We start from the raw sequence: 144179 nt of genomic DNA on the forward strand, positions 1-144179 counted from the left end.
GGTGGCGGCAGCAGCAGCCTTAGCGTCTCCCGCCCGTCTCTGGGGTTCGTGCTTTTAGCCGCGGCTCGCGCCCGTCTCTGGGGTCCGCACTTTTAGCCGTGGCTCGCGTCCGTCTCTGGAGTTCCTTTAAGCAGCGCTCTTAAACCCCTCTCCTCGCGCACCAGGAGACAAAGGGGGAAGAAAAAGTCTCTTGCCTCTTCGGCAGGTGCATACTTTTCCCCGGACTCCCTCCCGGCTAGCCGTGGTGCACTAACCCCTTCAGGCTATGTTCAAGCCGCCAACCCCAGTCCTCTCCCTGCGCTCCGTCCGAAACCGAAACCCGAGCCTCAGCTCGCAGCCCCGCCCGCCCCGGCGGGTGAGCAGACAAGCCTCTCGGGCTGGTGAGTGCCCGTCGACACCGATCCTCTGTGCGGGAATCTCCCCGCTTTGCTCTCCGCACCCGTTGCTGTGCACTCCTCCGCGGCTTCGAAGCTCCCCTCTCCGCCTCCCGCAGTCTCCACCCGCGAAGGGGCTTCCTATTGTGTGGAAACTTTTCCTCCTTCACAGCTCCCTCCCACTGGTGCAGGTGCCGTCCCTATTCTTTTGTCTCTTTTTTCTTGTTTTCTTTTGCCTTTCCCGGGTACGTGGGGAGTTTCTTGCCTTTTGGGAGGTCTGAGGTCTTCTGCCAGCCTTCAGTAGGTGTTCTGTAGGAGTTGTTCCACGTGTAGATGTATTTCTGGTGTATCTGTGGGGAGGAAGATGATCTCTGCGCCTTACTCTTTCGCCATCTTCCCAGTTCTCCGGAATATTCCTTATTTATCATGCTGTGGGAATTGTCTGATATTTAAGCTGATGATGAGGGCTTCAAATTGTATCTCTTAATTAAGACTTCATTAGTGTATAAAGTATCATTTGTTCCTTTAATGAAACATATAGTAAGAGAATAGTATGTGAAAAGCACTGGGCATACTTTGAACTGTAAGATAAGAGTTCTTACCTTTGAGCCACTTAGTGTATCAGAGTGAGACCATGAGAAAACTAAAACGCCAGAGAGTGTTACAGAAGGAGAACAAAACTCAGAGTCAAGTAGTAACCCAGAAGAAAGAGTAGTCAGTTCTACCTGGGGTCGTTTCTACTGTACTGGGGGTTAGAGACTTAAAAGGGTAAAAGGGAGTAAGTGCTCTTATTCTGGATAGAATTAATTTAAGTAAAATTGATAGCAGAGATGTACTCTCTTAGATACCTATGTCACACCTTCTCCTCTCTCCTTTAAGAAGAAAGGAAAGGACTTCCTTTCCTTTCATTTAAGACTTCCTTTTCTTGCCTTGTTCTAAGATAAGTTTAGCTCTTTTCCACTGAGAAAATGGAAGAATTGAGAAGAAAATTTCTCCCTGCGTCTACCACCAAATCTATCAAATCTGTCTGAATCTGTTCTTTGTCTTCTTCCTATCACAGTGGATCACTGTTTTGATTGTTTCCTAAGGCAAAAATATCCACTTGTGCTTTTTATCCCTTCCCTTCTTTACCATCACTTCAGAAATTATCCCTGCTTTCTACTTCCTCTACCAGCAGTTTTCTTTCTGTTGAATCATTTTCATCAACATATACCTGGCTTTAATATCTTCCAACTTCAAGACTCTCCTTTGACTCTGAACCCCTTCCAATTAGCATAAACTTTGTTGGCTTGTCACTTAGAGAAAATTATTTAAATTTGAATTTTTAAATAATCTGGTCTAGTCCTCCCTTTCTTCTTCAAAAACACTTCAGTCATGATTCATTTTGCATGACTCCATTGACATAGCTCTTCTTGGAATCACAAATAGACCCTGGATGCCAAATCCAGTGGACAGTTTGAAAACATCTTTCTCAACCATGAGCAGCATTTGACAAACTGATCTTTTTCTAGATAATCTTATTCAGTCTCTAAACTTTTAAAATGTTCTATACATTGATGAGTGCAAATTCATATCCCCAGCCCAGAGTCTACTCCTTAACTCCATAAAAGTATGTCCTAAGTTCTTGTACTTAGATGCCTAAAAAGTACTTCAAACTTAATATGTAAAAAATGAAACTCTTGGTAATTTCCCATTAAACCAACACCTTCTGCAGTACTCCAATCTAATGAAAATAGACCCTTTTTCTTCTGCTTGCCCAGACTGAATGAATCTGGGGAATCATCCTTGAGCCTTCTTCATCATATTTCATACCAACACGTCAATAATACTGATTGTTCCACTAAAATGTATACCTTGTCTGACCACTTCTCACCACCTCTACTGCAGCCATCCTTGACTATGACACCAAATTTGATCCTTTTAAAATATTTCACATCATATTGCTCAAAATTCTCCAGTGTTTCCCAATCCTACTCAGACTAAAATCTAAATTCCATATAATGGTCCTCTTCTAGGACCATTACCTGAGCCACTGCTATGCCTATAACGTTATCTCTTACCTCTTTCCCTCTTTCTCAATTTCATTTTGACACATTGGATTTCTTGCTCCAGAGATCATGCCAAGCAAATTCCTGTCTTGATGACTTTGTGTTTTTTTCTCTCTGCCTGGGAAATATTCCTCTGAGATTTTCGAGCACTTTTTTTCTCCCATTTTTGCCTAGTATCTGTCTGCTCAAATATTACCACATCAGGAAACGTTTTACTAATACCCTTATATAAAATAATAAACACTTACTAAAAAATACTTGTCTTGCTTAACCTACTTTATTTTCTTCATAGACTTAATCAGCTCTGTATTATATTGTTTAATGTCTATATATTTGTTTCTGTCTATTCTTCACTAAAATAGAAGTTGCATCCACTAGAATATGACTACAGTGAACTTTTCTGTTTTTATTCACAGCTGTATTAATGATGCAGAAATCTGAGGGTAGCACATATTAATCCCACACTATTTTCTAAATAAACAATTGATTGAATAAACAAATGAATAAATGAAAGGAATAATGTGAATACATCTCAGAGGTTACAGAAAACCCAAGTGTGTCTAGAAATACGCAAACATTAAAATACGATTTCAGAATATAATTAGAATTTGTTTGTGTAGGAAAAAATTAACATGGCTGATCATTGTTTTTCCAGATAAACAATAACTATTTTTCTATGTTCATTTATAAAACCTTAGAACTCAATTTTATTCAGGGTTTCCTGATATGAATAGTTTTGAGTGTCTATCATGTGTTTGACATCACAGTACGTAACTGATATACAAAAATAAATGAAGAAAACTAGATATCATTGACTAGGGAGAACAACCATCATACAGTTTCTACATAGGAAAATAAGTGCTATGATTGGAGAGAGTAGTTTTAAAGTATACTTAGCAGAGTCTTTTCACATGGTCTTTATTGTAGGCTTTGAAGATTTAGCCATTAGATAAACTGTTTACTTAAAGCACCAGCTGGGCAGGTACACCAGTTAAAAAAATAAACTTATTAAAGTTTTTGATGCCTATAAAGACCTCCAAGAAGTTTTAAGACTGCCTCAATTGTCTTGTTTCTTCAAGTGGCACAGATCGCAAGTCTTTAAACACATTTTTCTAAGGATAAGCCTACATCTTTAATTTTATCACCATACACTCAGTACAAGAGCCTTTTGCTTAATGCTTATGACTATATTTACCTAAAACCTGTGAAGAGCACCACTGAAGGCTGATGGATAGAGACATCTGCCAATGCAGATCTAAAATTTTGCTGGATCATTTCAGTCTACACGTGGTGGACCATAAAAAGTTAAATGTGAAAGCACTCATTCTATTTCCTACTTTCCCTGACTCCAGTGTCTTCTTTGATTTTGCTCAGCAGCTATAATTGGGACACTTTAGAGTGACCTAACCAGGAGTTTCATTTGCAAGTGAGTAATTTTGTTTCCTGAGGTTCTGATCATCCTTTTGGTATTTTGCCAAGGATCATATTTTTTTAAATCCAAATATATTGAACGGATTCCTAAGAATACAAAATGTTCCTACTGTGCAAAAAGTGGTAAAGTAACCATCCTCCAAAATAAAGGAATCACACTACATAATGGAAAGCTATTTTGCATTGATATTATTATTACATGAAGTGAGATAGAATGACAAGAAGAGAGTCACAATAAGTGACAGAAGCAAAATCTTCAGAGAGAAAAAAGTGTGAAAAAGAAAGATCAAAGGACATAGAGAATTTATAAATTTTCTCAATAAGTAAAATGAAAGTTTAATGAAATTAATCCTTTTTACACATTGGATCATTTCAGAGAAATCTCTTGCTTACAGAGTACATTGAAACAGGTAAAAGTCAATAGAGGGCAAGAAGGCAATTTGAATGAAGATAGCTCAGAAAGAAGTAAGAAATTTCTAAAAATCCATCCCAAAGTAGAGAGTTTTACAAACTACCTAGTGAATACCTTGATACAAAATTGAATACACTTTTGCTATGATAGGTGTTTTTTTATTTATGTGAAATATATAGTATTTAATGTAATGACTTAATAAATTTAAATATACATTTAATCATAAACTAAGTTCTTTGTGCCACATTCTATATTGGGTAAATAATACAGTGTGTTTTGATTGACTTAAAATGAGGACATATGTCAGATGAGGTAAGCTGAGTAAATAACTTTGTATTATTTTCCTTATTGTCCATAGTTGTCATGGAATAAACCCTTTATGATGAATAACAACTTAGTTTAGTTTTGTACAATTTTTCAGCCCTGGAATTGTTGATTAATTAAATTAATATGCTTTTTTCCTGTTTTTCTGTAATTGTAAATTAGTATTTTTAAATAATTATTTTATGTTCACAGATTGTCAGGGAGCCATCTGGAAAGATCAAAGTGGAGTTTTATTGTAAGATTGATCCAAGTGTTTTATTGTAAACTTGATCCAAGATTACAGTGTTAGTTGATATATCATATAGTTCTAAGAATTCAGAAGAAGAAAATAAGAATTTCAGATGATAATATTAAGAGAAATATTACAGGTTCCCACATTCACTTCTGAGGAGGGTAATTGCCTTAAATGATATTATGAAAAATGTTTATGGGCTTATGCAAAAAGGCTAATTTTACATGAGATTGGAAATGATTCTACTGAGTTGACCTATGCAGTAACTTCTGCATCCTTTGGGGAAGACTTTTCTTTCAGCAGACTTGAAGAATTCTTTTGTCTTCTTAAATGAATACACTGGAACTTTTACTTCAATCAATAGCCATAAAAATCATGTGAACCTCAAAGAGTTATACTTTTGGCCCTCATTCTTTCACTCTGAAATGTAATGGGCCAATCATTTCACCATTCTCTTCCATCCCAATTCTTCCCTATGTCTTCAACCTCTCCAGTTTTACTTACTTTTACTCTTGTTCTCTAAGTGTTTACTCTTCTCTAAGATGTTAAAGTGGAATTCTATCAGAGACACAGTGATATGACTAATGCCGTGATATCAGTCCCAAATACAAATTGACAAATGGTCAAAATTGTTGCCGTAGACCCTGTAGCATGAGTCTGGAATCTCTCGGATAGAAACCTTACGCTAAACCTGAAGTAGTAAAGTTACAAAGAAAAATTAATAGCAATGATTTTTCTGGAGACACATTTGGGGTGCTTTGTCTAGAGGGAAAAACTTCAGTGGGACCAGTAGAAGAGACTGAGAGGTATCACTGAAGTTTGCAAGACACAGAAGTCTGGGGTTTGTTCAGAGAATAGCTATTATTTTGGCTACTGATTCACTAAAATAATTTATCTTTCTTCCTTTGACTATATATAGATGACGGTTGCCCACTTCCCTTACATGTGGCTGTATGTTTACATTCTGGGCACTGCAATGTGGAAAGGAGTTAGATACAATACTTCCAAGCCTTCCCCCAAAGACCCTCCTCTCTCTCTCTCTCTCTCTCTCTCTCTCTCTCTCTCTCTCTCTCTCTCTCTCTCTCTCGCTTGCTCTCTCTCTCTCTTTCTCTCTCCTGTCTGGCCAAATACAAAGGCTGATACAATTGCAAAATGGAAGAGCATAGTTTATTTCTTGAATGGCTGTATGGAAAATCACCCTCAGTCTAACCACTTTGAACTAATGGATGAGCATAAAACAAACGTCACTTATATTAAGCCATTGGGACATGAAGGCTGCTTCTTCCTTATTGGTTAATAGAAGTAATTTTTGCCTAAGAAATTTGGAGGGCTTAAGATTTATACCGATGAGATACTTTGAAAGAGCTGTATTGAGGAAGCATACTGCTACATCTGGAAAACAAATATTTGTAGACAAAGTTCCAAGTATATGTGCATGTTTGTTTACAAGTACCAGATGTGGACCGCACAGAGAAAGAACTGAGCTATTTTATAGCAGCCTTCTTACCTCCCCTTCTTAATTTTTTGTGATCCAAGCCTGGAAAGGTCAGGAATATTAGCTACCCAGTGAGGAAGGAAATATCAAGAGATATGATGGAATTAAACTCCAAAACAAAGAATCCACAGAACATTCCAAAAACCTATAGACACCATGTTTTCAACATTTAATAACTTTTGGCAATTTTTTGCAAGCTAGAAATATATCTCTTTATCATATAAAAGTCTGAGCTAGTATTTTGGCTCTGCTTCATCTATTTCTTTCACCACTATCCTTAGTAATTTACCTTTATACATATATTTTGAACTTTCCTGCATTAAAGGCAGTGGAAGAGGCAAAGAGCACCACTACAGTGGTTGAACACATGAATCCTGTTCACATTCAGTATCAGTGATATGGCCACACTTGCTGCAAGGGACACTGAGGTATGATATTTATTTTGCATGACCGTTCGCTAATCAAAAAGTATTACTACTTTGGAGGAAGACAGTAATAGATATTAGATAAAACCCAGCAATTTCTACCGTATTTTACTAAATTAATTTTAAAGAAGCAATTGCATTTGTATTATATCCCACGGGGCACCTTTCTTTAATATACTAGTAACATGTACCAAAAAAAAAGAAAACCTGAAAAGAAACCAACTAAATAAATAAAATAAAAGACCCCTCTTTTATCAATTCCCCAATTTTTAGATGGAATCTTCTGCCTTTGTCTTTTTTTCTTAATCTCTCATCCTTTAATTCACAGTAACATGGTTCTGCTGACACTATTTTACTGATACCACACTCATAAAAACAAAGCAAAACAAAATCTCTTGTTTCCAGCTCTTGTTCCTTATAATCTTCCTGTGTTATAGCTGTTGTGTATAGCTGTCAAGGTGACAAAGATAAAATGAACATAAGCCAGCCACTTGTTGCCTGGTTGGTGTGTGGGTGTGTGTGCATGCATGTGTGAGTATGTGACGAGTAGGATACTAACGCTGGATTTCCAGATAGAATTTACTAAGTATGGGGCATATCATATAAATGGCATGAGGATTCCAGTGCTGCTAAGGATAATATTTAGTAAATGTCTGAAAATCTAAAATGGCTCCTATTCTATATTTGGAGGACAGCAAATAGATAAGCTAAATTCAATTTTTCTTCCAAATACATGACTTATTTGGTACTGTTAATTATACCCTCTTCTAATAAGAAGACTTGAGTTAAATTATTTACTAATCATCTTTTTTTGGTCATGGTAAAGTCATGTTGTAACAGAGAGATACAACAATAATTTAGTTATTTAAAAAGGATAGGAATTTCTTTCTCTTTCGTGTTATAAATCAAGGTCGGTGTTACAGTCAGCTGATAGCTGACTGCTCCACACAGTCATGGCTCTGTTCTCTATGATCTCCAGCTTATGAATTCCGGCTTATATTTGAGGCTTGTGTATCTTCCTATTATAAACTATAATATTTAACTTATTCAAGAACTTTTTCCATCTTTAGACTCCATTATTTATCCTTAAGGGAGCAGGTATTTGGGTTGACTAAAATAAGCAGTTTAGAAGCTATGATAGCCCTCTGGTAAACTACTCCTGGATTATTATATAGTGGTTACATCTGCAGGATTTAGAGGCCGACTTACTGGGGAATATTTTCAACTTTGTTATTTATTAACTGTGAGAACTTAAGCGAATTATCTAATCTGTGTCTATTTACTTATATCAGAAATGCATGTTTGGGATTGACATATATACACTCATATGTATAAAATAGATAACTAATAAGAATTTGCTGTGTAAAAAAATAAAATTCAAAAATTCAAAAAAAAGAAATGCATGTAATAACAGTCCTACCTCAATGATAGATTGAATCAATTAATAGATTTAAAAAGCTGAGAATAGTAGCAAAGCCATAGTCAATACTCAATAAGTAATATTGAATACTGTCAACTAAAATAATAAACACTTTTAAGTAGGGTAAGGAATAAGTTAAGGTGTTGTCTCTTTTGTTTACTATTTTATCTCCAGTGCCCAAAAAGCCTGGTATGGATTAAGCACTAAAATGTTTCTTGGGTTAATAAATTTTAAGGTATTTCACTAAAATATCTTACATCATTTATATTTGTTAACACAAAGAATTCGAAACTCAAAATATGGTTTAATGTAATTGATATTTTCATTCATGTAACCAACAAATATATGTAAACTAATTCCAGAGTGTTGGCATGTGCTATGTGCTAAGGATAAGTGAATAAGTAGGATTTGATCTGTGTTATTCTGGAGCTGCCACACTGGTGCAGTAGACGGCCGTAGAAAAATAAAAGTAAGAAATGTAGCTAGTGCATTTAAAGCTTATATTAAAGGGATCTAATTTGTTAAAATTTTAAAAACAAAGGGAAATGTATACATCTCACCTGGGATATTAATTGGGTTAACTTTTGAACTTCATGAATGTCCCTTACTTTACTGTCAGTTACTATATTTTAAGACAGTCTATTATCAAGAAATAGGAATTATTTATTTTAGACTTATAAGATCATTCACATATTTTCTGCTGAAATAGTGCTAAGATGAATAAAGTACAATAACCCACTAAATAATCAAAAAGAATATTTTCTGAGAATTTATTAACTTCAGACTTTAGGAATCCAGTAATCTTTACATTTTTGCAAGTATATTAATATCAAGAAGTTATTGCTTTAACACTAAGATCTAATACTTCCAAATGATCTTTTTGATTTTGGTGTAGTATTTTTTTTGGAGTATGGAATAATTGCATAATCATAGTTTGACCTTTAGAGTGTTTTATAATAATAGACTTCTATACATGTAGGTTAACCAAAACTATGATTAGTTGGAATGTTATTACCGCTAATATAGAAGTTTGTAATGCCATCCCAGACATATAGAATTGGATATAAATTAAATTGACAAATTTCTTATCAAAACTGAAATCATAGAATTAATATGGATTGACTATTCTGGTAATATTGTCTTTCAAAAATAATTTGAAATCACTTGCTCTTCAGATTATCATTTGATTTATAACTGATATGACAGTTTCTTATAAAGTCTCTGAAGCAAATCACAGTCCCGTAATATCATGTTCAGGTTGATAGGAGATACTGTCTGCCTTGGGTTATAAGAATGCTCACCAGGGTTGGGGCCTTTGGAAAGAGTTGACACATACAGTTATTCAGCTTGTTCAGAATCACCTTAGGAGATTCGTAGGAGACAGGTTTAGGCCAATTGACTGATCTGCTGACTGAACAGCTACTAGGTATGTATTAAACAAGGTTTAGTACAAAGCACTATGCTAGAGTGTTCTTCCAGGTGTTAGGGGAGAATTGTTATGGAATCCCCAGGGGTGGAATGAGTGTGACTGTCTCTTCTAATTGGACTGAGCATGTTTATGGGGGTAGCTCCTGGCTGAGTCTGCTCAATGTTTGTGGGAAATGATAGGGATATAGTGCTTATACCTCTAGATATTCGGGTTCCTTTTGAAAAACCTGTTTTAACTTCTGCTAATTAATTTCAGTGGTGCTTTTTAGCTCTAGGTTTCCAGGGCTGTCAACATTACTTATTTAGCCAGTGATGATACTATAAAATCTTTTGAAAGCAATGCAGGGAAGTGCACAAAATCATATATTCTGGAGCCAGAGTGTCTTTTGTTTGAATCCTCAATCTTCTTCCTTTTAGCTATGTGATTCTGGTAAAATAGCTCTCTGTGCTTTGGTTTCCACAACTGAGGAATAGGGACAATAATAACACAAATCTTACAGTAATTTTGAGAGGAATAAGTGCATACAGAGACATAAAGCACTTAGGAAGATGCCTGGCACATAAGTTCATTCGGGAAGCATTAGTTTTACGTGTGTTAGATGGGACTTACACTAAGATCTCATAATAGACCTTTTTTATTGTCTCTCCAGATAAATTTTCCAAGCTTCTCTGATCTGCTGTGTTGACCTGCTCTGTACTGCAGGATGCTAAAATCTAACAGTGTGTGACTACATCACTGGGCTTCCATGTCTTTTAGCTTCCTATAGTATTTAGCCAATGGAAGACACCAGAAGTAGCTGAGAGAGATGTCAAAATATTGATACCCCTCTCCCCTTGCTTTGAGTGTGGTATTAGACAGATTTCTCGATACAGATCCTGATTAGGAACCTTATTCCAAATTTTGTTCCTGTCACATTGCTTTAATCCATACTCTTTTTGGAATTGGTGGAAAGTCTTCTCATTATCATTGGTCACTGGGTGCTTCACTCTCTCTTGTTGGTTCTCTTAACTCTGTTCTCTCTTTCATATATAATCCCTTTCTTCAGTTAAACACATGCAACATGTTGGATATGACATCTTTCTTTTATGATAAATTAAATATAAGATGAGGACAAAAATATGTCATTAAATACTTCTCTGAAGCTCACTAAGAGATTCCTGAAATGTCTTTGCTCTCCAGCCACCAAGCACCTACTCTTCATCTAATTTTATGTGCTTAAGGTTACAGGGAAGCAGAGGGATAACATGAGACGTCAGATTTACGAAGGATTTTGTTCATGGAAAATTGACATTTTAACTTGCCTCCTCAATGTGCCTGGTAGGAAATGATTCTTCCTTAGTGCTTTCACTATTTTTTTCTGTATAATAAGCCACCCTAATACTTAGTGCTATAAAACAAAAGCACTTTCATTTAGGTCACCATTCAATGGGTTGGCAGTTTGGACTAGGCTCAGGCATGTGGTCCTTCTCATATTGGCCTGGATATTATTTTCTGGACTTGATCAACAATTCTGGGGCATTTGCTGGAATAGCTAGATGCTCTCTTCATATGAGTGTGATCTCTTATCCTCCAGAAGGCTAGCCAGGCTTGTTCAAGTGAGGGAGGAATAGGTCTCAGGGAATGGGCAGAGCTGCAAGTCCTCCCTCTTGAGGTATAGGCTTGGAACTTGTACAAATCACTTCTCCCACATTCTATTAGATTAAAACAAGTTGAAATGCCAGTCCGGATTCAAGGTATTGGGAAATAGATTACTATTGTGGTCTGAGGAGTTGTAAAGAGAATCTATGTCCATTTTTTCAGTCTACCATAGTCCTACCTCCCAAAGTCTGGTGAAGTGTTACTCCAAGAGAATCAAGCATAATTCACATAAGCAGATCAAGGATATCTGTTAAAAATAAAATCTGACGTTTTCTTCTTAATTAGATGCTTTCTAAGCTCCTGAATAGGTGATTTGCTCTAGTGCTGTCAAAGCAGAATAGAGAAAATGGACCAGAATACCTTTTAGGGAAAATCCAACATGTATCTCCTGATTTTGAATGGTGAGCAAAATTCTGGAGGCTCTTTCCACTACTGCTTATATTCTTAAAACTATTATACTGAAATAGCCCATGATGTTGAGGTGAGAACAAAGTAGGAATAACTGCCTGTGGAAAAGATGGAAGCTGTCTCTCAATTTCTCAATCCTGTCCCCTTCTCCACTTTCTCCATGACCCTTAAGAGTATCTTAGAACTTTTGAAATTCCATATGAAGGACTACAAAAAGCACAGAGAATTTTCCTGAAGTAAAAAGACTAATGATCCCTAGAAAACAAGAAAATTTAAATCTGGGAGTGGGAAGACAGCTGGTCAAGTCAGTAAATAGTACTATACAGAATTGCCTAATGGAAAGGAGGTGACTTTTTTACAGATACTGTTAGAATTGGATGGTAAAAATTTTTATGTTGTCTTGAGTTTTTTAATTCCATTAGGTGTGCTATCAAAATTTTAATATTTAAAATTGTGTTATTAGCACAAAAATTTGACCATCATTGTCCTAGTGGGAATATACTCTCGTATCAGACATTAAGCTACAGAGGTTCAAACCCTATTGTCATTTGTGCTCAATTAATTTCTAGCACAGTGCCTGGGCCTAAAACACATGTACACAACAAAGCAATTAAATGTTGTGTCCATGCAAAAGTCTACAGCTTAGTATAGAACAGATTTTAGTGTAATGACCTTAACGGTAACTTTTGTAATGTTTATGTTTGTAAGCATTTGTTTTTATTTTCCCTTGAAACTACCTACGAGATGCTAATCAGAATATAATAAAATGCATGTTTTGTGGTGTGTATATATATATATATATATATATATTTGTATGTTTACACTTGATTCTTTTCCCGTTTGAAATTTTATACTTGCTCCAAGGAAGTAAGTTTTCTAAGAATTTTTATCCAGATTTTGATTCCAGAATTTATTTTGCCCCTTTGTACTTGACAGTCATAATATACTCATATGCATATTCCTGTTCATTATAAACAGTTTCAGAGCTGAAGATTTCTCCTTTGGCAATGTATGTTACTGAGTAAGCTAATGATGATGGACACTTGACAAATCCTAAAATGAAAATGGTAAAAAACATAATTTAAATAAGATAAGCAAGATAAACCAGGGGAAGATTTATGGCCTTTCTTCTTATTTACTGTCTCCCTGCCCACTTATTTTTCTCCTGTCAATATGCGTTGAGAGGCTTGTATTAGTAAAGAACATTTGTCTAGAAAGTTGATGAATGCTATAAGAGAACATGAAAACTTTCATATGAGCATATTATTGCTTAAATCATTGTCATCTTGGTTCTCAGTGGATTAGAACTTAACTCATTTTTCTATGATTGATTTTATTTTATTTGGGATTTAATTTTAAGTTAAAATTTAATGAGGTAATTTCCTTTCCCTCATAATTGAAGAATAAGGATAAACTTTCTCCCCTTTTTCTCAGAACAGTATTCTCCTTTTAGAAAAATTCTGAAAATGCAACTACCTTTTGAGGTTTGAACATATTTTTTAGCTTGGGGCTTTTCTTTTTGTTCACTTATATTTCACTGCCTTTCCCTCATATGAATCTGTAAAAAGAGATTTTCCCTCAAAGATGAGTAGAATTTCCTCTTAATCTTAAATTCACATCCTTGATCCCAATTCACAAAGGTGTTTTTACCGCATATGCAGAAATTTATCAACAATAGATGCCCCAAATTGTTAAGTACACATTTGTTTTTCTTCTGAAATATTACTTTATTCATAGGCTTCTGTTGCCTGGTGGCATGCATATTTATTCTTAAAAGGAAGGTGAATATAGTATTTAGAGAATAAATAGAACATTTTTTGTTAAGCTGCTGAAAATAACAAATCATGCTAATTAATTAATTTGTCATATATGAACTAACAGCAAGCAGTTTAACTCTATTAGTTTCAACTGAATTAACGTCAGTTTTTAAATAAAAATTTTTAGGAATTCAGATCACTCTTCCATTTAACATCGATTTGCATTTAAATATCTTTTAACATTGTTTCTAAATTATTTGTTATTCAGTGAGCAAAACTGATGGTTATTGCGTTAAAGTTTTAAGGAATAAAGGTTGAGAATATTTAATATAATTTCATGATAATATGTATGAGAGTAGATTATTAATGAAAAATGCAGAATATGATCTGTCATTATAGCTGGAAGGTTAAGGAATTAATTTTACAGACCATGAAATGGAAATAACTTCCCCACTATTTTATTAACCAATGCTTAGATAAGTATAATCAACTCCCCTGTTCAGAGCATGTCTCTTCTCTTATTTAGTGACACTAGATCGACATTTCCATCAGTTCATTAGGTTAATATAATTCAATAAATAATACCCAAGTAAGAACCAGATCATATTACATGATTATTTCTTGATAAGATGCCTTATTTCATTAAGCAAATACATCAACAATTATGAAAGTGCAACAAGTGTGAATCTGTTAACTCCATTTATTTATAAGTTTTGTAGTTTATTAGCATGATGGCATCAATACAGGAAAACAAGGGGATATATAGAATAAGCTTCACAGATAGTTTTTCTCTGTTGTTTGGATAGTTGTAATTTAAAGTATTTTTTTCCCTATAAATGTTAAAATCGAGTATAAAAACACACTCAGATAACATATGAACTGTCCTCTACATTTTCAAAATATTTCATTATGTAGATGCCAACTATGACTAGGAATCAGTATATGAACCTGTTTAGCACAGTATTATTTTAGTTTTACCCTTGGCAATGTTTCGAAGTTTTCATCATTGAAAAGTTGTCTCAGCACTTCAGATATATTTGGATTTAGACATTTAAAATCATGCTGGGGAATGGGTGTGTGTGGGGCAGAGGGGAGGGCCATCAAAATGCTACCTTGGCTTACCTGTGATTTGATTTAATTGAATACACATGGCAAAAAAATAAATACGTATATTTTATTCAGTGACCAGAGAAAGAGGTAATGGGACTACTGTCACCATTGCCCCTTTCCCTTCTTTCATCCTTGTTAGAGATGCCCAAGTTCCAGATTGTCCTCTTTAGAATTAATATGGCTAATGACAGGTATAATGTACAATAACCCTTCTTGGAATTAGATTTAATTGCTGCTAGGCCCCATCTTCATTGCTTGCTCCACAGACTAACTCAAAGAGGTCTTTCAAACGTTTTAAAGTATCATGTGGAAATTCAGAATGTAAAGTCTCACTTCTGACCTCAAATCCCTGCTATTTCATTGTGCTTTCTCTGCCCAATCCTGTGCAAGGAAACAGGGCAAGCTTCCCACTGTTACCCACCTTCAAGGTATGAATACCTATTGTTTTTAGTTTTAACAGAAGATTCAAAATAAACTCAACTCTATTTTAGCTTTTAAAGAAAAGTAGACATATTTAATTCTATACATATTTCCATATTACTTATTTTTCAAGGCAAAGTAATAATATATGTAATTCTATGGGAATTTCTCCAATCACAGGTAATTTTCCCACCTAAGGAAAAATAACCAACAGAAATATTGTTCATTTTGTTGCATCTTAGTTTTGCTGTCAGTGATATTGTTTGGACACTATCCTAACATTTTATTATGTTTAAATAATAAAAAATATGTATTGACTCTGATTCTTTTCTATAATTTAGAGATTATTATATATGTTATTTAATAGTAAGCATTTTAGTGATGAAAGTTTCCATTGCTCCATCCAGCCTATGCTTGATGTTCATGCCATTAAAGAATGGTAATGAAGCACTCAGTCCTTGGCTCACTCTAAGAACACAATAAATCTTTGTTGTATGTGCTCCCCTGAACGGCTTGTTTTATACTATAGCAGAGTATACGTTTTTAATACTTTGTTTTAATATATTGTAGTTCTGTTAGACTTTGCTATTGATTATTAGATGGCTTCAGTTTCAGATATTATTATTATCTAAAACTTATGTAATCAGACGCCTCACTGTGCTGTGGGTAGAACTTTTCAAAACCTTTGAAAGACCACTTAGAATATATATGTATATATATATAAATATATATATATTTGTATATATATGCACGCATACATATAATGGAATATTACTCAGCCATAAAAGGAATGAAATCTTGCCATTTGCAACAAATGGATGGACCTAGAGGGTATTAAGCTAAGTCCGTGGTCCCCAACCTTTTTGGCACCAGGGACCAGTTTTGTGGAAGAAAATTTTTCCACAGACCAGTGGTGGGGTCGGGGGGGGGGTGTTCTAGTGCGAGTGATGGGGAGAGATAGGGAGCAGCAGATGAAGCTTCCCTCGCTCGCCTGCCACTCACCTCCTGCTCTGCAGCCAGATTCCTAACAGGCCGCGGACTGGTACCAGTCCACGGCCCGTGGGTTGGGGACCCACGGGCTAAGTGAAAGGTCAGACAGAGAAAGACAAATACTGTATAATTTCACTTTTATCTGGAATCTAAGAAAACAAACGAATGAATATAACTTAACAGAAACAGATCACAGATACAGAGAACAAAGAGGTCATTGCCGGAGGGGAGGGGTTTGGCGTGGGGAGGAAAGACATAGTTGAGGGAGATTGAGGTACAAATTTCCAGTTGCAAAATAAATGAGTCATGAGTATGAAATCTACAGTGTGGGGAGTATAGTCAATAGTTATGTAATATCTTTGTACGGGGATAGACGGTAACTAGACTTATCAAGGTGATCATTCTGAAATATTAATCACTGTGTTGTGTTATAGGAACTAACATAGTGTTGCAGGTCAATTTATACTTCAAAACCAAACCAACAAATAAACTCATAGAAAAAGAGATCAGATTGTAGTTACCAGAGGCGGGAGGTAGGGGGATGGGGAATAGGATGAAGGTAGTCAAAAGGTGCACACTTCCAGTTATAAGATAAAAAAGTACTAGTGATGTACAACATGATAAATATAATTAACACTGCTGTACATTATTCATGAAAGTTAAGAGAGTAAATTTTGAGTCCTCATCACAAGGAAAAAAAATTTTCTATTTCTTTAATTCTGTATATGAGACGACAGATGTTCACTAAATTTAGTCTGGTAATCATTTCATGATGTATGTAAGTCACATCATTATTCTATACATGTTAAACTCATATAGTGCTATATATCAATTATATCTCAATAAAATTGGAAGAAAAAATATAATGGACTACAATATTAGACACAAATAAGCAGTGCCATCACTAGGTAGATATGTAGACCAAATTATTTTCAATGTGATGGGGAGAAGGATCAGGGAAAGCAAGCTGACATGACATGTGGGAATCAGGATGTAACTCTGAAGGAGAGATCCAGGGAAAGCCCAGGTTGATCAGGGGAGGAGGTACCTGGATACAGTTGGTGTGCAGGGTAATTAATGTCTCAGTTGAGTGGTTTAGTGACTGAAGGAAAGATTTCTTCAAGGAGTGAAATTGGTTCCCAACATTTTTGGGCTTCTAAATTTCTAGAGAGAAAATTTAGACAATTGACACAGAGTTTGGAGTTAAACTAGCAATAAGGACACACAGAAAACCAAGCCAGAAATAGCAGGGAAACCATAAACCGTAGCATATATCATTTTGGTTATATTGAAATAAATTATAGTGAAAACACAAGCCACATATTTGTGAAAGATACTTGTAATATACATCACTTAAAAATTATTGCTATCAAAATTATATAATTATGTGTTTAGAAACAATAAGAAAATAAAAATATCTAAAAGAAAACTGTTCCAGACATGAATTGGCAATTTGTGAAATTAACTGAGTGACACATACACATAAGAAAAAAATGCTTAATTTCACTAGTAAATTCTTCAAGAAAATCTAGAGGAAATAATTTATAAGTAAGATATCTTGAATTTTAACTGCTGACAATAATATGGTGATCTTTATGCATGTTTTTAACCCGAAGTTAGCTAACAATATCCCATCAAACAACAGCAACAAAGACTGCAAATCAGATAATGTTGGTGCATTGCTATTTTGAATATATAGATTTAAATAATGGGTGTTTCTATTTCATATAAATTATCATCAAATAATATTCTTTAAAAGTAAGCACATATTATTACTGAAATTTATTTAAAGATATTTAAGTAAGAAAATGTTTTCTTAGATTTGGTCAGTTACCTTCACCCTTACTCTACTATCCAAGTACTAGAAAATTGTGGGCTGAGGACAGTTTAATGATTAGAAGATTGTAAAAATAATTAAAACAGCAGAAGCAAAAGATATTTATTTTATTCCTCCTTTGTGTTGGCTTCTGTTTTGATTCTCACATTTGGAACTGATGACCTGAAATCTAGTAACTCTCACTACTATATTCTTTGAGAAGAAAGATCATTGAGTGTAATTTTAGTTCAGTGTGAAGCTTTAAAAAAAAAACTGGAAAAATTATTCATGCTTTTTTTGTAATTTTGAAAAGGCCTTTTCAAATAGTAACTTGATGATTAACCAAAATTCAGTAAACAATATTTTGATTTAAAATCTAGGCTATAATCAATATCATATTGAAGGCATGCACACTTATAAATTTGAGTATAATTATTTTTGTTTACATTTGTTTTTTAATCTCCTATGTATTCATAATATTTTACCAAATTAATTATTATATCTAAATATTGCACATTCCATTCCCCATTTGTAAAATATTTGCTGCTTTTCAACAAGGTATTAGGCACTAATCTAGACACATGGGATATTTTAGTTAATATAGCATATGAAAAGATTATAATATCTGAAAATTGTCAACCAGAGGTACCAGTCATTGCTGGAGGAAGTTATCAAGAGGACGTGACTGCTGGTTAACCTGCACACTGGACCCGGGCAATTGGAGGCTCCACACCCACTCTCTGCCCTTGGGAAGCACCTTCTGCCCACCATTCCCACACCAAGGAGTTGTTTTAAAGACACAGCCTTGAGAGAGTAAGGTATGTTGAGACCATCTGGATTGAATACGTGACTGGACCCAGGTAAGGCTTCTATATAAACCTTTAAGATTTTGGTGGGAGATTGCAGAGATCTACTTGTCTTAAGGCCACAAAGGCAGGTCTCACATGTAAGATTCCTTGGTTATTAAAACTGCCACATATTAATCTGGAGTAGCCCGCCTCTTCTCTCCTTGTCCTATGTGTACAGGGTCCAGTTTAAGAACCAAAAAGAATTCTAGTAGAAGTGGGCAGACAACAATTAGATGACCAACAAATTATGTATAATGTTGGATGGTGATATTTGCTGAGAAAATATTTATTTTAAAATAAATGTGGAAAAGAGAAATGGGTTTGGAGGATTGCAGTTTTAAATAGATTATTTAATATAGTCCTCATCTAGAAAGTTAGATTGTTTAATATAGTCCTCATCTAGAAAGTGGCATCTGACCCAAGACTTACAGAAAGTTACACAGTTAATTTCATGGATATCTGGGGAAAGATTGTTCCAAAGAGAGTGATCAGTCAGTTCAAAGGGAAAAATGTTAGTATCTTTAAGGAACAACAAGAAACCCAGAATAACTGAAGTGACATGAGTTAAGGATATAGAGGCAAATAAGATCAAAGAGATAATATGATCGAGATCTAGTAGATCATTTGGGAGGACTGACTCTAATTTTGAAGAACAGTTGATAAGTTTTGAGTCAAGAAATGAGATGCTCACCCTTATCTAATTAAAATAAACAAAAGAAAAAAGAAATGCAACCCGCTCTGTATTTGGTGTTCAAATAGATGGTAGGGGCAAAGGCCAGTAAGAAAGAACACTTAGAAGCATATTGCAGTTATCCAGGTAATACTTTTAGACCAGGATTGTAGCAGGAGACGTGATGAAAAGTCATTGTATATCAGATAAATTTGAAGGTACAGTCAACACGATTTTCGAAAATATTGGATATGAATGAGAGGAATGAAGGATGACTGTAAGGTTTTTGGCCTGGGCAAGTAAAAGATCGATTTGTCATCAACCTACATAAAACAGGTGGAGAATAGGATAAATTTTGGGTGAAAATTAAAAGTTAAAATCTGGACATATCCCACTTAATTAGACATGCAAGTGGAAATTTAGAATAGTTAGTTGTATATATGTTTGGATTTTAAGAAAGGGGTAAAGATGGGAGGTCTAAATTTCAAAATTTTCAGTTTATGTCTGTAATTATTGCTATATCTATATCAAGATACAGATATAGATAGGTATAGTAACTGAAAGAATAAGTAAGATCATCAAGGGCCAGGATTTAAATAGAGAAAAAAACAGATTAGAGCCTGGATTACTCCAAAATACGGAGTTAGGAAGAAGAAGAGGAACCAGTAAAGAAAACTGAGTAAAATAAAAGAAAAACCAGAAGAATGAAGAATCCTGGAAGCCAATTGTGCTTTTGCCAGGGTAAAAGGAATAATCAACTGAGGTCAGTTCAACCACTGGCTAAGGTAAGATGTTGTTACTTTTTTTTTTTTGTATTTGTTGGCTTGTTTTTGTTGTTAATGCTCTTTAGTTTTCTTTACTAAGTTTGATTTTTAAGTCATTGGAATCTATTTCATATGTCTGAGAGCAGGATTGAATGTAATAACATTCAGGTTGTGTGTTAAAGTTCTAATAATGTAGGTAGCTTCCTCTCAATGAAAAATATTCAGATATGAATATAGACAGATATTATATTTTCTGAAAATTATTGAACATGCAAAATAAAACAATGATTGTTTTAATTATATTTGGAACAGTGGTTACTCAAATGGCTTTAATTTAATTCTATCTCAAGTGTAAGCAGTCAAAGCTGATTAAGTTATTTTGTTTGAAAAGTAAGCACACATTAAGTATTAATTTTCCTCAGATATTACCAACTCCACAGTCAAAGAGAATCAAGTGATTGAAACTAATATTATCGAGTGTATTGTGTGCATTTAGTGAAATAAAATTAACCAAACCCAATAGGGTAAATATTTTCAAGTCTATTTTTCTGGAGAAGTTAGGTAATTTTTTTACTTGCCAGTAAGGAAATAATAAAATCTCATCTGACTCCTAAATACATTTTTCCACTGAAGGAATTTCAAGCATTACTGGAAAATTATGGGAAGTATCAGTATTACACAGATCTGGTAATTTATTTGATCAAATCTGACCCTCCAATTTATAGCAGAAACAATCATGTACCTATTAAGTATGAAATCTGTTAACTCTGCCCTTATGAAGACTCCAGTAGTACATCGATTTCCAGATGAAGGAAAGGAATAACTCTGAAATTAAATTCAATATTTAATTGCCAAAAAATGGTAGTTAAATTAACAATTCTTCATAATCGAGCTTAAAAACTTAATATGCCTTATCTGGTATCAATATGATTTTCTCATAGCAATTATAGGTCTACAACTGAAGCTTGGTTTGTTGTGGTGCTCTTAGTATTTATGGCATGGTGAACTCAGGCAGGCGATGCAACTACTAATTCCCCCATTTCTGATTTGACATAATCTCTTCTTTTATAAATAGTTGTTACTCATATGGTAATTATGGGCCTTCTTAGAATGTGTTTACTTATTGTCACTTATCCCCCTGGTGATTATAGAATAAATGATTATAAGAGGCATTAATAGGCATCTAACTCATTTTTTCTTACTACCTTAAGCCACTCTATATAATCCTCCTCAAATATTTGTCTGATTTATGCAGGAAGATTTCTAGCAATGGAGAAACTAATTACTTATTAAGGTTAAAAACTAATATTTTCTTAACTAAAACTAAAAATTTTCTGTTTTCTGGGCAATTCCAATCATAAGAAATTTTCGATTATTTTTTAAATACCCAGTATGTTTTTGTTTTCTTAGCATTAAATTAAACCTTTAATATGTGTTAGCTACTGGTGGTAAAATTATTGAAATAGTCTTGGTCTTTAAATATTTTACAACATAGTAACAGAATACATAAGTGCCTATTTATAAGTTAATAAGTCATTGCTATTTTAAAAGGCTTGCTAACAGACTGGTCAGAGCCAAATTTCTATATAAATTCCACCTAGAAATTACCCTGGGCAAGATATTTGTTCCTCAAAGGAACAATAATACAGGAGAAAAAGAGGATAATTCATGACATAGAAAATGGATATCATGTAATCTCCTTGTGAAGTTTCTGTCTTTCAGTTTAGGTTTTATTCTCCAGGCTAATCCAGGGCAAGTTTTCTACATTGCAGTCTTTCAAAATTTGCAAATGATTACTATGCACAATTATCCCTCTCTATTCTTATTTCCTGTGTCTTAGGGTGTCTATATTCTATTTTCTGGACAGTCCCAATCATTAATAAAACTTTACATTCCTTAAGGTTCCTTATCTCCAGTCTACCTGTCACTAGTTTTTTCAAGATTTCTTCAAATACAATGGCTTCCAACATCCTCAACAAAATTATCAATAAAAAAAAACTCCACTAATTTGTTAATGCACATTTTAAATGTTACCCAAGTTATATTTCATCAATTATCTAATCATAAAGAGAAAAGTCGGAACTATTATTTCTCATTCTGAAACTATACTATTGATGAAGGAAGAGTGGTTTAGATTTTTTTCTTCATCTACACATCACTGACACATAGTTCATTTACCCTCAATAAATTTTACTGGTTGATCCCATAGGAAAGAATTGTACAAAAAAATTGTTCACAAGTATATTTATAATATTTTTGTATTGTAAATGTGTCTCACATCCTTATCGATGGGTAGACATCAGTGATTCAATAAACACTTGTCCATATTCAAGTGGTTGCAGGAGAAAATCACAACTTGTACCAAAGCTCACTATAGTCCTACCACATTCTATTTCCAAATTACATGCAATAATTTAGCTGCTTTTTCCCCTGAGTAAATCATGTTTTACCTTTAAAGATGTTTAAAAAATGTTATAAGTGAGATTTGAACTGCTTCTAGGAATTAAATAAAGTGAAATTTATTTTTATAAATACTATTTTATTTCACAAAAATATAAAAATATAAATATACATTTATAAAAATATGAATGAATTAACAGAAAGACATTCTTCAACTAAATAAATATGGCAGTAATAGTCATTCCTATTTCTTTAGAGATATTTTTTTCATATTAATTTACAAAGCAGTTGCACAAAGTTTCATTTAATAGTAAAGGTGACTGTCAGTCAGTTAAGAAAACATTATTTATAAAGTTCTTATATCTAAGCCAAGGCACAAAAAGCCTTTTATGTACTTTTTATCGGTTATTGATGTGATATACTTTCCTTCAGAGATTGTTAGTCAAAGAGGGTGAACTGGTTATTATTACTTTTTAAAATCTATGTCATTCGTGTTCATTCACAGAAACTTACTGATTAAGCAAACTTTTACTAAGACAACACCTAAGTATTGTTTGTAATTTTGATTTTTAAAAAATTTTCCTCCAAGGAAGAGAATGCAGGCCACTCCATCTAGTAACAAAGAGAGCACTTCCACTGATGTCCATGAAGTCATACCATACTCTTAATCTCGGTCACTATCATCACCCCCATACATATCAGCAAGTTTTTTAAAACGAGGCCCCCAGTCGCTGAGGTAACCGTAATCTTGGTTACAATCTACTGTGGGAGATTCCAAAGAACTGAGTGAATCTGCTATGGAATCATTCCCTTCATAGGCGTACGTTGCCAGTGAATCATAAGGAGGTGCACTTGGGTCTGAGTCATTTTCTTTTAATCTTCGATGGATAAAATCTTGCACATCAATATTTTCCCACAGAGGTACAGTCCTCCTTATCTGAAAAATTGTTTCAGGCATTACATCCCTTCTAAATTTACTATCTTCTCTTGCTTCTGGATTCCTTAATGTGCCAATGTCAAAAGCTTGGGTATCTTCTTCCCCACCGCCTTCATCATTGTAGGTCACAATGTTGTCCCGGACATCGTCTTTTGAAATTATCAAAGGTTCCTTTTTTCTTTGCCTCTTCAATGCAGCAAACAGCACAACTAAAACTATTAACAAAAACAAAACAAAAAAAATACAACAACAACAAGAAGAAAAAAACCAAAGAGAGAAAATTGTGAGATTCCATGATTCGGGTTTAAATTAATATAGCGCACTTTTGTATTTGTGACCTTGGTGTGGTGTAAGAAGTGTTAAGTTCATTTGGATATAAAGAGTAACTATCCTACACAAATACAGGATGATTTGGGCCAGTGACTGGATGTACTATATTGATAAAGAAACAGATATTGCAATGCCATTTATTTACTTTTAAGACTCAATCTCCTATGGGGCTCTGGCACTGAAAATCTTCAACTATGGCGAATGCATTTAGCCAACTATAAGTATGTAATACCTCATTCTTCCCCAATGCATGTTTGTTTCAAAATACTAAAATTCTAAAGCTACAATCATTATTATCCCAAGAGAAATTCAGTACCAATTTAATATTATCTTAAGGACTCAAGGGAATACAGGCAAAGTATTGCTCACATATATGCATATATCATGTGTATATGTATGTATAATATATGTTATGTGTATATATATCATACATATGTACACACACACACACATACATATATGCTACTAATCTCATCTATTCCCATATGTCACATCTGTTTAGTTAATTTCTTTTATTGACCAGGTTTTGAAACCCTGCTTAAAATCTGAAATATAACTCTATAAGCTACAATATAAAATTAAAACTCAAACTCATCCTTACCTTGTTCTCATCTTACAGATATTACCCTATTTCTGAGGACTTCCTTGATATATAGTTGCATTCAAACTTTGGGGCTGAAACGTTAATTGTGCTCCCTGTATATGCTGTATTATTATTTACATGCTTATGTTATCAAGTTAACTATGAACTTCCCCACATATGACATATTTCCTTATTTCTTGTTATACTACTGAAATTTAAATTATTATGCATGTATTTGACAATGAACATTTGAAATATAAATATATTTTGAAATTAAAAATTACATTTTAAAACATAAGAAAGATCACATGATTTCCAACAAAATACATTTCCATAGAAAATGAACCAAGTACATAATTTTATACATAAGAAAGTTAAGAATTAAAGAATATTTTCCAAAAGCATACTTATACATTTCTGGGGAGAAATAAAAACCAGGTTTTCCTTACTTTATGGAAGTTAAATGTTTTGTCAATACTACTGAAGTCTCACTGAAAAATAAGAACATGTTGCCTCAGAAACCTACCATTCATTTTCTCAGTCTTTGAGATTACACGAACTCATTTCCATTGAGACTGCACTTCACCATGGCCCTTGAGGCCCCTGTAACTACACTTAAGGCCCATATAATGCTATTGTCATATTGGCCAATACATTTTCCTCAGCTCTTACTAATTGGTAATAAGAAAACAAAAGATTCATTAGAAGTATCTTCACTAACCTCTGCAGATCAGGCTTTGGGTGCCGAGCTATATTCAGAATCATGTTGAAGACATTTTTAAAAACTTTTCATTAATAATGAGACATATCTATACTGTCTTCTGTTAAAGGATGATCATAAATTAAGTCCAACATAGACCTGAAATCCACAAATCTAGTGAATCATGCAGTAGAAAAACAGGGTTCTTTCTAAGTTTAATACTGAATGAATTAATTTATAAATTCTCTATGCATAGAAGAACAACCATATAGTCAAATAGTTTTAAGGGTTTCTTAACTAATATAATGTTTATGAACTTTCACAAATGGTCCTCAGAATCTGCTCTGAGGGTTTTCTGCTTTGTCAGGCCAAAATTATCTGCTTCTTTTCCCTTGACTGAGGTTTTTAATCTGGTGTATGTGAACAGAATTCAAAGAGACTAAGGTAAGGAGTAGAAAAAAATGCTATATTCTGTAATACAGAAAGTTATATTTTCACTATAACTTGAATTTAACATTTTTTCCTATTGATATCAGCATAAACTGTAGTGATAGTAACAGTATGTGTGACTTTTAAACCAATAGAAATCAGATACTTTATATTGTATTATAGTTAGGATATATTACAAATAATCATTAGACTTGTTCTAGAACAAAGCACATATGACAATAATAAAACACGTTTTGCTTTTATGTATTTTGTTTAATTTGGATAAATGTATTTCCTTTTGTTACATGTCTTATTTTTATAAATTTAAATTATTATTCTAAATAGGTCCATAGCTTCATCTTCACTATGAAAGGTGTCCAAGGAACCAAAAAGATTAAAAAGCCCTGCCCTAGGTTTTAACCTGCTACTTTGCCTTGTAACATAGATATAAACTATGAATTACATTTCTTCAAACTGTATAGCAGGATAGGTCTAAAATATTATTGTCCACGCTATATCACTATTTTGCAAAAAGCAGACTCTTCTAACTTCAGAGATATAGAAACTATGTCCAGCCATTAGTATAAAGACGTGAAATAACAGCAAGGATGCTTAAAGAACTTTTATAATGAAACCTTATGAGTTAGAACCCATTTTAACTAAAATAATAGAAAATCATTCCACATTTAGGCAATAAATTGAGAAGGTAAAATACAGGAATTGTGTGCCTTCTATATTTCCTGGGGCAGAAAGATGGCAGACTTTTCAGAATAAAAGAAGCCTTCTAGGATTTCTGCGTAGAGAAAAATATTATCCAGTTTAGTTGGATAATGTTATAATATCTAAACCTGTCTTTTTGGGTGGATTATGTTCCCTCATGTATGCATGCATGTCTTTATGTGTTAGTATGTGTTATATTAATATTGAAATTAAAAAATCAAATTTGAAATATACATATTTCCATATTGTCCTAAATTAGGAAAGTAGAAATATTTGAGCAAATAAAGCAATATGATATCAGTAGCACTTAGCTAAAAGCATAAGCCAACATTTAATCTCCATGAGGATACAAAAATATTTTATGGAGGAGTTGAACTTTCTAGCAGCAGGTGGAGATGTGGACTGCTGCTGCTGCTGATGGTAGTAGTGTGTTAAGTTTTAAACCATCCTACGAAAAATGTTTTTCTAAATAGTTGGATCATCATAACTGAGACAAATGTTTTCCCCTCACTTTCATCAGTTCCCCACTGAAGTCCTGCAAGAATATCTGGCCAAAGGGATTTTATCCAGATAGCCTGAGAGGATTTGCAGTGAAAAGGAGCCAGCACATATGAGCATTGGGACATAAATTTGGCTAGCTCTCCTGCCCTAAGCATTCATTTTGGATGAATATTTGATGGAAACAAGTTTTGGGGGAATGTGTTACAGTGGAACAACTGTTTAATTGAATTAAATCATTGTCCTGTTAGGGCATGCTCAAAGAAAGCATTTGCACTTGGAAGCATGACTTTATTTAGAAAATATTGCTGGAGTAGGTATGACCCCAATGCCATAGTGATATTTTAAGAAATGAGCTTAAAATTTAATTTGGTGTGTTGTGCCTACATTTAACAAATTTTATGAAAAAAAAAGTTTATCTTACTGTGACAAGTTAAATGCACTGGCCAATTCCATTTATGATATACATAACTTAGTATTTGTTAGGAATATTATTTGTAAAGTAGTCTTTTTGTTTTGAGGATAATGCTTAGAAAGGTGGATTCTGAAATAGAATAATCTGGGTTTTAATGCTAGTTAAAACACTTTCTGAATGAGTGACTTTGTGTAAGTTATCTAACCTTTCTGTAGAAGAATAAAAGCATTTACCTTATAGAGTTGATATGAAAAATCAATTATTAAATGAAATGTCCTTAGAAATGGGACGATCTTAGTTAACACTAAACACTATAAATATAAAACATATTTTAAAATATACCTATATATCACTAGCTATTATATCCTTGTTTTCGGTCTCTTTAAAGCTAGAACTATCCACAGTCAAAAACTCAATTGTTTTTCAATTGGAAGAACAATTTTAATAACAAGTTAAAATTTTCAGCCTTTAGCTCTAAAGAAGAGTGCTTTTCAGTGTGCAATCACTGGGTAATAAGGGAGAGAATTCCTTGAGTTGAATGAGCATATCTCAGGGGCATATCTTTCAGGGGCATAGTTTACCAAGTAGTATGACGACACAGAGAAGGATAGCGATGAGAGCTCCCGTGCTCAGGCCAGCAGAGAGGACCAAGGCCTCGGCATTGCAGGACTGCATGTTACCTTGATTATCACAGGCACACACACGAATGGTGAGTGTGCCAGTGCTGCTTTGGATTGGATAATCATTGTCAAAGATTAAAATTGGCAGCAGATACGTGCTCATTTTGTTGCGGCTATACCCATCTTTTCGAGTCATGATTCCTGCTGTATTATCTGAAAAAACAAGTCAGACCAGTTTTAAAATTTTGCCTCTTAAGGTTTCATAATATTTGTCTTCAAAAATGTTCTGTACCTTTATTATCTACAATGGTGAAGTTTGGATTGAGGGGAAATTCTGGCACTGGTTCAAAGAAGAATTTGTGGCCTCGGGGAGGATCATCTTTGTCCATGACACTGACAGTCTGAATCAACTAAAACCAAAGAAAAATTAATTAAATAGAGCACACAAAGCAACTCTTGTTATTACAAGACATTTTAAATCAGTGTTTGAGCTTTAAATATATCACTGAAATTAAATACTGAAATTAAACAAAAAATTCCATTTTCAGAAAATTTTGCCAAGATTTTTTTTGTAGTTCTGTCTAATGTAACTTATTTAATGAAGAATGAAAAATGCCCATCAAGTATCAGTTTGCAGAGCACCTCTATGGATCATTATCTGATTCCTGGCCACTATAGTATCCAAGAGAAGAAAAGAAAAATTTGATCACGCCAGTCTTTTGTCTTTTAACATTGTTAATATATACTACCAGCCCATTTTATTATGAATTGGTTACCAATATGTTGCCTCCACGAGATAATGATTGTTTCAAAGGCAAAGGACATAACAGAGGTGTTTTTTTAAAAAAAACAAAAGTGCTTAGCACAACCACTCCTGGAGATTAAGGAAACTATAAATATAGCTTTGGGAATATGAGCAATATGCCATATAATATGAGAAAGGAGAAGATTTTAAAGCTGTGGGGCACCATAATTACAATCATATTGCATACTTTATTCAAATTGTTTGCTCTTCTTTTTAATGGTATTTGCAAAGTTTAGAAGAATATACAAATAAATGCTTCTAAAGTTTTGTAAAATCATTGTTGAATTTGAGAAATTATAGCACCTCTCCGCTGTGCTCCCTGTAGGTCAGAGGTGTACCATAGTGTGAAGATGGAGCAGCAAATGACAGGTTGGGCAGAAAAATTCCATTGAGCATTTTATTGTGGATAAAACACAGAGCTACACATCAGGGTGCCTGTTTTCCAGTCCTGGGTCTGCCGTCTGTGTGATTTATAATTACAGTCATTTAATTACCATTACTTTCAAACTTCTCTTCTACAAAAACAAATAGTGGCACCACTTCCAGGTATAATAGTCTAACATTCTGTGATGAAGAATTATTAGAATTTCACGGTAGTTTAATGTATCCATTGTTTTGGTTATTGTGTATCTTCTATGGCCATACCAACCTGCATACTCACTAGTTAATACTTTTTCCTCTTTGATATTAACCATAATTTTGTTCATTTTATTGACAGAGACACATGTAACCTTATGTTTCTTTATACAATACTTCTGAAAGTGCATAATTATTAATATAAACTTGATATGATTCTTCTCCTTACAAGATTGGCACATGACATAGAAAAATTTATATAAGATCTAATATTCTTGCTCAAACTTCTGTTCCAGAATAGCAATAATGTAACAAATATTTAGTAATATTTTAATCATAAACATCATTGATCCTTTCATTGTATGACTCTGAGTTCTTGAAGTGATTAGATGAGCCATTGTTTAAACATATTTTAAGAGAGAATATATATCAGTAGCTTGACATCTATATTATGTTTTATTTTTAACCTTGTTAATTTTAACAGGAAAATTGTTTTCCGATTATATGAACAATGACATAGACATGTTAATAGCAGTAGTATATATTAAAAGAATTTTAATTAGTTAATATCAATTATACTTTATCATTATCAAATATTAATTTTGTAATATATAAATAACTCACATGAAACAATAAAAAAGCATGCTAATAGATAAATAAGTAAAGAATATCTACAGGCTATTATCAGTTGACTTGTGTGCCTTCAAATTATATGTTTAAGACCTAATCCCCAGTACCTGTGTTGTGACTTTATTTGGAATAAGCTCTTTGCAGGTGTAATCAAGTTAAGATGAGGTCATACCGAATTAGGGTGGACCCTAATCCAGTGAATGGAGTTCTCACAAAAAGAGGGAAATATGGACACAAATAGAGATACAGAAATAATATCATATAACAATGGAGACAGAGATTGGAGTAATTTGGGTCCACAAACCAAGGAACACTAAGAATCACCAGCAAACACAGAGGCTAGGAAGTGGCAAGGAAGGATCCTCCCCTAAAGCCTTCTGAGAGAGCATGAACCTGCTGACACATTGATTCTGGACTTCTAGCCTCCAGAACTGTGTCAAAGAATACATTTCTGTTGTTTCAAGCTATCTAGTTTGTGTAAATTTGTCATGGTAGCCTTGGGAAACTAACATAGCTATAAAATGTTTAGCCTCAATAATTTTCGAGGAATTCATGTTAAAATTATTATGAGGGCTTCCCTGGTGGCGCAGTGGTTGAGAGTCTGTCTGCCGATGCAGGGGACACGGGTTCGTGCCCCGGTCCGGGAAGATCCCACATGCCGTGGAGCGGCTGGGCCCGTGAGCCATGGCCGCTGAGCCTGCGCATCCAGAGCCTGTGCTCCACAATGGGAGAGGCCACAACAGTGAGAAGCCCGCGTACCGCAAAAAAAAAAAATTATTATGAGATTTTACATATTGGTAGATAGTATTTAAAATTTAGTGTTGCCCAATAAATGAGCAATTATACACATTTGGTGGAAGTTATTACTAGGTATATAACATATTCTGAGCACTATTTGGAAGCATTGATGAGTATTTATAGATAAAATTTATTTCTTCTTTGAGGATTTCATCAAAGAAAAATGATTCCAGGTGGTATACAACTATACATGTATTATAATGCTCACTGTAGTGCTGTTTGCTAGAGTAACATTTTGTTGGTAAACCAAATTTCCATTAATAAATGGGTAGTTGAATAAGGTAACTAATGTGTAGCTATGCTCTGAAAAGTAAGCAGCAAATTAAAAATAATCGAACTGAGAATATGCCCATTACTTGTTACGAAGTGAAAAAAGGAAAACAATTTTTTTTTTTTTTTTTTTTTTTTTTTTTTGCGGTACGCGGGCCTCTCACTGCTGTGGCCTCTCCCGTTGCGGAGCACAGGTTCCGGACGCGCAGGCTCAGCGGCCATGGCTCACGGGCCTAGCCGCTCCGCGGCATGTGGGATCTTCCCGGACCGGGGCAGGAACCCTTGTCCCCTGCATTGGCAGGCGGACTCTCAACCACTGCGCCACCAGGGAAGCCCAGGAAAACAATTTTTAATCCAAATAACTGTGTAATGATTCTTTGCTGGTGAAAAGAAAATAAAAACTTCATTTGTATTTCTGTGTATGTAAGTGGAATGTGATATGTACCTCTTTCTTAGTCTGCTTGAGCTGCCATAACAAAACACCATATACTGAATGGCTTAAATAGCAGAAATTTATTTTCTCACAATTCTGGAGGTTGGAAGACCAAGATCAGTGTATCAGCATAGTGGGCTTCTAGTGAGAGGTCTCTTCCTTGCTTTCAGACAGCTTCCTTCTTGCTACATCTTCACATAGCCTTTCCTTTGATCGTGTGTATGACAATAGAGGGTGATCTCTCTGGTGTCTCTTCTTTAACGGACACTAATACTGTCAGATCAGAGCCCCACTTTATGACCTCATTTAACCTTAATTCCTTCCTTAGAGACCCCCATCTTCAGATGATACAGCCACACTGGGGGATAGGGCTTCAACATATGAATTCTGAGGGGGCAGAAATATTCAGTTCATTATAACCTCTACTGGAATAGAAGAAAGACTATATTTCACTTTATTTTCTATATTAAAAGAACATGATAGAATTACATATGATTCTTACCATCTAGCTACTTTTTCCTCAAGGAAATATCTAAATAACTCGTTAAAATTTCTTTCAATAACATTTAAGTAGTTTGTATTTGTAAAATACAGTATTTGTATTTGTAAAATACTGTATTAGTGTAAAAAATGAACATATTCTGCATTTTCTTAAAATTACTTTAGAGATACCTGAAATATTACTTTATATGAGGACTTTTTAACTCTTGTACACTCTTTTTTATCTCACTAATATTAAAGTCAAAAAATCAGAAACAAAATATAACTTGTCTCAAACCAAAATGTCCTGATTGAGCAACTCAAAGTAGCAAAATGTAATCAACAAGACAATTATTATGATTTCCTTTATATTAACACAACAATTTTATTTTCATACTTCATGTTTTATTTAATAATTTATGTTCATTCTATTCATGATTATAGCTCAGTATCAGTATGATTATGAATCCAGGTAGGAAATTTTTATATATGTGATATTCATTATGTACCTAGTCTATAAATTAAAGCATATATTATAATTTTTCCTATTATATCATAGATTATAAAATATTTAAAAAATCATCTTTTTAAGATTATTGTGATTTTTTTGGTAAGGAGAGATAAACAAGTGACAAGGAAGACTGACAGTAGTTTGCATGAAAAAAAATGTGCAAGTAAATTAATGTAGTGTCATCTGCCTTTGTGAAGAGAAAATTTTTTTTTAAGTTTATAATAACTTACCTGCCCAGGTTTTGCATTTTCACAGACAAATGTTTCATAGTACATGGCAAGTTCTGGAGCATGGTCATTTATATCCAGAATTCTGATGAAAACAGGAATGCGGCTACTTTGTTTTGAGTTATCTGCAATGAGAACATGTGTAAGATTTCAGTCTCATTTACAGAGTAGTAGTGATATTGCTTGCCCCGTTTGTAACTTAGCAACAGATCATTTCTGGGGTGTTCACTTCTTGATTGGATTGCTGATGGATATCTCAGCTTTCTTACACGGTTCAGATGAAGAGCATGACAGAGGAGAATATAATTGAGAGTGAATATTATTTGTAAGAGATAATTTTCTTAGACTGATTATTTTTATGAGGTTAGATTATATTTTTATCCTATAGTGAGATGTAAAAGAAAATCAAGTTTAAAATAAAATGAATATTTGATAATCATTAAAATAATTTAAAAATCCAACACATTCTAAATCATTTCTCTCAGCTCTTGCTGAGAGAATTAATTCAGCAAGAGTGGAAATTCATTCCACTCAAGTAAAAGAGTCTACTTAATGCTATTATTTTACTATTTTGGTGAAAAATAATGTGTTCAGGTGGATATATTTCCAACTTACTTATCTCTGTGGCTGTAATGGTGATGTTATGCCAAGGGGTTGACTCCCGGTCAAGAGGCTTCAAAGTGAAAATAGAACCATTTTCTGAGTGAATACTGAAAATCCGGTCCATATCCGAATGCCGATCAACAGAGTATCTAGCAGAAAAGAGACTCATAATTCCAGGCATTGTTTTAAAATTATTAATTCATCTACCATTTCTTAAAGTTATAGGCAGTTCACATGATGGTCTGATAAATATGACAAGTAAAATACCGATAATTTTCTTGAATTTTTATTTAATGTAATTGTCATTTAGATAATTTGATGTAGTTGGCTGTTTTCATTATTACTATTCTATGATATGTGTACTTCAGAGTCCTTAGTTATACTCATGAATCCTTGTGGCAGCTTTTAAGTGAGTTTTTAATTGTCACTTGATTAATTTATCCTATCATAGACCTATTGCAGTGCTTGAGACATATTAAAGTCATATTAAAGTTGATAGAGTCAATTGCATTGGATAAATTGAAATTATGTTGAAAATAACACATAAAAACATGTGTCCACAGAGTCCTTATAAGTGAATATGCAGAGGCTGTTGTAAAATACATGGCTCTTGAATGGTTCTCTATTCAAAGATCATTTCAGCTGAATCAAAGGTCTTCCTCCAATCTCTCCCTTTAGCCTTTTCCAAATAAAAACTGAAATGACAAAGAACCACAGATGTACTAGCTACCATTTTTGCATGTTTGAGATTTCTGCTGCTGAGTGTTTAATTGAGCCGTGTAGGAATCTAATTGTGTCTCAAACATTAATGTTCATATGAGTCACATGGGGATCTTAGTAAAAACAGATTCCGATTCAGTAAGTCTAGTGTGGGAACTGTTATTCTGCATTTCTAAAAAACTCTTAGGTGAATCCCATGTTGTAAAGTCCATAGATAAGGCTTTGTATAGCAAGGTTAAGACCATGGGATAAACTGGTTAGAATAAGGACAGCCAAAGGAGCAACAATGACAAGAGAACTAACAGACTAATCAGCATCTGGTGGCATCCTCTATTTTCTAGGTTTCTATTAAAGACACTTAGCAAATGAACTCCCTTTTAATCTGGTGAATTAGGGAATTAACAACTCCCATTATAAATCCATAATATATCCACTATCAGGCACTGACTTTGACAAAAAATAGACATTTAGGTTTCTAAACATTGTGAAACATTGGCAATTTTTAAAATGTTGGTTAAAAGTACATTTATCTAAATTCGATGATTTCTTTGGGTTATTTTAATAAAATGTGACTTAGTCCATTATTATAAGGACTGTGCTTAACTTAAGGGATCCGTTAGTAAACTCAGACTTCAAAAATTTTAACAACTTAATATAGTATATGATGGTGCTTACCTAATTTACTTTCTGCTAAATTTTGTAAAATTATTGTTTCAAACTCAAAAATACTGCTTCAAAGTGAGTATTTGGGCATGTGGAAAATATACATATTACATGTATATATATTAGATTTCATCTCAAAGATAAAATAGCTAAAATCTTAGCATAGTTGGTCTCAGATTTCTTCCTGTACCTCACTCCCAAAATATGAAACCAGGACATTCACCTTGTTATCCTTTGGAAGTGTTGTGCAGTGTACAATAGAGCTACATGGAAATGGTAGTATTCCCTTATTTTTGCAATAATTATGATTGTAATTTTTCTACATGGTTGCTATAAAAAGAATTTGGGGATTTAGAAAAAAAAAACTCATGTGACATATGGTCGCTGCCCAAGATTAACTATCCTGGGGTGGGAAATCCTAAGTAAATAGAGAAAAATTTTAAACCTAAATATAAAAATAATTATATAAAAATGCATAGTAGTGTATATATTTCCTAGAAGCAAAAGTTATGTTGAGTTTTAACTAAGCATTCATTGTCAGACAAGGATCTGAGAAAGTTCTTATTTTTTAAAATACTCATTAATGTACTAAGATCAAGAATAAAAGTCATATGAAATTTTCTCTTTTTAATTTTTATTGCTTAAATAGTGCTAAGACAAAAGATAATAGTGTTTCCTATGTCTAGGTTTCAATCCTCCTACAATTTAGTTCCTGATGTGGCCTGAGAAACATTGGAACATTTAAACATTAAACATTGGAACATTTAAAAAATGTTTTTTTTTTCCTGAAGTACTTACACCAAATTCTGCTTATGAATACAAACAATCCTAAAAGGAACACAAAGAAAGCAAATAAAAGAGCATAACCACATAACCACATCTATGTGTTGAATGAATCTCAATTCATAATATTCACCTGTATATATTTATCTCCATTGTTGGAAAGGTCAGTAGTTAACCATTATCTGCTTATCGCTGAATAGATCTTGGATTCCTTCCTATCACTTGCATCAAAGATCAGAAGTAAAATAAAAATCGCTTTTTACCCATTGCTACATGCCCTAGAGATTAGCATGGAGATTTCTATGATTGAGGAATAGTTAACAATTCTAACATTATACAAATCTAGCTTTGACTCACTTTGAGCTTATGTGGGATCAAAATAGGTCTGTGTTTCTGGCTGCCCTACTCTTAGGTTCAACCTTGAAAAGCACTGTTTTCAAGTTAATAATTCATGAAGGAGAGTCACTTTGATGATTTTTAAATAGTTCACTTTAACATTAACTCTGCAAACTTCCAGATCTGTATTTATAAATTTGCCCCACTGCAAATGATTTCTTGCAGTTTTTCAAAGCCCAGAGATAATTTTCATTTATTTATCAGCCAGTGCTCTATTTTCAACACAGAATAGGATGTTCTGGTTTACCTATTAATAATAAGTACACTGGATTACAACAAATGACCAAAAAGAGGCTGATAAACACATAACGTGAGACAAAACTGTCTCTATATCCCAGCAGATGGCTTATTAAAACAATACTTTATTGATCTAACAATAAGTTTTAAAAAAGATCATTGGCATAATTTTTTGAATGAATATGTTTTGCAGAAACAGGAGCCAATCATATAGGCAGCAAAAATAACAAGGTAAAAAGATCACAAGTGAGCTGACACTGTGGAAGCTGAACTCTGGTTCTAGTTTGTTTGTTTGTTTTTTAAGCTCTACAATTAAGAATTAAACACATAGCAGATCCCTATATTTTCACCTACTACAAAAAAACATGTAAATTAAATTACACCAGAACAAATCAGTAATATGTAGGAATACATCAAAGATAGTATTCCTTTTCCTTTCCTGAATTCCAGGTACATCTTCCACTAAGTCAATATAATTATATAATATAATCAATATAATTAGGCTATGAGTTTGCTCATTCTTTTCCAGCTACTGCTTTCCAGAAATGTGTTTTCTAGCTACAAACTATGAAACCTTCCTTGAGAATGGCTATACTGCTTCAACAAATAGTTCAAACCTTTATTTTTTTCCAAATATTATTGACATGATTTTAAAATTACTATTATTTTACTCTAATAAAATCAAGCAAATATTATAGAAGTACTGGTATATATGAAGGCACTTATTCCAGTTTATGGTGGAATCATGTACATTTTATGGTGACATAACTAAATTTCTCACCAGCAGGTTTGTTTTGTATTTACTTCTCTATTTGACTGTGGTAGAACTGATTTCTTCTAAAATTCGTTGAACCTTTAAATATGTTGAGCATAAAATTGGTGTGAAATGAGACAACATGTTTTTTCAGAACCTGTAAAGCTACAATCAAGTTATAGCTGTAAAGCTATAACTTAGGAAATCCATGATTACTAATGAGGTGAAGTGGAGCTGACAACAGCTGCTAATTGTAACCATAATCTTATGTTGCAAGTGGCAGATGTATTTCAGAAAATATGTTTGTTGAACAGATTTACTGGTGGGTGAGAATTACTTCCCAAACTTTCCCTGGAAAATGTTCCATGATGTTTATCATAGCCTATTTCTGCTCTGGGGATCAATCATCCTTCTAAATGCTATCAGAGCAAACGAAAGAGTTAAATATTATAATGTTGTCTCCTTGTTGAATTATTGCTGTTTTTCACACTATAATTGAATATCTAAAGCTTTTTTTTTGCATACATTTTTATGCTAACAGGAATCAGTCTAATGTTATATTTTCAGGCATGGCCTTATATTTTGTCAGACTTGACAGTATAATTTTAGGAACATAATTTCAGATTCATTTGTTCTCCAAATATTTTTCTTCCCTTTGTCATAATTCTTGAGATTTTTACAGGTAAAACTACTGCTTATTGTTTTTTCAAGACTTGAGTACCCTATAAAAAGTAAATATTTCTGGAAGAGCTATGGACTTAAAAAGGTATTAGCCACTTTTATATACCATAAAGCAAGGTTGCAAGTTTTACTATCAGTCTCTGATCAAGAAATTTTTCTCCTAAAATTGTATCATGAAGAAATTATCAGATATATATCTCCAGACAATCTAAATTTTCATCAGTGATGCATTACCTACATGATAGTATGTTATCTATACAATAGAAGTTTATCAAGAACTGTAATGACATTAGCAAATATTCACAATTAGTAAAATACATAAACCCATATATATTATATAAGCTCTACTTAATTAAAAAAATAGATTGATAAACTGTTTAAAAGATGAAGTACTTGATGAAAGTAGAATAAATAGCACTGGAGTATCTACTGAGGGGAGAATTATAGATGTCTTATTTGCTACAAAATTACCTATGCAATCCATTTTATCTAAAATGAATGGCTACAATTATATTATCAAAAACATGTTCAAAATGATATTTTGAATGTCCTCTTCAAATATAAAATGACAGGGGCTGGATTTACCACACACACACACACACACACACACACACCCCCTGCCAAAACCCACTAAAATCCAAATAAAAAATATATATGAAACAATTATTTTTGAAGCATTGGATACCAGGAGACAGAGAGGGTAATTCCTGAGAAAAGAGGAAGAAATGATGTGATCCTCAAAACTGGCTGCTGCCTGGGAGGGTTTCTAAACAATAATGCAGGAAGTGGGAGCCCAGATGGAACCTGTCAATCCCTTGAATTCAGGAGATAATGCTGAGAGTCCAAGGAGACCAAGGTGGGTAGAATTTGCTGGGCAGAGGACTTCATAGGATAGAGCTTCACAGAGAGAGAGCCACAGAAATATTAAGAGGATCCTGCTCAACTCTTCAGCTGAGTGCTAATCAGAGCATGCATGAGAGCAGATAAAATGAAGCCATAGATGTAACCAATTATAAGGGCCAGAGGGAGCACAATTGAACTGGCATGTGTCTGGAAATAATTCCCATCAGCCAAAGTAGAAAGCTCATAACTCATGGGGCTTTGGTAGAATTTCAGAAATGTCTTACTTGATTTATGGGGCAAAATTAGATCTAGACAAAGGGCTGCTAAAGCAAGGGCCAAAAGGTTTAAGCTGTTTCAAGTAACTTAGCCACACATCTGAACACAGATCAATAGTATTTATAGAAATGAAAAGCTATCACACAGCTAACACAGCATAAACACAATATTTGTCAGGCAATCAAAAATCACAGGTAAGCAAAAATGGGAAATGTGACTGCAAAGAAAAATCTGTCAATTGAAACTAACCCAGAAATGACACGGTTGACAGAATTAGCTGACAGTGGTATTTAAAAAGTTATTTAAAATGCATTCTCTATATTTAACTAGAGAAAAGGTTAAGGAAATAATATAGATATAGATAGATAAATAGATAGATATAGATATATATCTTCCATAGAACTTCTAGAGGAGAAACTACAGTCTGTGAGTTGAAAATTATACTCTGATAGAATTAGAGCAGGTTAGATATTGCAAGAAAAAAAATAGTAAACTTGAAGATGAATGGGAAATATTTTAAATGATTATGGTGGGGGGATTAAAAATTAGAGCACCAGTGAGTTGTGTTGCACTTTCAAGACACCTAACATAATTAAATGATCTAAAAGAGGAGGAGGGTAGGGTGAAATTATTCAAGAAAGAGTGGTTGAAAAGTTTTCCAAGTTTGAGAAAACTCATAAACTCACAGATCCAAGAAGCTTAATAAACTTCAAGTACAAAATATATGAAGCATGTTATAGAAAATCACATCGTAATCAAATTGCTTAAAACCAGTGACAAAATTTAAATGCATCCTAAGGAACAACTAAGTTACAAAGAGAAAAAATAAACATAAAGGCAGTGAAAAATCTTTACTATAGAGCTAGAAAAAAAAAAAAAAACAACCCTCAATCTAAAATTCTATACCCAGCAAAAAAAAAAGAAAGAAATGAAAGAGTGATAACATAAAAAAAGGAAATAAAAAGGAATGCAAAATAAAATACAGTATTAATCCAAAGAAAGCAGAAAATAAGAAAGATGAAACAAAGATTGAGCAATAAGAAAACAAATAGCAAGATGATTAATTAAACCTAATAGTATCAATAGTCACATTAAATATACATGGTCTAAACATCACAATTAAAAGGAACAGAATGTTACACTGTGCAATAAAGCAAAACACAGCTATATGATTCTATAAGGAACATATTTTAAATACAAAAGCAGAAATTGACTAACAGCATCATACTTAATAATGAAAAACTAATTTCTTCATAAGACAAGGAGGAAGGAAAGGACTTCTCTTCTTATCACTTCTATTTAGCATTGTCCTGGACGTTCTTGCCAGTGCAATAAAGCAACAAAAAATATAAAATATGTTCTTGATATGTAGACATAAAACCACAAAACATGGCTGAAAAAACCCTCCATGAGTGGAGAAATGCACATTGTATATGGATTAATATATTCAATATCATTAAGTTATTATCAATTCTGCCTACATTGATCAATGGACTCAACACAATCCCGATGAAAATTTCAGGAGACTCTTTTATAGCACTTGATATATGAAAATGTAAAGGGCCTAGAATTACCAAGCAACTTCAGGTAGAAAAAAAAAAAGTTAAATGACGAATACTACCTAATTTACAGACTTTTTTTATAAAGCTATACAACAGTGTGGCATTTTTGTAAACATAGATAAATATATAATTGGAATAGAAGAGGGTCCAGAGTTAGTTTCATACTTATATAAACAATTGAGTTTTGACAAATGTACAAAGTTTATTCAGTGAAAAGTATAGTCTTTTCAACCAATGGTGCAGGAAACATTGCATTTCCAATGTAAACTAACCATATACAAAAAAGAAAAAAAAACTTTGATCCATAACTCACACCATATAAAAACTTAAAATGAATCATAGATATAAATATGACTAAAAGCAATAAATCTCCTACATGAAAAAAAATAGAATGAGAATTTTGAGATTAGGCAGATGCTTCCTATATAAGACACTAAAAGCTTCATCCATAAATTTAAAAGTTAATAAACTGGATTTTATTAAAATTGAGAATTTTTGCTTTTTGAAAGTCACTTTAAGGAAATGGATATACAATCCACTGACTTGGGGAGAATATATTTGCAAATCATATATCTGATAAAGGACTTGTATCCAGTGTGTGTGTGTTTGTGTGTGTTTGTGTGTGTGTGTGTGTGTCTTCAAATCAATAACAAAGACATAACCCAGTAAAATTTAGGCAAATTTTGAATAGACACTTCATCAAAAAACATGTATTGGTGACATATAAACATATGAAAAAAATGCTCAACATCATTAGCCATAAAGGTGATGGAGATATTATTATACATCTATTAGAATGGCTAAAATTAAAATAGTTGACAGTACCAAGGGTTGGTGAGGATGTAGAGAAATTGGAACCATCACACATGCTGATAGGAATTTAAAATTGTATAACCATTTTAAAAGTTAGACATATAACCACCACATGTTCCAATCATAACCCTCCTAGATATTTACTCTAGAAAAGTGAATGCATGTAACTATACAAATACTGATACACAAATATTTGTATGTGTACTTATATACAAATGTGTATAAATGTATTATAATATCCAAGTATTTGAAACAACTCAAAATATCAATGAATAAGTACAGATAAGCAATGAACAGATAAGCAAATTGTGGTATTTCCACACTTTGGAATACTATTCAGCAATTAGAAAATTAAACTATTAATGCACACAACAATATGGAAAATCTCAAGATAGTTACGCTAAATGAAAGAAGTTGGACAGAAGAGAATAAATACTGTATGATTTCATTTGTATAAAGTCAAGAAAATCCAATCAAATTTAATCTATATTGCCATAAAGTAGTTCATTGTTTGCCTGGGAACAGGGTTTGGTTCCAGGATGTATGGGAGGGAAGTATTACAAAGGGGAATTAGGAAACTTTGGGGGACGATTTTGGGGATATTTTAATAGGTGTACTAACATGCTTCACCCACCAGTGGGCTGGCACTTGCCCTGGGACCAGCCTCATCAGCCAGTGGGCAGGCACAAGCCCCAGGACCCCCTGGGCCCCATCCCTACCCCACAGAAGGCTGGCACCAACTCTGGGGCCCCTGGTCCCTGAAACCAGAGACTCCAAGACCCAGCTCTGCCACTAGTGCCCAGAACTAGCCACAGTACCCAACATCACCCACTTGTGGGCAGACACCAGTCCAGGATCCCCTGGGACCTCGCTCTGTCCAACAACAGGTTGACATGAAATTCAGGATCCCTGGCCCCACAATCACCCCAGTCACCAACTCTGCCCACCTGTGGGCCAGTAATAGCCCCAGGATATCTGGCCCCAGAGCCAGCTACCATGTCACCCTGCCCCTTGAGACCCAGTAGCCTGCAGCCTCCACACAAGGCAGAGCCTGGTAACCAACTAGACCTGGGGCCAGCCACTCCTACCAGACCATCTGCAATACTCAATCTGCCTCAACAGAAGAACCATGCAGGCCACATGAGGGCACCCCTAGAGGATATAGCTCTGGTGACTAGAGGGGAGTGCACTGCTGGGGCACATGGGACATCTACTACAAAAGGTCACTTCCAGGGTCAGGAAATGTAACCAACCTACCAAATACATAGAAATAAAAACAGCAAATTAGGCAAAATGAGGTGACAGAGCAATATGTTCCAAATGAAGGAACAAGATAATACCCCACAAGAAGGAGTAAGTGAAGTGGAGAGAAGCAATCAACACAATAAAGAGTTCAAGGTAATGATCATAAAAATGTTCAAAGAACTTGGGAGAAGATTGGATGAACAAAGTGACAAGTTAGAAGATTTTAACAAAGAGTTAAGAAAATATAAAGAAGAACCAAAATACATGAGGAATACAATAACTGAAATAAAAAATAGACCAGAATGAATCAACAGATTAGATGATACAGAAGAGCAGATCAGCAAGCTGGAAGAAGACAGAGTAGTGGAAATCACTGAAGCTGAACAACAAAAAGAAAATAAATAAAATAAAGGAGGACAACTTAAGAGACCTCTAGTACAACATTAAGCATACTAAGATTCACATTTTGGGGTCCAGAAGGAGAAGAGAGAGAAAGGGGCAGAGAACATATTTGAAGACATTATAGCAGAAAACTTCCCTAACCTGAGAAAGGGAACAGGCATTCAGGCCAAGAAGCAGAGTCCAAAACAGGATCAACCCAAAGAGGACCACACCAAGATATATTGTAACTAAATTACAAAAATTAAAGATAAAGAGAGAATATTAAAAGCAGCAAGGAAAAAGCCACAAATTATGTACAAGGGAATTCCCATAAGGCTATCAGTCAGCTTTTCAGCAGTTACTATACAGGCCAGAAGGGAGTGACACAGTATATTTAAAGTGATGAAAAGGGAATAACCTACAAGCAATAATACTCTTCCAGGCAAGGTTTCATTCAGATTTGATGGAGATATCAAAAGTTTTACAGACAAGCCAAAACTAAAGAGTTCAGCACCACCAAACCAAATTTAAAGAAAAAGGATTTCTCTGAGTAGAAAAGAAAAGCAGAACTAGAAATAGAAAATTACAAAAGGAAAAATCTCTTTTGTAAAGGTAAGTATACAGTAAAGGTGGTAAATCAACGATGTATGAAGCTAGTAGGAAGGTTAAAAGACCAAAGTGGTAAAATCATCTATATATATAATAAATAACTAAGGGATACACAAAACAAAAGGATGTAAAATATGTCAAAACAGTAAATGTGGAGTGGGGCTGGGGAGTAAAAAATGCAGTGTTGTTAAAGTTTGAGTTTAAGAGATCTGAAACTTAAAATAATCATATATATATGGATGGCTATATATAAACCTCATGGTAACAACCTCACGGTAACTCTCAACAAACAAAAGTTCAGGACCAGATGTCTTCACAGATGAATTCTACCAAACATTTATATAAGAGTTATTACCTGTCCTTCTGAAATTATTCCAAAAATTTAAAGAAGAATGAATAATTGCAAACTCATACCAAGAGGCCAGCATCATCCTGATACCACTCAAGCATCTATAGCAGATACATACATGCAAATGAGAAAGGAATCCAAGCAAAACACTAAAGGCAGCCATCAAATCAAAAGGGAGAAGAGAAAACGAAGAAGAAAGGAACAAAAAAGAACTATAAAACCACCCCTAAACAATTAACAAAATGGCAATAGGTACTTACCTCTCAACAGTTACTTTAAATGTAAATGGACTAAGTGAAAAAAACATAATGACCCAAAACCTTTGGGATACAGCCAAAACAGGTCTAAGAGGGAGGTTTATAGCAAGAAAAGCCTATCTCAGGAAACAAGAAAAACCTCAAAGAAACAACCTAACTTTACATCTAAAGGAACTAGGAAAAGAAGAAAAAATAAAACCCAAAGTTAGTAGAAGGAAAGCAGTTATAAAGATAAGAGCAGAAATAAATGAAATAGAGACCAAAAAAAAAAAACCACAATAGGAAAGATCAATAAAACTAGGAGCTGGTTCTTGGTAAAGATAAACAAAATTGATAAACTTTTAGCCAGACTCTTTAAGAAGAAAGAGAGAGGGCCCAAATTAACAAAATCAGAAATGAAAAAGGAGAAGTTACAACCTACATCACAGAAATACAAAGGATCATAAGAGATTATTATGAACAATTATACACCAAGAAAATGGACAACCTAGAAGAAATGGACAAATTCTTAGAAATGTGCAACCTCCCAAGATTGAACCAGGAAGAAATAGAAAATTATTTTGTTACCAGTAATAAAATTGAATCAGTAATTTAAAAAAAAATCCCAACAAACAAAAATCCAGGACCAGATATTTTCTCAGATGAATGCTACCAAACATTTATAGAAGAGTTAACACCAATCTCTCAAACTATATTCCAAAAAATTAAAAAGGATAAGAGGTCAGCATCATCCTGATACCAAAACCAGATGAAGATAACACAAAAAAATTACAAGCCTATACCACTGATGAACAAAGATGCAAGAATCCATAACAAAATGTTAGCAAAATGAATTCAACAATACATTAAAAGGTTCATACCCCATGATCAAATGGGGTTTATCCCAGGGAAGAAAGGATGGTTCAGTATTTGCAAATCAATGTGATATACCACATTAACAAATTGAAGAATAAAAATCATATGATCTTTCAATAGATGCAGAAAAAGCTTTTGACAAAATTCAACATTCATTTATATAAGAAAAAAACTCTCCACAAAGTGGGTTTAGATGGAATATACCTCAACATAATGAAGGCCATATATTACAAGCCCACAGCTAAAATCATAGTGTTGAAAAGCTGAAAGAGTTTCTCTAAAATCAGTAACAAGACCTGGATACACACTTTCACCACTTTTATTCAACATACTTTTGGAAGTCCTAGCCACAGCAGTCAGACAAGAAAAAGAAATAAAAGTCATCCAAATTAGAAAGGAAGAATAAAAACTGTCACTGTTTGCAGATGACATGATACTACACTTAGAAAATCCTAAAGATGCCACCAAAAAAATACTAGAACTCATCAATAATTTGGTAAAGTTGGAAGATACAAAATTATTGCTAATATACAGAAATCTGTTATATTTCTAGACACTAAAAATGAACTATCAGAGAAATTAAGAAGACAATACCATTTACAATCACATCAAAAAGAATAAAATACATAGGAATAAATCTAAAGAGGTTAAGGACCTGTACTTGCTAAACTATGCAACACTGATGAAAGAAATTGAAGAATACACAAACAGATGGAAAGATATACCATGTTCATGGATTATAAGAATCAGTTCTGTGTATAATGTATATAAAATATCCATATTCCCTAAGGCAACCTACAGAATCAATACAATCTCTATCAAAATACCAAAGTGATTTCTCACAGAGCTAGAAGAAATATTCTAAAATTTGTATGAAACATGAAAGACCCTGAATAGCCAAAACAATCTTGAGAAAGAAGAACAAAGCTGGAGGTACCATGAGCTCTGATTTCAAACTATACTACAAAGCTACAGTAATCAAAACAGTATGGTACTTGTACAAAAACAGGCATATAAATCATTGAAACAGAATAGAGATCCCAGAAGTGAACCTGCACTTACATGGGCAATTAATCTACCACAAAGGAGGCAAAAATATACAATGGAGAAAAGATAGTCTCTTCAATGAGTGGTTGTGGGAAAACTGGACAGATACATGTAGAAGAATCAAACTGGACTACTTTTACACACCATGCATAAAAATAAATTCAAAATGGATTAAAGACTTAAATGTAAGAACTGCAACCATAAAAGTTCTAAAAGAAAACATGGGCAATAAGCTCTTTGACATTGGTCTTAGTAATATTTTTTGGATATATCTACTCAAGCAAGGGAAACAAAAGCAAAAATAAATAAATGGGACTTAATCAAACTAAAAAGTTTTTGACCAGTGAAAGAAACAATCAACAAAATGAAATGGCTGCCTACTGAATGGAAGAAGATATCTGCAAATGATAGATCCAGTAAGTGGTTAATAGCCAAAATAGATCCAATAAGTGGTTAATAGCCAAAATATACAAAAACCAAACAACCTGTTTAAAAGATGGGCAGAGGTTCTGAATAGACGTGTTTTCAAAGACATGTAGATGGTGAACAGGCACATGAAAAGATGCTCAACATCACTCATCATCAGGGAAATGCAAATCAAAACCACAGTGAGATATCACCTCGCAACTGTCATAATGCTATTATCAAAAAACAACAAGCAAAAAGGCTGACAGGATGTGTACAAAAGGGAACTCTCATGCACTGTTGGTGGGAATATAAATTGGTGCAGCCAATATGGGAAACAGTGTGGAGATTCATCAAAACTATTAAAACCAAACTACCATATGATCCAGCAATTCCACCTGGATATTTATCCAAAGAAAAAGAAAACACTCATTAGAAAAGATATATGCACCCCTACGTTTATTGCAGCATTATTTACAATATCCAAGATATGGAAGCAACCTAAGTTCCCAGTGATAAATGAATGGATAAAGAGGATGTGGTATATATACATATATACACAATGGAATATTACTTAGCCATCAAAAGAATGAAATTATGCCATTTGTGACAGCATGGATGGATCTAGAGTAAATAAAATAAGTCAGACAGAGAAAGACACATACTGTATGACTTTGCTTGTATGTGAAATGTAAAAAGCAAAACAAATGATCAAACATAACAAAACAGAAACAGTTACAGATACAGAGAACAGATAATTTCCAGAGGGGAAGGTATAGGGGAGGAAAGAAGTAGGTGAGGGAGATTAAGAGGTACAAACTTCTACTTGGCAAATAAATGAGCCATAGGTATGAAATGTATAGTGTGGGGAATATAGTTAATAACTATGTAATACCTTTGTAAGGTGGCAGATGGTAGCTAGACTTATCATGGTGATCATTTTGAAATGTATAGACATTTTGAATTACTATGTTGCTCAACAGGAAAAAACATAGTGTTGTAAGAAAATTATACTTCAAAAACAAACTCATAAAGATCATATTTGTGGTTACCAGAGGTGGGGCTAGGTGGAGGGAGAATTGGATGAAGGCAGCCAAAAGGTACAAATTTTCAGTTATACATAAGTACTAGTGATATTGATATAATACACATCATGATAAATATAATTAACACTGCTGTATGTTATATATAGGTGTTGTTAAAGAGTAAATCCTAAGTGTTCTCTTCAGAAGGAAAAAAAATTCTGTTTCTTTAACTTTGTATCTATATGAGATGATAGATGCTCACTAAACTTATTGCATTAATCATTTCATGATGTATGCGCATCAAATCATTATGCTGTACACCTTAAACTTTTACAGTGCTGTATGTCAATTATATCTCAATAAAGCTGGAAGGAAAAAAAAGAAATTGCCTATTGTGGGAAATGGAAAAAATGATGAAAAACTAGACCAAATTCTGAGGGACAAAAGCCATATTTTGCTTTTTGTATAATTTTGTTCTTGAGGCTTTGCTTTGTACCACTGAGGTCGGTCAAAGCAGTTTATGAATGTGAAACAATATTAATTATCTCTAATTAATAATTTGGTCAGTAAGAAAGCAAAATATATCTGCTAAAGATATATTGGCTGTGCATTCAGATCATCAGTAGTTTAAACCTCAGTCTGCTAATTATTTGTTCAGTGTCCTTAGTAAAGTTCCTTAAACTCTTTGCATCTCAATTTATGTTTTTTTAAAATGTAGGTGTACGTGTCAATTCCAAACTGCCAATCTATCCCTCCTCCTCCCCCTTACCCCCTGTTTAACCATAAGTTCGTTCTCTAAGTCTGTGAGCCTGACTACTGTATTTAAAATTAGATAATCAGGACCTACTGTACAGCACAGGAAACTTGGCTGAGTGTTCTGTAATAACCAAAATGGGAAAAGAATTTGAAAAAATAATAGATACATAAATATGTCTAGCTGAATCACTTTGCTGTGCAACTGAAACTAACACATTGTTAATCAACTTTGCTCCAATATAAAATAAAACTTTTAAAAAATGTAGGTGATAACAGTTATACTCACCTTATAATGTTGTGATGAGGTTTAAATGATCTAATAAATATAAAGCTCTTTGGATAGTGTCCAGCTCATAGCAAGGGCTCAATAAATGATAATTATTTTATAGAGGAAAGGATAGGCAAAATATTTGTCTCATGTCATGAATCTGGTGCCACAATTGAAGTAGAAAAGACATTGACTACTATTTTTTGAAAATTGCAAAATCTATCAAGAACAGATACTTACTGAGCATTTATAGCTATTGGTATGGACATTCCCTTATCCATTTTTAATATAAGTGGTGATTTATTTCTATTGCAATATTGCAAAGAACACACACAAAAAATGCACATATAAGAGTTGCCAAAACCAATCAGCCACACTCAATTTCAGTAAAAGATAAATAAATAAACATTTTGGATATAAAAATGCTGGAACATATGTGTAGACCACTGGAAAACTAGATTACTTATTTATTTCATTTTAGGAGTTTTGTTTTATATAATATGAAAATTTTAAATTAATCCATTTCATGTATGCTGATACAAAAGTGTCAGTAAAATAATCTTTTATGCATTGGTATCATTATAAGTCATGTTTTTAAATTAATTAACAATATACAAAATATATAATTTAAACCTGAACATTTATTTAAAAGAGAAAGTTAAGTCAATTCTATTCTAATTAACCTAAAACTAACCAAATATTTCAAGCTAAACTCTGAGTACTAACTACAGATTAAAATTTCACAAACTTTCTTTATTTTAAAAATATATTAATTGACCAACAAATTAAATATAAATTAGGGCATATTTAGTTCAACAAACGTTGCTTTGTAAATTAACATGAATAGTTATTACATTTTAAACTAAATTTAATACCTATATACTTAGTATTGTGCTTACTGATTTTCTATGTGATGGTATGACATGAATTCCAGGAAATCTGGGCATTCCCAATAAATATTTAACCATTTATTTTCCTTAATTAAAAATTAAATTTGATCAAAAAATTTATTGAAATATAGTTTATTTACTACAATATTGTGTTAGTTTTAGGTATACAGCAAAATGATTCAGTTATATGTACATATAAATATATAATTTTTTTTACATTCTCTTCCATTACAGGTTATTACAAGATATTTAGTACAGTTCCATATGCTATACAGTCGGTCCTTGTTGGATAAAAAATTAAATTTTAAACAAAGCATAATTTTAGGTATTTTACTAGCCACACACATTAACAGATAATATATTATTTGTCTGTCTCTTTTGTCTTCATCAACATACCTACCCATCTTCATCCACCCATCCTATTCATCCATTTATGTCACAACTATATTTATATTCTCCTTAAGCATAGTTTCTGGCATATTTGAAAACTTTTAAATGGTTAATACAATATTCAAATTTTGGGAAAGTATTACACTATTCTGCAGTATACCAATTTTTAATAGTTTTACTGTTCTCAAATATCACTCATTTTACCAATTCTCTGTTTTATTAATGGAATATAATTGATATTTTGCTTCTCAAAAATTTTGATGTAAAATGTGCCTAGGGACTATTTTCAAAAGATGTTTTTCATCAGTTTTCAAGGTATCTCTTAAGCTTTTCTAGAAGAACTTGTTTTCAAATGTATTTGTTTCGATATCTTATTATTCGAACTATGATTTATCAAAGAAGGGCAATGAGACAAGAATTACATCAATAACTAAGGGATTAGAATCATGGACACTGGAGCCAGACAGCCTGAACCTCAAACCCAGCTTTGCCAGTGACTAATTATTTGGCAAGTTATTTAAATGTTCGGTACCTTAGTCTTATCATTTACAAAAGATATAATAACAGGAGCTACCTTGTAATATGTGATAAGAGTCAAATGAAATAATATATCCAGAGCACTTAGAAGACTGCCCAGCTAAAAGTCTGTGCTATGGAAGTGTTTGGTTGTATTGCTGTACTTGATCATACATGGTACATTTTTTTTCACACAGCTTATAAATAGGTTATCATTTTTCTTCAAACTTAAGTTTTCTCAAAATACTTACTTTATTAAATTGTTCATGGCATCTGGGTCATATGCTGTAACCTGTCCAATGATGCTGCCTTCCTTTACATCTTCATCTACTTCTATCAAGTAAAAAATTTTACTGAACACAGGAGGCTCATCCATATCTTCCACAGATATTTTGACCACAGCTGTGTCTTTGAAAGGTCCCAGGTACAGGAATCGTGGATCAGGGTGAGTGTTACTTGCATCCACTTTTAAAGTGTACAGCATTTTGCTTTCATAATCTAAATTCTGAAGTTAAATAAAATAAGAAAAATTAGTATAATATAGCAGACATAAAAATGGAAGACAATTTCAAAATTTAATAGCCACCTCTCTTAATAGTCCCAGTAATTCTGGTTAAATAACTTTCCCAATTATTGCTTCATGGGTATAACAAATAATTTAGGAAATTTTTTTTGCCTTACACACTTATAAGGAGTAATTCAATATAATAGTATACACATTAAGATTGATTCACACTTAGTAATGCATTTTACATTTTGGTAGTCATAGGTAAATGAAGTATTAGCTAGTAAATACATAGGCTATTTATTACTATATTATTATTATTAAAGTTATAAAAATTTTAAATCAGCAGAAACATAAAATTGAGATTTAACAAACCATTCACATAAGTTGCTTCCTTAAGTCCTACAGTTCTAAAACTGTTTTAAAAAGAAAAAAAAATTATTAATCTGACCACTGTGGAAAAAAAGATGTGAATGAAAGCAGGGAAATTAGGGTGATATAAAGTAATCAGTATTTAGCTTGATTATTCTGTGTAACACTTTATAATGTTCTCCACTGCTTTAAAAATCAAGCATCTTCAGGCTTCATCTATTTTAATAAACCATCACACTTAACAATTTAAATATTTTAAACAGTGAATGAAATAATACCATGGAGAAATATAAAACAAAGACTTTTGAGAGTATCTAATCCTTGTTTGATTGTTGTCTACTATAAGCACAAGCTGTTGAGGTTTTATATCAGTTTTTAAGTGTCAATGATAAAGATGCTTAACTTATTTGAAGTGAAATCGCAACTGTTCCCACTTATATGAAGGATAGAAGCATGTAAAGGATGGGAAAAATAAATCCTAGGCTTTTCTTCCTTGAAAAGCAAAAATAAACTATAAAGCACTCAATGAGGAAATGAAGACAGCAAGAAGAAACCTGTTTGACAGTTATAATCCCTTCCTGTGTATCCTTGTCAGTGATGACATCAAACATGTCTGCTCCGTCTCCTTCAGCAATGCTGTATTCCATCTCAGCATTTTCCCCCACATCAGGGTCATTGGCTTTTATCCTTCCAAGATGAGTTCCAAGAGGTACAGACTCAGGAGAATAAAATTGATACGTACCTGAAAATTAAATCAAAGCTGTTTCATCTTTAGATAACAAAAATCTTTCATTTTGTCTGCCTTTTTTACTTAAATAAATTAATTTCAAATTAGAGTTTTTCATCATATTGAACTGTAAGCCATAAAAAATTATAGATTTATTAAGTTAGAAAAATAATTTATAAAGGCAGAGTACTCTCATTTTGTAAATGAGAAATATATGTTCCAGAAAGATTAAGTGAATGTCTCAAGGTTATTTAGATAATAGATGGTAGTCCTGATATTAGAATCCAGAACTTTTGACTTAAGAGGGCAAGGACAACAATAATTTACTGCTTATCTGAAGCATTCAACATTGTCATTACACATCTTTACTTATACTAAATGATTTAGAACATGCATTATTCTTATATTCTAACTCAGGGATAGAAAAAAAGAAATCCACACACAGCAAGTTCTTTCTTTCTTTCTTTTTTTTTTTTTGCTTGTTAATGTCTTTAAGCGGGATATGAATGTTTCTGTCTCCTGCAGTTTCAGCCATTACATTGTCCTGTTCATGAAAGCATTTTAGTTTGTGAGGATTTATTTAAGAGATGATAGGAAAATATCACAAAAAATGTTAATGAAAGTTAGAAATGTTTTTAAACATTTACTGTATGTTGAAATCTATATAAGGCCAAAGGCCCTCTATGTTAGTTTATTTAATTCTAACATTAGTCCTTATAGAATGAAGGCAGGTGTATTATCCTCAGATAAGGCTCAAGGAAATCATCCTTTAAAGCTGGGAAAAGCAGAAGGCAAAACTAAGTCTTCCTGACTTCAAAGTCTGTTCTCTTTCCAATTTGCTTGGTGGTTAAGAAGAGGGACTTCTAAATCCAACTGCCCTGGATTTGAATTTTCATCACTAGGCAAGTTAGTTAAATTCTCTAACCCTTAATTTACACATCTATAAAATAGAGATGATGATAGCTATTAACTCGTAGGTTTGTTATGAAGATTCCATGAAATGACGTCTTTAACATGCTTAGCCCAGTTCTTAGTTCAAGAACATTTTTACTATTACTATTAGAGTTCCAAACCTTCTGCTGAGATTATAATAGATCATAAAATTATAGAGTGGCAAGTCATTTGAGAATTCATCACATCATACTTTTTCAGTTTATGTTTAAGGAACCTGAATGCAAAGTTTAGATTTATGTTAATTAGTCTTATTATTTATATTCTCAGCAAAGTTTATTTTTTAATATTTGTCATTTGTACATGTCCACCATCTAGAGCTGTATCATCAAGTATTTCAAATTTGATTAGCTTGAAAAAATGCTTTACTATATTGGAATCAATGTTATAAATTGAAATTTCAGGGCCCTTAACAGAACATTTCAAGATAGGACTTCTTATAATTTTATTTGCTGCAACATAGAAATATTTTCAGCAGAGAATTAGTCTGTTTTTGTAGGACCTCATGGCTTGCAAAGAATCCATAGTTTAACATAGAAATCGTGACAACTGAAAGGCTGTTAACTGATTTAATCATCACAGGTAGGTAACAGATACCAGAAAACTCTAACATATCTCAGATGCCATCACAACCAAGTTATTTCATGAGACTATGGGCCAGTAAGAAAGAAAAATGTGGCCAATTAAACTAACTTGCATTGATTTTAATATAGTATCTGATTTCAGAGACGTTAAAACATCAACAAACCTGTGTTTTAGAATTGATTAAATAAGGGATTATAATTCTTACATACAAACAAGAGAACTGAGGCAAGACAAGTGATAGACATGGGATTTGCAGCCTGGTGGTCAGACTTGAGAGTCCACACTCATAACCAGGAAATAAATAAGAAAAAGAACTAGATGATCATAGGAAATGTTGGGAAAGGTAGTCCGGAAAATTTTATAACTCTTCAAAAGGTAGAAGAAGATAATTAAAGTTGCCAAAAAGAACCTCATTTCCTTGTTTTCTCCATTACCTACTCAATGATGAAATGATCCTAGTCACTGTTAATTAATTTGTGGGAAATTGTGATATTCTGTGGGAGGAGGGGTTGTGGATTCATCTTTATCCATAAACTAGTAGTGAAACTACTAGTAAAAGTATTAAACTGTTCATAGTGTGTTTGAGAAACTTTCCACATGGTATCACTGAAACCTCTCTTACTCTGGGGAAATCGAGGAGGATTGTTGTTGACGTCTGTCAGAGTGATGTTCACTGTGGTGGTTCCAGAAAGGCCTCCCATCTGGCCACCCATGTCTTTGGCTTGTATAACCACTTGGTACTGCTCTCTATTTTCTCTGCTCATGTCTGGTAATGCAGTTTTTATTATGCCTTTTGGAAAAAATAGACAAATATTTTGCAGTTCAATCATTGTGTTTTAAAATTAAGCCATGCAAGATCCATTTTACAGACATTAATCAGAACAAACAGATGATAAGATGTCAGTGTACCTAGATAAGTCTTTCAATCCATACGTAACCAATTTAACATAATTCATGGAACAGAAAAAAATTCTTCCATGGGCTGTTGTTCAGGAAAAAATTTTTGCTAGATCAATTTAATTATCCTTTTGACTAGAAAAACTAACTTTAGTCAGAAGTCTTTAGATGAATAAGCTTAATTTTGATGATTTTCACTTTTTTTTTGGTTTTGAGTATTTCCTAAGACATGTAATGTGTTGAATCTCTGTGAAATTTTGTATTTAATGTAATAAATTTAAACTCAATAAATACTAGTCTAAAGGGCTAAGGATTCAAATCTTTTTAAATAATAGGAATTCTGCTTCTGTATCCATGGAATAACTATCAATATAAGGAATAAATAAAAACATGATACTTAATAGCTTTTTAAATATAGAAAATCTATAAATGTGCATCCAGATGTATTGCATAATGAGAAAAAGACCAAGTATTTGATGTTGTTACCTGATTCTGGGTCCACTGAAAAATATGGCTGTCCTTGCAATATGCTGTAGACCACTTTGGCACTATTTCCATAGTTGGCGTCATCTGCATCTGTTGCAGTCACTTGTATAACAGATGTACCTACATGAATCCGCGCCCAAACACAGACACTTAAGTACTTAGAAATTTGAAGCTATCTTTATGAAACCATATTACTGGGAATGTGGTGTGTTAAACCATGGTACATGTTTCAAGAAATTTGTTTAAATTATGCTGCTAAAAATCACTTATCTTTCATTTTTTTAAATTTAAATATTCCTTAATAATATTGTTACTATTATTGAGCTATCTAAAAATGTCAAAAGCAAAATTTATCATAAAGATGAATATGCACTAATTGGTTGAAAATACTGTGACAGAAAACAATTTTTCACTGAATACAGTACACATACAATTTTCAATTAATACATTTATTGCTAACTGGAAATGTGAATTCAAAGATAAATCCAACATTGAAAGCACTCCTGCTGCTTTTTATTCTGATAAATTAACTAAATAATGTAAATTGAAAATAAAGAGGCCCTGTTTATATCAAGACACAAAAGGTAAAATTGCCAAAATTTTTGGTATGCAAGATATATATGATTATTGTATCTGTGCCTCTCATTGTAATGTAGTTAACATAGTCATATATAATTATACCTATTGATATGCTGTGTATTATTTGCTACACATATGTAGATCAGCAGATATACCCCTCCAGAGTTAAGAAAGTGTATAATTGTCTCACATGCAATACTATAATTTACCAATACTCTCAGTTTAATTTTATTTTATAAAAATTAAATTATTTTTTCTTAACTTTGTCACATATAATTATGTTTTAAAAGATAAAAGAGCTTTAAAGGAGCTAGTTTTAGGAGCTAAAGGTAATGTAATATATTGATGGACCTTTCTTATATTTTCTAGAACTCTATAAAGATTCAAGCCATGATTCTAAAACTACCATTAACTAAAGCCTACCATGTATTCCTTGAGCAAAATGAGTTTGTAGGACATTTTCTAGTATAGTACACACAATTTTTCAAAATGTTGACTCTGATACTTACATAGATTTTAAAATTCTTTAGAAAAAGTGAGTTCCATGTTGGCTCTGTAACCTACTTTAATATCCAGCATACATTACACACGCATAGCTTGTCTAATTGAGTTGTAATGAATGTTTCTCAAAATTTGCATATATTTGCTTATGCAGATTCTAGAAATTAATATATTGAACATTAAGATTAAACTAACAGCTTTATTTTCCATCAGTATATTTGAATATATGAATTTAGGAAGTATTTTTATGTTTTCTCAAAATTAATTAGTGTAAGATGAGAACTTGAGCTCTTCCTCTTGAAGCCTCTGTTTCCTCAGCTGCAATGGAATTGATATGTCCTGTGAGAGGACACAGTACAATTTACTCAGTCAGTCCCAGGTGTACTGTTTTATCATTTAAAAAAATCCACTCGTGTCCCAGTTAGACCAAAGCAGAAGAGATTTCCATCCCACAATAATGTTCAACTAGAGTGGTTTTCAGATTTATATTTATATAATCTTATGTGAACATAGATTAATAATTGTTTTCATACTTGAAGGTTATTTGAAATATGAATTATTAAGCATAACCAAGATGCTAAATGCAAGTAGTTAATTCATTGATTTCATGACATTTCTTTTGTTACCAGACTCATTTTTCTTTGGCTGTGGCTATCATTTCATAATGGACACAGGTAAAAACACACCTTTATCCTTTTTTGACACTTTTAATAATATTTTTGTTGTTAAATTTGGTTTTGATCATTTGCTCTTTATCATGGGTATATGATCTTCGAACCTACCTGAAAATACTTGCCTAAAAATAATAAAGAAATTAAAGAATGGAAATCAATCCTATAATGTGGCTAAAATGCTACAAATACCCATATAAAATACTGTTCCCCCTCTCAGAATCATGGTAATAATTAGAATGTTGTTAAACACTAATAAACACTGGTAGCATATCACTGATACGTTATTTATAATAGCAAAATGAGAAAAAGAAAAATATGTAGTGTGTTGAACTCTAAGGAATGGCTAGATTTTTCCTTAAATATAAGGACATTTTACAGTTCATACTATTTAGTAATAAAATTAGATAGAAAATGGTTTATGTGTTTTGTACTAATTTTATAAATATTCGCTTATAAAGACAGAATAAAAGGAAATACACCACTTTGATTTTTATATCCCTCTAAATTTTCTGAGCTATATATGCTTCATTTATTCTCAAATAATTTAAAAGTATTTACTTTTTTTTTTTTTTTTTGCGGTACGCGGGCCTCTCACTGTTGTGGCCTGTCCTGTGGCAGAGCACAGGCTCTGGATGCGCAGGCTCAGCGGCCATGGCTCACAGGCCTAGCCGCTCCGCGGCATGTGGGATCTTCCCAGACCGGGGCACGAACCCGTGTCCCCTGCATCGGCAGGCGGACTCTCAACCACTGCGCCACCAGGGAAGCCCAGTATTTACTTTTTAATTAAACAAATATTAAGTAAAATATAGTGAAGGCTGAATGACAAATTTATGTCATTTGTTATATGTAGGTTTTGTGTGATGTAAACTCTCCAAAGGAAAGGGCTATGTCTGCTTTTGTTCAACATTTTATCTCTAAAGCCCAGTAGAGTTTCTAGTTCAAAGTCATAACAAGATCTAACATTTATAAATTGCTTAACGTAGACTAGGCAGAGTTCTCAGCAGTTGATTTGTATTATTATTTTACTCTCATGATAAACATGGGATGCAGGCCTTGGAGCATATAGAGGTTGCTCATGATTCCACAGCTAGTAGGTGATAGGATGGGATTCAATCTAGCCAGTATGAAGAAGCTTCATTCTAAATACTGTATTAAATGGCCTGTCTAGACATATGATTAGACACATATTTGAATCTACAGGCAGTGTACCTCTAAGAAAGGGCCTAGTTTAGGACATGAAGCATTCAATGGTGAGTTACTTGTGTGATCTGTGAAAAACTACAGATAGATTCCTTGTTGGGCAGACAGTGTGGGAGGGGAACTGAATCAGTTTTTGAGGGACCTACCCAGTCAATGAGAAACCTCCAAAATTGCACAATAGGAATTTGCCTTGAGGGAGATGAATGCATGCAAATATAGAAAAATAATAGATAATCTTTAATCAAAGTATAATGACCACAAAAAATGGAAAACATAAAATGTAGGAATCTGCTATAAATACCTAATTCAAAGTGTATCTCATTTTCTTTCACTATATATTCTCATGTATCATCCAGATTAAGTGTTCTGATCAGAATATGCTAATGTGTTTCAGATTTAAAGAGTTCATTGGAGTCATTTGATTTTAACTACCAGTAAAAGGGATGGGGAGGAATATGTCTGAACCAAAATGAAATATGGCGTATTTGATAGAAAGAAGCAGAGGCAGAGGGAAAAAGCAAGGAGAGGATTTGGTGAGACAGAAAAAGAAAAGACAAATATATTAAGACAAAAATAATCACGTAGCGGGGGACAGTATAAAGGAGAACATTGGACTACAATGTTGGAAAGAAGGATAAAATGGGAATAAAGAATTTTTATATTTTATTCCATTAGACTTCATTTACCCTCAAAGTTAATAATAGTAGTTTTTCAAGTGTTTGATTTAAATTAAAATCACTAATATAATGAAAATAAGGTTAGAATTCAATAATTGTACATTACTTCATTTAGAGAGGAGGCATTCTTTATTATGTGATTATGCACAGGCTTTAGCTGTTAATATATGGGTTACACATAGCCTGACAAAGTTCCTAAGTATCACCCTTTACATTTCTCTGTAAATGATTATGTGTATAGGTAAAAGCAGAGAAAATCACATCTATAAAACTATAATACGTTTATTTTCCTTTAAATCAGGTAGGAGAGTTACAAAAGAACAATACATTTTCAGGATATAAATACATATACTTTTTATTTAGACATATATTTTATGTGTATACATATTTAATATCAATCACTCAGTAAAGGTGGATATGTTTTTCTTCTTTAAGAAATTATTTGACTTACCCATGTATTAATTACAATAATGTCAAAGTTATATACTTATAACTGATTTTGAAATAATGTTCAACTAAATGTCAATTTTTCAAAATCAGTTACATGTTTGGGATATTATAGTAAGTTTATATCACTTATTTTTTTAGAAATATAATTTAAGAGTCAGCTCTTATCTCATTAACAAATCTAAACCTTTCATATAATTATAGCTAAATGTAGTTACATATACAGATAAAAACATTGCATAATAACAAATGGCATTTAAAATTATGGGCAGCCTTAAAAAATGAAATGATTATTTTCAGTTTTCAGGATAAACCATTGCTGGATGGAACATAGCTAAAATAATATTAAAAAGACTTGGGATATTGTTATGCTACCAGGTTATTTGATCTTAATTCAGTTCCTTAATCTTTCTGAATCCAGGGTTCCTAATTAACAGATTGGGGATTTAAAGTTCTATTTCCCATGCCTACCACATCAAGTTGTTTCAATGATCAAATGAGATGATCAAAAGAAATTTATCAACTACAAGCATTAATTGTTTTTATGCAAAATAATGCAAACAAAACTGTCTAAAACTGCTGACACTATTTGATATTCCTTTCATTTCAGGCCAAAATACATTAAACTTGACTGCCATTTGAATGGCATTTGAGTAAAGGTAAAGACGTTTGTTGAAATGCAATGGAACAGTTGTTCTCAGTAATCATTTTAGATGTCAGTTACAAAATAGCAGGAAACATTAAGAAACATACAACCAAAAATAATTAGAAGTGAGATAGCTAACACTAAATAGTAGTTTCAGTTATAGTTCTTATCTTGAAAGAGATCACATCTAACTTTATGTCCATAATAACTACCTTAGCAAAAAATAAAATAAAATAAAAAACTTAGTTTACATGGATTAACATATACCTACCGACTCCAGACATTTCAGGAACACTGGCAGTGTACAAGTCTTTTGTGAATTTTGGTTCATTGTCATTGATATCGTGGATTTTAATTATAAATTCAGATTCAGGCTCCACCTGCCGCCCGGTCTTTCTGTCTATAGCCTTGGCACGAAGAATGTACAGGGACTTTTCTTCTCTGTCTAATTTCTTTGCCGCATGAATATCTCCTGTGTTTTCATCTATTACGAACAGACTGCCAGCCCCATCTCCTGTTAATATGTATTTTAAATTTCCATCTCCTTTATCTTGGTCAGTGTGAAGCTTCAGAGAGGTAGAAAAGAAGAGTTCTATAAATATATGCACTGTTATTACAGAAAAAATAATTTTGGCAAATATTAATTTATCTCTACATGACATCACTGAAACAATGATTGCAATGGTTATCTTAATTTTCACTGTGGAGAGAGTAAACATTTTAGTTTGATCATTCTCAAAATTTTTAAACATTTATATGAGACTACATTTGAAATAAAATAAAAAGTATATATATATATTTCTCAAAACACAGTATTTCCAAGACATTTTTGAATAGAATGCTACCAAGATTTAAATGTCTAGTACATTAACAACAAAAATCCATTGGTCTAATAAATCTTAAGTGTAAAATATTAATATACTCGATTACGTCTAAAATCACTAAACTCAAAGAGGTGATGTGAGAAATTTCTGACCTTATTATGATGATAAGTTTAGGATATATACCATAATTTTAAATGATTTTACCTCCCTTCAGTATAATATCACTTGCAGATGCACAGGCTCTGTCATCAGAGACCAACCAGAGACAGAATATTAATCTCATAGATTATTCTCTACATGACTTTGGGAGAGTACTCTTTCAACCAGGATGTTCTCACTTTTTGGAAGTTGATGTATTTTATAGACATTTGAAATTTCAAGTGATATAAAACACACAGGGCTTTTCCATTGGTCATATAAATAATTTGATGAAAATATTAGGATTTTTTTCATAAATTATCTTCCTTCTATTCATTCCCATCTTAAAAGTAAACTTCTTAGTATAGAAGATTTTTCACTGAGTATTTAAAACAGACAAACGGATCATGTATTTACAGAAATTTTGAGTTGGAAAAAATCCTAATGTTTTTGCAAACCTAACACTATTCTGAAACTTGAGTCTTTACTAGCCTGTGCCTGCTCTGTTTTCTTCCATCATATACTTCACAATTCCCAATACATTCTTACTCCATCTATTTCTTTAGTGTCCCATTCCATCTTTGAACAATTTGACTATTTGAATCTATTTTTTATGGTAGCCAAAATTACAGACTTGAGATTCATACTTTACTCCTCCTTTACCCAATGTTAAAATAACCATATGCAGCCTTTTCTTCTCTGAAATATCTCCCCCACCCATCCATCTGCCTCCATCTCTATGGCAAAAACCACCCAGGTTTTGTTCATCATATCTGTACCACTGCAACAATCTTCTAATTGATGCCTACCTCCCTCTTGTTCTACTCCAAACAATTTTCCATACTAAAGAAGCTGATTTTTCTATATCACAAATCGAGTCATATTACTTCTTAGCTTAAAAATCTTCAACCAGGTACAGTGCATAAGAACCATGAATCTAAAGTCTTATAAACCAGGCTTGGTCTCATGCAAATTTGTTATATTGGGCAAATTGTGTGTGTGTGTGTGTGTGTGTGTGTGTGTTTAATCTAAGCCACTTCTATTAAAAGGGGATAATATTCTTTTTTAAAAGAATCGTTACTTTTATTGTTATTCTATTTCCTTGGACTCTCTAGCCTTATTTATGCATTATCCATAATCTTGTTCTCATCTCCAGATGTGTTTTCTGTCACCTTTATCCACTTTGCTATACACTCTGTACATACCAATTGTTTTGTTTTGCTTGTTTTGTTTTCTTCATTTCTCAGAAGGCCTGTTCTAGCTTTCATACCTGATGTTTGCAGATATTTCTCTCACCCTTTAACACCCTTTCTCTTCTCTGTATTTTCCCCTAACTAAATATTTATCAAATCTCATTAAAAAATTTTTTTCTTAAGGATGCTTTCCCTAACCCTCTAGACTAGAATAAATATTCCTGCTCTGTAATTATAAAGCACATTTCGCTTTCCTATCATGATACCCCATTTGGTAAAATTGTTTGTTGTGCCCACTAAACTGTAAAATCCAAAAGAGAAAGATTGATATATATATAAAAAATTGCTATGGCCTCAACACATAGTTCTTAAAAACCAAATATTTTCTTTTTTTAACAATATGTTTTTCCATGTATAAAGCAGGTTTAGTTGTCAGTGATTATTAGAAAAATCAGATTATAAATAACATAAAACTTGCCTTTGTTTTACTAATATTACATCTTAGAAATCTCTGTATGTAAATAAAATTATTTTAATGATTGCATTTTTCAAATAGTTTTTTCAAGCTACTTTATAATAAATATTTTTGTACATTTATCTTTGTATTGCTAGTACTTTTCTAAGAGGAGAAAAAGAAGATACTTTTAATGGAAGGAAATAATTAGGAAAATATGAAAAAGATAGATGTATAGATAGATAATTTATATGTATTAGAAGCTTTATTTAATTTGGCAAAAAATGTTGAGACAACTAAAATGTTCATCTTATTAATGTTAGAATGTGTACAATGCTATTATTTATAGTCATTAAAATTATGGTCTACATATATACTGTTGGATGTAAATCATTTAAATGAGATATTATGTTAAAATACAATGTCTAGAGTATAATTTCAACTTTTTATACCTTTATTTTTCATAAAAGTACTCAACATATACATAATATTGCAAGCAGTTGTATAGTTTTAAAATGTTTCCGTTTGTTTTTAAGTTGTACATGTTTTATACATTTTGATGAATAAATTTGTATTAATTTCTCCATAAAATGAAGGAAAACTAAATAAAACTAGTCTGGAGAGATATAGGAAATAAACTACATGATGTCTCCCACAACGTGTAGTCTAGTGTTCTCACATTTATACACAGAAAAAAAACATGAGAGATTAGTCAGTTATCAATATTGTCAAATATATTGTCAGACTGAAACAAAGATAATCCAGGGATAATGCGGCAATTTACTGAAAATTGTGGAATATTAAATGCGGTGGGGCAAAGATTGTGTATTGTCAGGAGTCCCTATCCCATGCTTATATTATGGAAATTATTAATAAGTAGCCAAAATAAAAGGCAGGAACGCATTTATACTGTTACAGAATTTCTGTGGAAATTTGCATATGTATACACAAATGAAAATTAGTTTTAAATTTTCTATATCCCTCCCCACTATCTTTCCATATATTTAACATAATAACACTATAATAAATATTGTTATATCTTTATTTTCTGCATTTAATAAAGATTTAACATTCTATTGTGATTATTAAAATGTGCAGGAAACTGAATCTGTGTCTATCACACTAAATTATATATGATTCTACATGTTGGATTCAAACACCTGTGGAAACAATTTACTTCTCAGAGATTTTCTACTCATTCAAAATATGTTGAAGTCTACAAAAGTATTTAGTCAAACATAATAATAATCCTAGTAATTATACTTTCCTCTGAATGGTTTTATATTCAATATTTAAAATTTCAAGGAAAATTCAGTATTATAATATGGTGCTTGGACTGAGGATTATGTCCAAAGGGAAATTAAAATATTTATGGAATTACAAGACTTTCAGAATAAGTATGTTATCTGAATATATTAAAGTTTAGTTACTAAATCTTTGCAACAAACAGTAATATTATTTTAGTCATTCATATATTGAAATCACTGTAATTTAGATTTATTATTCTATTTCTACCTGTTTTAAACCCTGTCCCAATATTTCATATATATTCCTTATTCTGTTAATTTAAAATGCCATTTTAAAAGTACTATTTTACACAAAGTCAAACACATTTTAAAGCATTGTCTTTAATTCACAATTTCATTTTAAGAACAAAAGCTCCCAATGGTTATTTTCTGGTGCAATATAACAAAAATGAAAACTGCTAGCTTAAAATACTGAATTTCTCTATTATGTACATTATTAATTTTGAATTATACATTTAGAACTGATAGTAAAACCTATTATACAATAACTTAAATATAAACAAAAGTCTTAAAAAATAAACCCAAAATTCAACATTTTGTAGTATCATAAAAAAAATAGAAATCTTGAAAATATTGTTTATCTATTATAGAACAAAGCCCACATAAAATCCCTTAAGAAATAAGAGTACTAAAAAGTAATTATTTTCTTCAGACATCAATAAACCAAATAGTCTTCGTTTCCTGGTCATAACTTAGTTGCCTCTTCTGAACTTGAATAAATACACTGAAAGCAAATTAAATCATGGGTAAATATTTTAAATGCTAACTATTATTTTCCAACATTACATTTTTAGTTTTGCTCTGCTACAATTTTTTTGTTTTTAGAAAATTTGAAAAAGTAAATATGTACATGCAAAATAGGCTAAGAATTTAAACTGTGATGGTTAATTTTATATGTCAATTTAACTGGGCCACAGAATGTCCAAATATTTGGTTAAATGTTATTCTGAATGTGTCTATGGGGATACTTCTGGAAGAGATTCACAACTCAATCTGTAGACTGTGTGAAGTAGATTGTCCTTTCCTAAAGTGGGTGGGCCTCATCTAATCCTTTAAAGGCCAGAATACAAAAAGACTGAAAATGGGAGAATTCACTCTTTCTGCCTGCTGTCTGTGATTCAGACTGGAAGTTACACCACTGAGTCTCCGGTTCTCAAGCATTTGGACTTGGGCTTGAATTATTCCATCAGCATTCTGGGTCTCCAGCTTGCCAACTGGAGATCTTAGGACTTTCCAGGCTCCATAATCATGGGAGCCAATTCTTTACATATATATGTTTATATAATAATATAATATAAATGTGTATTGGTATATAATAATGTAATGGATATGTATTTATATATTTTTCCAGAGAAACAGAATTAATTTTGTGTGTATTTATAATATATACATAATGTATATATAAATATAAATATATATATATATTACCATTTATAAAAAAAAATCTGTATTAGTCTGGGTTTTCCAGAGAAAGAAAACCAATAGTCTTTAAGGAGATTGGAATGTTAGAGTAGCTTTGTCATTTAAGATCTACTCACCCACACTGAGAGGGTCCAGAAGATATCTTTCACCACTATGGTGAGAAACAAATAGTGAGAGAGCCCAGGCATCCTTGAAGAGCTTTGTGATCACTCTTTTCTGTAGGCCAGATCTTATAGTGGGAACTGCTATCAATGAATTGGGAAACCTATATGCAATGGAAGTAATTGGATCCCAGAGTGACAGAGGCTAAGTTCAGCACTCACCTGCCAAAAGATAGGTGGCAGGATTATCATAATGGACAGCAGAGTCAAAGCAGCAGTCAGAATAGTCTGACTCGCACAGACGTATGGCATTGGCTAATTGATTACAGTGTTCCTAGAAGTAGATAGGAAGGCTACTAAATCCATACTTAACCCATAAAAGCAGAAAAGTTCAAGGTCAAGAGAGCAAAAAACATAAATCATAAAAAGAGTCAATCAGTTCCCAGGCCTGAGCCAGTTTACAGACTCAGAATCTCTTGAATAAAGAGGATACCAAGTCTTCTTGAGGAAGGACCCCAGTACCCACCAAAAATTTGTACTCTTAGTCTTTTTCCCAGCCTTCCCTAAAAAACCTATGCCTTTTACCAGGATAACTGTGCAGTGAGGAAAATAAAATAATTGGACATTTTGGTATTACTGGACACTGACTCTGAACTAATATTGATTCCAGGAGATCTAAAATATCAGTGTGATCTGCCTACTCAAGTAGAGGCATATGAAAGTCAGGTGACGGATGGAGTTTTACCTGAGGTTCATCTCATACTGGGCTCAGAGGGTCCCTAAACCCATCCTGTGGTAAATAATAAATTGTCACTTCTGGCCCATCCTACAACCAAAAAAGAGGCACAATGGCTAGTGGGCCTCTTTGGACTTTGGAGGCAGCATATTCCTCATTTGGGTGTTTCATCCCTGTCCATTTACCAAGTCACCTGAAAAGCTTCTGGCTTTAAGAACTTGAGAAGTCTCTGCAACAAGTCTGGACTGGTATGCGAGCTACTCTATCACTTTGACCATATAATCCAACAGATCCAGAGGTGCTTAAAGTGTCAGTGGCAGATAGAGATGCTGGTTGGAGCCTGTGACAGGCCCCTATAGGTGAATTGCAGTGCAGACCCTCCTAATTTTGGAGCAAAGCCCTGATATCCTCTGTGGATAACTAATCTCCTTTTGAGAAAAACCTCTTGTCCTACAAACTGATTGCTTAACCGTGGGTACCAAGTTACCATGCAATCTGAGATGCTCATCATGAACTGCATGTTACCTGACCTATCAAGCCATAAAGTTGAGTGTGCACAACAGCATTCCATCATCAAATGGAACTGGTACATATGTGATCAGGCCTGGACATGCCCTGAAAACACAAGTTACAGGAAGTAGTGGCCCAAATGCCCATGGTCCCCACTCCTGCTACACTGCTCTCTCTCCCCAGTCTGCACCTGTAGCCTCATGAGGAGTTTCTTCTTCAGGTGACGGAAGAAGAAAAGTCTTGGGTCTGGTTTAAAAAGAGTTCTGCATGATTTTCAGGCATCACTCAAAACTGGACTACAATACTACAGTCCCTTTCTGGGACATCCTCGAAGGACAGTGCTGAAGAGAAATCCTCTCAGTGGACAGAACTTTAAGCAGTGCATGTATATATACGTGTGTGTGTACATAAATATATAAATATGTTAACATATATATAACCTATTCAACATGTTATATGTGTTCTGTTTCTCTGAAGAACTCAGAGTAAAGTTTGCAAAATCAAAGTAAATTCATCTCTAATCAATCTTCCTTTAAAAATTAGAAATAAGGGTCTTTTTTTGCTTATTTTAATTTTTGTTTAAAGTGTTTTTAATTGCAAAAGTATGCCATATTGCCCAACTCTTATTATGAACAATCAATACACATCCTTAAAATTATATTTGGAATTTTCTAACATCTTGCTCAATTTTTAATGAGGAAAGCCATAGAGCTGTTGCTGACAGTTGCTAAAAATAACCATTAATAACAATTACAATATATTTCTGATGTTTTAGTAATGTTAAAATGCATTTCCAATATATTTGGAAATATATTCTGTGTCAGTCTTAACAGTATATTTTTTGTGTTTGTTTCAGATAAAACAATTTATTATCTTTAAGTTTACTTATATTAGGTATGGGTTTCATGACTGTTATATTAATATCGAGTTTTATGATAAATAAAACCTAAATAGAAGGCCACTGATATGCAATATATTTACACCATAAACATTTCCAGTTTGGGCTAACCTGGGTTAAGTGGGCTTACCCTCTCATAGTAAGCAACTACAAATCTGGACAAAATATATGAAGCCAATGTTTTCAAGAACTGAACAGCAGAGGGCAAGTAACAAGATGAACTATAAATTCACTCTAGCCTAGCATCCTGCCTGCGAAGAGTTTTACTGCAGGGAAGTGGAGCCTATACAGAGATTAGTGATTCTGCTGGGCATATATCCAATTTCAGTGAATTTCAATCAAAATAATTAGAAAAAATGTAAATCTGGGCACATCATTGTCAAATCGATGAAAACTATGATTTAGAGAAAATATTCATATTAATTTTTTGTGATTTCCTCTGATTATCTAGAAGTGTACTATTAATTTTCCAAAATTTTAATGTTTTCTAGTTATTTTTTGATCAGTTTTAAATCTGATTCTATTGTGAACAAAGAGATCTTTAAAGCATCCAAGGAATAAACATATATTCAGGGAAAAAATATAACAATAAAGACAGCTGAATTCACATTAGAAGTAATAAAACCCAGAATTGTTCAGTAAAATAACCTTCAAAAATGAAGAAATAATAACATTTTGAGAAAAAGAATGGCGAGAGAATCCACTGTAATAGGACTTTCATTTCAAAAAATACTAAATGAATATCTTTAGGCTGCATAGAAATAATCCTAGATTGAATCCTTGACATGAAAGAAAGAAATGAGGAGCCATGGAAAGGGCAAAACAGTTGCTAAATATGAGACTTTAAAAATATTTCTTAAAGACAATTGACTGTTTAAATCTAGGATAATATCAATATATTATGAGGTTTATACAACACAGTAAAAGTAAATGGTATAGCAATTATCGCCAAGTGTGTAAAAGGTAAATGGATTGTACTTTTTGCAAAGTTATAACATTTTGCAATATGGCATCATATTCCAGTTGGACTTACGTAAATTAAGGATGGATATTTATCTTTATAATCCTTCCATAATCCTTAGCACAGCTGGTAAATATTACAAGAAGATAAAGCTGAAAAGATCATAGTAAAAGTAAAATGCAATACTAATTAGGGGAGAAAGAAAGATGGGGAAATTGAAACACTATTCCATAAAGAAAGGCAAGAAATAAAAAAAGGATTAAAAAAAGAATAAGAACAAATGTAATACAAGTAAATAGTCCAGTACATATTAATGGACTAAAACCTCAAGTAATAAAGAGATTTTGAGAATACACTAAAAAATAATTAACTACATGTAGATTACAAGAGCCATGATTTAAATATAGCCAAGAACACAAATACATCTGAAGAAATAAAAAACATAGGAAATAATAATTGTAAGGAAGCATATGGGGCTATATTAATATCAGACAAAATTAACTTTGAGAAATTATAAAGAGGAATGTTTTATAAAGAAAAAAGGGGCATTATCTCAAAGATATAACAATTATTGATATTATTGTGGATGGAACAATGATAAATTTTAAAATACATGAAACACATTTCATAAAACTAAAGTAGTAGACAAATCCAAATCACAGTTGAATTTTATTATGGAGATGATTAGCTTTTATTTCTTATAAGAAACTAATACATTAGATATATAACTGAAATTATGAGATTTTAGAATAGATCACAGTGAGTCATTATACTATCCACATGTAATTAAAACAGCAAATTAACAATTTAAGTACAAAAAGCAGATAGGTTCACTTAATATTGTATGTGCATATTAATAATGTTTTTAGAGTATTTTTTGATTTACAGGAAAAATACAAAGATACTACAGTTAGTTCCCACACACCTCACACCCAGTTTCTCTTTTATTAATCTCTTACGTTATTATAGCATATTTCCTACAATTAATGAGCCAATATTGACAAATATTATTATTAACTAAAGTCTGTATTTTATTTGGAGTCCTTTACTTTTAGCCTAATATCTTTTATCTGTTCCACATTACGTTTAGTCCTCATATTCCTTAGGCTTCTCTATACTGTGATGGTTTCTCAGACTCTCTGTGTTTTTTATTACCTCCAAAGTTTTTAGGTGTGCATGTCATGTATTTAGTAATATGTCCTTCAAATAGGATTTATCTGATTATTTTTCTCAAGATTATACTAGGATTATGTGTTTGGGGAAGAAAGACTACAGGGGTCAAGTGCCATTTCATTACATCATATCAAGGGTATTTATTTTCAACATGATGTATTATGGTTGATGCTAACTTAGTTGATTTAGTGTTTGCCCAGTGTCTCCACTGTAAAGTTACTCTGTTTTCTCCCTTCCCTTAGTATGTTCTTGTAAGGAAGTCACTATGTTCTACCAACATTTAAGGAGTGAGGAGTTATGCTTCACCTCCCTGAAGGAGGAGTATCTTTCTAAATTATTTGGATTTGCTCTACGTGGAAGATTTGTTTATTCTCTTCCATTTACTTATTTATGATTATGTATTAATATCAGTATGGTCTCTTTGGATTTTTATTTTATTGCTCCAATGTTTCCATCTTTGCCCTTTGGGAACCCTCACAGTCAGTTCTTGTGTCCTTTTGACACACCTTCATCTTCACTGTTTCTGTGTGTGTGCATTTTCTCAATTTCTAGCAATACAAGATATTCCAGGACCATCTTGTGTATTTCCTTTCCAAGTCCTAGAATCAGCCATTTATTCAGTAAGCCTTGGTTCCTTTTACTGAAGAATGGCATTAGAAACCAAGATCTGGATGTTAGGTTGCTACTAGGAATTTCTACTGGAATATTGCTTTTAGAACTGCTCAGCAGTTCATTGATAGAACAATGAAATTATATGTGGGTGTATACTAATCCAGGTATATACATATATCTATATGAAAGTAGCTGTATCAATATAAAGTTCATTCTATATTTATGCTTGGATATTTTAATATACTAATTTTAATAATTATAGAACAAAAAGACAAATACTAGTAAAGTTATAAAATATTTGCACAATGCTATTAACCAAATCAATCCCAATAATATTTCTATAGCACAAAAACTAACATCTGCACAACACATATTTTTTTCAGTTACACATGAAACATTCACCACAATGTGCTCTGTACTAAACTGGGCTGGGATTGACCAAAATTCTGGCCCACAGCCTGTTTACATATGATCTGTATTACATCTTTCCTCTCCCTTCCCCAAAATATATATTTAACAGTTTCTATCATATATGGAGTCAATGCAAACTCTGTCAGAATTCCAGGAAGTATTTTTAATAATACATTGACAACCTAAAATTAAAATTAACATGAAAATACAAATGGCCTAGAGTAGCCTAGACAATCTCGAAGAAAAACAAAGTAAGAGAACTTATATTCTATATTCCAAAACTTATTGTATGCCTACAGTAATGAAGCCAGTGAAGTATTAGAAACACAAACAAGGACAAACAGAAAATCTAGAAATAAACTCACAGGTATACAGTCACTTGAGTTTAGAAAAAAGTGCCAATGCAATTTCATTTTGAAAGAATTCTTAGTAAATCCTGCTGAAGCAACTTGATATCAGTATTTTAAAAATGAAGAAACTTCAATCATACCTCACATCATCCACAAAAATTAATTTGAGATGTATTTCCGACTTAAATGTGATAGCAGGAACAAAACATTTTGGAAAAAAAAATGACTTCATGATACAAAGGTAGGCAAATATTTCTTATACAAAACCAGTAAGCACTAACAATAAAGAAAATGAAACAATATTTTTGATTTAATAAAAATTAAAATATACTCATCAAACGACAAGGAATTTCGATGTTATATGGTTTGGTGCATACACGTTAAGTGCTGTTTTGCCTCTTTGGAGAACAGACCTTTTTATCATTATGTATTGTACCTATTTATCCCTGATAAGTGTTTTTGATCTGATATTGGCTGTGACTGAAATTAATGTAGATCCTTCAACATTCAACTACTCCTAGCTTGGAATATCTTTATCTCTTCACTTTTAATCTCCCTGTATCTTTATATTTAAAGTCAGTCCATTTAGACAACATGTAGTGAAGTTTTACATTATTTATCCATTCTCTATCATTGGTGTATTTAAACCATTCACACTTAAAGGCTTTATTGATATAGTTGGTTTAATATCTACCATATTTGTAATTATTTTTATTCATCACCCTGGTTCTTTGTTTCTTTTCTTATTTGTTTAATCTTTTTTGGTTTTATTAAACATTTTCTAGATTACATTTTCTCTCTACTCTTGGCAAATAAATTATAATTCTTTAAAAAAAGAGACATAAAAGAAATTTAAATTCATATTACTAAGTGAAAGAAGCTAGTCTGAAAAGACTATACACTGTATGATTTAAATATATTATATATTCTGGAAAAGGCAAAACTTAAGAGATAAAAATATATCAATGGTGCCAGGGCCTTGGGGGGAGTAAGGGAAAGATGAACAGAGGGAGCACATGGGATTTTTAGGGCCCACTACACTGTATGACACAGTAATGGTGGATCCAAGACATTATCCACTTTTCAAAACCCATAGGACTGTATGACACAGAGTAAACTCTAATGTAAACTATGAACTTTAATTACAATGTTACAATATTTGTTACATCAATTTTAACGAATGTATGGCATTATTGCATGTTGTTAATAATAGGGGAAGCTATATGGAGAGGGAACTCTTCTTTTGGATCCATTTTTTGGTAAATATAAAACTGCTTTAAAAAATAAAGGCTGTTATTTAAAAACAAAACAAAAAATGCAAAATCACAAAAAAGTCAGTGTAAAGAGAGTGAAAATCAAGCCATAGACTGGAATAAAATATTCGCAGAGTACACATATTAGGACAGGCCTCATCTCTATAAATATGAAAATATGACAAATCAGTAAACCAAAGAAAAAGAATCCAACCAATACAAGATGGGTAAAAGAACAACAGGCATTTCATAGAAGTAGCTACTTGAATAGTCAATAAACATAAAAACGTTCTCAACAATGCTATTCATCAAAATGCTTCAACCTTGAAAGCTCAATGGGAAATACTATACATCTTCCAGAATACCTGAAATTGAAAACTAAATTGACAAAGATAGGCTGTGCAAAACACTGTCCAGTTTGAAGGGTAACTTATTTTACAGATCTGATACACTATTTTGCAGTTTTTAATAAAATCAATTATATACTACTTACCCAAAGACCAACTATAAGCACTCCTTAGTATGTACCCATATATGACAATGCACACTTAAACACCTGTATAAAAATTTTATATTGTATTATTCATATTAATTTTTATTGTATCAAATTTTTCATATAAATTTTATGCAAAATGACCTGACAATTAATAAAATTAATAAATTATGTATATCCATACAATTAAACACTACTCAGCATCAAAAAACAAAATGCTGGGGCTTTCCTCGTGGCGCAGTGCTTGAGAGTCCGCCTGCCGATGCAGGGGACACGGGTTCGTGCCCCGGTCCAGGAAGATCCCACATGCCGCAGAGCGGCTGGGCACGTGAGCCATGGCCGCTGAGGCTGCGCATCCGGAGCCTGTGCTCCGCAACGGGAGAGGCCACAACAGTAAGAGGCCCGCATACCGCAAAAAAAAAAAAAGAAAATGCTGATGCATTCAGCAACATGTATGCATTTCAAATACAGTACAGTGACTAAAAAAAATCAAACATACAAATGAACATCCTGTATGATTTTATTTATATAAAGGTCAAAAACAAGCAAAACTTATTTAGAGGATAATAAATCACAATATCAGTATCTCGATTGGAAAGGTCAGAATGGCACTTTCAGAAATGATGGAGACTCTATACCTTGTTCTGAGAAGTGGTCACAAATGTGTGTGTATGTGTGTGTGTGAGTACATGCAAACATATATGACATCATCAAGCTCTTAAGAATAGTTGGTTTATTGTTGTATGTAAATTATGACTTATAGTCACTATAAAATGATGTTCTTTGAACAACATTAAAAACAGATGACAGCTCAGAAAGGCAATAGAATGCTAGGGCAGTGCCCTAGTTAGATTTATAGAGCTAGCTATTTGGGTTAATGAAATGAAAGGACATGTTGGGGCTCAGCCAATCACTGATGGGTTGAGAGATAACAAATTCTCCTAGTACCCTGCAAAATATCTTATGTGTCCAGAAGTTCATCCAATATCAACAGAAAAGGAATTGCTTGAAAATGGCTGTGGCTAAAGTTCCTAAGAACTAGGACATGACATAGCTCATAACACATGACCTCTACTGGTAGCCCTAAGGATTACAAATATGTGTTATCCAGGCCTGACACCAATTCTTATTTCAGTTTTGCTAATTACGTAGTAGATGTATGTCAAAAAATACATGGAGAGGTTTAGAACGGCAGTTTTCTGTCAATGTGGCCTACATGGGTATAATTCTTCTATTCAAGTTACACATTTTTTTACATTGTTATTGCCATACTGAAAGAATCAGGGAAACAAATTTTTTGAACATATCACAACACTTATTACACGTAGAGAACTGCTCTATTCAATAGACAATAGAAACACTTGTTATTAAAAATGTGTGGCTAAAAAGACTGGTTTGTCTTAATCATTTAAATGAATATGTCCTAAGTTTGAGTATGAGAGGAAGTAATGTGAGATCCTCCCTGGAATTGTTTATAGAATCTAGAGGTAGGAATTGAGGAGTGGAGGAATGCAATTATGAAACACTCCATCTTTCCATCTAAGAACATTTTTCTTCCATTATTCCTTCTCCAGTGATGCCAGACCCATTTAAAAATGTTGTATATCTAAAGAATGCCTAAGGCTTGATTTAGATGTCATTAAATTTACTGTGCATATTTCTGAAGGTATTTAGGGATGAGTCATAATATCAATCCTTGTGGCCTAATTATGCCTACCTATAAAATGTGGTTCCATTACCAAGCAGCAGGGCTTGTCCTATTCAAATCCCTCATCTGCCTAGAGATAAGGGTGGGAGAAGTCAAGTATTAATAAGGCTGCTTTTATTACCAGCTCTATGTGTACGTAAGCCTGCTAAGCTTAAAAGTCATTCTTGGGTGGGAAAAAAAGTAATAAATAGAAATGGGAGACTTAACAAACGAAAAAGATACTCATAAAAGGATTTAAATACTAGGGAGGGTGCAACTATGCAATTTCCAAATGAGCATCTCAGCACAAGAGAGTAATACTCTTAGTTATTCCCCTCATATCTAATGATGACCAATGGCAAGTAAAGGGAGAAACCACAGGACTTGTTATCCCCACAGAATACTGAACTCCTGCTCATTATTCCATGGCAACAACATATGTGGTGGCTTGATAAGCACCAGCCCCATTGTTTCAAATATACTGTGGGTATGTTAGGAGCTTGTCTGGAGATTCTCAGTAGGATTGAAATAGTATTCCTAGAATGTTGTCAAGATGATGAAAAAGTCTTTACGCAAATAAAGGCATTAGAAAAGCTATTTTCCAGGAGGCTGGGAATGGCTGGAAATTGGTCTTACAAGAAAACAAAGCTCTAATTATGTGGATTAATTTAATAATAACTTTAGCAGAGCTGTCAACAATGGTGACAGAGGGCTTATTCATTACAAGCATAGGGAATCAGATATAATCCCTGATGGCTTTAAAGGTCAGTAACTGTGTGTCTTAGAGAGCCAAGCAAAGGATGTTCAATTGTATGAATACCATATTAAACTTAAACGAATAGTGGATCATTGCAAAAATATGTGGCTTTTGTCATTGTTTTCTAATGGCCTGAATATCATAAATTAAAAAATTACAACAATTCAATTCATTGGGTTTGAATAAATAGAGGAGCAAAACTGTGTCATCACTACTGGGTATATATAGATGGACTGTGTAACACACTAACACTTGGACTCCAGTGTCCTAAACCTTTTCCTATTATCACTGGAATATGTTATGTTCACAAACGAAGTGAAACCCAGAAGTCACAGTATAATGTTCTTTGGTTACCATCTCAGTCAAAAAGTATGATACATAGGGATATTACTACATTAACCTCTCTGACAAAGCTATACAATGAACAAATGCTTTGAAAATTGATTTACAGAATTAAATTAAAACCAGACTTCTGTAAATGATAATTCATCAGGATGAGAAAATATTTTATGATCTGAATTGAAGCTGCCACTTGATGAAAGCCCTCTGAAAACTGTCCAGAAAAGGAAGTAAAGTTGGCCTTATGAAAATTAAACATTCAGTAAATGCTTACATTAACACATATAAAAAGTTCACATGATTTTGGTCACTGAAGGAATAAGAGTAATTGCACTGACAAAAGAAGACTAAAACAACTCTGAAGACATATCATCATGTACAACAAGTTTTGCAAAGGAAATTCTTATTAGTGTATGACTAAAAAGTCCAGTTCATTGTCATCACGTTAGTAAGATTAAACTTTGTAGAAAATATAACACAAAATATAAGACAGAAAATGAAAATGTTTCTATGAAGCATACAGTATGGAATACTGACTGAGGACAGAGGATAAACTAGGAAATAGTTCACCTATAAAATGTTTTCTTTGCATTACTGAAGAGACACTCCTTAGGTTGAAAGAAGACAGGTGAACATGATCTAATCTCATTGCAAACATGCTAAGAATAGATGTCCTAAAAAAAAACTAATGGTATTTAGTAGGAGGAAAATACTTACCTTCAAAATGCTTTAGTAGACTATACCTTGTTTAGGGTTGCCGTTGGTAATTAAATCAAGAATCTGTGATTAATGAGGCATGCTCTTTGGAAAATACCATGTAAGTTATATGAGTATAAAATGGAGATGCTTCATAACCTAAATACACCATGTTTTATAAAGCAAGTGACTGCCCTTCTTACTTAGACCTATTCTTTAGATGTGGGCTTGAGATGCACCAAGTAGGGATCTGGGAAGCCACACTAAATATCCTGCACCTCTCCCTCCTTCCTATTTTTCCATAGATTGTATGTATCCTTGAAACCATTAGTAAAGCTTACTGCTGGGCAATAATCTCTGATTTATGTGAGTCTGATCTGACAATTCTCTATCATTTGTCTTAGCTCGGAAGGAAAGGACAATCATTTTTCATTTCTTAATCAGTGACATCACAATGCTGTTCTCACAGATTCCACTTTTATTGATTCAAATGTGCCTACGAAACTTCCATCTTCAACACATAGGTCCAGTAAAAAAAAAAAAACACAAGAAAACAATTCTCCTTAGGAATTTTGCTTGCTAAAACTAATGTTCATGGAACTAATCCAAAATGTTTCCATTCCTTAAGGAACAAACAGTTTAAGAAAAAATAGTCAAAGTTGAACAGTGAGGCTGTTTTCAAAACAGTAAAGGAAACTAAAATAAATATGTAATTAGGAAGCATGTTATATAATTAATATTCTATGTGGTATCAGCATAAAACAGACTGCCTGTGGTGGATTCTTCACAACAACTTCAGTGTAACCTCAGTGTTTATAGAAGCTACACATTTCCTCATTTTTATTGGAAAACAAAGTTCATACTTAGTAATATATCATTCTTCCTTAAAAAACCTAATGAGACAGTAATTTGATATATACAGACATTACATAACTTTGATTAAATTATTACAGAGTGAATTTGAAAATTTGACTATCATTCTATTAAATTTTTCTCTATTATACTTAAAGAATATTTTTTAAAATAAAACTTATGCACCTAGTGCACTGCAAGTGTGCTCATAAAGCATTTTCTCCTAGACTTTTCCATGGATACTGCCTTAAAGAATTTATTATTACACAATAAGAAGAGCCCTTATCCCTGTCTTCTATTTATACTTTGTCTCTAAGCAGTTCACCTATTCAGATGTCTACATACAAATTTTTTGTGAATGATACCACATGTGACATCTCCATGCTAATTTTTCCACTGCCTTTTCAAATCTGACATTTAAATGCCTGCCTTTCATACCCATCAGTTTGTCAAATAAGCCATTTAAAACTTTATATAGTCCCAAAAGAATTCTCTAAGTCATCCACTGCTCATCCCCTCACCTTGCCTTTTCCAGTAGACTCCACTGTGGCCATTAGTGCTACCCATTGTTCAACTGATCACATCAAAAGTATTTCCTCTCTTTTTCTCATCCCCTTTATCCAGTCTATCTGCAAGTAGTCCTATCATCACACTTTTTCTGTTAACATCTTAGTTCCAGCCACCACTGTTGATCGCAGTGGACCCTAATCAGTCTCCCTGAATCTGTCACTTTTAGAAACCATGTTCCACACAAAAGCCAGACTGATTCTTTCCAAAATAGGATCAATTTATGTAAAAGTCGCTTGGTTAAAACACATCCATGGCTTATCTTTTCATTGTGCTAAATCACACACATATACACACACACACACATACATGCACACACAAAGGCGAAAGCTTACCATGGCTTCCAAGAACCCCCATGGCCTTGACTCCTTTTACCTCTCCAAATTTATCTAGGCATTATTTTCCTCCTTGCTCACTAAACTATAACCGTATTAGCTTGCTTTATTCACCATGGATCTCTATATAATTGAGCACAACCCCTTCAATTGAGAGTGACAGATGAATTACTGTGTCCAAGGTCATGCTAGCATTTTATTGCAGAAACGTATTTAAACCAAGATTTCCTGACTCCTCATCATTGTTCACGCCTTTTTATAAATATGTAAATTCCAATTAACAACAACACTTTCCACAGCTTCCTTCATTCCTGATTAATTATCAATGAACATTAATTCTCTACCTAACTAGATTTCTAGAAATTTAGAGCGTTTTCTTTTTGGTAACTACCCAATTTTTCCCATTCTTGAAAAACTAAATCACCGCTCTTTGCATCTTAAAAACCCACCTCCTGAGGTGAAGGTAGAAAAATACAATGATAATTTAGAAAAAAATGACAGTTTTCAAATTATAATAACTTTGACAAAGCTTCATAAAATCAAATGCTGACTGTTATGTATGTCATTATAAACTTCAATTTAAATAACAACTTAAAATGGGCTGTTAGAATATTACCATAACAAGCTGTTAAACAGTCACTGTAAACTAAAACCAAACATCACTAGTCTATCATTCCACAATTATTCTGTTCCTTTTAAGCTGTTGGCTCTCTCTTTACAGACATTAGCTTCCACTATCTGGAATGTCTTCTCCCCACTTCCCTGAAGCGTTAACTTCTGACTGTTCTTCAAGGCTCAGGTTAAATGTTACACTATTGAGAAGCCCATAGTTATACCTGTATTCGTTTTCTGTTGCTGCTGTAACAATTTACCACAATCTTAATGGCCTAAAGTGACACAAATTAACTATCTTCCAATCCTTACAGTTCTCTAGGTCAGAAGTCTGACAGGTCTAACTAGGCTAAAATCAAGATTTCATCAGGGGTGCTTTCCTTTCTGGAAGCTCTAAGGGAGAATCCACTTTCTTGCCTTTTTAAGTTTCTAAGGACTGCCTGATTCCTTGGCTCGTAAACCCCTTCCTCCACCTTCAAAACCAGCAACAGCAAGTCAAATGATTTTCATATGGTATCTCTCTGAACTTTCTTTTGTGGTTACATCTCTCTCTCTCTCTCTCTTTGTCTCTCCCTCTCCCTCTGGCCATCAGAGGGATTAGCTGATTAGCAACCTCCATTTTCTTTTGCCATATAATGTACCAAAGTCACAGATTCTGGGTATTAGAATATAGGCATATTTGGGACCATCATTCTGCTTATCATATATTTTCAGGTACAGTTTCTTACACTAATTGTTCTGCAGTTAGCAGATATACTAGTTATATACCATACACTAAGCTAAACTGAGCATCAGTATAATGTAGTGGTTTAAAGTATGTTTCTTAGAGGCAGACTGACTGGATCCAAATCCTAGGTCTGCAAATTGATATTATGTGACCTGAGCAAGTGATTTAACCTTTTTGTATCTCCATAAAATCATCCTAACAATAGCAGTCATTGTTAGAATTGAGGAATAAATTCGTTAAAATATATAAAAAACTTAGAAAAATTCCTAGACCATGGTTAGTGCTCAATGAACATTAGACATAATCATTAGCATAATTCAATGAAGTTGTCCTTCCATGTGCTTTTTTCACTTATCTGAAGACATTTAATTACGTTTCTATCCTTAGTACTTAGCTTTTAATATTTCCTTAAAATATTATAGTGGGATTAATTGAATAATTTCTGTACATCTGATTTTTAAATTTCATTAACTTGTTCCTTCAAAATTATCCATTTATTTAGTTGAATTTTAATATTGCATTGTTTATATTTAGTGGATTTTAATATCACATATCAAATATTAAATAAACGTCTCTTTGAAATTTATAATCAGGTTTGGTGCTGGCAAATTTGATGCACAACAATAGGCATGCTGCAGATTCCATGCTATACAACTCTATGCTTTCTTTAAATTAATGAATACATTCTGGCACTTCTCTTATTTTAAACAAATTACCATTATTTTATATGTGAATTCTATTTAAAGCTTACCTCAAAGTCATTGAGACTTCTAATTTAAAAAGACAGATTAAGGAAACATTTAGTTTTCTGTTCTTTCTCACAAGCCAAATGAAATATGAAAAAAATACTCAAGTGAATGAATTTAGAATAATGTTGAGAACAAAGATGAATACAGTAATTAATTCTAGCCAATTCCTGGAGTGGAGCAAATGGGTGGGAGGATTTACTAACACGTGATTCTGAGAAAAGAGACACAAAACTTAGAGAGCAACAACGAAGAATACTCTAGAGAGGAATGGAGAAGTTTGTTTTGTTTATTTTTTACATACTAGATCCTGAGATTAACAGAAAAGGAAAGTGAAAATGAGAAGAAAGATGAACATTGAAGAAGTTAATCCAAGAATGGTTTAAGCAATTGCATCATTGGTTGATTGAGTTTTGTTACCCTTTTTCCCTAACCAACATGGGGGAAAGAGGCAGTTTACCTTCAGATTGAAACAGGAGATCTAAACAAGAGATTGAAACAAGGCTCTCTAAAACTCAGAAATCTTTCTTACACTAGTCTCCCTTGTTTATTTAAGGAAAGAATGTCCTCCTTGTTTGCCTGCGTGATTCCCATATGTGCCTCCTGAGATAAAGTCTGTTATTCTGTAGAGATCTCTCATATGCACAAAGGGAAAGGTCACCTACAAATTATGGAATAGGGGGTATAATAATAGACATAGATATGAACAGACAAAAATGCTTATGATTGGTTTGAAGAAAACTGGTGACTTGAAGGTAAGTAAATTAAAATTAAAAAACTGCACCCAGAAGATAGTGCATCAGTACAGTGAAGACAAATTTACTTTAAAAAAATTCTAAATTGTATGTTTATTATATCCAGGAAGAACATAATTCACCCTAGTAAAATATTTCACTCTAAAAGAAGGGCAGTTAGAAATCCAGAAGGAATCTATGTAATAAGAACCTATGCAAAAATATTAATAAGAGTGACTGGTCAAAAGTAAGGATAAAAATAACATGGTGTCAAAAATTAAGATAGATCAATGACCTAAGTTTAAGAGCTAAAAAATATAAAACTCTTAGAGGAAAACACAAAGGTAAATCTCTATGACCTTGGATTTGGCAGTGGATTCTTACATATGACACCAAACTTACAAGCAACAGAAGAAGACTTAGATAAATTGGATGTCATAGAAATAACAAAAACAAACAAACAAAAACTGTTGTGCATCAAAAGACACTATCAGGAAAGTAAAAAAGAAACCTACATAATGGGAGGAAATATTTTCAAAACACATATCTGGTAAGCGTCCAGTATCTAGAATACATAAAGAATTCTTACAACTTAACACCAAAAGACAATACAATTAAAAAATGGTTAAAGGACTTGAATAGTTTTTTCCCAAAGATGATACACAAAAGATCAATAAAACATGAAAAGGTTTTTGTAACATCAATAAGTGAAAAATATAATTATCATATGCCCCAGCAGTTTCACTCCTAATTGTATACCCTCCAAAATTAAAAACATGTATTGAAACAAATACTTGTACCTGAATGTTCATAGCAGCACTTTTCACAATAGCAAAAAAGTGGAACCAGAGATCCATTACTGGATGAATGGATAAAATGTGGTGTATTCATATAATGAATATTACTCAACTATAAAAAGAAACAAAGGACAGATATGTGCTACAGTGTGTATGAACATTAGAAATATTATGCTAAGTTAAAGAAGCTAGAAATAAAAGATGATATTGTATAGATTCCATTTATATGAAATATCCAAAATAGGTAAATACTTAAAGATAGAAAAAAGGTTAGTAGTTGACAGGGCTGGAGGTAGGGGGACTGGGTAATGATTGCTTAGTGAATATAGGGTTTATATGAGGGGTGATAAAATGTTTTGGAACTAGGAGTGATGGTTGCACACTGAAAATGTATGAAATTCCATTGAATTATATACTTCAAAATGATTAGTTTTATATTAGTAATATTTCCATAAAAGTTTAAAAAATGATAAAGTGATGAAACATAAGAATTTGGATCCTTTTACTTTTGAATTTCTTTCTCTTCTGTTATCATGAAGTTTTACAACACTACATAAAGAGAAGGCATCCTAGGCTTCCAATGAGGAGATCACCAGCCCAGGAATATTCTTATGAACAGCTTTGGACATTAAAAGACAAAGGAGTGATCAATGCTACTCATGTTCATGTTGAAGTAATTTTGAAAATTAATTCTATACTCAGTAAAGTTATTAGTTAAACGTGAGAATAAAATCAAGACAGTTCATTCATGGACGCAGTTTACCTTCCATATGCCATTATCAAACAACTGAAGAGTTTAGACATCACATTAGACTTTCCAATTAATCATATTGTTATGGCACTGGAGGTTTCCTGTTGAGAATGGTATTCATACATTTTGTCAACATAAAAAAGACCAATCGGTTACCACAAAAAAATAAATTCTCTGTAAAGTATCAATAGTTCAATTAATAAACAAACTAAAGAGTAGCATGATTTTAATGACTAGTAGATATTGAGGAGAAAATTCCTATGATCTTGAAGCTTTGTGTATTTTCATTTGTCATTTAAGTGACACTAATTTTCAAACATACATTATAGCTCCCAGTTGTAAACTGGTGTATCATTTGGCATATTCTGACCTTTTGAAATTTTAGATAGAACTGCACTAACCTCTTTTGATGTCCTACTAAAATGCAGAGTCCTCTCCATCTAGCTGAACATCCCATTTATAATATTTTTAAGTAAATAAAATGAGAAAAAAAATTAATTGACAATTTCTATCTAAGCCAATCAATGAACCAACCAACATAACTACTAATGGATCCATACATAATTTTAATTTTGTTGTAGGAGATTTTATTTATTATATGAAAGCCCTAGCACAGTGTCACCTTGACCACTATACAGAAATTTAGCACTATGTGTTCATTATCTTAGAGCCCTTTCTGCTGTCAAATGCATGGTGTTATTACTAACTTTTATTGACCTTTCATCAAAGCAGTTAGCCTCCTGTCGCCAGTAGTCTCCTTACCTCTGTCCTCTTCTGTTGTACTACCCACCAATAGGAGCAAAAAGCCCTAGACTTTCTCATTTTACTATATTTTGTGTTGGGTTTGATTTTGCTCTAAAGATCTCACTCTCTAATCTGTTTAACAATTTTTTTCTAAATAAGAATTATTTTCTTAATATAAATAACCTTCCTAAAATCTAAGACATTATATTTTCCTACAAAAAAAAAATCTATTCTCTTTCAACAAGTTAATCTGCAGTGATTTCATGAGGATATAAAAGTTAAAAAACTACTCATGTTACTATTATTTGCAAATATAGTTACTGTGATACATGTGAGTACTGAATAATAATTGATCAGGACTCACTAAATCATATTAGAATTGATCATTTAGAACTACTGGTAATTATATAATCTTCAATCTACAGCATTTAGACTTTTTTCCTTTTAAAGGAATAGTGCTTCTTTTGTCTAGAGGAAAATGTAGCGCATAAAACAGTACCCAAATAATTTACATTCCTTTGTAGGATAGCAGCTAATCGAGCTTCTGGCTCCAGTCCACTTTGGGGTGCTCCCTGCTAGACTACTTTTAAATCTATTTTGGATAAGCCATTTAGGTCTTAGACTCCCTCAAAATATATAGAGAAAATAAGGCTAAGTACAAAGAATGTCAGTTCTATCTTTCCTTGTTTGTGGTGACAGCAACTGTTCATTGCTGAGATTTGAGCCCAACAAGAGCATTACAGATTAATACTTTATAGCTTGCTACAAAGATGTGAAATGAGCACCAAGTCAATTATCAATCAATCAATAGCCACCATTAGCCTTCTTCTAAAAGTTCCTGGAATAGAAAAACCCAGGAGCTTTTACTTCATTATTGTAGATATTATTCTAGAGTGATGGGCACAAATGCAAGTTGACCTTAACCATATATCATATGAACATTAGTGCAGATTGGTAATTATTCCTTTTTAAAATAATACAGTATTTCACTGGACATTGTGAAGTGTTCCCCAAAGATCACTGGAATATATATATATATATATATATATATATATAAAATCAGGCACTTTTTTAGGCGTTAGGAATATAACAATGAAATACATGAGTGAAAATGCCTGCTGAATTGAATTTACATTCTATAGAGAGAAATGGTGAAACAGTGAAAGGTACTCACACTATCTTTTTGAAATTACACCCAGCCGTTTAAACCTCTATTTGTTATTTCTTATAGTCTTCTTTTACTTTTTCATTAGATGCAAATTATAGACCCTACTCTGTACCAGCAACTATGCAATACATTGTATCTGCAGAGGTAAAAAACATAAACATTAATTTAATGGATTTACATTTTAGTGGAATGCAAAACATCCAAACAAAGGAAATATAAAATGGTGTTATTAAAGTATATATAGAAATATGTTCAGAGAAGAGGAAACCCAGGGAAGATTTGAGGGTAACTTTTCTGGAATTGGTGATATATGAGGTAAATTTTTAAAGATGAATAGGTGTTATATCCAGTTGATGGGAAACAAAAGAGGTGAGAGATGGTTCAGGACACTTAAAAAAGAACAGACCATTTATAAAATGCTGGAGGTATAAGAAGCATAATCCAATCTAAAGACAATAATGATTTTGGTATGATTAGGCAGTCTAACCTTTGGTAGGGGAAGAGCCTAGTATTTAAAGAGAATGATGGGGCCAAGTCTGGACAGGATCTCATGCCAGGCAAAGTTGAATTTAAGTGTTAGTACTTTTCTTTACTATGAAAGCAATATGTGACAATGATAAAGAATTAAGATATCCTACAAACTGTATATAAAGATCCCATCTGTCTTACCTCATTGACCTGAAATACAGTCTGATATATCAGAGGTATAAATATGCAATATTAACTGGTGTTGTCTGTCCTCCTAAAATTTGGTGTCCTGTACTTTTGTTTTTGTTTTTCTTTTTTTTTTACTAAATAATTTTCCTCGAAGAGCTTCTCATATCATTTTAAGTAGTTTCCTATACTCATTTTTCTCTGTGAAGGTATTGTTCATTCTTATTTAAGCAATTTTCAGTGAATAGATGTTTAAATCGTTTTTGTTGTTGTTGTTGGTTATAATATAGAGTGATATATTGAATAATAAATACATACATATAGCTTCAGATATTTCTGAGCTTGTATCTAATGGGTACACTTCTGGTGGGAGAGTCACAGTATCAACTATTAACTATTATTTTATCTTTTGTCATTTTTGGATACTTATAGCTAAAATACACTTCAAAATCCCTTGCCAAGTCTCAAACTTTTTCATTTTTACAAGGCTCATTGGAAAAGAACTACATTTAATAATTGTTTGGATATTATTTTTGTTATTGTGAGTGAAGTAGAGAATCTGTTCTTATGTAAATTGGCCAGAAAAAGATTTTCGGGATGATTATCATTTTAAATTTTGGAAATAACATTGTGATAAATTAGAGCATGGAAGTAAGCAAAAGCAGAGATTCCAATTAAGTGGGTTGTTAAAATAAATTTAGCTTTTTCCCTTGGGTATATGCTCCTGATCCCCATGACACTGGGCTATAAGATTTTTGTAAACATTCATTGTAAACCTTAGATGTCATATAGCATAGTGCCTAGAACTAACAATACATAGTTGTAGCATTTAATTATACTGTATTAATACTTTAAAATTCAAAATTTCCTTTGCCTGATATATATGCTTATTATTTCTTTTAATTCCCTTTTTCTTTTATTGCTAACTGACCTGAACAATTCTATATTTTTATTTTTCTTCTACTGATGGGTGGGTTAAAAATTTATATGTATATATATATATATATATATGTGAAGTTTTATATATATATATATCTTTTTCAAGGTAAGTCATGGGTCTAAAACTTCATAACAAAACCAATTTTAAGTTCTTGAGCATTTTTAATGACACTTTGAATTTTTAAATTAAAATGAATGTTTAAAATATAGTAGTAAATCCTGAATTCTAATATTTTGAGAGATGTCAGGTTTTTGTTTTTATGGAAATGTCACAAAATTAAATAGTCATTGACTTTTTCTTTATACATATAATTGAAATTATGTAGTTACTGACCTTAAATTACTCTTCTGTGTAATCAGTTAAACTTTTTCAAGTAGCTAGGTGAGTGACCATAAGGCACATTATACTGTAAATAATAATCTTTATAGATTTATTTATAGTTTTTCTAACAAATTACCTAACCTTAGAAATATATGAGAAAAAACAAACTCACTATATCAATATATATACATATACATGATGTACGTGGCTCCACATGTCATATAAATAATCTTCCCAACATTGTGTTGCTTGGATATTTATGAGCAAGCTTCACTTTTCAAGTTATGTCATATTTACTTGGCTAGTTAGCTAAAATAAACATAGAAAATAACTAAGTCATTACAATCCAAAGAAGTATGACAGAATAATTGAATATACCTTGAAGGTTTTTCATTAGTAATCTTCATTTCTCTGCCTTCACTGAATTTTTCCATATATTTACATAGACTACATCTTATTTATTTGAGAACAAACTCACTTTGCAAAGTTGACCTTGTCTTGTATACTAGTATACATATAAATAAGATGATATTTCTCATAAATGTTGCAAGTCCTTCAGTAATTCAGATGTCTACTGTGAATACAGTAAGAACAGTCCTGGGATCTTCACATATAATTCAAATTGAATACCAACATAAACTTTCATTTCCTCTAACTTTTCTGATCCATAGTGAGGAAAAGAATGTTAGCAGTAAAAAGTTCAAAAAGGCTTCTGACACAGAAGAGGCCATTCTTATCACAATTCACACATTTCAGCTACCTTTTATTCTATGAAATTCCTTGTAACATAAATGCCAACTCTGCTTCTTTTCAGCTTTATGCAAAGCTAAAAAAGGGAGCTTCTATTTCTAGCTTTGACCAAAAGTCAGAAAAGACAATGTGTACTGTATGATTCCAGCATTGTTCACCATAAAAATGGTCGAGATGAAGCACATATTACAAGGAGTGAAATGACATGAGAGAAAATTAGGATTCATTTATCAGTCATATTATATCTCATAGAATAGAAATGAAGGTTATAGCCTTCAACACATCATTTAAAAAAGTCAATTTTTATACTCTGGGGAGTGCTAACTTTGGCAATGTATTATCACTCTCACTATTTTATTCCAACTTTAGAGAAATAACTGTTTAGTAGGAACAACTTTAAATAGTATTATCCATTATGATCTCAATGCACAAAATTCATTAAATATAAAAACCTGCAAGTCAAAAAGAAGGGAGTTTAGAGTGAATCATTATCATGCATCATAGTATTTGTATATGTTGCTAAAATCAACTACATGGTTGAAATGTACTTTAACAACAGTATTTGTCTTAGAATATTTGCTTGCAAAGTTTAATCTCCTTACAAAGAAAGCTATTCTTATTGCTCTGATGTGTGTGTGTGCATATGCCTGCACTGTACTAGGGGCATTGAATTTGAAAAGGACTTTGTTTTTATTCACAGCATGCATATAACTGCATACACACACACACACAGATACAACTGTGTGATAACATTTTAAAACCCTATAAAATATACAGTAACATCACAGAGAAAACAGCAACTGCTAACTGGCAGATGGATAAATGAATCATAAAGAGTGATATTAAATGTAGACCTTTTAAATTGAACAAGATCTAATAGTCAGAGAATTGATTGGAGAGGATAAATAAACTGTGAAGAGATGGGGGTTAAAGGGCACTTTCAATATAGTGTGATTATGCTGTGAATAATAGTGAATATTCAACTGTTAATAGTTTTAAAAGAATTGTAATCTCATTCAGATTTGACGGAGAAATCAAAGCTATAAAGACAAGCAAAAGCTAAAAGAATTCAGCCCCAACAAATGAGCTGTACAACAAATGCTAAAGCAACTTTTCTAGGTAGGATACACAAGAGAAGGAAAAGATCTACAAAAACAAACCCAAAACAATTAAGAAAATGGTAATAGGAACATACATATTGATAATTACCTTAAATGTGAATGGATTAAATGTTCCAACCAAAAGACACAGGCTCACTAAATGGATACAAAACCAAGACCCATATATATGCTGTCTACAATAGACCCACTTGAGACCTAGAGACACACACAGACTGAAAGTGAGGGGATGGAAAAAAGTATCCCATGCAAATGGAAATCAAAAGAAAGCTGGAGTAGCAATACTCATATCAGATAAAACAGACTTTAAATAAAGAATGTTACAAGGGACAAGGAAGAACACTACATAATTATCAAGGGATCGATCCAAGAAGAAGATATAACAATTATAAATATATATGCACCCAGCATAGGAACACCTCAATACATAAGGCAAATGCTAACAGCTATAAAAGAGAAAATCAACAGTAACACAATAACAGTGGGGTACTTTAACACCTCACTTACACCAATGGACAGATCATCCAGACAGAAAATTAATAAAGAAACACAAGCTTTAAATGACACAATAGACCAGATAGATTGAATTGATATTTATAGGACATTCCATCTGAAAACAGCAGATTACACTTTGTTCACAAGTGCACATGGAATATTCTCCAGGGTAGATCACATCTTGGGTCACAAATTAAGCCTCTGTAAATTTAAGAAAACTGAAATGATATCAAACATCTTTTCCGACCACAGTCCTATGAGATTAGAAATCAATTACAGGGAAAAAAATGTAAAAAATACAAACACATGGAGGCTAAATAATACATTACTAAATAACCAAGAGATCACTGAAGAAATCAAAGAGGAAATCAAAAAATACCTAGAGACAAATGACAATGAAAACATGATGATACAAAACCTATGGGATGCAGCAAAAGCAGTTCTAAGAGGGAAGTTTATAGCAATACAAGCCTACCTCAAGAAACAAGAAACATCTCAAATAAACAATCTAACCTTACACCTAAAGGAACTAGAGAAAGAAGAACAAACAAAACCCAAAGTTAGCAGAAGGAAAGCAATCATAAAGATCAGAGCAGAAATAACTGAAATAGAAACAAACAATAGCAAAGATCAATAAAACTAAAAGCTGGTTCTTTGAGAAATTAAAAAAGATTGATAAACAATTAGGCAGACTCATCAAGAAAAAGAGGAAGAGGACTCAAATCAATAAAATTGGAAATGAAAAATGAAAAGTTACAATGGACACTGCAGAAATACAAAGTATCATAAGAGACTACTACAAGCAACTCTATGCCAATAAATTGGACAACCTGGAAGAAATGGACAAATACTTAGAAAGGTATAACTTTCCAAGACTGAACCAGGAAGAAAGAAAATATGAACAGACAAATCACAAGCACTGAAATTGAAACTGTGATTAAAAATCTTCCAACAAACAAAAGTCCAGAACCTGATGGCTTCACAGGTGAATTCTATCAAACATTTAGAGAAGAGCTAACACCCATCCTTCTTAAACTCTTCCAAAAAATTGCAGGGGAAGGAAAACTCCCAAACTCATTCCACGAGGCCACCATCACCCTGATACAAAAACCAGACATAGATATTACAAAAAAAGAAAATTACAGACCAATATCACTGAAAAACATAGATGCAAAAATTCTGAACAAAATAATAACAAACAGAATCCAACATAAAAGGATCATACACCATGATCAAGTGGGATTTATCCCAGGGATGCAAGGATTCTTCAACATATGCAAATCAATCAATGTGATACACCATATTAACAAATTGAAGAATAAAAACCATATGATCATCTTAATAGATGCAGAAAAAGCCTTTGAAAAAAATTAGCACCCATTTATGATAAAAACTCCCCAGAAAGTGGGCATAGAGGGACCATACCTCAACATAATAAAGGCCATATAGGACAAACCCACAGCAAACATCATTCTCAATGGTGAAAAACTGAAAGCATTCCTCTAAGATCAGGAATAAGACAAAATGTCCACTCTCGCCACTATTTTTCAACATAGTTTTGGAAATCCTAGCCACGGCAATCAGACAAGAAAAAGAAATGAAATGAGTACAAATTGGAAAAGAAGTAAAACTGTCACTGTTTGCAGATGACATGATACTATACATACATAATCCTAAAGATGCCACCAGAAAACTGCTAGAGCTAATCAGTGAATTTGGTAAAGTTGCAGGATACAAAATTAATGCACAGAAATCTCTTGCATTCCTATACACTAACAACAAAATATCAGAAAGAGAAATTAAGGAAACAATCCCATTCACTACTGGAACAAAAAGAATAAAATACCTAGGAATAAAACTACCTAAGGAGGTAAAAGACCTGTACTCAGAAAACTATAAGACACTGATGAAAGAAATCAAAGGTAACACAACAGATGGAGGGATATACCATGTTTTTGGATTGGAAGACTCATTACTGTCAAAATGACTATACTATCCAAAGCAATCTACAGGTTAAATGCAACCCCTATCAAATTACCAATAGCATTTTTTACAGGGGTAGGACAAAAAGTCTTAAAATTTGTATGAGACACAAAAGACCCCAAATAGCCAAAGCAAAATTGAGGGAAAAAAACAGAGCTGGAAGAATCAGACTCCCTGACTTCAGACTATAGTACAAAGCTACAGTAATCAAGACAATATGGTGCTGGCACAAATACAGAAATATAGATCAATGGAACAGGATAGGAAGTCCAGAGATAAACCCATGCACCTGTTGTCAACTAATCTATGACAAAGGAGGCAAGGATATACAATGGAGAAAATACAGTCTCTTCAGTAAGTGGTGCTGGGAAAACTGGACAGCTACATGTAAAAAATGAAACTAGAACACTCCCTAACACTGTATACAAATATAAACTCAATATGGATTAAAGACCTAAATGTAAGACCGGACACTGTAAAACTCTTAGAGGAAAACATAGGAAGAACACTCTGTCATAAATCACAGTAAGATCCTTTTTGACCCACCTCCTAGAGAAATGGAAATAAAAACAGAAATAAACAAATGGGACCTAATGAAACTTAAAAGCTTTTGCACAGAAAAGGAAGCCATTAAAAAGACGAAAAGACAGCTCTCACAATGGGAGAAAATATTTGCAAATGAAGCAACTGACAAAGGGTTAATCTCCAAAATATACAAGCAGCTCATGCAGCTCAATATCAAAAAACAAACAACCCAATCCGAAAATGGGTCAAAGACCTAAATAGACATTTCTCCAAAGAAGATATACAGATTGCCAACAAACACATGAAAGGATGCTCAACATCACAAATCATTAGAGAAAGGCAAATCAAAACTACAATGAGGTATCACCTCACACCAGTCAGAATGGCCGTCATCAAAAAATCTAGAAACAATAAATGCTGGAGACGGTGTGGAGGAAAGAGAACTCTCTTGGGAATGTAAGTTGATACAGCCACCATGGAGAACAGTATGGAGACTCCTTAAAAAACTAAAAATATTACTACCATATGACCCAGCAATCCCACTACTGGGCATATACCCTGATAAGACGATAATTCAAAAAGAGTCATGTCACACAATGTTCATTGCAGCTCTGTTTACAATAGCCAGGACATGGAAGCAACCTATGTGTCCATCAACAGATGAATGGATAAAGAAGATGTGTTACATATATACAATGGAATATTACTCAGTCGTAAAAAGAAATGAAATTGAGTTATTTGTAGTTTGGTGGATGGACCTAGAGTCTGCCATACAGAGTGAAGTAAGTCAGAAAGGGAAAAACAAATACCGTATGCTAATACATATATATGGAATCTTAAAAAAAAAAAAAAAGTTTCTGATGTACCTAGTGGCAGAACAGGAATAAAGACACAGACGTAGAGAATGGTCTTGAGGACACGGGGAGGGGGAAGGGTAAGCTGGGATGAAGTGAGAGAGTAGCTTTGACATACATACACTACCAAATGTAAAATAGATAGCTAGTGGGAAGCAGCTACATAGCACAGGGCGATCAGCTCGTTGCTTTGTGACCACCCAGAGGGGTGGGATAGGGAGGGTGGGAGGGAGATGCAAGATGGAGGGGATATGGGGATATATGTATACAGGTAGCTGATTCACTTTGTTATACAGCGGAAGGTAACACAACATTGTAAAGCAATTATACTACAATAAAGATGTTAAAAAATTTTTTTAAGTTAAAAAAAGTTTATATTTTTATCATTGAAGTGATACCTAATAACGAGATGGGGCTTTAAAATTAATTACTCGATGTGCTTTCTGTATTAGTTCTATACTATGACTTCAGTTAATGGCCTAAGAAATTGGAAAACCTAAGTTACTAAGTTCAGTGTAGCCTGTGGAAAGTCCTGCTAGATATCTGATTACATAATTATATCACTTGCTTTTGTACTTTAGCTTGCAGTCACCTTTATAGCCTCTATTTTTGTTTGTATTCTTCACTTCAAAGTTTCCTTGAAGATTAGCAGTGCAAATCATATTAACTATTGATATACATTTGAGACTGAGTTTAAATTTATCACAAACATATAACTGTAAAACAATATCCAATTTCAACTCCTTCCATGACCAAGGCTTTTCAAGTAATTCTAACAACAAAACCAACAGCAAGAAGTTTCACTGATTTGAGTGTGTGTCTCTCTAGCGTAATATATCTTCAGAAACGTGTCAATAAATATTTCTTTGTATGGACTTTCATTTTTCTACTGTGATTTCATTCTCTGCTTTAATATCATGAATGAATTTAAGGTTAAAACAGTGTTTATAATGCATCTTTACTTTTTAAATCTCATTACAAATTAACAAAGTAACATGTATTGCTTATAATATTTAATGTGGCTCAATATTACCAACCTATTTTGCATAATATATTTTAAGACAATTTTTCCCTCTTCTGCTCCATTTTGTTAAAATCGTCTTGATGTTAAAGAAAGGCCATCTTTAATGAGCAAAATAATGATTTTTGTACTTATGAAAATTAATACGTAAAACATCACGATATGTGATATTTCTTTCCTTTTGCAAAACTCCATTAAAGCAGTTCAATGAGTTTGGAAGACATCCGCCTGTTCATTTTCAGTTCTATCTTGTGCTTAATCAGTGCAGTGATTATAATAGTGATGATAACATCACACTCTTGTGTTCAAAAACCTAGATTACTTTCAACATTGAATTGAGTGCTAATAAATGCCAGACACTGAACTAGGGGGAATAATCTATATTTTCAAAGAATAAGCCAGTCTGGATGGATATAATGGAAGTATTTTTATGAAATGCTCTTTATGTTTATTTTATATAACCCTACTATGTACATAGAAGAAGAGTAGATAGTTCAAAAGAGGCAGGCTAACTAGTGACACCTGACTTCTGCCCTCATGCTCTCACTGATGTACTGGTAGATTGAGTGGTGGTGTTCAAAACTGCCCTGGAAAGAAGGGACATCTATCATTGTTCTCAGTGGGCATTTGAGATAGGAATGGAAAAGCAGACATGTGACTCTAAAATAGGCTTGCTGGTCCAGACAAGAAGTGAATAGAAAACATTTACAAATGGCCACTGCAAATTTCCATTTGAAGGTCTGAGTTCTTTGTCAGGAAGAAAACAGTGCGCCATCATGTTTCTTAACATGGCAGAGAACCTTAAAATACCAAGGATCGTATTGTTTAGAGTAACATATCACAGTAAGGAACTAATTCTCACTACCACTTATGATATAAAACACTCTGAAAGTCCTACCTGATATAATAAACCATGAAACAGAAATAATAAGTATACCTTTGGGGAAAAAATAGAGCTTATTTTGACTTAGCACATTTGAAACATTTTTAAATCTTACAATATTGTAATAAGCCTTACTGATTCATGAAATGTGCATAGTCACATCATGATGTGTTTTCTCAAAAGCAGTCTTGACGTTTAGGTTTTTATCCTCACAGGTAATTTCACTGGACAAATATATCCACTGAGAATAATTATGGAAGCATGACCCAAATAAAGGATATACAGACAGACAAAACTGCTTGATGACACGAAACACCAATCAAAAGAGGTGGTGTTGCAAAGCCTATGACCTTGAGTTAAATTTTTGTGGCCTAATATCATTACCAGACTTTTCCTCTAAGGGTACTTTCCTGATACAGTTAGGAACATATAATTAGAGCCCAAGCAGGAAGAAGCAGTATTACTGGGCTGAGGAGACACTGATTGGAGTTTGGGTTTGCCAAGGTAGATAGAAACTGGAGAGCACAATCTTAGGGAGGAGAGGGTCACAGAGAATGGAACCCTCAAGTCTCTGTTAACATCTCCAAGTTGATGTCTAAACTTCACATGCACAATATCCAACGCCAAGATACTTGGTAGAAAATGTCAGCAAGAAGGCTAAGGAGTTGTGAATTTCATCAGCAGGAAACAGAAATTAGAGTTCAATCTTGCCAAGTTATTGTGGGTTTGCAACTACTCCTATAGAGCTCAGAAAGAGACAAGTCCTAGAAGTAATGACAAAACTGAAATGGTTCAGCCACAATATAAAATCTGTATAAATAAAAACAGTGATAAAACAAAATGGGTGAGATGTTGATAATTGGTAAATCTTGCTGAATGCTGTATAGTTCTTTGTACAATTTGAATGACCCTCAGAATGTTTGAAATTAATTCAAAATAAAGTTAAAAGAAATACATGGGGATATTGATTATGATGGCATTTAATCTTTAGATTATTTTTTAATCTTCTAATCCCTAAGCATATTGTATTTCTCCATTTTGGTCTCCTCTAATGTTTCTAGCATTCATTGTTCAACTTGAATTCATGAGAGTTCCAGCTTGTTCATATCACATTCACTTGGGATTTTCTGTCATTTTACTCTTGGTCATTCTGGTGTTTGAGTGGTTTAAATCTACATGTCCATGCTGTTTATTAATTTTGTAGAACTGGCCACAAAAATAAAATGATCATACATTTTAAAATTTGGTGCAAAAAGATCTGCTGGTCTAAGAAGGCCAGTGAATACCAAGCAGGATTAATAAAACACATTTGGTATCAAAGTAAGATACTTGCTAAGACAAACTATTGAGAACTTTAAAAGCAACCAGAGACAAATACTAATTATATACAGAGCAACAATGGTAAGAATAATGACTGACTTATTAAAAGTAATAGAATCCACAATGCAATGTAACAAAAATTTAAAGTGCTGAAAGGAAAAAATAAATAAAAACTGTCAAATCAGTATCTATTTCTATAACCAATTAAAGTATTTTTCAAAATTAAAAGTCAAATAGTGATATTTTCAGATTAAAAAGAGGTAAGAAAATTTGCTTCCAGCAAACTCACACTACAAGTGATGCTAAAGGAAGTCTTCAGTTTGAAGGGAAATGATAGCATACAGAAATTAAGATCTACATGAAAGAATGAAAAGCATGACTGGAAGTGGTAATCATGTAATATAACAATTTTTTTTTAATTTTTTGCTTTTAAATAAATAATAAAATGCCTAAATAAGAAACATTAGCAATGTATGATGCACTTTATAATATATACAGAAGGAAAATATATGACAAAAATAGAATGAAGTCCTACAGGCAAGAGAAATTATATTGTTGAAAGATTACTGTAATAATTGTAAACATGTTATAAACAATTATAAAATATATAATATTAATTCACTTCACAGTATAATAGGTTAAGGATGAATTATAAAGGACATAAATTCAGATATTTAAAAATATGCCATTAACAAAAAAGATGGTAGGAAAGCAGAAACAAAGGTATGAAAATAAATGGGACAAAAGAAAATAAGAAAATGGCAGACTCAAATCCAAGTATATCAATAATTGCATTTTATATGAATGGACTTATCATTCCAATTAAATGTTAAATATTATCAGACTGGATAAAAAAGCGTAAACCAACTCTGAGCTGTTTATAAGAGCTGCATTTTTACTATAATTACACAGAAAGACTGAAAACAAAGGCATGGAAAAAGATAAACAAAAACACAAACATAAGTGAGTTGGCATGGATAAATTTGGATCAGGCAAAGTAAACTTCAAGCAAGTAGTATTATCAAAGATAAAGGTGATGTTTCATAATAATGAAACATCAATTAATCAGAAACATAAAAGATAATTGGCCATGCACCTAATACTTGCATAGAAATAAATGAAAAAATCGACAAACGTAAGAAGAGAACTTTTTAAATGTAACTGTTTAATATTCTTCTAACAGTAAGAATTGGACAAAGGAGATACACAAATTGTAATGACAGAGAACTGAAAAATACCGTCATCATCTTTACCTAAGATTGCAGAATACTATACTCTGTAACTAAGCAATGCACATTTTTTTCAAGTATTAAGACACATTTACCAAAATAGTTTTTAAAATGAAGTTTTTTTCTAAAACCAATAACACACAATAGCAACAAATCTTGATTGTATTCATAGAGGAAAAATAGAATATACACTGGGGGAGAATGTAATTTTAATTAAAAAAAAACTTTTGTTGTTAGAAAGTACTGAGGGAGTTGAAACTTCACAAAATAACAAACATATCACTTCCCACTGTAGGAGAAGAAGGCCTCTTTCCCCTTAGATTTGCCAAGTTACTTATTCATTAACCTTGAACCCTTGTTTTTGCCTCTAATTTTTAGTTTATAGTTCTAACTATGATGATTTATAGCAATCACATCACTAGGAAATTCTGGCTGAGAAACAGAATATTTACTGAGGAGATTCCACTAATTATAAATTTAATAGCATATCTAGAGTGACCACAATTACTTTATGATTTAAATCAGTGTAAAGAAGGCTAGACAATTTTTAGAATAACTTTCTAACACCTTTCCCATGAACACCACCATCATAGCTATAAGACCCTTAACGTGAGTTATTAGGATTTATTGTGGACAAATTACAAAATGTTTGCACGAGGAAAGTTTGAATATTTGTGATTATCTGGTAAAAATGTCTGTGTTCACTGGAACAGGGAAATATGGCAGTTCCTAAATTAATGAATAAACAAACATTATTAATTTAGAGAATGATTCCAGTTTAGGTGAAAGTTTAGGTATTAGGAATTCAGTCCATTGGATAAGAAAAACAATGTGTCATCTTTCCCCTAAATTGAGACTTCTATTGGGTCTTTCTCCTAGCAGGCCAACAATAATAGCATTTTGCTTATTATAGATAGAGAATTTCCTATCTACAATAAGCTATTTCTATCTCTTTCGAATATAAGGACCAGTTCATCTTATTGACTCCTATTTTTAGGACTCAGCATAGTGTCCCACATTGTAGGTGTTCAGTTTTTCAAGCTAATTGAACAGTAATGCACAGGGTTAACATCCATATTAAAATACAGTGATAAATTTACAAATAAATATCCAACATACAAATATCCTATGTTGTTGAAAGAGAAGTCGTATAAATTTTCTGAAATGCAGTTGACTAATATACATCCAGAACTTTAAACTCATTCATATCTTTGATTCTGTGAAATTCACTTTCAATAATTTATCCTAAATAAAGATAATTTTTTTTGAATTTTTGAATTCTATTTTATTTTTTTATACAGCAGGTTCTTATTAGTTATCCATTTTATACATATTAGTGTATATATGTCAACCCCAATCTCCCAATTCATCCTAAAGATAGTTTAAAACACTAAAAATTATCAGGTACAAAATTTTTATCACAGAGAGATGTGAGTGTGTGTGTATGTGTGTGTGCGTGCGCACACGCATGTATAAAACCAGACAGTCTAAATAGAACATTTGGAAATTTTTTAAATGATCATGATTATGTATACGACATAATATGACATGGCTAATATTGACATTTTAACAATATCCAAAAACACAACATCGAATGAGAAAGGCAAAATAAAATATTCATAAACAACAGAAAATCAAGAATGTTAAGAAAATACAACTAGTAAATAAGAAATATGTAAACAATTTACCTTGTCTTGGTGGTATGCTTATAGTTATCTTTGATTTTTTTAATTAATTTTTAATTTTCTAGACCTGTTTTTTTGTAGGTAGCACAAATTCCTTTTATTATAATGATAATAATGATAATTACTACTACTAATAATAATGATGCTTGTGCTTAAATACTTTCCCCTATCGCTCTCCCTGTACCCTCCTGAAGAATCTACTACTTCTATTTCTTTCTTTTTTCTTTTGTTTTCTTCTTTTTTTAACACTGATGAGTATGTAAGGGTGCATTGGATTTTCTGAAAGTTTGGAAGTAGAGGAAGAGAATGTTGGAGTATTAGAAACAGTTCAAAAGCAGTGAAATCGGTAGAAGATATCAGGAAAAGTCACACATATAATTGGGAATCATACTAATAAACATTTTCTACCACATTCTAATATTTTTTGAATGTTTTTTTACTTATATTCCAGAAAAAATATGCTCACTAATATATTTTAAATGAAAATTTTCCTAGAAGTAGTTATAATTCCTAATTCCATCAGAACTTATTTAACTTTTAATTCTAAATACTTGTGGTAGTTATTTTGGAGTGAAATGATTCTAAACTGTATGTGCTGTTTTGAGGTCCTAGAGCAAAATGGGAGGGGCTTGGTTACAATTAGGGCCCTCAAGTATAACAGAAATATAGAAAGGGAATCAACTTTGGTGTAACGTGTCAGGGACAGGAAATATATTTCTTTTAATTTTGCTCTTTCTGTGCTTTATAGTGTCGATCTCTCAGGACCCAGATTAATAAATACTCAGTAAAGATCTATTGAGATATCAACTGAATATTAATTTTGAGTAAATATGTCAAATATTTTGAGAAAATAAGAAAAAAACCTTAAATCTAACACTGATTCAAATCCCAAATGTCACAGATTCTAGGAGATAAATTACTAGACCAAGATAATTAAAATTGTGCCATAAATAAGGTTTTGATAGATGATTTCATAACTTTGACAGGAAATTCTAGCTGGGGAGAATGAAGATGGGCTTAATGTAGGAGGATATACTTGATGTAGGACTTAAAGCAGAGAAGAGATGAGATTATGGAAAAGGATGTTAGATACTCTGTGGAAAAGTGCCTGTGAACATGATCAGATAGAGGTCAAGTATTTGGAAAAGGAAAGCTTTCACTGTTTAGGAGCCAAGGCTACTTAATTATGGGAATATAGAACATAGGCAGGAATACACAATGATACTGAATGCTGAAATCTACCTAAGTAAATTTAGGTTATTTTTCTATATACATTTTGTCCAAGAGATTGATATCATTCAAGAAACAGTGTATAATATATTTTTGAGAATTAAAAATTAAATAAAGTCAAGTGAAAAGACTATATTTAGTGTGCTGACGCAATGGTGCAGAGATGTGGTATTACAGTACTGGCAGTGAGGGGATTGGCAGTAAGAATGAAATGATAGCACTCTATTGTAAAAGTAGATTTTGTAGAATTCAGTATGAAATAAGCTTTTGTAGACTGTCCTGAGCACCTAGCCTTAATGCTTAATATTTTTCTCATATGTTCTTAGTTTTAAACAATGAAACTGTAAAGAGCGTTTTGGGGTACAGTGTGCCCATAAATCAGAAGCAGCTGGTACATGTACTGCACCATAAGTAATGACATTCTAAAACCTTTATAAAGATCATTTATTTAGATTCTGAAAAACACTATAATGTGCTATAAAAACTTATTAAATATCCTTCAGGAAATTTCAGACTTTATTTCTATCTCTGTACAAATCATACTGCCATACTCTAAAAGCCTAAGAGAAAATCGCTTATCCAAGAACATCATTTTATATATGCTTGGGGAAAATATCCATATTTAGTGCACACATCAACATATGAAAGTTCAAGAGAGAGAGTCATCCCACCATTTGATAATCAAATATAAACCAGATTCCTAATGATTTGGCAACTGGTGTTTCTGTTTCTCATCATTTTAGTTAACACCTACACCAGTACTATCCAGTTGTAACCAAGAGTTTCATGAATGTTAGAATTCTCTTCCAGTTCAGAATTCTATGATTATACTTTGGATAATTTCAGCTATGGAATAGTAAACGTTTTGGAATGAAAACTATGAAAAAATGAGAGCTAATTCTGTAAAAAAGATACCTTATTGAATTTAGATGGTGACTATTTATAGGCAGTTCGACAATTGCACTTAGCAAATCAAGTACAAATACATACCTCTGGGACTTCCCTCGTGGTCCAGTGGTTAAGATTCTGTGCTTCCAAAGCAGGGGGTGCGGGTTTGATCCCTAGTCAGGGAACTAAGATCCCACGTGACGCGTGAAGTGGCCAAATAATTTTTAAAAAATACATATCTTTTAACTAAAATGTATTGGTCAGTTAAGTTGATATTTCAGAATTATTGTATGAATACTGTTTCCTTTAGAATTAATAAATACTATCTCTGTAAATTTATCTCTTCATGTAATAAATATGTTTTAACAACCAGATATTAAAATACTTAAATCTGCTCAGTTCTCAATAATTATAGACATGTGAGCAATCGATTATTAATCCATGATAGCTATGGATTTTTCAAGATCTAGATCTAATGTGTAAAAAATCAATTGCATATGAAGTTTCTCTAACAGAATAGTAGGAGACTTTGCTATGCTTCTTATTAAATTTAATTCTTCTCTTGAGCAGTATTACTATTCTGCCCAAGTAATTCAGTCACATGTGTCTGTTCAAATTACTGTGAAACTACATGGCAATTGTTATTACTTTGTAATCTTCCTGAGTAAGAACCAAAGGTGTCCCTTATTATAGAAAACAGAATTAGTAAACTTCAGTTTACATTATTGTGAAAACAAAAATTGCTCTTAATTTCAACACTTCTGACTTTTCTCTCTTATATTGCAAACATCTGAAATGACATAAAATATTCTACAGTATTTCCTTATAAAAAATCCTGATAATTCATCCTCTTGGTCCTTTGGTACACCCTGACACTGAAAGCAAATTGATCATCCCAGATTTGTGCTCCACCCACAGTGAATTTGTACAAGAGAGTTTAACACAGATTCACATCCCATGCTGTGTGTAAAAACATCTCAGCATGTTTGGGTGTTTCATAGTAGTGGTCTGACTTCATCCCATTAGACTAACATTTGTGTAGATGTGTGCGTGTGTGTGCGCATGTATATTTGTGTTTCTTTTCTCTGGCCATATGTAATCCCACCACCTTGGATTTATCCACGTGCAATTTTTAATTTTTTTACTAGCACTTCCTACCTACAGACCCAGCTCCCTCCACAATCCTAGAAAATATCAGAAATTTGGAGTTAAGAAATCTTAATGACATTTTAATTTAACTTTTTTGATAAATTACTCATCAGCAGAGACCAATACGTTTTGGTAACTTTTGGTATATTGCAATTGCATTTTGCTTTGCTTCATGTAACACAGTTATTATTTACCCATAACTTTAAATTTCAAAGAAAGTTTTTTTTAATCATTTAGGTGCACATGCAAAATATTAAATCATATCTAGCTGATTAATAAGGAATTAAGTCCACAAATTAGTTTTTTTATTTTGAGGCTTACTATGGTTACTGACCTAAACTAACTACCTGAATAAATCACATTCCCCACACTATCCTACCGAAAGAATTTACATGATGCCTTCTGCACATCGCCATTTGTCAAATATTTTAAAATAATCATTAGTGATGTGGAAAGCTGCTGTAAAAAATAACTATCACTTTCAGCTTCTAGACTTATATAAAAATTCTTACCTTGCCTACATATTGTGTGTCTGTACCTGTGTACTCTTCCAACAAGAAGAATTGATTCCACATCCAGCCACGCTTGGTGCGATGTAGCGTTTTACCATCATCTTGTGTCAGACCCACTATCGTTTCACTTGGTAAATCACTGTTAGCTTTTTCTTGAAATGGGATAGCATCAATTGTATGAAACATATAGGTCCAGATGAATAGTGGTAGGCAATGATAAGTCCTCATTATCTGCGGCTTCAGCAGGAAATCAAATTCAGTGTACTGTCTGTTTCCCCTGAAAAGTAGCGTGAGAAAAATGGTTTATTAGGTTGTGTTTCATTTTCACATAACTTGTAAACTATAAAACTTTTCTGAATGTTATTTAAATGTTATAAATAATATATCATTAATACATTATTTTTCCATGTTACATCAGTGAACTGTCATTAAAAACTCATATATCATACAGATAAGTAGGGAGACATATATAATACAAATAAATTAAATAGGAATTTAACAGCTGACTTTACTACCACTGTATTACAGCATGTAAATGTGAATATATTAGTAATTTAAATATTCATTATTTTGAAAAGATAAGCTCCAAAATACACCAAAGATCATATCAAGTGTTCCTAAAGTCCTCAAGACTAATAAAAGTAGAATATTTATTAATATATACATATATATGAATAAGAACACTGTTTTCTGTTCACAATCTACCAACTTTTGCAAGCTGTTCTCCACCTCTTCCTCTTCTTCTCCTCCTCCTTATTCTTCTCTAATACGTTGAGATTGTTGCCTCAAGGCAAATTAAATGATACCAAATATACTTTGGATTGTGTCTAGCATTACCTAGCACTGTACCATGTTGATCCTTTACAATCAATAACATTTTTTCCCAAAAATCAGTTGAGTAAGTCACTCAAATTTATTTGAGACTGAGGAGAACATGCTCTCCTCATGTTCAGGAACATTTTACCTGATAATTAAAAACAACATCACATATATTTCCTAAAATAATAAAAAAAAACAGAGCACACAAAATTGGTATTGCAAAATTAGATATGAGGTCTTACCTATGGGATAATTGATCCAGAATTTTGAAATAAACAATGTTTTTCTATTGAGATAGTAAGTTGATTCTTCTTGAAGTAAAAATAATTCATTGGGTATTTCAAATTTAATTTTATTTATTAGTAAATTTGTTTAATTAGTAAGGGATTTAATCTAGAAGATGTGAGATATTGCTGCTGATGTTAATGATTTGGTAAGCAATAAAAACCCATCTCTAACTAGTGTAGGCAAAAAAAAAAAGAATTCATTGGATTATAATATCAAGTTGTGGAAAGGAAAGAATGAAAGGAGCATAGAAGCAACTGGGCATTTCCTGCTTATGAAAACTAGAATTAGGGGCTTGAGTACTTGAGCTCCCTCTCTGTCTCTTTTCTCTCTGGCTTTGACCTAGGCCTTCTCAACCTGATGAAATATACAAATACATGAAGTTCAGATTTAACATCATCCAATCCAGAAAGCAACTGATAGTCTTTTCTGTCTTGAGTTTAAAAAATTCTGGAAATGGACTCTAATTTACATGGCTTAGGCCAGATGTCCAGTGCTGGACCATATATCTGTGGATTCAGTTGCAGTTATCAAGTCATAAAGGTCAAACATAAGCATCTAGCTTGGCTTTATCCCTTATTATCTGAGACTTTTGGATATTTACCCACATCACTATGTTTCAACTACTTCTTGTATAAAAAGAGAATAATCAATACCTGATTCACAAGGTATTGTTATTAATTTTACTTGAATTTTTATCACAAAGTCATAGTTATTTGTAATACAAAGATTTATTTAATTTTTACAGCAGCATATACCTGTGAGAAAACTGAGGTGTGAGGAATTTAAGTAATTTGACAAAGATCATACAGATAGTAAGTGTTGGAGCTAGTTTTTAGATCCACAGCTTTAAACAATATTTTTTACATAAGATAATACATGTAGCTTTTAGTACGTTAGCATAGTGCTAGCATACAAATTCTCAACATGTTAGTGTTTTCATTAGCAACATCATCATCACCATTATCAGCCATGTTTGCTTCCAATATAGTCATATATATGTACTAATCTATCACCAACATAACAGTAAAGAATAGATGCTTGCTATTGGTACAGAGCTATTAGCTTGTCCAGCTATATGTACCCTAGTTTCCATACCTATTATTTAAAAAAATGTTCTTACTTAACAAAATACACACATGTGGCCACAAATCTCTCATTCGGAATGAGAGAAATCAAAGTCACGTTATTGTCTTTTACTCTGAAATCTTGGGCAATGATAATTATTCTTGATGGGAGAAATTTTCACATATTGAGGTATGAGGAAGTCATTCTGGCTTATACATTGTTTAACTTGAACTTTATGCTAATTAAAAGAGTGTATCCATGGCTTATTGAACATGCATTGTACATCTGCTTTAACCATTTAAGAAAAGAGTGCATTTAAAAACCAAAATGGAGTAACTGTGGTTCAGTCATCCAAACTGGAGATGCGTGGCCATTGAGGACATGGTTTTAGACACTTTCCTGCATCACTGAGAACTTGAATTTCCTAAATTGTATCAGACTCAAGGACACCAGCCGCATTCTCTAAACAACATCTCCTAGCAGCTGCAACATTATGATCTCAAGGTCTCCCCTTGAAATTATGCAACCATTTTGGACCCCAACCAATCCTTGATTAACAAGGATTGTTGTTCTTGCTAGCTCCAATCCTAATTCTTGACAAACAGCTTATGTAATTTTTTAATGTATAAAGGTTTTTGCCCTTGTAAGCCTCCTTCATTTCATAGTCTGGCGGAACACAATTCAAGTTCTTGAATCTATGTCTTTCGGGCTAAAGTCCTCAGCTTGGCCCAAATAAAACTCTTTTTATTCTTATTATAGATTGTTTATTGATTTTTCCATCAACATCCTTATTTTAGATTGTTTATTGATTATTTCCGTCAATTTTATGTGGCTATTACCAATCCTGTAAACTACTGGAAACTGGTAAATTTAACCACAACCTGTAAAACTCTGAAATAAATGTCAGAACACTACAATGTCAAATAATGCTTACAAAAAGTGTAATGGAAAAGTAATATCTAATGCCCAGTAGATTAGAATATGCCTGCATTTTATTGATCAGGGATGGTGCAGTAGAAAATGAGCAGCCAGAGAATCTCAAGAATAACTGTTAATTCACTTTAATGAAATACAACAAATTCCTTAGTTGACTACACTGGGTAACCTGGTTTCTTCCCACTGGGAAATTTCCTTTGGCCATCGTCCTTGCTGATGACACTTGCAAGAGAAATTGAAGAGCATTCTTCATTTCCTGTGGCCTGTTCTATGATGTCCACTTTGGGTAGAATGTAAGCCTTTAAGCGAAAAGTTTAGCTGTATATTAGATGGAGCCAGAGACTTAGGCAGAGACCAGGATCCCATAGGCCACTATAAGCTATAGTATGAAATTTGTTTTCATTTCCAGTGCAAGCAGTTGGAAGACTTTAACATGCCATGTTTAGAAAAGATCAATCTGGCTACAGATCAGAAAATAGGTTAGAGGATAGGAAAGGCTTTGGTTAAGGGGGAGACAGTTAAAGTCATCACTGTAGGGCAGAAAGAGATGATGATGGCTCATAGAGAAGTTTGAAGTGGACACTGTTATTCTACTCAGGTTTCCTTTGATTCTTTAATATGGGCAACACACACACACACACACACACACACTCACACACTCTGCATGCACTACAATTTTTGTATGCTTTGCTTCTAATGGCCTGCACCTGCAACTCTTTGAAGGCCTTCCCTTGGCTACTGGAGCCACTTTGCTCACAGGCACAGAGAGCCTAAATGCCTGCAAGTTTACAATTGTCTCCCTTGGAATCCCTGAGCCATTGTCTAACAGGTACAGAAGTATTAAAACCAACATGTTATTTGCATCCCAGAGCTCCCCTAAAGAATCATGCTGGGCTTCCCTGTTGGCACAGTGATTGAGAATCCGCCTGCCAATGCAGGGGACATGGATTTGATCCCTGGTCCGGGAAGATCCCACATGCCGCAGAGCAACTAAGCCCGTGTACCACAACTACTGAGCCTGCACTCTAGAGCCTGCAAGCCACAACTGCTGAGGCCGTGTGCCACAAATACTGAAGCCTGCACACCTAGAGCCCATGCTCCTCAACAAGAGAAGCCACCACAATGAGAAGCCCGTGCACGGCAACGAAGAGTAGCCCCTGCTCTCCGCAACTAGAGAAAGCCCGCGTGCAGCAACGAAGACTCAATGCAGCCAAAAATAAAATAAATAAGTAAATAAATTTATAAAATAAAAGAAAAAAAGAATCATGCTGAGGCTGGAACTGACTGAAATTATACTCTCACTTGGATTCTTCTTCCTGTCTTGCTTTCCCACTCTCTCCCTCACTTCCTGACCTAGAAGCAATCTGTTAACCTATCACTGGCACCCAAATCCTTGCCTCAAGGTCTGTTTCTGAGTGACCAGACCTAAGACCGGAGTAAGATCTTCATAGTCAATATTCAGAAAAGGAAACACCACTTTCTCATGTATTGATTATAAAGGATTAAATAAAGGAGAAATAAAATATAACTCCTAGATTATTAGTTTGTGAACTAGGTAGATGATTGAGTTATTTTTTATTTTATTTACTTTTTTTTGCGGTACGCGGGCCCCTCACTGTTGTGGCCTCTCCCGTTGTGGAGCACAGGCTCCGGACGCGCAGGCCCAGCGGCCATGGCTCACGGGCCCAGCCGCTCCGTGGCATGTGGGATCTTCCCGGACCAGGGCATGAACCCGTGTCCCCTGCATCGGCAGGCGGACTCCCAACCACTGTGCCACCAGGGAAGCCCGATTGAGTTATTTTTGAGTGTCATTTATATCAGGGGAAAAGAAAATCTATTAGAAAAATAAAGAATCATTTTTCTTCTTGTTTTTGGTCAAAATGAAGTCATTTTTATACTGCTACTACTAACATTTCAGATAATTAACAATAGGAAGCACAGTGATCCACTGGTCTACTGATTTTATGTAATTTAATTTATATATTTATGGCAACATTTTAAGATAGATCCTTTTATAATCCTTCATATGCCTCATATTATTATAAGGAAACTGAGGCACAGAGAGGTTAAATGTCTGCACAAGTTCATATAAATAGCAACAGAAAGATTGAAAATTAAATCTAGGCACTCCCTTGCACTTGGGCTCTACTACTCTAGAAATAGCCTACTAACATCTGTGATGCTGGCAACCAACATTTATTCTAACTTGCCTTCTGTGTTGTAGGCACTGTGCTAAGTCTTTTTTCAGACACCGTTTCTTTAACACTCCTTGTAACAATATTATAAGGAACGTATGACCATATTAGAGGGGTAAACTGGGGTTGAAGTAACTTGCTAAAATCACAGAATGGCAGGCACCTGTGGGAAAGTGGAAGGCATCCAGGATTTGAATTCTGTCAGACTGATGTCAGTGCTCCTGATATTAATTGTACTGCTGTTAAGTAATATTCCTCCATATTCACCCACCTGGAAGCCTCCTTCAGGAGCTTTACGTGCTTGCTCAGATCAAGTTTTTTGCCTTACTTATACTCTGACCTTGAACAATCTTACCTGGCTCATCCATAGTCAACTCCTCATTATTTTCAGTTTCTATATCATATTTTGCTTTCTTGCAAAGTCTTCCATAACAACATTTTCAAAAAGAGCTTACCCAACTTCAGTCTCTACTGATCTGATTTCTTTCATACCATCCATTTATTTCCTTCATATAATTTACAATGATTTTAATTATACCTTTCATTTAGTGGATTATGTTTGTTGACTGTTTCCTTTAGTTATAATGTAACTTGTATGGTGGTGAGATATTTTGTAAATCACTGTGTCCTACATGAAACAATTATTGACATGCCATAGGTAATTAAAAATGTATTTGTAAAATTAATTGGTTAGTTAATTCATGCCTAAAATGGATAATCCTAATTTGAGCCTGGGATCACATATGAGATTGACAATATTCAATTGCAAAAGCAAGCTGTTAGAGATATGGAAAGAGTTTAACTGGGAGGAAATGTGCCTTTTAAAAGAGTTCTGGTGTTTTTTCTAACAAATGAAATACAGTCTGCAGTGAAGTAAGAGTAATAATCATAAAAGTTCGCATAACATGGGATTAAGTATGAACTTCACAAAGTGATTGGTATAAATTATACAGTGTTTTAACAGTGAAGCCCTTTTATTAAATACCTTCATTTTCCTCATAATTCTAGGCATAATTCTTTCACCTTTAGGAAAAATTAGTGTATCCCTCCCGGGCCAATTTAACACCTATACATTCCTCAGCTCTTAGACAGAAGTGCACATTATAAAGGATTTTTGTTGCATTTGTTTTTAAAGTTAGCAAGTTCTTATCCCATAGGGTTTATTAAAAATTCTTCATATCCTTTATTAATTCAGTAGCAACAAGCTGATTACTAAATTTTTCTATGGTTAATTATCTCTATCAGCCTTAAATGCTCTGCATTTTAATCACATTTTTTGTTGATAAATAAATACCATCAGATGCATTATGAAGTGTAATATTTTAAGTTTGGTTTAATTTTAATTTTGTAATCAGGGAATTCACTTGAATCTTGTTAACTTTAAAAACTGAAAATTATTTTATTATAATTCCCTTGTTCTCTTAATTATATTTCAATTGCATTTGTGAAAAATGGCTGTTGGCTATTTGTGAACCAAGAAAAAATGTAAATTATTGTAATTAAATAGGATGTTCAGCATATAAAATCCACATCCAAAATTGAATTATATCATTATTTCTTATCACTATAGTTTAAACTCAGATAAAGTATTTTCATTATCCCAATCATGTTTTTCAGGCAAAGTTTCTCAGATAAAATGTACATACAAAACATGTATGTGTATGTGATTGATTTTAGTATATTATCATTTTAAGATTTGTAGTCAACAAAGTACTTCCACATACATTAACGTATTTATCAAAAAAAAAAAAAACTTCTGGGCTATAGGCATATTTTCTGAATCCTTTTCCAGATGAGATACATAAGGTTTGGAGAGATAAAGAAAGCTATTTGTGATTACACAGTTATTTTGTGGATTTGGCAAAAGGCATACATATGTTGTTTGATCTTTCCAACACACTATTGTATTTTTTTATACTGTTTGGTGAGATAAGTCTGAAATTTCAGCAAGTTAAATGACACATATACAAAGAATCAATTCTGTGAATATGAACAGACACCAAAATTACAAGTCTTTTAAGTCTTGTAATCAAGGAACTATTTAGGGATATATGTCTTAACATATCTATTTTTCATAGTAATTGATAATTCTTACATTTATTATATAAATATATGTGTATATATATGAAATTGATCATTTTTTGTTATATTTATTTAATTTATATATGTTTGCTAAAATAATTTACTGATATTTTTGGAAGAATTTCATGTCCAATTATTATCACATTATAATTTGGGATTCTATCTTTATCTAACTAAATGTGATAAAACTATTTCAAGAAAAACAGACATTAATGGAATAAATATGAGCTGCCAGCTTTCTATAAGCATCCTTAATAGTTTCCACCACTAAACTAAACTTCAAAAATTTAGCTTAAGGTCTTCTCTAGAAATCTGAGAGTGTCAACCGGTGTCAGCAGAGAAGCTCTACAACAGGTTTTGCCAATATCCTACCAAAATAACAATAATAACATTATACATAACAGAATATAAATATATACATATAAGATTATAGAATATAAAGACATGTAAACAACTTATTGCCAGCATCTGAGAAAAATAAACACTGTAAGAAAAGTGGAGCTAGATTAAACAATAAATAATGGTGGATGATTCTCTATGATTTACGGAAAACATATCACTTTCAAACGAAAGGAGTTAGGCAAAGCAGGTTTTTTCCCAGTATCAGTCCCCTGAATGGGAATCAAGGGGTCAAAACTTCCATAAGACCCTCTATTACAAAGATGCCCCCTTTGTAGTTGGCCAAGATACTACTATATCTAATCAATTAAGGCACCCCCTATAATACAACAGGACAAAGAAAAAATAGGACACATTAGGGGGTATTATTTTGGACATATTTTAATTTGGAGATATGCCTTATAAGTGAATCATCTTAGGGTCAGCTATGGAAAAACTATTAGGAGAGAGCTATGTTCACAATTTCTTTAAGAAGGTTGGCTATCAAGGCATTACTGATGTAGGGAACAAGTGGAATTTGATATTATCACAAATGGGGATATTTTTAGTCTGTGTGTTCTGAAACTCTGGAAACTGGACAAAAAGTTTTTCAAGTTGGTGTGGCAAAATGACATAATATGCAGCATGAAATTGGGCTATAATAAAACTAAGGGGACTGCACACCATTTTATTAGCGTAAGCACATGCAGTTACACTTTCATCTGAGGTAAAAAACAAAGCACAACAGAGAGTCTGTGAAGATGTAGGAAATCAGATAAAGAGAAGGCTTTCCACAGGGAAAACTAATTAAGCTAGTACAGAAGTTAAAGTTTCCCAGTCTCAACACTTCTCGCAGTCTGTGAGCCACTTGTTTTTCTCTTCCTGCACCTTAAATTTCTGCTCTTACTTTTTAAATTCACCAACAAAGAGTGAGAAACCCTAGGCCCCCACTCTCAAGCCCAGTAAAAATAGAACCCCAGGCCCATGCACTATCTCTCTCTCTCTCTCTCTCTCTCTCTCTCTCTCTCTCCAGCTCCTCCTCCCCAAGACCTACATGTGTGCTCCTAGGTGTGCCATGTGCTTTCCAGGAGTTGTGAGTAATAAACCTTCGGGTTTTTTTCCCCAGAGTTTTCTGATGGTTATTGCTGAGGGTGTTTTGCAATCATAAGAAACACAAGGACTTGTCTAGCCACGACATTGCTTATCAGTAGGCTCAGACTAGCACAAAATGTAGATCAATGGGTAAACAAATTGTGGTATACCTATATAATATTATTCAGTGATAAAAAGAAATGAGCTATCAAGTCACACACACACACAAAAACGAGGAAACTAAAATGCATAGTGCTAAGTGAAAAACTAAAATGCATATTTCAAGTTCGATAAAGCTAGATAATGATTCAAACACTATGACAATCTTGAAAAGGCAAAAGTATAGAGACAATAGAAAGATCAGTGGTTGCAGTGGTTTGAGAGGAAGATAGTAGGGATGAATAGGTGAACAAAGGTGAACTTTAAAGCAGTGAATTCTGTATGATACTGGTTACATGACATTATATATTAGCCAAAACCCATACAGTGTTACAGCACAGAATAAACTTTAATATATGCACATTAAAAAAAAATCATTTAGGAATTGGGGACTGGAGAGGTGAGGTCCAAGAAGGAATGCAGACTACTTACAAGATAATCTAACTTTAAAATTGTATGACACAACCTGAGTGAAAGGAGGAGGAGGGAAAGGTACTGCCCTAAATAACTCTGGAAATGAGTCAAGTCTCTAAGACTAAATGGAAAGAAATTACATGTATGCACTGCATTCTAGTTAATAAAGTTGTTTCTTCTGAGGGTATAGGTTAACAATTATGCTGTTCTACATTTATACTGAAATTGAATAAGTAAATGGATGACAGATATTGGGAGTTACATTTCTTGCTGTTGTTGTGAGAATTTACAGATAAGCAAGGGGAGGAAGACAGCCTGATCCATGTGGTAATGGATTAGAGTTGGAGAAGTCAATGAAAACTCATGTACTTTAATATAATTACAGATGGCTATATATTGAAATATTTATAGATATGTGTATATGTACAAGGTAGTCTACACACATATGTATTCCTTGCTCTGTTAGCTGAGATGGGCTAGCAGCAATATCATCCAGTACCAGTGAACTCACCTAGCATCCAGATCTTTGTTTCTAATACCATTTTCTAATTAAAGGAACCAGGGCTCCTTGGAGAAATGTCTGATTCTAGGACTAGAGCAGGAAATATACAAGATGAGGCAGTAGCATCTTATAGTGCCAGAAGCAGTGAAGCAGTGCTTAACACACACACACACACACACACACACACACATACACACACACCCCTAAAACACTACACCATCCCTTTAACACTGCCCACACTCTCCATTAAGTCCTTCCCAATCATTCAGTATGTCATCTGTTTCCTGAAAATATCCTGGCAGAAACACTGGGGAAAATGTAAAAATGAACTAAATGTCTAAGACTAGGAAAAAGGTAAATAAATCATGCAATTTATATGTAATATGAGGACATATCATGAAGTCAACAAAAAAATCCATGTAGTAATTCTTTCACCAGATATATATAAAGTGCCTACTCTTTTTCTAGACATTTTTCTAGTTGAACAGAATAGCAGTTTCTTTAAGGAGTTTATATTCTAGGAATGTGTTCTACATGTATAACAAGAGAGTGTATATGCCACATCCCTGAATAGGTTACTGACATTATAAGTCATTTATTGAATAATACTTAATCTATCAGGAAAATGAAAGAAAAATTTATATTTCAAATTTTTAATCAGTGGAGAAAGGTGTAAATGGATTTTCTACCTGTGGTTTCATGTCAGCTTTCAGTGTCAAAAATGAGCATCAGAGCCTGTCAGATGCAAGTTAATGAATGTCCCATATGCATCAGCCTACACTGTTTCTCATTTAACAGAGAGCACATAGTGCTAAAAATTGTCCATATTTAAAACTGTATTTGATTTGACATAGCTTTTTTCCTGAGTTAGCTCTAGAAAGCAATAGTTCAGACCAAACTGTTGGCCAGCTTATGTCTTAGGGTGGAGCAGGAGAGCATGGGAACAAGTGGGTGGGTTGTAGGATGTGCTTGGCAGTACCGAGGAGAGGAGGGTAAATTAAATAGCTATGAAAGGGCAAATTACAAAACAAATACGCAAGCATTTATAATAATTACCACAGTACAGATGACAAGTTAATATTATTATCAAAAATCAAGAGTATTATGGATTTTAAACAAGAATTTTAACTTTTTTGTTTCATGAATCTTTCTGTCAGTCTGATGACAGAATAATATTTTTAATGCATGAATTAAGAAATAAGATATATAGTATTAAAAAGGAAATCAATTTTATTAAAATATAGCTATCAAATTATTTTTAGAAACTGGTTGTTATAAAATAATACCTATGCTTAAGTAATGCAATAAATAACAAGACCTAGTAGCAGATCTGATTAGTTCCAAAATTGCAAAGAAAAAATGAGCAAACAAGATATTTAGTATGATATTTTATTTCTGCTAATGATAAAGTCACAGATAGCTCTAATACTTCTGTAGATGGATACCCATAAACATAATTTGGGGATATGTTAAACTTCAATTAGAGATTAGTACAGATATTAATGTAATGTTTCTCAGTTTAAATTTATGGACTCCATGTTTCAAAATAAAAGGGACTTAAAATTTGAAAAAAAAATGTATTTACGTTGACATTGTAGATGTAGGCAGAAGAGTGAAATGAATAGTAAATATGGAGAGAGGGATAGGGGTTAATATCCTGAGTGTGTCACTGTTTTAATGAGCTTAGGCGAGTTTATTAACTAGACTTTATTTTCATCATATCTAGAATGGGAATCATAAGCTTACCTTAACAGGAGATATAATAATTAAATAATATCATGTGTATAAAAAGAATCTGAAATATAGTACATCCATGACACATAATTAAAGTCTTCCTTTCCTTCAAAGTAACCTATTGATTAGGTCATTATATAATTATATTCTATTACTGTGCAATAAAACATTATGCATTTGCCTAGAAAACTATAATGAGATTTGAGAGGGTTGTAACTATTACATTAACCATTTTACAGGCATAAGCACATCCGTGGTTTACCCTAAATCCTAATCTGGAATCTGTAGTAGCAGACTCTATTGTGTTCCATGCTGATCTCATTTACCATGTTAATCTACTTACCAGCCAGCTGCTCTGAGGTTTGCCTGCTAAGTGCCTATAGCCTCTCCCTTCTTCTGAGAATTTTTCTGGACTGATGAGAACCACTAAACTAGGGTGTTTTCTTCCACTTTCTCTCTCCTGATTCATTCCCTATTTACAGTTTCCTCCTGAGAAGCACGTTTTCAGTCAATCACCTGTACTCAAATCCAAGTCTCAGACTGATTCTAGAGAATTACCTAAGATCATCTATATGGTCCGAATGAGCACTGGGTCTGTTAGAAGGGAGCCATTCACCTATTCTTCAAATATTTGTCTGGTGCCTACTATTGCCAGGCATATAGCACACTTTAGGTGCTTGGGATACAAAGAAAACATGCAGAAAGAGAAACACTACAATAAACACAATAAATATGAACAACACAGTAGAAAGTATTCAGTGCTATTGAAAAAAATAGTTAGAGCAATACAGTGGGATGTGAATATAGGGGCTGGGCAGGGGAAGGGAAGTGAAATCCCAGGTTGGTCTCATTGAGAAAGCGTTGAGTAAATACTTGAAGAAAGGGGAGCCATCCAATTAGATATGTGGGGGATGTTCTTTCAGTCATAGTAAAAGCTAGATCAAGGGTCCTACAGCAATAGAGTGCCTGGTTTGTTTCAGTTGTGTCTATCTGATAGAAGTAAGTGAGGGAGAGAGTATAGGAGAAGCAGGACAGAGCAACTGAAGGAGTGGCGGGTGGAGAGGGTTCTTGTAGCCCAGAGAGGAAAGTGTATGAAGGAGGAGGTAGTGACATCAAACCAAGTGATCAAAACTGTGGGGACTGGAAGTTGACCATTGGATTGAAACCATAACCTTCACTATGTAATTAATATATTGCAATGCTTTTATGAACAAATATAGACTGTCTTTTACCTGGATTATTCAAGTGGGCTCTAAATGTTCAAAAAATCAAATGGTCTAGCTTTTAATTCCTAGAAGATGCCACAATCTCTCTTAGTGACGAATACATTTGCAAATGTTCTAATATCTGTCATGATTTCATTTTTCTGTAGAGTCAGCCTTGAAAACTGTTCAAATATTAAGATTTGGATTCTTACAGGTCACTGTTTGAGGCATGACCTCTGGCTCTTTCAAGTCCTAGCTAGGTGACCCTGAACGTGTTATTTAATCATTGGTTCCCTGGTTGCCTTGATGTGCCTGTTGTATTGTTGCTTTTTTTAGTGTTTTGAGTTAAACTGGTTGATACACATAAACTAAATGGAATAGTGCCTGACTATACTAGTTTGAATGGGTTAGTTAATACAATGATAACATTATATTAAAACAATAATGTATATTTCTCACACACACAGCAAGTTTATCATAGGCCAGCTAGTGAAGGTCGTTCTACCTCATCTTTATCAGAATTTCAGGCTGAGGGAGACATGCTCCAATCTCTGCTTCTACCTTTGCCAAGGCAGGAGAAAAATAACTTTGGCATTTGGTCAATTCCATTAACTTTTCACTGACCAAATCAGGTTGCTTTGTCTAACTTCAAAGGTATTGGTGAAATACCTTCCTACAAAACACTCAGAAATATTTGGTAAATAACAAGGATGATCATTATAATTAAAGCCCTAGCTACCAAATATAAGGCTGATTCTTCCTCCTGGAGAAAAATATACCAAAATACAACTCACAGGTCACATGCAGACTTGTCATGAAGTTCAAATTGAGGGATTGTACAAAGGGGATAGCGTGCAGTAGTCTGTACATCAAGTCCAGATGAAGCTTCACATGACCTGAGACCTATGAACTAAAATAGTATATCTGTTCCCCACACATGCAACAAATAGGTTGAGACAGGGGCAATATAAACATAATGCTTTTCTTCTGAAATCCATGGCAATTTTGAAATCATGTTTGCATATCCTACTATCCTGGCAGTGGAGAATTAGGCCATAATTAGACCTTATTCTTCAAGTCTGGTTCCTGAGAGGGTCTCCCTTGTCCACTGTTCTTTGTAGCTCTTCACCTTCTGGAATTCTTTCATATTCATTGATCTCTCTGACCACAGCTGAAGAAGGCCATATGACTCCTTGACAGTTGAAAAAAAATTCTTAGCCAGTTTACTGGCTGTGGAAATTGATAGCCCAAAGATCATTTTAACAATGAGACCCAGGTTTTTTGGTCTGGGCTCGTGGTTTTTTGGCAGTACTACTCTTAAAAACTAAATCCTCTTTTTCTGTTTGGCTCTTTTCAGTTTCATGTGTCAAGAGACACTCCACAGAATATTTTCTACTTATACATACTTAGATTTTCTATACTTATTTTCTTACCACTGCTCCACAGTCTTGCTATATTAACTTGATTTTAGGTTCCTTAGTCTTATTGGGCTTTACAGGACAAACCACAGCTTTAGTGTCTTTAACATGAGAAATTTTGTCCAAGTAAAAGGATTTATTGGGAACACTTAACTGGGTCCTGAATTATTTGCTGTAGGGTCAGACCACACAAGATGCCTGTTCACTTGCTCTCTGTACATTCCTTGCTAGACCAGTGCCTGCTTCACTTATACCCTACTCACGTTACTGAACTTCATACATATTAGCTCCAGGCCCCAGCTAATGATTGTTCTAGCTTTAGATCATAACATCTCTACTATGATAGCTTATCAAAGGGGCAGTGAGGGGCATCCCTCTCTGCTGGTTTCCCTGGTAACCCATGAGCCAACCTGCCCTCAATTCCCCCTGTAACTGGCAATCTCCCCTTCCCACCCTGGAACGAAGACTGCCACCAGGTCCTGCCCGCCTTCTGCAACATGTGGTGAGGTGTCCTCCAGGACCTTGCTTCAGACATGTAAGATCCCTCATCCATTAAACCATTGAGGTCTCTGTTGCTGACTCCGGGCTCTTTCTTTGGTGTTGAAGCTGGGCATGTACAGGCCTTGCAGGCCTGCAGGGTGCAGCCCAACACTTGCTGATATAATCCATTCAGAAGTTTAAAAATAGAAGTGATGGCCATTCTCTTGATTTGCTTTTTGCTACAAAAGTTTTAATCAGCCATTTTCACACCAAATACTATTTCTCTTTTATGAGAAAGCATCAAAAAAGTTGCCTCTTCCTCTCACCCTGCTGGTACCCCACTCATGCCATCTCCTTTTCCTTATATTCCTGCTAACAAACTGGCAATAGCTCTCTAAATTTATCTCTTTTTTATAGTACTTTGATGACACAGCCATAGTGACAAGTACACCCTACTGATAGTCTGTTTTTCCACATTTTCCCCTACAGCTACAAGCTCATTGGTCCCAGAATCTGCCTTCCAAGTTATCACAGGTGATAGTTTTACCAAATATTACACCCCTGTATGAAATGAATTTCCATCTTTTGAGATTCTGACAAGGCTTTCTTGACTGCTGGATGGCCAGGCCTTAAGTCAGTGCTACAAATTTTATGGGTTTTGTTGTTGTTGTTGTTAGGACAGCATATGACTCCTAGTAGATATTTATGCACCAGTCACATTGTTCCATGGTAACATAAAACTCTCAAATTCTCAGTGGCTTTGGAAACAAATGCTTATTCTTGCTCAGGGTATATAATCACTGTGGTTTTCCTGGGAGGCTGTGATAAACCTTATCACCAGGAACCCAAGGCAAGTTAAGTCCCATCTCTGTGCTCCCAGGATTGCCAAGAGAAGACAGAAGGAACATGGAGCACCTCATGCTGGCCCTTATGCTGTCCACACAGAAGAGACATACTCATTTGCACTCATATTTCAGTGTGCAAAGCACATCCCATGGTTATGTCTAAATTCAGATGTTGGGAAGAAGGATAAACAGTCTTATGATACATTTGGAAGAAAGAAATCCAGAAATATTCAGTCAACAGTTTGGATGATTGCTTAATTAGTATATGAGAGTACTTGTTATGTGTTGAATTGTGTCCCCCAAAAGATATATTGAACTCCTCACCCCTGGTACATATGAATGTGAGTTCATTTGGAAATAGGGTCTGGGAAGATGTAATCAGGTTAAGATGAAGTCATTCTGAATTAGTGTGGGCCTTAATCTGATATTACTGGATTATAAGAAGAAAAGAAACAAATGTAGAGTGAAGACAGCCACGTGAAGGCGGATGTACAGACTGGAGTTATGCTGCCACAAATTAACCTCCCAGAAGCTGGAAGAGTCTATGGAGAGAGTAGCGACCTGCCAACACCTTGATTTCAGACAGCTAGCCTCCATAACTGTAAGATAATAAATTTCAGTTGTTTTAAGCCACCCAGTTTACTGTACTTTGTTATAGCAGCCCTAGGAAACTAATACAGTGCTAATTAAATATTAATATTTATTACCAATTTGTAATATTTTCTTGACTGTACCTGGTAAAGGTAAGAGATTCTTTTTCATGCTTCAGCATCATTGACTACATAATATTTAGGTCAGGAAGTTAACATGAAGCATTTTTAAGACCACAAACTTGGAAATGTTTCAGAAAGCTGTGCTCTTTACTAGTTGTATAACTTTGGGCAAGACACTAACCTCTCTCTATTTCTCAGTTTCTTAATTTGTAAAACTTAGAATAATAATAATATTCATGAGCTTCTTGCTAATTCTCATAAAAGGCTTACAAAAATGCTCAATTAAGGTTAGCTATCTTTAAATTACTTATGACTCTCTCTTTTCCAGACTATTATTCAAAATCAGAATAAGCTTTTTTTTTATCTTTATATTAAATCATCTTGCACAGAGCAGATTAGAAATATGCGTTGAGGGACTAAATAACTTAATAGACTTAAATACTTAATATTTAGTATATTGAATGACATAGTATATATCTTAATTTCTTTTAGAATTCAAGCTGAAAATATAATGTGATATGGAAGAAAACTGCATGAGGTACTCTGATATCATTAAAATATAAAATCGTATATAAAGCATGAACATTTGCATTTAATGATTTTTTATTAAAAATCTATTTTTACTTTAAAACATATATACTTGCTCCTTTTTTCAGTCTATACAAATGAAAATACCAGCAAATTTTCATTTGTATGCTTGAAATTTATTGTGAAAAAATCTCTATCAGATCAATAATAAAGATTTCTTGGCACTGATGCCAATTTAAATGTTACTATAGCAATCACCATGGTAATGCTTTCAATTAGGGTTCACAGTCACAGCATAATGTGAGTCTAGTATACCATTTGGCAATTTCATAATGGATCTGCAGATTATTTAATTTTACCAGTCAAATAAAATCTAAACTGGCCCCCAAAATGAAAAAAGCATCAACCATGAACTATTCTTAGTTTTAAATTTCAAATACTCTCTATCTAAACTTTACAAATAGTCTAGTGTAAGAATCTATTAGCATGGTTTCCTCTGCAAATCACCTATTCAAACACAACACAGTTACAAAGAAATTGCTTCATATCTCATTAACAGATATTAAAAATCCAGTGTTTATTTCATCTGGAAAGTTCATCTGCAAATAAGCTCACATATGATAGATAAGTCATTATTATTAAATTTTATGGAGGGAAAGGAAATGGAGATGATAATAATGTCATTTATTATTGCTATATCTAGCATTTATGAAGCACATCTTACAGACCAAGCACTGTTCTAAGTTCCTTGCAGTTTTGGTTATCATCTGTTCTGTTCACAAACAGCCCATGTATCCCTCTTCTAGCCCACTAGGATTGTGCTTCACTGCCATCTATTTAGCTATTTAGCTATTTAGCCAGTGAAGTTTGAGTGGATGTGATCTATGCTCTTTTGGGGAAGAAGATTTACAAACTGCTAAATAATCCTGCCACTATCTTTTTCCCTTTGCCATAGCAAGTATCAGGTCTTCCCAAAGACCCAAAATGAAGACCACAAGAAGCTCCCTGATACCCCCACTAGGCTCCTGTAATGAATATATAGGGGGAGAGGAAATTAAACTTTTTGTTTGTTTTAAGCTCCCTGAACACCCTAGTCCTTTAGGACTGATGTATCTACCTTAAATCACATAACAGTGTCAACATCCTCTTGATGAAGTGCTATATTGTTCCCATTTTATATACAAAAAAAAAAAAGAAAGTTTTGAGTGCTTAAATAAATTGCCCAAGTTAAACATCCATTAGGTGATAAGGGAGAAAATAAAAATCAGCTCTGAGAGCTGACAGCTGGTACCTGGCCTGGCAACTAAGAGCTAGGTTATTGTTTCTTCTGATGAGCACAAACAATTTAACAGAATATCATCATTAGACGAGCTCCCTCTATGAGTGAACAAGGCAAAAATCATGGCCACTAGGCACCCCCAAAGTGACCAAATATCTTCCTCTCTTACTATGTCTTTATCAAAGACAACTTCAAACTGTTTTTCCAGCTTCCATATAGAAATTAACATACCTGTACAGAATTGCCCCAGTTTCCTGATATTACCCAATCAAGTGCTGATTCCTGCTTTTAGAAGCACTTCCCAAATGCCCCAGCATATTCCCAAACTCTATAATAAACCTATCTGAACTCCCTCCAACCAAAATATCTCCAATTTCCCCATGATGGGCAGTATGCCTTGTTGCAGGAAGTTAATACACCTAACTTTGACTAAAACTTTTTTCTTGGTCATCTTTTGGGCATTGGGCTTTTTCAGTGATAATACAACCACTATGCTGTAATCTAAATAAAGCAGTGTGAATTTTGAGAATTAATAAGATTAGTTAACATAAATTAGTTCCTTTCTTAAAGTAATTCCATGACAGTTTTTACTGAACAAAACAAGGGATATGATTTAAACAATATGTCAAAGAACTGTAGTAAAATTGTCACTGATATGACTTATTGGTGTGTGTGTGTGAGTGTGTGTCTGTGTGTGAACACACAGTTATGAATTTATAAGGAAATTTGTTAAGGAATAGACTCAGTTCCCACCCCACTGCCCAACATCATGTGTAGAGGGTTGAATCAATTATACTCCCAGCTCATGGGCTGTAATAATTGTTGGGTCATACAAGGACCTTCTCTTGTTTCTTGATTTATTTTTATTTTATCCCCATCTGCCACTCTCAGGTCCCCCAGTTTTCCTAAGGATATTTCAATAAATAAGTACCTGTGAATCAAAAGTGTTTTACAATAAAATTAATTATCTGCATCATGTACCCAGAGGTTAGTATAGAATTATGGTCTGATTTGGAGGAGGACTAATGGACCAAGAGATCAAAGGACTCAATACACTGTCTGTGCATTAAAAGATGGGAACACCTAAGTGTAGCAGACAGTTTCAAAAATTTGAACATGTTATCTTTCACTTTACACATATTGCACATAATTGGATCTCTTTTTTAAGGCACTGTAACATTAAAAATGCTTAAAATTTAGTTAGAAATACTGGACAGCCAACGAGATTAATATAGGTTTGAAATATCTCTATTAACCCACTGAATTCCAAAGGAGAGTATTTACTATTTTCATTTTAAATTATCATGCTCTCACTATTAATCCTCATTAGGCTATCTCTTCTTTGCTATAAGAGGAAATCTAAGAAGTAAAAATGCATCATAATTAACCTTCTAAAATCAGGCCTTATTGAGGTTCCTTACACCTCTTGCTATGGATCCTTCTCTGTAGGAAACTCTTTTAAGTCTGCAGTAGGATAAGATCAGTTAATTTTAATTTTTTTCTCTATATATTTGCCAAGGGAACAGATGACTGCTGCTTAAATGGCATCATTAAGCATCAGAGATACAAAATACTAAATGTAATATATTAAAGCCAAAAAACCCTCAAATGTTTGCTTCTTAGGAAGATACCTATTACACATATAAATTCTAGAATATATGCTCTGGTTTCCTGAACATTAATAGTGATTCCCAGAATTCTTTAATTCATGTTTCCATTGCATAATATTATAACCATATACCCTGCCAAACACTTGACACAGATGTCTTTTCTAAAAGGATTCTGCTCATTAAGCATATAAGGGTCACCTGTGTCAACACTGCAACTCAGAACATCCAGTATGTTATTATCTCCTAATAATAACTTAGTCAACAACTATTTCTAGTTCATGATTTTGTCATCCTGATCTAACAAGACATCATCATCATCAGAACTAATGTAGGTAAATAGAGGGACTGAATAGATAAAGACAAATGCAGTGTGTACTGACATTTTATATAATTTTTATTAGTGAGATAATCTATCCTTTAACATTTCTACACATCTTACTGGTTTTGAACAGTTTAATTTTTCCTTAATTATAACCATCCTCAGAAATTGATACTGTAACATTTCAGTATATCTCTAACAGACAGTACTGGCATATGAATACCCATTTATTTACAAACTTTATCTTGTATTTTCCAGAACACTGATGGAATATCAAGTATGGGTTTTGGCCATGCATTCACAAGTCATTTCTACAATACAGTGCTGAAATCAATAGACTGTACTAGGCTGAGGAGAGAGATGCAGGTGAGAAAGATTGTTGTTCGATGAAAAAATACAGTACTCATCACAAAATGCCACTATGTGAACACAAACAATTAGAGGATTTGTATACAAAAAGTATAATCATTGTGCATTTTTGAGTCTGCCATCAATTCAGAAAGGGAATTCATTTGGCCAGGAGACTTAAAAACTATATGCTATTTACCTTATAATAATGCTTATCTAAGGTTTAGCTATTTATGAACTTTGAATTTTTCAGTGGTTGCATTAAAAAAATCTGAGGATTTGGTTCTATCCATTTTGGGAGAAAGTTTATGTGTCATGATTGGCCACATAATTTTCTCCTGAGTAGTAGTTTTAAATCCAAGAGTAAATTAAGTCCAATGTGGAAATTACTCATGAAATAAAATTCTGTTTTCTTCAACTGACTGTTAAAAATGCTTTTAAGAGTATAAAACTTAGGATATGATAACTTTTATTTATGAAATTTTTGGTGAAATTGAGAGAAAATTAGGGAAGCAGAAAGTTACAAAGAACACACCATTCCTTAATCCACGGAGAGAAAAGACATATTTTTATTCATTTAAATTAATCCCTGATAGTTTTTGAAAGGGTTGCATTAAGATCATTTGGAGTTTCAGTACCAGGGTGTTATCAAGTTCTTTCATTATTTTTTTTTTCTTTGTCTCCTCTTCTTCAACATGAGAAGCTTCAAGCTTAATAAATACAGGAACTCATTACCTCAAAACTGTTTGTGTCTTCTTTCTATTCCTTTTTTCTTTGATTTCTGACATACATATGTCAAAGTACTTTTCTTAAAATATTTTTCTGCCTAATATTTCTTTTATCATAATAGACACTTTTTAGGTATATTTCATTGAGCCTCACAAATGAACATATATGAAAAATTAGTATGGGTCTCTTATAGAGAAATAAATTAGGGCTCAGAAGGATCAAATCATTCCTCTAGGACTGGAGTTAGAACATGACTAGGTTGGAATATGAAACCATATGATCTCATTTCAGAGCGCAGTCTTGTAAATTCTCATTTACTTGCTAGACTAGTCTCTGGTGCTGCCACCTACATCAGGTTCAAGTTCCTTTGCTTACTTTGCAGAATTCCATTATCTAACCCATGCTACCATTTCAACCTCGGGATCCACTCTTTCTTAACACATGCTCTTTTCCAATTATGACATGCATGTGAGAGAGATCATATTATCTTTGGTTTTCATAATAAGCTGAAAGACATTCATTCTAATTTATATTCATTTTTTAAAAGAAACAGTTTAAGGCTCATTATCTTTCTCAAAATTATTTGAACCAATTCCTATGTTACAAGTGGAATATTTCATAAACAGGGGTAACCGAAAAAAAGGGAAGCCATTCAGACTGATTTGGGCTTTTGTTTATTTATAGGAAGAGCAAAAGAAATTTGGTTTTCACATATTATACACAGAAAATTCATCAGATATGTATCACCTTCACTGAACTACATATTAAACATAAAAAAAGTTAAGTAGTTTTATATCTACCCAAAATTAGAAGAGATAGTATAAAATATTTCTGACCCATGGGTAGTTATTAGTGACAAAATATTATTGACAAAGTTAATAGAATTATATTTTAGATTCTGTAATTAGAAGGTGTGATTTGTCCTCATGAAAGCGCTTTCTGTTCTCGGGGGCCCTATAAATCATGTAGATATAGGTTAAGTAATGGTCTTGTGATTTCTAATGGAAAAATCCAAGTGCTCATGTGTTATGCAGGTATATTAAGCTTACTCTTTAATAATGTAAATTTTTTAAAATGTTGGCATCTCTGGGATAATGTTATCAGAGTAAATTATTTTATTTTTTGTTAATCTCTTCCAATAGTCTGAGAAAAATTGAGGATTCTGGGCTCCCAAGTAACAATTAGTGTCAAGGTATAACACCTGTTGGTTAGAGAGGAGCCCTGCAGCTTCATGGCAGCAAAGCTGAGAGAAAAGGATGGAGATATCCGAGAGTTAAGTCCTGGGAAACTGCCTGGACTATTTGGATTTAGCAGTGAAATACTGTATTGTAAATTTCTTTCCTGATGTCTTCTGTTCCCTAACATCATTTTTATTTTATCCTTCTGTAAAGGGTGTTCAATGTAATTATTATTATTAATTGTCATTCTGTCCTAGAATTAGTAGGGCTCAGGGAAACAAGCAGGAACCTATTAAGGTTGAGCATTGAGATCAATTGAGAAACTTGCAGAGGAATCCTAAGCAAGTAGTAACAGGTGAAATCCAGAATTTTGGAAACACTCCTAGAAATTTTAACGAAATATTTGGAGGGGTGGACTCAGTGTGTTTTATCATGCAAACTGGAACTAGAGTTAAATATTTGGTTATGAAAGGAAAGAACAAATTTGAAGACTGGAAAAATTAGGCTGGAAAAATCTGCTACTACAGTTGAGAATATAGATCTAGAGATACAGATATTGATAGAGTGTGAGAAACAGATATATGTGACATATATGCTCGTACTTTATTTGGAGAAATCATATTTGAAAATCCTCATAAAATTAAGTAAATACTAACTTATTTTAAATAATATGTAGTTAAACTGTGTCAAAACACATCTTTAACTTTAAAATGAAGTGTTCAATAATTTAGCATTCAACTGGTAAAAAAAGTCCAGATGTAGATTTGACTTATTTTTATTAGAAAAGTGATTTAGATGATTAATTTTTTGCAGTAATAATGAAATAAATATTGTCTCAAATATCATAAAATGCCAGTAGAAATGAAAGCATGTTAGGGCATTTCCTTGTATTTTCATATTACAATCTGGGCCAACCAAAAGAGGGAGCTGAAGTATTGTGCTAGGTAGCTTGATTTCATTAATGGATCGATTTCACATATGAATTGTACAATGTGTTAAGATGTAAGTTTATCTGTGTCTGATATTGACTTATTAACATTGACATATTATGGGCAATACTTAACTTATGGTCTTAAAACTGAATATTCCCCCAAAAGAAAAGTATTTTTTCAGGCATCATAAAATTATAAAAATAAAGTAGAAAAGACAGAAGGAATATTAAGTAAAATCTCTTAAAATTGAGTCTTACAAAGGAAAGAAGGAGAGGAATCACATAAGCCTCAAGTAACTTGAATCACATGATTTTTCTCTACACTTGTATAAATAGGGCTAATAATATTGAGGCTGTTTCCATGTACATAAATACAATTAAAAGTAATATGAAATATGACACATTTATAAAATACACACCAAGAATGTATATTTTACATAACCAGCAATATCATTGGCAAGGAGATCCTATGTGATAATTATGTGTGGTTTATCCAGCACAGCTGCTACCCATTTTCCCCATAGACTAGGGCAAGATACCATTATAAATAAAGGTTCATTGCCAAAGAAAAATAGAATCTGTAGTTCCTTATTACAAAATGTTATTCTACAATGAGATTCATTTAATTAGTGAATAGTTTAATTTCCTTCTTCAAAACATCATAAGGAAATCTGTAACTCCAGTAAGAAATCTAAAGGGGAGGAAATAATTTACTTATAAATAATTAATTTCACGTAAATAGATTGAGAAAACAAAATGTTTAACTGACTATCAGATACTTGTATTGTTATGTTTCCTCAAGACATTACATTGAAACAGAGGGTGTTGCTCTTTTGTGATCTGGGAGAACTTATCTTACACACTCATACATTTATTACTCTCATAACACTATAGAAAAAACATGGTTAGGGATAGTAATTTCTTCTGGGTTTAACTGAGGGGTCTAACACCTGAAGTACCTGAGAGATTATTTTTTGACATAAACCAATGACATGATATCCAAGGACAGAATTATTGAAAGACACCAATATATAAATATCTCAAAGAAATAAATAACCTATATTCCTTTTTTTAAAAAAAATATATAGTCTACTACAAATTGAGTGTTTTTTAGGAATTCATTTGATATTAGAATTATGCATTCTTCAAATGAATCCAGTTGTTGTCTTTAAAACTGGCAAACTGACATACTTTTTTTTCCCCAAAGACTGAGCAGTTGTATTAGAAAATTGTTCCATTTCATGCAATCTTTGCTATAATATAGAAATAATTTATACACATAAATAGTGTTAAAGAGCACAGTTTTATAACTGCAGAAATATATATATATAAATTCAACCAAATGAGATTGCACTGAATTATCTGAACAAAAAATGATTTAAGATAAATCATTTCTTTAGAAAACTATTTCTTTTAAGTGCTTGATGTTTAAGTGGGTTATAATTGTTGTGAATATGCCAACAGAATGCGTGAAGCAGCACAGAATGTTTGGTGCTGTAAACATGATAAATTAATACATTTCTGAATATCTGTGACAATAATAAAATTCAAACTCATATATTTTTTAATGCACAGAAATTCTGATATGAATGCAGGAAATTTAGGCAATATGGAAAAGGTCAATTGAACAGATGCAGTTGATCTAATACTAGAGGGACATCAACACACAGGGATCCACATCTCAGAAAAGGCCTTCAAAAAGACCAGGTATAAGAGCATAATCCAGCTCTTTAGATACTTCCAAATTGTTTTATTTCCATTTTTCTGTTTTTTCCTCACAAGATGGAAGCTTGTTAGAGAAACAATGGAAGCAATAGGTTAATATAACTATTTTCACAAACTTAATTGACTTCAGAACTGAAAAGGCCCTTAGATGTCTGCTTATATCCCTCCATCATTTTTAAAATGAAGAAATGAAATCCCAGAGTGGTAAATGAATACAAAGCCCCTATCTCTAGTCTTTTTAGTCCCATCCCTTGTTCTCTTTACTAAACCAGATTGGAATGTAATTCCACCGTGTAAATTTTTGGAAATAATTAGTTAACTCCACTTTCATTCTTGCAGATAGCATAGACAATTGGCATAAAGCTATTTTTCCATCTCTACATGCAGAGTTGAGTTGGTTCATTCTATTCTTTCTGTAAGGCTTGTAGAGAAAACCAGGCCCAATCACAGTGGTGAATTAAATGGCAGTCATTTTTTGCCTCTGGCTATTGATGCTTACTATGATGCCGTTTTTTACATGCAAAGGTATGAATCAAAACCGATTTTAAAAAATATAATGATTTACATTGATAAGGAATTCTTAATCACATAACTTATTCCTGGAGACCTAGATTCTAGGTCTTGGTATCCCTACCTGTAAAAAATCAGTCAATTGAATGAAATGTCAGTTAGGTTCCTTCTTGCTGTAATAATCCCTGATTGCATTGAATCATCCTTTTCTTAATTTAAAATCTTCCATCCAAGAGAGAGATCACATTTTAAAGGTAAACTTTTTCATTTAAAAATAGCATTAGAAATCATTATGACAACTTGGCCGTATTTTTATTAATAATGAAAACTGGGCAAATGTTCTTCCAAGACCAATGTATTTTTCATAAATTTTCAAACATATTTTTCATCCTCTGATAATTGGGAGCTTTTTTAGTGCTCTGTGCCTTTTCAAAGTGTGATTGTTTACATAATTTTAAACAACATTTCTTTAATGTTTCCAATATGTTCTTATTGTTACTCCTACTCTCTGCATTCATGATTGATCATATGGTATTTTTAAAAACCAGTGAAGATTTCTTTGGAGAAAATATGTTGCCTAATCAAGTAAAATCCTAGCATTGAGCAAAAACATCTTTTTCAATCAATTATTTGGAAGTATAATTGTATTTCATTTTCTGCCTTCTTTTAAAAGCTTAGACAGGGGACTTCCCTGGTGGTGCAGTGGTTAAGAATCTGCTTGCCAATGCAGGGGACTTGGGTTCGAGCCCTGGTCCAGGAGGATCCCACATGCCGCGGAGCAGGTAAGCCCGTGAGCCACAACTACTGAGCCTGTGTGTCACAACTACTGAAGCCTGTGCACCTAGAGCCCATGCTCTGCAACAGGAAAAGCCACCACAATGAGAAGCCTGCGCACTGCAACGAAGAGTAGCCCCCGCTCGCCGCAACTAGAGAAAGCCCACCCACAGCAACAAAGACCAAAACGCAGCCAAAAATACATAAATAATGAGTTAAAAAAAGAAAGAAAAAAAAGTTTAGACAAAGAAAAGTCCTGAAACATGTACAGAATATTATAACTACTTTTTCCCAAATACACTGGTAAAATTCCTGGTAAAATTCCCTAAAAACAGTATTAGAAACTGACAGTTTGAGTACATTCTGAATATAATAAGAATAGTGGCAAAATTAATATTTATTAAATGGCTATTATAATTAGCACTTTGATATATGTATTATCATAATCAATCTTGCAACAACCCTAATATTACAATTATCCACATTTTCACCTGAGGAAATTGAAATTTAGGAAGATGAAATAAATTCATTGAGACCACACTGGAGGCAAGAGATAAAGCTGGCGTTTCTGGCTCAAGAATCCAAGCTTTTAACCATTACAGTTAGTATTTAAGTAAACATGATTTCTTCCCTTCTCTGTAGCTCAAAAGAATGGCAGGCAGATTTAACACTGGGAAGGGAAGAAGGAGGGAGTTAGGAGATATAGAGTTAGCATCAGATCAAAAGTTATAAACACCACACCTTCCAGTGTGGTGTATGAATCAGTTTTATAATTAAGCAGTGTAGAACTTACTGAAAGAATTATTCACCAAAGCATGATTCACCCAAAATACATAGACCATTGCGTTTCCTTATTGAAAACATCCAATAACCAATAACGATTTATGATATAATCTTAAAACTCCAAATTGGGCATATTTTCATTTTTGTTTTATAACTGTAAATTACATTTTAGCCAAAATGAACACAATTTGGTAGGATAAGAAGCATATTACCTACATGTTATTTGGGGTGAGAATATTGTCATTATAATTGTTTATTTTGCACAAATGGTGTAGTCCTATCAATATACATTCAGTACTGTGCTGACAGGTGCTTTTAAAGAAGGGTATCCAACCAGTCCTTGTGAGGTCAAAGGTTACTTTTCCAGCAAATACATTGTATATAAGGACGTAAGAGAATATGACTAGGGTCACCTAATTCAGATATGGTAAGGAAAATATTGAACACCAACAAAAAGACTGTCTACAGTCCTGGGACAAAGAGTTAACAGTTAGACTAATACAAATGTCTGTGAAACTTTAACCAAAGATCATCGAAAAGAGGAGATCAGAAAAAAAGAAAGAGAAGCCGTAAAAGTGCCAGAAAATAAAGGTAGGCATAACAAACAAAATGATGAAAGTGCAACTTGTAGGACAGCAGATCCTTAGAAGTAGAGAAGAACTGCAATCACATAATTAGACTCCTTCTTTTGGAAACTATAAAAAAGTATGAAAATTATGTTCAAAATATAATCACACAGATAGGAAGGAATCAACATTTGGAGACATTAGAGACAATTCTAGAACAGATCCTGCTGTCCCTAGTGCCTTCAAGAAGGATAGAACCTCCCTCGACATTCAGGATAAAGGAGGAATTCTTTTTCATTTTTTCCTTTGGAGAGTTGTAAGACTAACTGTCCCTTATCATTACAGATAATGATACAGAAATATACAGACATATATACAGGTATATATGTCCTCGTTACAATAAGATATGCTTTCCTGCCTTAGCTTCAGTGAGTCTTCAACTTACAACCAGGAGAAACTAGAAAACTAAAAATCTTGGACACTAAGAGTTGATATCTAAATATTCTATAGTAGCTGTCTGAGATTCCCACCACTATATAAACAGTAACATTTAATAAAAGGCTAACTTTATATACATACAAAGATGAATATTATATTAGAACCACTTGTTTCATGAAGCAAGAAAAAATGCAAGAATGCACGTTGTTAACATTAAGGTGAGAAATAGAAAGTGTCCACTTCACATTTTTATTAATAAGTTTATAAGTATCTAAGTAAGCATAATATAACAATCTAGTTTTTACAAATTAAATTACTTTTAATTAGAATATTATATAGAAAAAGAGCAAAATTTATTAACATGCCAGAGCTTTTGAACTTGCCATTTCTTCTACCTAAAATGATGCTTTTCAAGATATTTCCTTCTCTCCATTCAGAACCAATTTAAATATCACCATCTCAAAAAACACCCCCTAACTACCTTGATAAAGTCCACCCACCCCTTCAGAAACTCTCCTTCAGAAACTCTCCACTCACTCCCTATTTTCTCAACATTCATCAGTACCATATTTATCTTATTTGTTATTTGTATTACTCCCCAAGAAAGTATCTTCTGGTGATTAGAAACACTTGGTATCATGTTCACTGCTATAACCTCAGCACCCAGAAAAATGCTGTATGCATAGTAAATATTTACTAAATATAACTTAAAACAGTTTCTATATTTTATGAATACTAACTCATTTTACAAAGATTAGGAATAAACAATCAAATCATTCACCACAAATATAACTTCCAAGTTAATTTTAGTGAATGTTACAAGCATGCAATCATTATTATCTTTTTTTTTTTTTTTTTTGCGGTACGCAGGGCTCTCACTGCTGTGGCCTCTCCCGTTGCAGAGCACAGGCTCTGGACACGCAGGCTCAGTGGCCATGGCTCACGGGCCCAGCCGCTCTGCAGCATGCGGGATCCTCTCGGACAGGGGCACGAACCCGTGTCCCCTGCATCAGCAGGTGGACTCTCAACCACTGTGCCACCAGGGAAGCCCCATTATTATCATTTTTGTTTGAGCTACATTTTTCAAACCACAGTAAAATTCTTGTACAAATAAACCATCTTTATAAGCTCTATTCACTTTAAGTTCAAGAATACCATTCACTTTAGTTATTAATGTAATTCAAAAAATAAAAGGGAGAAAACCATAAAAATGATAGAAAAGGAAAGTTAAATACCCAGCATTAAAATATGTGATGATAGGAGATACTATGAAATTTTATTACCATTGATTTCAAAGACTTTCATAACTCATTCATATCTCCAAGATCCATGTGTAATGTACTCATTCTAACTTAAAGCAATAAACTTTATAGTATTCTACCTATGATTGTAAATATTCTATATTAATTTCAATATGGTATAAATTTACACCACAAAATTTTTCAGAATATAAAATATTTTCATTGTATGCTATGTCAACTTAAGGAACCACATGATATGTATGAATATTTATATTCATAATGTTGTAACTGACTTCCAGATTTACCTTATCTAATTTCAAGAGCAATGAAAGAGTCATCAAATTAAGCTAGGTGTCTCTTATGCTACATGAAAAGTTTCAGTGCACTTTACCTAGTTATAATGAACCTAAGCAATAACATTCTTAATAAGAGCAGTTATTATAGGATCAGAAGTATCTCTTCATAATACACTATAATGTAGATATTGTTCATATCTTTTCTCAGGAAGCTTCAAGAGCTCTGAAGCATTAAAAGACTTTCTCAAACTCATACATGAAGTAGATAGTAAAACTGGCTTTTCTACTTTGAATGTCTGACTCCAGGACTTTGCTTGACCTTCCAACCATAAAATATTACCTATCTACACTTCCTGTTCGTTGCATTTTATTATACATGAGACAATTTGCACCCAGAAATGAAGATAAACTACTAATAAGACAACTAGTAAATACAGCTGGGAAGACATTGTATGTCTACTGACACCACCAACCAAGTGCATTTTTACTATTATTTTGATAAACTTGTTAAGTACAAATATTTTAACTTGTAAACTGTTAAGCAGTCCATACTTTTTCAGGATGATATGAAAACTCCATAAATATCATGAAAGCTTTGGCCTTTCTTCCAGGGAACTTACACTAAATCATACCTAAAATATTTTTATAAAGATTTCAAGATAGGAGAGGGTGTGGAGAAAAGGCAACACTCTTGCACTGCTGGTGGGAATGTGAATTGGTACAGCCACTATGGAGAACAGTATGGAGGTTCCTTAAAAAACTACAAATAGAGCTACCATATGACCCAGCAATCCCACTACTGGGCATATACCCTGAGAAAACCATAACTCAAAAAGAGTCATGTACCACAATGTTCATTGCAGCTCTATTTACAATAGCCAGGGGATGGAAACGACCTAAGTGTCCATCATCGTATGAATGGATAAAGAAGATGTGGCACATATATGCAATGGAATATTACTCAGCCATAAAAAGAAACGAAATTGAGTTATTTGTAGTGAGTTGGATGGACCTAGAGCCTGTCATACAGAGTGAAGTAAGGCAGAAAGAGAAAGACAAATACCATATGCTAAGACATATATATGGAATCTAAGAAAAAAAAATGTCATGAAGAACCTACAGGTAAGACAGGAATAAAGACACAGACCTACTAGAGAATGGACTTGAGTATACGGGGAGAGGGAAGGGTAAGCTGTGACAAAGTGAGAGAGTGGCATGGACATATATACACTACCAAACATAAAATAGATAGCTAGTGGGAAGCAGCTAAATAGCACAGGGAGATCAGCTCTGCGCTTTGTGACCACCTAGAGGGTTGGGATAGGGAGGGTGGGAGGGAGGGAGATGCAAGAGGGAGGAGATATGGGGATATATGTATATGTATAGTTGATTCACTTTGTTATAAAGCAGAAACTAACACACCATTGTAAAGCAATTATACTCCAATAAAGATGTTAAAAAAAAGATTTCAGGATAGTTTTGATCATGAAATGTATACTTTGGGCCCTTTAAGTATGTGGTCATATTTTTAAGACTCATAATTTAGCAGGAAAACATTAAAATATAAGATAAAAACCAATGGCTGAAGACTTGGATCCAAGGCTGAGATGCACTGATGTATTTCTAGATGTGATGGGTTGGGGATAAGGGAGAAATTGTTATTGAGTGTATTCTTAATTTATAAAATTATACTTTGTGGAATGTATTATTAATTAAATATACTGTTGGCTAAGTGAGCAACTAAACGGTTATTATAACAATACAGCAAAGAGATATGAAGGTCTTTATAAGAAGAGTGGTTGAAGGACTAGATAGTAAAAGACCAGTGTAAGATGTGACTAGTGTATATATGTAAGGATTTGGCATTTTGTCTTACAAGACACAATTACAAATCATAAAGACATTTTTTTTTCTTTGTATGTCTTTTGGAAGCAGTGAAGAGGAATAGAAAAATGGTCTTGGTTTAATTTGAAAAGTAGCTTTTAGAAGGGAGTTATAGTCCTACTTATTGTGTGCTCCCTGTTACGTATTAGGATTATTGATTTCAATTTTAGGGACAATATCAAACAAGAGTTCAATTCACACAGGGCAACTAGAATGGTAGAGCAGTCTGTAAAATGTTACTTTAAAATTGAAGTAATGAGTGTTGTTTATACTGAAGAAAAAATATAGGCTGGACAAAGTTTCCTTTGAATGCTTTTCTTTTAATACTATTACATAGGGGTGAAATAAAGATTAGTACCAAGCAAAACTAAGACAAAATAAAGAGACAATTTACAAACAGATAAATGTTGTCACTTATGGCAAAAGGAAAATCTCTCACAACTGAAACTGTTTGGAAATAAGAGTGGTTTCCATGTGAAGGTCTTCTCAGCACATGTTCCACAACAGCATAGAGCTAGGACGTGTAGCAGGTGTTCAATAATGAGTAAATTCAAAGGTAAGAAAATGAAATAATCAGCCAACAGATAATTAACTACTACAAATAATCCGAAGATCTTTTTCCTGATAGTGAGCTTAAAAGAAAAGAATACAAAGAGTGCCTATAGGATTCTGAACAGACTTCTGCACACATTTAGGACACTACATTATTCTACTGATGTTATGAGAAGCACTGCTTCTACCAACACCTGCAAACTGTAAGATGGACTGTCATTTCTACTACATGAAAATGGAACACAAATTCAGCTTCTTAATGTAAAAAGTTTGTATGTATCCATTTTGGGATTCCTGAGGCCAAGCAGTCAATATCAAAACACTCTGCCAACTTGTTGCCTCACACACACAACTTATGAGTATTAACATACAAGGATACAAGGATAGCCTTAGATTTTCAAGTCCCAATTTTTCTTAACGATTCTCCAAAATCCTCCTGCAGCTGTATACGTGGCAGGGCTCCATTCCTGGACCTGCAGTCAAATCCACTTGTCAGCAGTACCACGTCTCCTTGTTCTACTTATCTCTTTTTAATGAATTGTGACCTTGGTAATATTCAACTCCCTATAAGACCCATTTTCCGTCAATTAGAAAATAAAAGTTGGGAGAGGTGGAACAGAGGAGAAGAGTTTCTAAAATTGCCCACAAATATATCGACCAGTTTTTATTAGCGCCTCATCTAAGGAGTTTCTCATGTTAGAAAAGCTACTTTTCTATTACAGGTCACTGAAGCATCTCCCCAAAGTGCAAGCCAAATTAAGGAGGAAAAGCACTGGTAGTTAAATATATTCTGTCTTGGATGTAGAGGAGGAGTGGGACTAGGGGAAACTGATATGGAGTTAGAAGCAAAGCCATAAGTATGGAAACAGAAGTAGCAGCAAAGCTAAAGCTGCAGTGAAGGTAAGAAAGCACAAGTAGTTAAAAGTAGCAAGAGAAACAAATTATCACAGTTCATTGCATGGAAAAAGAAATCTGCTTTCTGTGAATCACTATAGACTTACATTCAATTTGGAAGACGTCAGTGGGCAACATATAACTTAAGTCTATTTTAGCCACCAAACAATTCAGAATTCAAGCAGAAGGGAAAGGATAAAAGAAGATGGATGTGGATAATTTCTTTCCTCATAGATTATAGTTATAGTTAAAGGAGAAAATAACATTTAACACTTTCAGCACGATACGTCACCTAGCATATTAGAAATAGTAACTTATTAATAAATTATATAGTTATATATTACTAGTATATCATTTGATATATCTTATCAGTATATTTTTTATTGAGAACTTTTTAATCACATGTTAAAGACTAAAAATTCCTTCCATAATCTTACTGTATGCTTACTTTCTTATATATTAAATTGGTTAAAAATCTACTTTTAGCAAATTGCCTATTTAATACTTTAAAATTTTTCTCACCATGGAGATAAAGATTAGTTTCAAATGGGTTCCTGTTGACATATGTAAAAATACTGGATGAAAGGTAATAAAAACATCAAGTAATTACATTTAGAAAAATGATATAAAATTGTAATTTTAATAAAATGTATATCCCTGATAGTTTATAAAACATCTCTTATTTGTAGAAAGCCACTGTAATGTATGACTGACTATGTATAGAATTCTATAATGATTATTTTCTAAAATCTGCTTTCAGTTCCATATTTTATATAACAAAATGTTACTTATAAATACTTAAGGATATGTTTGTCCAAACCCACAATCTAAATAAAATTTTCATTCTGGGGTAGAGTTTCCTCAACGCTCTTTCCATAGGGGCTGTTTACCTACATTTTCTTGTAATTTTAGAAGAGTGCAATTTAAAAATATGGTCATTGAAATATAATGCAAGACATATACAAGTGACATATTTATCCTGAAATAAAATTTTATTCCTCCTTGAATATGTTTAAAGCTCAATTTCAATGTAAGACTTCGATAAACAGTTTAGTCTTGGGTAAAATGGAGCGCAATCTCCATGCTTGTGTTTAAATAAAGGGTTGCAGTGATCTCAAAGCAATGCTTCATTTGTCAGCAACAAACCACAAGAAGCATAGATCTGGGGAGACACCAGACATCCATGATAGCATTATTATTAAATTATTCTGTGACTCTGCTACTGAGTCTGCAATTGAATCTCACTACTTTCTTAGTCTCCATTCTGTCATTTGGTCTCCGTCAGTTTCAGTGTTCATCTTTGGGTATAAGGAATTATAAACTCAAGCAGTTTCCTGATATATATTTATTTTTTAAAAATTCTATTAGAACAATTATCCTCTTAACTTTCTAAAATCGCAAAAAAATTTCCAAAATTGGAAGTTTCTTTCTTATTTAAATAAAAGTCTTCCCTATTTACCTATTGAAAGCAAAATTTAACACAGGTCTCAAGTCCAAAGTAGTGAGCTCGAGACACCTCATACATATATGTGTATATATATATATATATATATATATATATATATATATCTGTAATAGATATAGAGAGAGAAATATATAGATACAGACAGCACTGTTTAAAAAGTCTTCATTGTAATGAACTAAAATAACTGCAATATTTAAAACTGTAAGCTTATTATTGGTATTCGCTATTTGTATTTTTCAATAGAACTCCCTATTCTAAACTGACCAAAGTTAATTTTAATTATAAAGAAAAATATATTTATTCCCGGTATGATAATAACTTTCTTCACTGTTAATGATTGTATCAGGTACCTCAATTCTAAGCTAAACAGAAAAGACAGACACATATGATTTGCATACAAAACCATATATATTATTATAATAGTGTATTAATTATTTAGTCATTGGAAGAGTAATATTGTCAGAAATACAAATCTGAATCTTATTTAATGCTATTGTATGAAAAAGCATAACTGAATTGAAACTATATATAAAATGTCACATCACCTAGTTAAACTGGCACGATTAGGGGAGAAGAAAAAATATTGTTTCTCTTCTAATAGTTAAACCTATTTCAATCCCTGCTCAGTACATGCATGGTTAATTTATAATGTTCTAATAAGTTATAACATTTACCTGGTGAGTGGGATTAATACAAATATTTATCCTTGACTGTTTTATTAAATTATTATATATATGTTATTAGACATAAAGCAATGCTATTTAATCTTAGTATATTTTTAATATAAAGAAAATTTGGAATTAAGCAAATAATTAACTTACCCAATAATACAAGAAATATAAAATGCCTATTGACTGACCCTCGGCTATGGAAAATGACCAAATAAATAAAATTCCATCATGTAATGTGCTCTCTCTGTATTTTATATAACAAATAAAAAATAATAAAGATCTTATTTTCTGATAATAATAATCTAATTTTTACCTAATATGGTTTGAGATAGCATTATGATTCCTACTTTACTTTCCCACCCACCATAAGAGTGGGTAAAGAGATTATAATTTTATGAGGTCAAGACTTTTAGACATTCAATGGAGAATGATTATTTCTAGTTACAGTTTTAAAAAATGCAAGTCTAATTCTCCCTATTCAAAAAATTATTCAAATCAATCATAACACACAAACTTTAAATTTTTCCAAAATTTAAAAATAGTTTTAATTGCCATTTTATTATTTGTTCATAATATAATATCCATAACTGCCTGACAAAATAGATTCTTAGTGTCTAATGTTACACACCATTTTAACAATTTAAAGGCTATAATTAATTTATACATTGAAATAATTGATTGTGTTATTCCTTTCTATTTTCCATATATATTTTTTGGATACATACACACACATACAGATCTACCTGTAGATACAGATACACAGAAATACATATGGATGCAGATGTATAGATAAATACCTGAAGATACAGATATGTAGATGTTACTTTGTAATTTGACCTGTGAGTTTTCTCCACTGTTTCATCTGTGGCTTAATTACCATTACAGTGAAAAAGAGATTTGAGTTTCTTAGATTTCTGATATATTCTTTGCATTGTGAAGTATTTATAACACAGAAATGTGAATATTTTGAAAAATATTTTGTGCAATTACATTAAATTATTTAAGTAACCTGTTTGGTAGAAAAAAATAGATGATAGAGAAATTACTTGTCTGGGGGAAAACCCCCTTTGAAAACTTTTAGGATTGATGGCCTAGTTTATAAAAGCAGTATGATTTAAATGATATCTTTTATCATAGGAAGTGAACTATTGGTGTTTATTTGCTTAGATTACACATTGTTATGCTATACATTGTTGTCATCCTTATTATACTTCCTTCCTATAAATATTGTCCCTTGTTTTTTATGACTTTCCTAACATCCTGTTTCAAGTAAATATGAAGGAAAAGTCCATTATGCGCTGGATGCTCTATTAATAATACATAAACTGTAGTGAGTTTAGCATATTCCAATATAAATTCTGTCGGGTATATCTATTTCTTACAGTACATTTAGGAACACGTTCATCTTTAAACTCAAAAATCAAATAATAACTTTTAGCCACTGCTATCTCCTTTCTTTGCAATTGTAGGATTAATCTCAAAGAGTGATATGTAGAGCAGGCTTTTTAATTCAACCTTACAAAACAGTCATATGCTGTGGTGTTTCATTGATTAATTAGAAAGACCAAGAATTATCTTGCTCATGAATAGAAATAGAGACTGAGAGCACTCATTCCCCCTGCAACTGATTTATAATTTAGCAAAGTAATGGAATAAGGAAAAAAAAGAGAAAAAAGGAAAACCTTGAATATCACTTAAAGAAAATATTCAGGTCTTCTCCTTTTCCCCACCTTTTCTCTTAAAAATAAATAAATATGTATTATACACACACACACACACACACACACACACACCACAGCAACAACAATACCTCATGAGGTTTCCATTTTCTCTTCATAAGCAGTAAGATCCAGTATTAGGACTTTGGTGTTTTGGGAGGTGTTTCTCAGTAGTTCTAATATAAAATGTCTTGGTTAGGCTCCAGAGATCCTGCTTTTATTCAGACACTTTGCATCTTAATGAGGCTATAAGACCATCTCTTAGTAGTGCTAAATTTAGGGATAAGTGCATTAACATATTAGGACTGCTATGAAAATATTTAAGAGTGCTATAAAGACACTCCTCACTGTGCATTCCTTACCATATTTTAATGATGAGGATAATGGTGGTTCCAGGCAGAGGAATTTGAAGTGAATCATAGGAGAAAAAACTTTTTCAGGATGTTTAAAACTATCTAGTAGTCAGTGTTTTCAACTCATCACTGTGTGCGTGTGCGTACATGTGTGCGTGTATACATTCCTAATATGATTCTCATGACTCAACTTTCACACAATGTTTCCACATGATGATATATTTTCACACAACGTTGACAATTTTTCATATATAATTTGACAGCCTTGGTTATGTAATCTGATTTTTCTAAACCTCAGTTTTCCTGTGCAACATCAAAGTTGGAGGTGGTTAAAACCCCATTTCTAAAGTTCTAGAATTTTATGTTAACACCTAAATAAGGTAATGTCATAGACATTAAGAAGCTTTTGGGGATATATTTTAAGACACAACTCATTTTTGAAAACAGATATGCAAGATACGAAGAAAGAAATTGCTTTACCTTAGGAAACGTCTCATGTTCTACAATAAAAATAATCATATGTATAAATTTACATCAGGTAAAAACAAAGCTAATTAAAACCAATGTCCTTTGGTCCCATTTAGCATGTTTTCTTCTAGAAAATTTCATTAAATAGAAAAATTAAGTAAAATGCCTAAGAACCTAAGTAGAGTTTTTATAATAAAATACCTCACCATAAACCAAACTTACTCTACTAATGTTACTATTTGATAATACATATAATAGGATCATATATTATATATATAATTATATATATATATATCCTTGAAGTCAGAAGTATAAATATTTAAAATATCACATTGGACATTCTTAAAGTATCACACTCGGTTTTTTTTAAATGTTAAATTTATTTATACTTTAAATTTACCTTTGAGGGAACAAAATTAGTCTTAAAGAGTATAGCAAACTAATGAAGCATTTGTATTATTGCAGCATTTGTATTAACACTAAGTAATGATCCATTCTAGGCTCTTCACTTTCACAGAGAACAAGTTACAGCCAATGTTTATTTGTGACACACTCACATGTATTTTTTAAATTAACTCTCAACTTAATTTATACTTTCTTGCATACAATATATTGCCATATTACTCACATATTTTGTTATGTAATTTTAAGCACTGTCCAAAGCATTCTGATTAGCTGCACCTATACATTGTGTAAATATTGTATGGAATGCGTGTCTGCCTCAAATCACTAAAAAGAGGTAACCCAGCAGAAAAAAAAAATCTCTGATTTTTTTTTTTTATTCCCATTTGGTGTATGTACCAAAGAATCGATATTAAACTGGCTAAACTTTGCATGTATGAGGGGCACAGTAAAATACCAAGTGAAATCTTTTCATGCAAGTTAACATTCAGAAGAGCTTCTGATCTAACATACAATTGATCAAGTCAAGCAACGTATCATTTAAAAATGTAATTTCAAAGCCAACTTTGATATTGTGATCTTTTACACGTAGGCAGTGGTACAAGACATTTTTATTTCAATTATGCAAAGGATACAATAATGGTGACATAATTATGTGAACCATTTCACAACTGTTTTTTAAGCTGTCAAATAGTGTAATAAAGGGAAAACTTATTTTTCCATCCTAGAAAATAATATTATCTTATATGACTTGCTTTATTAGTCCTTCCAAATCTTTCTGACTTAAAGTTAGAAAAACTGACACTACCTGCTTCCTCTGAAGCATTTTTCTATTCATGATTTCCAGAATTAGATTTGCTCATATCATGAGCTTTATCTTACATTTTCAAAGCAAATACAGAGATGACAGCATTTCAGCATCTCAGCATATATCTATTAAGTGCATACAATTATTTTGTACTCTTTCTTTGTGAAAACTTCAGTTGAATCCATAATATGCTTGATGACAAGACCGCAAATGCATGTTGTTCATGTTATGTCCAAGTTCTTTGCTGCTATGTGCTGGAATAGCATGTTATTTCATTTTCTTTATTTTTCAAAAAAATCTACCATTCAAACCTGTATTAACCAGTTTTGTAGTTCTACACTTGACACAGCATTGTCTAGGTAATGAAGCAGTGTCTGAATCTGAAAATAGGATTTATCCTCTCTTGAATCAGTTAGAGGTTTTTAAATCATACTTTTTTTCCAAGTTAAGAACACTGAGTGATCAAGTTCATTCTTAGCTATGGCTGAAAATAGACGACACTGCTAATTTTACATATAAGTAAAGAGAGCCAAATGAAGATTTCCTCCTTTCATGAAAAGGTTACCACCTTTTGCTGTTATAAAAATCACTTATTTTTTCATGCTACATAGATTTCAAAGACCTTGTGAAAAAATCTTGATTATTAATCTCATAGATATATAACACAATATTAAATTACAACAAATCTCCAGAAAAGACCTCCAGTTTCTCCTCAAATCTATAGTCCATTACATTCTCATCTAAAGTTATTAATACAAATAAATGTGAACTCATCTACTACAGGTGATCACTTTTATGCACTTTTGTTATTTAGAATAGATTCTGAGAACACACACTGTTAACAGTATCTAAATGTAAACACTGTAGAATATTGATAACCTTTTAGTTAAAATTCGACATGCCTTTTTAGAGATTAGCGTGCTTGAAAATACAATTGATGCGAATGGTTATTTTAAGTATGCAAAGTAAAAAAAAAATGCTCCTTCAAGTCATTACATTTTCCATATCACTTCAAATAAAACACAATTTTGCCTTTGAAACTCTCTCCCTCCTGTGGTTTTCATCCACAGTCTTTATTACATTAAGATACATTTGCCTGCAATAATGGAGAGCAATTATAGCCAACAGATGTACACATTCAGAATATTGACCTGAGTGAGAACTACAAATATGTGAAGAAACCTCCTTCACCAGGTAAAGTGATCACCATAATCCTGACATCCTATGTCCATCTATATACGTGTTATTTTTACTGTTTATGTATCATTTCATTTTAATATTAAAAATAAAGAAATCATTTCTTATTAAGACATGAAAAAGGTGTCTTTTATTTTTGACAGTTCTGACTCAAATTATGTAAACAAAAGTTATGAGAAAACCAGGAGTCCATTTAAAATTGATATAATAGTATACACAAACACAATTAATATGTGAGTAATTCAAAGCCACCAAAATCAACACAATGTGAAGTTTAGTTTTATTTTTATAATAATGCTCCATATGCAAGTTTGAGCACTATAAAAAGAGCTTTGGTAGGTATCAGTTTTGTAAAAGTAAAATAAGAAGCAAACATTGCAAGCTTTTTCACTGAGCATTTTAATATCTTATTCAAATACTATAAAAACGTTTTCTTACCTGCTTTTAAATGTTGAGAGAGAGAGGGGGAAAGAGAAAAATATAGCAACTAGGAGAAAAGCAATATTTGTATTACTACATTACAGAAAAGCAAAAATTAAAGAGCTTATATTGTCAAGCAAAGTAAATAACATTTACCTTGTTTAGCAATGGAATCGAGTTTAGCCCTGCTCAGCGCTGACAATTCTGGTGTTGCTTCTCTCTCATTCCCTCTCCTCTTTTTATAGTATCTTCACAGCTGAATCTCAGTGTGCCTCCCTCTTCCAGCGAGCATCACTTTTAACTCAGACAGGCAGGAAGCTGAAGCCAAAGGAACTCTATCTGATTGGTTTCCATTCAGCGTTTCTGTTTAATAAGAGACGTCCCTCACATAGGAAGATATTGCCACTGATGGCGCTGCAGGGCTCCAGGTTTGGGCTGGGGGAGGAAAGACTCTTTAGGCACAGTGATTTGCAAGCGAATAAAGTAGGAGGGCTCAGAGAAGAGGGCTTTGTCAAAGACCACTATAAGAGAAAATAACCCAGTGTTTTTCGTCTCTGTTAATCAGCTCTGCTTAATATGTTTGCAATTGGGAGAGAAAGGTCACAGCCTGTCTGTAACCTGTAAATCATCTGTAGAAAATATATATCACATGGAGAGTGCTGTTTCTCAAAAGGAATTTTGTGTATAGTCTCTGAAGAATTCACAACTACCTATTTCAATTTCAATATCAAAATTCCAAGTTCAAGGAAAAGAAAGAATCCAGATTATATTTATCAATGATCATGAATTTTTATCTCTGAGTTTATCGACTAAATAATCTTTCAAAAACAATAATTTAAAAACATCTAATCATTGATGTCTTAACATGATCTTTTTCAGTGAAGAGAATGATTTCAAGCATAATTTCAAATTTCTGCAACACTTTGCTTTTTACTTGATAATGCAATTGAGGGATTTTCACCTTCCTTGGAAACATACAAATATAATTGGGACGATAGCAACATCACAAGAACTAGATGGTCCTCCTGTTACATTTGCTGTTGTACATTGTACAGCTATTACAGAGGGTAAACCATAACAGAATCAAATCCTGTTACAGAAGAGAAGTCTCTTTAGTACTTCTGGAAATGGCACAATAAGAAAAATATTGATTAGAAGATAAATCCTTCTGAAAAGAAGTTCTAGTAATAGTTGTATGAAATGCACGGTGGGAATATGGCTCACTTTATAACAGTTCGTTAAGTCACAGTAAGTAAATAGCTTAAGTGCCAAAAAAAAATCAATATCCTATTTGATGTTTCAAAGGAAAACTGACAATAGAAATTATAGATAAAATTGCACTTCTGCCCCCCCCACCCCCAATGGTGAAGCTTATCCATGAAGTGTAGATAATAGAGCTGCCTATCTGAGGCATTATTATTATGTGCATTATGGAAATTCATTTCTTAAAAGGGAAAACAAATACTTGGAATATACAGTTTTACATGTCCCCAAATAAAATGTGACACAGCTAATGCATGGGAATATAACTGGTAGTACACAGTTTTTAAATACTTGTGAATTTGAAGTGTAGGAAATGGACCCACACACACACACACAAAAGGGACTTCACTTTGTTCATCTACAAATGAAGGAAGAGAAAGAAGAAATAAAGCAAATTGTTCAGAGCTGGTTAGATCCAAGTGGTTAAGAAAAGCTTAGTGAATTCTTCATGGAGGCTGAGTGTTTTCTTGAAGCAAAGACACTTAATATAAAATTCACATTCTCCTTTATATTCATTTCTTCCAGTTCTACTTGTTCCTTTAAATAAACATATTATAGAAGTCTCTGTTAATGCTGAGATAAAGTAATGCATGTAAAGTGGGAAAAAGGAACCAAACAAAATATTTTATCATAGTTTAAGGTAAATATTCACAAATAAAAGTTTGAATCCCTAAAGTTGCATGCATTTCATTTCCCACTGAAACCCAACTGTAGGGAAAGGCTGTTTTGTACGAAATCCACAATCCAACAAAACATTCTATTGCCTGATTTGAAGTTATTTTCACTATTTCTAGATAAAAGGGGAAGGGGGATTTGCCAACTAAAAAGTGGTTACTGTCTTACTATCTCAGGAGTCCTCTGCCTTTCTCTCCTTTGTCACAGTGACTATGGAGCATTTGAAAACAAGGGGCCTAAACCTTGGAATTATTGAAAATTATTTTCTATCATGTGTATAGCTACTTGTAAGTTTTCAAATGTAAATAGCATTCTACATCATATAAAACAGTTTTTGATACTTAGAATAATGTTTATAAATATTTAGCAAACAGGTATGCATAAAACTATTAATCATCATTATTTACAGTAGTAGGAGTATATTTCCTTTTCTAATGTATTTAGACATGAAAATTAATTTACAGTAAATGTAAAATATTTGAATTATTCTTTTCAAAGTTACTTTAGCTTGAATCAACTTTTCTTAATCATTTGGTACTTTAAAAGTACTACCTTATGGCAAAAACATGTCATGAAATTTTTTTCTTTTCTTTTTCTTTGAATATAATGTGTCCCCATACCTGAGGACTCCCTCTGTGTAATACTGTTCAAAACAGCTGACTTATTCCTGTATGATATTGTGATTTATAATAAGAAATATATATATATATATATTTATTTACTCTTCATTGCGGTTTCTGGCACAGAGCTCCTAAAACCATTGGGATTTCCTAAGAGATAAGATCCATAAAGGTATCTTTTCTTAAGTTAGTGAGGTGACTGTTGGACTGCACCTAAGGATGGGGGCTGAATGCCAGGAGAACTGATGCTGAAAGCTCAGCCTCTGTACACCAGTGCCTAATTGAATCTCTCAGAGACAGAGTTTTGAGTGAAGTAGAAAAGAATAGCTTTATTGCTTTGTCAGGCAAAGTGGGACAGAG

At 33.1% G+C, this 144179-nt stretch overlaps 1 protein-coding gene across 1 annotated transcript; it reads right to left on the reverse strand.

The window, feature by feature from the left end:
- Positions 1-22506: 22506 nt before the first annotated feature.
- CDH9 (cadherin 9) lies at positions 22507-101141 on the reverse strand. The gene is made up of 11 exons (XM_022581437.2): positions 100850-101141; positions 59216-59510; positions 54221-54340; positions 53460-53627; positions 51129-51316; positions 49949-50202; positions 32989-33125; positions 32377-32498; positions 27936-28053; positions 27605-27856; positions 22507-23563 (listed from the first exon to the last, which is right to left on the reverse strand). The coding sequence occupies exons 1-11, from the start codon at positions 101075-101077 to the stop codon at positions 23076-23078; spliced, it is 2370 nt and encodes a 789-aa protein (XP_022437145.2). The 5' UTR covers positions 101078-101141; the 3' UTR covers positions 22507-23075.
- Positions 101142-144179: the final 43038 nt, after the last annotated feature.

The sequence above is a fragment of the Delphinapterus leucas genome, chromosome 3, assembly GCF_059928025.1.
Source record: "Delphinapterus leucas isolate spDelLeu-1000000601 "Yukka" chromosome 3, BTC_Dleu_Yukka2, whole genome shotgun sequence".
Lineage (NCBI taxonomy): Eukaryota > Metazoa > Chordata > Mammalia > Artiodactyla > Monodontidae > Delphinapterus > Delphinapterus leucas.

Coding starts and splice junctions, on each gene's coding strand:
- CDH9 (XM_022581437.2), bottom strand. CDS start 101,077: ATGAGGACTTATCATTGCCTACCACTATTCATCTGGACCTATATGTTT. Junction 33,126..49,948: donor GCCATGAACAATTTAATAAA/GTAAGTATTTTG, acceptor CTTTTCTGCTAG/ATACTCTGTTGATCGGCATT. Junction 27,857..27,935: donor CACCATTGTAGATAATAAAG/GTACAGAACATT, acceptor TTGTTTTTTCAG/ATAATACAGCAGGAATCATG.